General features: G+C 39.8%; 3 protein-coding genes and 1 pseudogene across 8 annotated transcripts; 3 read left to right on the forward strand and 1 right to left on the reverse strand.

Moving 5' to 3' along the window:
• The first annotated feature begins 5,622 nt into the window (after positions 1-5,622).
• LOC100767147 lies at positions 5,623-7,293 on the forward strand (annotated as a pseudogene).
• Positions 7,294-17,181: 9,888 nt separating this feature from the next.
• Positions 17,182-61,463, forward strand: Gpr155 (G protein-coupled receptor 155). 2 transcript variants are annotated; one of them, XM_035446839.1, is made up of 18 exons: positions 17,182-17,392; positions 21,336-21,485; positions 21,993-22,486; positions 30,627-31,026; positions 33,177-33,342; positions 34,371-34,526; positions 36,630-36,713; positions 37,578-37,695; positions 41,550-41,634; positions 41,720-41,810; positions 43,406-43,616; positions 48,590-48,694; positions 49,539-49,675; positions 51,445-51,540; positions 53,745-53,809; positions 55,036-55,173; positions 59,033-59,276; positions 61,164-61,463. In XM_035446839.1, the coding sequence occupies exons 3-18, from the start codon at positions 22,027-22,029 to the stop codon at positions 61,215-61,217; spliced, it is 2,610 nt and encodes an 869-aa protein (XP_035302730.1). In that variant the 5' UTR covers positions 17,182-17,392; positions 21,336-21,485; positions 21,993-22,026; the 3' UTR covers positions 61,218-61,463. The 2 variants fall into 2 exon arrangements, with proteins under 2 accessions (XP_035302730.1, XP_027275970.1); XM_027420169.2 differs by lacking the exon at positions 61,164-61,463 and having other exon boundaries at positions 59,033-59,881.
• A 563-nt stretch (positions 61,464-62,026) lies between these two features.
• Scrn3 (secernin 3) lies at positions 62,027-87,334 on the reverse strand. Of its 5 annotated transcripts, none has more exons than XM_027420172.2 (8): positions 87,205-87,334; positions 84,489-84,649; positions 81,708-81,889; positions 80,731-80,927; positions 78,430-78,639; positions 69,862-70,024; positions 67,780-67,954; positions 62,027-64,062 (listed from the first exon to the last, which is right to left on the reverse strand). In XM_027420172.2, the coding sequence occupies exons 2-8, from the start codon at positions 84,645-84,647 to the stop codon at positions 63,892-63,894; spliced, it is 1,257 nt and encodes a 418-aa protein (XP_027275973.1). In that variant the 5' UTR covers positions 84,648-84,649; positions 87,205-87,334; the 3' UTR covers positions 62,027-63,891. The 5 variants fall into 5 exon arrangements, with proteins under 5 accessions (XP_027275973.1, XP_027275974.1, XP_035302106.1 ...); XM_027420173.2 differs by lacking the exon at positions 87,205-87,334 and adding an exon at positions 86,491-87,127; XM_035446215.1 differs by lacking the exon at positions 87,205-87,334 and adding an exon at positions 86,008-86,026.
• Cir1 (corepressor interacting with RBPJ, CIR1) lies at positions 87,318-115,973 on the forward strand. The gene is made up of 10 exons (XM_027420171.2): positions 87,318-87,494; positions 89,392-89,486; positions 92,907-92,980; positions 93,492-93,502; positions 93,586-93,650; positions 94,182-94,230; positions 96,422-96,539; positions 112,511-112,617; positions 113,659-113,744; positions 114,982-115,973. The coding sequence occupies exons 1-10, from the start codon at positions 87,423-87,425 to the stop codon at positions 115,628-115,630; spliced, it is 1,326 nt and encodes a 441-aa protein (XP_027275972.1). The 5' UTR covers positions 87,318-87,422; the 3' UTR covers positions 115,631-115,973.
• The last annotated feature ends 5,923 nt before the right edge of the window (positions 115,974-121,896 follow it).

A 121,896-nucleotide genomic window follows, 5' to 3' on the forward strand; every position in this document is an offset into this window, starting at 1 on the left:
AAAACAAAATGTGAAAACCACCAGAAGGATCTGGGTGCTGCAGCACTTGGGAGGCAGAGGCAGGTGGATCTCTGTGTTTGAGGCCTGTCTGGTCTACAAAGTGAGTTCTGGGACAGCTAGGGAAGTTACACAGAGAAACTGTGTCTCACAAACCCCAAAACCAAACCCAAAAAACCACCAGAAGGTAATCCCCACAATTTAAGACTGGAATGAAATCTTGGTGTCCCTTGTCTCTAGTGTGAGGTTTAGTCTTGGAAGGGGTGGGTGTGGTGAGAGACCTGGGAGAGGCCAGTGGGGATGAGCAGTTTGAGTGATTGTGGAAGGCCCTGGGAGCCAGACTCAGATCCCTAGCCACGGTCTGATGAGCCCTGAGAACTTACAGGTTCTTCGGGAAAAGGAAGGAAAGCTGAAGGTAGTTAGTTCTCCAGCAAGCCTGCGGTGGGAGAGGGAAAGGGTGCCCTGCTTCGGTGCTCCTGGAAGGAGGGGGAAAATGAACCCACAACAGTCTGCAGAAAGCTAGGGATGTGTTCACAGTTTTGGTGAAGACTTATCTAGTCCCTTCATAGCAGAGAGACTAAAGCTCATGGGTGCTTCCTTCAGCAGCGCACATCCCGCAGCAGGCACTGCCTAATGCTGGTGAGATTCTCCAGTGCGGTAAAGATGCGGAGCCCCGACACAAGACAGTGATGGAGCTCGCAGGTGGAAGAAATTCTGAAAGCGGTGCTGACTTCTTCTTCCACCAAACGCTTTGCCGTGTTCTTCCTTTGACATCCTCTATGTAGCTATCACACCCGTGTAGGCCCCGGCAGTACTGGGAGAGTCCAGTGGACTCAAGGGAAACCACATCTACATTTTGGTCAAAAGCTTCTTTGATAAGAAACGAACAGACCCACTTTTAGAAAATTACTGCTCAACCCCTCTCTGGTCTGGGGGTGTTGAGCATCCTGAGTGTTCAACTTACCGAAGCAGGAAATGTTATTTTCAAAGAAAGCACTAGATGGCACTTGTGATGTGTTCAATAGTTGCCTTAGCTTCTTTTTGGAAAAGGTTGGATGGGGTGGGGGATGCAATAAATATTAAAATGGGAAAATCATCCTTACAATAATGAAGATCAGTATCTTATGATTGTGTTTACTGTGTTACTATGTATGAGCGATATCTTTATTCAGGGTTTGCATTTAAAATCTGGGCTTCACTTTACGAGACCTGCAAGAGGGAACTAACATCTCTATAATATATGGAAACCCTTCACTAAAATAATAAAATGAAAATAATGTTTGATTTCTTACAAGGAGGTTCACTACAGGGCTGTTGTTTTTTAATGGCTGCCCTCCTCCACTTGCAGTATTTCAGTTTGTAAAAATGAGTTCCAAAATATGTTTCCAGTGTCCACCTATCATATGAAGGAAAATGAGTTATCATTAATTCAAAATCAAGCATTGCAGCTTAAAGGGTTCCTGGGTACTAGTAACAAAAAGAAAGGAAGGGGAGGGAAGTAGGGGGAAGAGGAGCAGGGGAGAAGGGAAGAGAAGGGAAACAGCAGATGTCTCCCGAGTTACACCATCTTTACAGCACTAACAAAGACTTGAGGCAGATACATTCTTTTGTGTAGTCCAGTAGTCAATTCACTAGGCCAGTTGCTTAATGATCTCATGGTTCCACTTTAATGTAGCGAGTATAAGCTTTTAACACACACGCAGGTTGAAAATGTTTCCTATTTAAAATACAAAATGTTGCCAGATACCATGGCAACAAGTGTAGCCTGCAGCCCCCGTTGTGGCATCTTGCCTCTACCTGCTGTGGGGCCTTCAGAGTAAGAGCCTACACATTAGGGTCTCCAGCGGCTCCTCATCATTTTTCTAGCCTTATTTTCCCCGTGTCTCATTTTTTGGTGGTTGTTCCTTATTTTAGATGTACTTTTCCTTGCTGTAGCTTTCTAAGATGATTCGACACAATGAAATTACTTGGGAACAAGATGGGCTATAAGTAGATTAATAATTGTGCTAATTTGGTGGTTTGTAATTGCATTACTTTGTAGGTTTGGGATGACATTAACATCCTGAAAGTAGTATCTCATATAATAGTACACTCAAGGTGTCAGAACTCAGAGCTAAACAGGTTTCTTTGGATAGAAATGGGTTCTGGCTAACTTAAACACAAAGGGACTTCAGTGGTGCCCTAGCCAGGAAGTCACAGGACAGATGGGAGCCTGGGGCCAAGGCTGGACATGCCTGAATTCCGGGCAGCAAGAGCAACTCCAGGATCCTGTCTGGGCACTGTTGCCCCATGTCCCCAAGCTTGTGTGCCTCTCCTCAAGATGGAAGGGTGTGCTCATCAGGATTCTTCTGACATAGCTTAAGAAAGATCAATTTGTCCTGATCCCATGCTGCCTCAACTGTGTGTGGAGGTCAGGGAAACCTGACCTTTCTTATGTTAAATCACAATGAAGTGACGTCACTTCATTGTGTTCTGTTTACTCACAGTTGTATAGTCCCTCAAATATAGGGAATTTATTATGGAATAAAAGGCATCTCTTGAAAGGCTACCAAACTTAAAGGAATAAACTTAAAGGAAGTTTACAAAGAGAAACAACCCAGAAGTTCCATTGTCTTAAGTTGTGTAAGATGCAACTCCTTAACTGTAGGACAAGAAACACCAATTTTTATGTTCATTAAGTCTATGTAAAGGGGGGCGGGGTGGGGAGTTCTGTTACCCTAAAAACAGCCGTGGACACCAGCACACTAAGGGTAGGTTGCTTGCTTCTGTGTAACACTGCAAAGCTAGAGTGACTACTGAGCAGTGCCCAACACACCAGGGAAAGACTCAGAACTTTGGTGTGGTTTTGTTTGGAAAGAGTTACCACAGATGCAATTAGTAAAGGTTCGAGATGAGTGAGCTCTTACCATATCAAGCAAGGGGAAATGCAAAACCAGTGTGTGTGTGGGAAGAGACAGCACACGCAGAGATACACAGAGGAAAGGGCTACATGAAGATGAGAGCAGAGACTGGATCAAGTTATCTTTAAGCTAAGGATAGCCACTAGAAGCTAAGGGGAGTATGAGTCGCTATTTCCCTGAGTCTCCAAAGTAGCTAACCCTGCCCACACTTTGGTTTTGGACTTCCAGCCTCCTGGGTGGTAAGAGAATATTTGTCATTTAAACTACCCAGTCTATGGATCTTTCTTTGTTATTGTTGTCCTTGGAAACTAATACAACTGTTAAGAGGTTTCTTTGTGTAAAGCCCTAACTGGTAATGCCATGGAAGTAGGCACTTGGGGTCTTGGTACATTTTATGCTGCTATAACCAAATACCTGAATCTTGGGACTATAATATTTAGAGAGGTTTATTTGACTCATGATTCTAGTGGCTTGAAAGTCCAAATAGTAGTTATGGACTCTGGCAAGGACAGTTCCATTCCACCCCTAGACTGTATCACATCATGAGACAGAAGTAGAAAAGGAAGTAGCCACATACAGAAGGGCCAAATTTGTCAAGTGGTCTCACAGGTAACAGCATGTTTTGCAGAGCTATCCAGTCACATGGTCGCTATTCCACTGCTGCAAAATGATATTGATCCATTCCTGAGGACTGAGCCCTCGTGATTCGATTATCCTCCACTGGGCTCACCTTTTCAAGATTCCTTGACCTAACACCGCCACCACACCCGGATCCATTCTTCCAAAACATAGTCACATCCAATCCATCATACTTAAGTGTACATTTATGAAAACAGGAAGTTTTTCTATTTCAAAAAAAAAGAAAGTCTATGGATCATTTCATTCATTCATTCATTCACTCCATAAGGGCTACTGAGCGTCTCTCTCTGCGCTGAGATCTTCTTGGACTTGGAGACACAGTGGTGAGCACATTAGACCAAGTCACTGCTGTCATGAAAGACGCAAGTGAGATGCATCAAGGTTGAGATCAGGTCTTTGAAAAAGCATAAGAGGGTGGTGTGATCTAGAGTCTCAGAGCATGGGGACGTCTGTTTGTCACGAGAGGGCAAACAAAGAGGAGAGAGATGAGCTCTGAGTCAGGAGGAGACAGCCATGACCTGTGGGAAAAACATTTCAGGCAGTGGAAACTCAGAGGACCAGAGTGAAGACTGAGAAAGGGAGGAGCCAAGCTGGGATTTAAGGAGAGACAGGTTACCATGTGCAGGTGGAGAATGCTAAGTAGGAGAGCAGATACATTATCTGATTTAAACATGACGTCACGTAACGCTGTGCAAGCAAAAGGGGGCAGTGAGATACAGGGGCCTAGGCTAGATGACAGGAAGTGGAGATGAGATGCACTTTTGTAGGGATATGGAGAAGTGAGTAGTTCTGGACATGTGCGAGGCAGAGTTAACAGAATTAGTAAGTGTTAGATATGTGCCCTCTCTTGGTTCATTGTTATTCAGAATTTTATGAAAGTAACACACACACACACACACACACACACACACACACACAGAGATGTGCTCACACACTCTTCTATATGAAGATGCTTAGGTCCGGGAGCATTGCATTAGGCAGAGAAGCTATTGTCATGTGCTAACACAGACTCACAGTGCCTTCTAATACCAATAGAGGATAGTGTAGGAAAGAAAGGCCTAATGCTCTGAATATGGGGAAGGCTCTGTGAGCTGGAGGTGGGTCTTTGAACATACGTAGGGATGAAGAGTCACATTCCAGGTTGGATAAAGAAAGCTTGGATAAAAGAGAAAGGCGGGCCAGGTGTTGGTGGCGCATGCCTTTAATCCCAGCATCGGGAGACAGAGACAGGTGGATCTCTGTGAGTTCGAGGCCAGTCTGGTCTACAGAGTGAGTTCTAGGACAACCTCCAAAGCTACACAGAGAAACCCTGTCTCAGATGTTGAGACCCAGGCCCCACGGGGATCTCTGTGAGTTGTTTTCTAGCATAACCACAGGTACCTCCTATTTTTCCTGCCTCACCTCACTGGTATCAATATCCTGTTGTGATCCCTTATACCTAGGGTTTTTGTAAGTCTGTATATAAGGCTGCTCCACAATAAATGTGGGAGAAATTCTCTCAGGAAATGACCGGACGTCTTGTCGTTCATCCAAATCTCAAGGCTTTCGCCAGATGCTCTTTAGTGGTAGTGCAGGCAGCCACAAGTGGAGGTCCCACCGAGATCAAGAAAGAAAGGGGACCTTGAGAGATCACCCTTGGAAGGCTGGTCATCAAGTAAAGAGTTGTGAGGGTGGATTGGAAAAGGCATGGGAAAATAGGACCTCAACTCCTGAAAGGATTGAATTGGAAAAGGTACTGGAAAATAGGTACCTCAACTCCTGAGAGAGTTGAATTGGAACAAGGAACTGGAGTAAATTGAATTGTTAGAGAGAAGATACTGGCAAGATTTCATTTTGACTTTGGATTAAGTAATAATGCTAAGAAAATTATTAAACACAGGAAATCTTCCTCTGAGGAATCCCTCCCCCATGAGCTGTGAATCGACAGCTGGGAGACCCAGCAGCCCATGCCCTTGTCCACATGAGCAGGCAGCGGGCTCCAGTCAGCCTGCCACAAGAGCAGCGGCAATGGCATGGTGTGCACCGGTTGGCTGAGGAAATTGCCTTCCAAGAAGAAGTTTGGGCTTGGAAGAAGCGCTAGTTTATCCTGTGGAGCAGTCAAATGAGTGGCAACCCAGATGTTCTAAAATACTACAAGAATGAACACTCCAAGAAACCCCTGCGGATCATTAACCTGAACTTCTGTGAGCAGGTAGATGTAGGCCTGACCTTCAGCAAGAAAGAGCTTCAACAGAGTTTTATGTTTAATATCAAGACCAGTGAGCGCACTTTTTACCTGGTGGCGGAGACAGAAGCAGACATGAATAAGTGGGTCCAGAGCATCTGCCAGATCTGCAGCTTCAATCAGGCTGAGGAGAGCACGGACTCCCTGAGAAACCTATCTTCAGTCAGTCATAGTCCCTGCTCTTCTCCAGCTGAGTTCAGCAGCTCCAGTCAGCACCTGCTCTGAGCAAGGAACTCCTCAGCCCCTTCACACTCTAGCCAGCCCCCTGTGTCAAGCCACATCTGGTCTGCCTTGTCCACTAGTGCACCTCAGGAGTATCACCACTTGCACCAGTACATAAGCCAAAGGACAGAAAATCTGAGGAGTGACAGCTTCTCTCATGGCACATAAGAGGAGAGTAATACAGCCACACAAAAGCTTGCCCAAGGCAATAGACACTGTATCAGCAGAGTCAGCCGTTAAGTCCATGGCTTCTCTAGCCTTCCCAAGCCAAGCTGACACAATACAGAATTCAAAGACAGTGCTTTTTACCTCCCCTGTAGCCTGGCTTCACACAGCCACACCAAGGGCAGCCTCACAGGGTCTGAGACAGATAAAGAGGATGTGTATACCATCAAGGCAACACCCTGTGTCAGGAGTTTGGAGACCTCCTAGTAGACTCAGCCATAGCTCTCCCATCCCAGCTCCCCCAAGCCAAGTCAGGCAAAGACACCACGGTGAGGCAACCCTCAGCAAAGACCTCCAGTCACTGACTACAAGTATCCAACATGAGGCAGAGAGACCTCCTGCTGGTCTGCTAAATCTCCAGAAAAAGACTATAGTGGGTTGATCAGACAGTGCCATCTCTGATGACAACTATGTGCCCATAAACCCAGGTTCTTCTACCTTGTTGGATATGGAACAAGCAGAGGACAATTCCCAAAGTGTCTACATCCCCATGAGCACAGGGCCCCATCGCTTTGACCCACTAGGCTACCCATACACAGTCCTTCCTATTCATAGAGGCTCCAGCTGAGGAAATGAGATCCAGCCACCCCTGGTCAATCACAACCTCAAGCCTGACCAAAAAGCAAAGCCAATACCCCTTGACCTGAGAAACAATGCTGTCATCGATAAGCTCCCTTTCAAGTCAACTGTCACCAAGTTTTGGTCCGCAGTCAACCACACCTTAATTTCAGCTCCTCCCAGTACTGCCATCACATCTCCATACAAAACATCACCAACACAGACTCTGAAGACAGAGAGGAGAACTATGCCCCTATGCAAAACCCAGTGTCAACATCCCCTGTCCCCAGTGGCACCAACAGCCCAGCTCTGAAGAAGAGTACTGGCAATGTGGATTACCTAGCCCTGGACTTCCAGCCGGACTCCCTGAGCCCTCACTACAACCCATCCACATCATCTGTCAAGTCCGATGAGGAAGTACATTATGTCCAAGTGGATAAAGAAAAGTCCCAGGCCCTGCAGAACACCATACAGGAATGGACAAATATGAGGCAGTCCTCAAGACCTCCCAAAGATGCCAAGCTATGAGAAAGGGGGCCATCCCTCCCCACACCTCCCCTCCTCTATGAGTTTTGTTCATATGGTTCATCCCATGGGTGGCAATGGTTGTGTCCCTTCCTGTCATAAAGAAAGTAAGTTACAGGTTCCTTAAGGTTTCAAAGTTTCATTTCAACAAACTAATCATGGCCTAGGGAAAAGGATGATGAAAGATGTATGTATGTGCTGTATGTATGGTATAGCCACTCATGTGTGTATGAAATGTGATCGTAAATGTGTGAATGTTAACAACTCTTCATTTTTAAATGTTTTAAATGGTTAAAAGTGGTAATGATCACAGTCAATCTCTTTTTAAAGGAAAAAGGAGGAATATGATATAGGAAGGAATACTTTGTATTGAAATGGATCTTCATTTGTTGGTACAAATTTAAGGTCAATTTTGTGATATGTATATTTCTTCTCTGGTTTAGGTACAGATCTTTTAAAATGTAATACATAATTAAGTACAGGTTGTATATAGCTACTTATAACAGTCAGAACTTATATTAGTTAGGTTTTCTAGATATACAGAGATGTATTTGAGATGGATAGATAGTCTTCAAACATTTCAAAGACCTATAGAATATATGGCATTTAAATGCTTTAGGGTTTTTCTTGACAGTGAGACACAACTGCTCCTGGCACACAAATTACATCTGAGAGGAAGATGGGCATCGAAGAAATAGAGTTTGCCTTTGACTTGGCAAGTCTAGCCATTTGGGCAAAAAGCTGCTCTTGCCTGAACTGTTTGACTGTTCTTGTATAAACTGGACATGCAGGATCCACAGGAAAGTGACTGCTGTAACAAGATGGACAATCCTAAAAGGGTTCCTGCTTCATGAAAGAGTCTGCCAGACATTATGCAGGGCACAGAGAAAAGTGGTGGACAAACTGCCAATGCAGGTGGACCGTTTAGAATTTCCTGCTTTGCTGAGAAGTTTGCCAGACACATTGTGTCCTGTAGGCTGAAGATGGATGCCCCAACATTACCGAGGAGCTCTGGATGACTGTCTAGGCAGCAAGATGTCTCTGTCAGTTTTAGAGTTTATATATTATCCTTTTATGGTCTCTGATGGAGTTGAAGACAGATAGGTATAGTTTTTCTTAGTTATGATAACACACAAAGATAGGATAGTTGATAAAATATTTTCTTTAAATCTTATAGTTCTTACTTGTTATATATAAAGAAGGGGGAGATGTTGGGACCCAGCCCCCACGGGGTCTCTGTGAGTTGTTTTCCAGCATAACCACAGGTACCTCCTGTTTTCCTGACCTTACCCCACTGGGATCAATATCTTGTTGTGAACCCTTTGACCTGGGTTTTTGTAAGTCTGTATATTCTGTATATAAGGCTGCTCCACAATAAAGGTGGGAGACATTCTCTCAGAAAATGAACAGACATCTTGTCATTCATCCAAATCTCCAGGCTTTCCCCCGATAATCAGACTTAGTCGTGGTGCAGGCAGCCACACTAGGAAAACAGAGAAAGAGAGAAGAGAGAGAGAGAGAGAGAGAGAGAGAGAGAGAGAGAGAGAGATGATGAATATGCAATATTTAGATGAATAAACTCATCTGAATGGATTGTAGCATAAATATAAAATGAAAATGTCAATAAAGTTGGCTCAGCATAGTGAAGATGGATGATAGAGGGCTTCAAATCCAAGGTTGTTGTTTTGTTTTTTTGTTTTGTTTTGTTTTGTTTTGTCTTCTGAAACAAGACCTTACTGTGTAACCCAGGCTGGCTTTGAACAAACAGGGATTTGCCTACCTCTGCTTCCCGGGTGCTGGGATTAATGACATGAACCTACAGGCCAGCAAACATTTTCTGACTGGGATAGGAAGTTTAAGGGTTTTGTTTTGTTCTGTTCCATTGAGACAAAGTCTCACTCTAGCCCTAGCCCTAGAAACCACTATATAACTGTGGCTAGCTTTAATCTATGGCAATCCTTCTGCCTTGGTGGAGTATTAGGATTATAGGTGTGTACTACCACTCTGGCTGTAGTTTTACAGACTGTGCACGTTCTCAAATTGTCCATTGTAGCATGAAAGCAGCCATAGATAATAAATACTCTTAGGAATGAGCATGGTTGTTTGATTTAAACTTTATAAGAATATGAGCAGACTAGATTTGTGCCTTAGGTTAGACAAGTGAATTTACATGACAAATGACTCAAAGCAGATGTGTGACTTGAGACGGAGAGAGTGTTTGGGATTACCCAGGTAAATCCAACCTGATGACCGAAAGTGGAGAAAATGTCCAGACTGCCATCACAGGAAAATGATTCCATGGAAGAAAGGCCAGGGAGATGCAGCATGGCTGGAATTGAGGAAGAGGGTCACAGGCCAAGGAACGTGGGTGGCTAGAACCTGGGCTGTATCACTTCCCTAAAACCTTCCGAAGAAACCAGCCCTGCTCAAACTTTGACTTTAACCCAGATGTGGGGCTGATAACTTCCAGAGTTGTAAAACAGTACAACAGAACAGTCTTTGTAACCTGTCATGTCAACTGTAGAAATTAAATAAGCCTAAAATGCCTTAAGTTTTTTAGAGTCCCCCTTCCCCCAGTGCCTACCAAAGAGCCCAGCAGTCCTGAAGAGTATGTAGGGGCTACCCGAAGCCAGGATCTCTGCAGGGTATATACATCATCTAGGAATCCTCAGTAGATTCTCCACTAGAGTTGACAAGTTCTCCAGGTAGGCACATGGTCGGTTAACCTGGATCATAGGTACCTGTTGGCTCCTGGCATAAGATGGGCAAAACTACTGAAGACTTTGCCACTCTTAAGTGTTGTCATGTGTATACAAACTGTGACTGCAATGTCTTCCAAGGCTTGCAGGGAAAGCATAACTTGGCCTGGCTGGAACAGGTTTACCTGAAAAGAGGGAACACTGAGCAGTCTACTTGTGTCTGTGAAGAAAGTGGAAGAAAACTCCAGACCCATGATCCTTCCTTCCTTGCTTGCTTTTAAAGACAGTCTTACAATTGCTCTGTGGTGGCTAGGACTCTGTGACAGGTGGGCTCTAAATGGCCTGAGGTCTTTCAGATCATAAACCTTGCCTCCAGGTAGAATGCTGCTGCACAGGGATTCAGAGTACCATGCAGAGGAGAGTCAGGGATGTGGAATCAAGATCTCAGGGCAGTGGCTAATATCCTGGGCTATTCCCCCGTGAATAGCTTGGAAGTGGAAGGAATATGTATGAGGTATCCAGTCTGTGCTTTTTTTTTTTTTTCCTGAGGAAGCTGACTTGGAGAAAAATATCACAGGCTGGTGAGGCAGGAAAGAGCCACCTGCCTTCTGCCAGCAGCCAAGGCAGCCATTTCCACCTCACGTTCAGCCCTCCCCCAACCCCTTCCCTCTGAGATGTGTGGAGTGGCACTTCTTACAGTGGTCAGGGGCGAAGGGTGCTGTGGAGAAGTCATCACTCAGGCCTACCCAGCTATCAGAGTCACCTGGAAAAAGGAAAACAGGCCCAACACAGGGCTTGGTATTGAACTTCCAGGGAGATGGCTCTTCTGCTAGGATGACCGTGGGTCAGTCAGATGGTTGGAGTAACTGGAGAGTCCTGTAAGCTTGGCTGTGCGGGTTTGTGGTGGTTTCCAGAAGGTGGCAGCTGGAGAGTTATGGCTGTCAGAGGGGACCGAGGAGCTGACACGGAGGCCCTCTGATTCGATGTGTTAGAGCACAGTGCACAAGTGAGCCAAGTCAATAACAGGTGGGCACAATGGGGGATCTGAATCGATCCTTGGGGGCAGGTGGAAGATGGCAGGGATAAATGATCACAAAGCCGTTTAAGAGCTGGAGCCCCCAATCCTACAACTAGCCTCAAATTTGAGCCAAGAACCGGGGAGAGCAGGTGGATATGAGAAGCCGGAACACGGTTCAGCTGTGAGAACACCTTCCAGGAATTTCATACAAAGATTTCTTTCTGTGAGGCAGTTGGCTTTTCTTTAGACTTAAAATGGAACTGGGGAGTGACTTGTACAAGGGCATCATCAAGGCCCTGACAGACATTAAATAGGGTAAGCACTGTACTAAGCATTTGACAAACGTCACCTACCCATAGAGGGAACGATTGGTAGCTTTTGGGCCACACATGCTATCGGCCTTATCTCTCCAGAATAGAAGAGAACATATTGACTTTAAGATAACGTGTATTTCCAGTAGCTGATAAGACTTTGTTATCTTCCTTGAATACCTGCTGTAGATTTTTAAATCTCTTTGCACATTTTTGTTATTTGATTTTTCTGTTGTGGGACTTTGATGTTAATTGTATCAGGAGTCCCTGAAGTGGCCCCTGGGTGTGAAGGAACTTTTTAAGCTTTGAGTCTAGAACAGGGCTCCAGAGACAGATGGGAAGTTAAACAATGGCACCAAGTATAACAATTTAAAAAGATACTTTTAAGGGGAAAAATGTTAGTGAAGGCTGTCATATATTTTATACAGAAAGGATTTCTTACATAAAACACAAACCACAAAGGAGAAGATTAGCCAAGAGTCATATTAAAAAAAAATCTCTGGGGAAAAATAAGAGGAATTATAACTATTTCTCAGAAGCCAAAGTTTTAAGAGATGGTGAAATGATTGCACTGGAGTCTTCCTGCATAACCCACAGTGCACACTATGGATCAGAAAATTACTTCACCCAGTTGCACCTATTACATGGACTTTCTGAGTGGGATTTAGAAACGGCTCTAGACCTACAAGAAGCGAGGACAGCAGTTGTTTTGTTTTGCTTTCCCACACAAAGGAGAAACCAAAAAGAACTAGCAACCGCCACTGATTCAGTTCTGAAGGAAGATGCCAGATTCAGTGTGCCTTTTTCCCATCTTGAGAAGGTTTCTCCTCCAGAGGGTCTGATACCCTAGAAAAACCTTCTGCCTCTTTCTTCTACAAATAGTCCTGCTTGCTCATAAGCATGTTTGTGATGTCTAGAATCTACAATAGAACCATCTATAGATGCTGAATAAATAGCTTCTATGTTCTATAAGTGATCTTGGTCAGATTTTGGATATCTGGCTGTGATTAAGAGTCCTTCCTGATGGGGCTGGAGAGATGGCTCAGAGGTTAAGAGCACCGGCTGCTCTTCCATAGGTCCTGAGTTCAATTCCCAGCAACCATATGGTGGCTCACAACCATCCCTTATGAGATCTGGTGCCCTCTTCTGATGTGCAGATATACATGGAAGCAGAATGTTGTATACATAATTAAAAAATAAAATCATAGAAAAAGAAAAGAAAAAAAAAGAGTCCTTCCTGGCTTTGCATTTCCAACAGAAACAGAGGAATGTTAGAGAGATTAGGAAATGTGGCTCTTCTCTCTGTACTCAGAAACCTCAAGCTGAATAGGTGAAGGGAAATGGAAAGAGGAGATCTCCATTTTGGGAATATCTGCTTGTGGTTTGAATATAAATAGCTTGCATCATCCCCAATTCTCACCATGAATGACAAACTTCCAAAACATGCATAGATGGAATGCCCCTTTTTAGTTAGCAGTCTACCTCTAGTCTCTAGCACCTTTCTCAAACTGTATGTAGAGGTGGGTAAGATTACATGCAACTAGGGGTTGGGATGAGGTCCAGGACAGGAGGCATGGCCACAATCTCAGGTGAGGGTCAATGATCCCCCCCCCAATCCTTCCACCAGAGAATGTTGAGGTCAACATTATGAGAGTTTGGGTAATCTTATCTTCTTTGATTTTGAGACAGCCATGTCATACCCAGAGAACAGAGTTTCACAACAGATTTATTCATCATATATTTGTGTGTGTGTGTGTGTCATAGTCAATGACGAGTTCTCATTTTTTGCTTCAACTACTGTTAGTTCCAAAAAACATCTGGTTACTCTTCTGCCAAACAGAGAGTAAAGTTTGGATTACTCCCCCTCTGTTACTTTCATTTACAGTGAAGGAGACAGCCCACAAAAGGGCAGGTGTTTCCGTTTTTCAATGACTCTAAATACAGAGCTTTCACAATCTTGTCTAGGTTGTATCCCATGAGTTAGAATGCCAGCAAGTATTTATCAATTACAAATTGTATGGCAAGAACTGTCATGGTGAGAGTGATGTGGACATGTCTATCTGAGATAGAAGGACCTGCCTCTTCTAGCAGAGGAGACTGGACCCCCTAAATATATTCTTGATATTCTTTTGTTTTTTTTTTTTAAAAAAAAAAAAAAAAAAAAAAAAAAAAAACAGGGTTTCTCTGTGTGTAGCCCTGGTTGTCCTGGAACTTGCTCTGTAGACCAGGCTGGCCACAAACTCGCAGAGATCCACCTGCCAAGTGCTGGGACTAAAGGCGTGTGCCACTACCACCCATTCTTGATTAGGTGAATACTCCTGGGGTTTAAGTAAGGTGAGCTGAGGGTATGAAATCTCTCCCCACCTCTTTCCCCACCCCTTTCCTTCCTTGTGCTATTTACTGAGTAGTTCTACCTAGAAGCTGCCAAATAATAAATAAATAAATAAATAAATAAATAAATAAACTTACTCCAAAGTAAAGGGTAAAATCCAAAGTTTCCTTCACTGTCCCTTTCTAGTATACAAAGTTGTTAGCTTTAGTATTTGATCTTGGACACCACCCAAACTTAAAGATGCTTTGCAAATTCTTTGAAAACTATTTGTTTAATTAGTCAGTGAGCTCCCTTGCAGGCTGGAAGAGGAGACAAGTGCATTTCTTTCTTTTTCATGTTCTTTCAAAATAAAGTGGTCAAAAGAAAACCACAACTATGGAGAAGCTAAATCTTGAAACGATTGTCTGTGCCCCCAAGACTCTACTTTATGGTTTCTGTATCCTGTCTTATCTAATTCACAGATTTTACTTGTAATTTCACAACCCAACTCTGTTTTCATGGTTTTTCTGCCTGACTTCTTAAATTCTGGTCCAAACAATGGCCCCCGCTTATTTATCCATATTTGAACCTGATCTATTCTCAATAACAAGATCAATAGCCAGGGAAGATGGTCAGACCCCGCCCCCTCTCATTGCTTTTGTGTATTTTAATACCCCTTGAAAGGGAGAGGGAAAAGTAACCTCTTCAGTGCTTGTCAAAGCACACACACCTGTAAGCATAAGCAAAGATAATTTTCAGAGCCTTAAAATGACCTGAAATTAACTTAAGTTATAGTATTTACAACAAAGAAGTAAACCATTTAGACAAATATTAAAATTAGGCTACAAAATTAAGCCAAGTGGAAAACAGGGAAAAATAAGAAATCAGTTACTGAATTAAGAAATGAGTTACTGTTTAGCTATATAGCAGTTCTTTATAGCAAAAAACTCACATTGAATAAAAGACTTCAACCCCCTGGTTAGGTGGTAGGCAAGGTAGGCAATTATAATTTATTCAGCCATGCAAAAGCCATTTATAGAATGTCTATAAAATGCCACAGAAAGGACTAGTCTAAGCTCTAGGGATAAAAAGATTAACAAACACAGGCCTTTGCCTTCTCTAAGTTTATATAATACACTGTGTCAATGCTCTTACAGTGTTCTAGTTTATGTTGGTTTTTCATGCTTACCTGTTTTTAACAAATAGTAGCTGAATAAAAGAGTTATTATTATTCTTGTTCACCATTTCCTTACAACCAAAATATGTACCTTGCGACTTATTGTAGATTTACTCCGTTTTTTAAGTTTTATTTTCAAAATCTAATTTTATTTTATTTTTCTTTTCTTTCTTTTTTTTTTCCAAGGCAGGGTTTCTCAGGTTGGCCTCGGACTCAGAGAGATCCACCTGCCTCTGCCTCCTGAGTTCTGGGATTAAAGGCATATTCCACCACTGTCAGGCTTCAAAGTCTAATTTTAATTCAGGTTGAATGAACAAGCAGAAAAATGAGAGCTAACTATAAGCAGATACTGATGTAACAAATGTAAAGCAATGGACTGTGACCATATCCTTTGACATTTATACGTATGTGTGCTGATGCCCTCTTGAGTATTGTCAGCTCACCAGACAGTGAAGTATCTTTCATCCTTTCATTCAGAGTGGCATATGAAGCCTGGGGTTTTTTAAAACAAATGTCTAAACTCCCAGGGGCTCAGAATGGAAAGAATGACAACTTCAAGGAAGAAGACTATTACAAATAATGTCTCAGGGTTTCAGATTTTAGGTCTAGAACCAAATTCACTCTTTGTAACTTCTTCCTCATTTGTAAAAGCATTGAAATGGTTCTTCCTTTCATCTCCAGATAACAGAACTTTAGAGCTGGGTAATATATTAGAAACTCTATTCTGATTCCTTCTCTTTATTTCAGTGAATGATGAAATAAACTTAACATTCACAAGATCCACTTCTTTGCCTGTATCAGCAATCAAATGCTAAAGCTCCTTTGAAATACCTGTCAAACTTACTCCATGTTTACTGCCATCAGCCCAGAGTAGGATATTTCCTTATGTCTTGGCTGTCCCAATGTCACCATACTCTTTCTCTTGCCTTTAATCTTTTAACATATCCTGGCAAAGAGTCCAGATCATATAGCATGAAATACACTGTTATGTTCCCGTGTGGGGAAACTACCAATCTTACTGTGTGACCAAAGGATAAGGTCCAAACCCCAGTAACATGAGGATCCTACAGGTTGGCCCTAACTTACCTTTCCAGGCCTATTTTTCAGTAGTCCTCTAACAGTCAAAGTTCATTAGTATTTAGTTTAAAACTGAGGTATTGATTCTTTATTTTTTTTTTAAGTAGCTAGTTCATGGTTAAAAGTGAAAAAGACAATGAACCAAAAGAAGTGAGGAGCCTGTATTTTAAAAAAATAGTTTCAATTCTGTTCACCTTTTCTTAAGTATCATATTCTTAAGCCCACTCTTGGCTCACTACAATTTTTCTTAGTAAATCATATAGTTTTGCACTAGAACTGCATAGACTATAGGACTATAGGACACTGTAGTTGCCAGACAAAGCAGTTAAATTGGCAAAGCAAGACATTTTTTAAGAAGCCATTGACATCAGACTTTACATTTGAAATAATTTGGATTCCAAGAAGTTAACTCAACTACAGTTCACACTTTGACTTCAAGAAGCCTTGGTAGATGTCTACGAATATTAGGAGATTCCTCTCAGTAAGCTAAGAGAACACGCCCAGAGTTTCCTCCAAAATAGAAACAGAAGCAGTCATCGCTGACAATTTTATTCTAAATCAAGCACACAACTGAAGCTTATATTTTAATCTCTTTTGATTTAGGAGGGTCAAGGTCAGGCTACTTTGGGAAAGGTAGAAGGCAGAGTTTGGACCCACATACTTAAGTCCTTGCTTTTATACTCTATACTATAAAATGACAAAGTTAGCCTTGAGAGGAATGGACAGGATTACTGGAGGCTGAGATTAGTCAAAAGGATGATAGGCCTCCCTGATTCTGAGCAGAGGTGGAGGAAAGCAATACTGGCGATCCCCAGCCGGGGAGCCATCTTGTGGGAGGAGGAAAGACGGAAGTACTGTAACTGGGGACTGGAGTCGCCACGGTTCCAGCAAGCCTAGGCAAGGCCTGATGGCCGGGAAGGGGCTGTGTGGGAGGACCTCGGGGACGCGGGGGGGGGGGGGGGGGGGGGGAGGGCAGGGTCAGGGCAGGCCGTGTCTCCTGGGCTTGGGGGCGGGCGTTGGCAGCGGGGGTGGAAACCCACAGCTTCCGATCCTCAGGGCTGGGGGCGGGGCCTTTAGGGTGGCGCCCTAGGGCGGGGCGGGTGTGTCCCTGCAGTCTGGGGGCGGGGCCTGGCGGCGAGGTGGAGAGCTGCACCGCGGAGCTCCAGGCCGGAGGCGGGGCCTGGGATGGGGCGGAGCTGTGTCGCGAGCTTGGGGGCGGGGTCTCGCGACAGGGTGGAGACCCGCATCTCCGACCTCCAGGCCAGGGGCGGGGCCTGAGGGCGGGGCGGAGGCGGGAAGGAGGCACCGGGCCGCAGACGCCCAAGGTAGCTGACAGGGCCGCAGCGGCTCACCCCTCCCTTTCTCGAAACGTGGTTGGGCAGCTACCGCTGGCCGACGCCGCTGGGAGAAAAGGGCTGGGGGCGGGAGATGACGGCTGTGTGCTCGCTGCTTTGCCCTCTGCGAGCACCGGAGTCCTTCTCCTCGCAGCCCTGGCTGCAGACCTAGCAGGTGAGACGAGCGCCCATAGCGTGGACCTGCCGGCTCTAGCTCCTGTCCCTGCCCCTGCCCCTACCCCTGCTCCTGCCCCTGCCCCTGCCCCTACCCCTGCTTCTGCCCGTGCCCCTGCCCCTGGGGTCCGGACCAGTGGGCAGCGCCAGACTGGGGTGTCCCCGACCTCGGCCCATTGCTGCTCCTGTACCCCTCTGCCCCGCAGCGCCTACGCCTGAAACCTGCGGGAACACTCGGGATGGTCTGCACAGAAGGGGCGACTTGTCCCATCTGATGCAGAGCTGCCTCCCGAGGGTGCAGAGAGCCCCCTTGCACGTGCGCCAACCCTGTCATCTCGGACTTTTCACTTTATCTCAAGGTGGCATCAGTATCTACCCTTCCTGAGCGCCTCTGCCCAGGTACCTGGTGTTTTGCACCAAATTTTCTCCCATCTTTATGGAGCGAGCACCTGACGTGACCCCATGCCCTGGCTTTCCATTTCCACGGATGTCAGCAGCCCGCGGGGCCATCTATTGGGTTAGGGACTCTGCACTCCTTATCTTGGAGGGCCAAAGTCTGTCCCTTGCAGACAGACAGGGAAAAAAGGCAGCGAATAGGGTGCCAGTTGATGTTTAAGAGTTCTTTAATAGTGCTACACGGCATTAGGTTTTTCTCATGGAGAAAGGGTATATTTATTGGGTGTTTGAGAAAAGAACAGCCTAGGAGTTTAAAGCTTTCTCTTTCAAGTTAACACTGCACCCCATTTTAACTTAATAGCAGCAATTAACCTACTATTTCGGTGCTTTGGTGATGTTATCTAAGTCATAAGTGATTAGACCGTTTGTATACTTCATTTTCTAGTGTCTGCCCCCAGTGAACTGGCTTGTACAGTGGCAGGTCAACTTGTTTGTTCTGTAACAAGCCTTGTTTTTGTAGATTAAAGGACTGGATGTCATTTTTTTTTAACTTCCTTTGTTGTGGCTCTTCATCTTAAAATGTGCTTTGGAAGCGTTTTTTTTTTTCCCATGTTTTTTTTTTAATGGTATGAGATAAAACTTGAAATTTATTTTTAATTTTTCCCTTACTATTTTGAAACAATCGCTAATGTAAGTCCCAACTGACTTTACTCTGTAGTTGAGGCTGGGCTTGAACGCATTGTCTTCCTGCCTTTGCCTCCCTAGTGCTGGAATTAGAGGTGTGTGACATCATGTCAGGCTAGAAGTTGTTTTAATTTTCATTTGTCTCAGGAACTGTTGCTTTTATGACACTGGAAAAATTAAAGGGGAAAAGGGGCAGATTACTTTTTAACGTTTGTTTTTTTAATTTTGAATTAATTGAAAGTTGAACCTGGGTGTTGCTTCTATTGACCATCACATTGATGAAGAGGTCTTTTTACACTGTCAATAGCTACTTAAGATCAAACTAAATTCAACTCTTCTTAATTGATGGGTCTAAAATAGAGACTGGTAACTTTATAACACATCCCAAATGGTAACTTTATAGACTATCTAGTAGTTCTATTATTAAGGATCTTTAATGGCAGGTGTGTTTGTAGAGCTACTTAGGACAAATGAATGGTCTTTATTTTGTTACCTTTCTAATCTTTATCATTAGGTCTAGAGTCTCTCTGCCCCTCTCTCTCACCCTCTTTAGTGTCTTCTTTGATTATTAGGTTTTTGTTTGTTTTTTGAGGCAGGGTCTCAGTGTGCAGCCCCAGCTAGCTTTGAGCTTGTGACCCTCTTGCTCTGTCTTCCAGTTCTGGGTTTCCAGCACGAGGTGCCACAATTGGCACTAGAACTATTGCTGCTATTTCTTGGAGGCCTATTCTGTGATAAGCTGTGCATTAAATATCCTTTCTCTACAGTATCTTTCTAAGGAGGTTTCCCTGCTCACTTTACAGTTGAGGAAACCTACTGAGGGAGGCAAAGTAATTAATTGACCCAAAGAGTTAATAAAGGTTAAGGTTCAAAGTCTATTACTCTCTTCACTTAACTATTGTTAATTAGGATTGTTGTTTTGAAAAATATAAAACTACACTGTTGTCTTATGTGGTCCAAATAGGGGGTTGTGGGTTATCCAAGTAAAGAAGTACAGGGAACTTTGGAACAGCATCAGAAGTCTGGGCCAATTTTTCTCCTCCTTTCCCACTACCTTTCTAAGGACACATTTCTTAAGGACTCTGGTGTTTAACACTCAAGTCTGATTGTTGATCAGATCCTTCAAGAATGGTCATGTGTCCCAACCCGAATCTGTTTATGTGTCCCAACCAATACCTGACTATGTGTCCCAACCAAAACCTGGCTATGAGTACCAATAGAACTTGGCTATGTGTACCAACCAGAACCTGGCTATGAGTACCAGTAGAACCTGGCTATGTGTACCAACCAGAACCTGACTATGTGTCCAACCAGAACCTAGCTATGTGTCCAACCAGAACCTAGCTATGTGTACCAACCAGAACCTGGCTATGTGTACCAACCAGAACCTGGCTATGTGTCCAACCAGAACCTGGCTATGAGTACCAGTAGAACCTGGCTATGTGTACCAACCAGAACCTGGCTATGTATCCAAGCAGAACCTAGCTATGTGTCCAACCAGAACCTAGCTATGTGTACCAACCAGAACCTGGCTATGTGTACCAACCAGAACCTGGCTATGTGTCCAACCAGAACCTAGCTATGTGTCCAACCAGAACCTAGCTATGTGGACCAACCAGAACCTGGCTATGAGTATCAATAGAACCTGGCTATGTGTACCAATAGAACCTGGCTATGTGTACCAACCAGAACCTCTCTATGTGTACCAACCAATACCTGGCTATGTATACTAACCAGAACCTCTCAGTGTACCAATCAGTATAATTTGGTGTTTATTTGTTAAAACTCAAAAATGTGAGCATTTTAGAATTGGTTTCTACTAACCACTCCTGTTTAATCCTGGCTTAAAAAGAATTGTCTTAACCCCAATTACATATAAGGTTTTTTAAAAGGGTTTGGCTTATAGAGAGCAGGAAAAGGAATATTCTCTTACACAACCTGTATATCATTTGATGATCTTTGGCCTGTCACCCAAGTCATTCGAATGTGGCGTGGTGTTTGAGAATTTAACCAAATTCCTGCAAATTGCAGGGAACACCAGATTTTCCCCCTGGTATGTAGTGCCAGGTGGTAAAACTAGAATAATCACTTAGATATGACAATTACTATCATACTAATTCCAAATTACTAGTCAGAATTATCTAAAGTTTGTGCTCATTGCATCTCTGGCAGCAAGAGGAGGGGAGTCTATCAGTTGCTACATTAGCATACAGAACTTACTCCATCTTTATAATGTTTTAGGATACAGTTTGTGTTTTGGGAGCTGTTACTGCTGTGAAAAACGTTAATTGTTTAGAAAGAGAGATTATCCACTCATGAACTAGATAATACCTAAAAGAGAACTGACAGTGAGAGAAGGAGTTGATTTAAGAAATGGTAAGGTTGTTATTTAATGAATTTAGTGAAAATCTTAACGAATCAAGCTCCCCCTCCCCCAGTGCTTCCAATGTGCCAGGCATTGTGTTAGATATTAGGGACACAGGAATGTGTAAAGACATGCGTGGTCTTTGCTTCTGTGGCATTTAAAGTTTGGTAAAGGAGACAGGCTTAAGGCAGTCATTTCAAGGCATTGAGATAAACAAACTGAGAAAAGCAGACGAAAGGGAAGGATCATGATTTTATTTGAGAAAGAACCATGCCTAACTATGTGATTAAAGAAACCTCACCTGATGAAATGATTCCAGAACCATATGGTTGAGTTTGGAGAATGGGTAGGTGCTAATTATGTGGGCAGTGCAAATGGCAGAGAAAATTTTAGAGTGAACTACATGTGTCAAGTCCCCTGTGGCACTAAGGGACTGTAGGCCAGTGTGTGTGCTTAGGCTGGTGGAATGACATTTTTTTTAAATCACTTTTTTCTTTCATAGGTTTGTGCATACTCTACCAAAAGTTATATCCAGTGCTGATTAAGTGATTACTGTGTGCTGGAAGTGATTAGAATATAAGCACTCTACTGGTATTGCCACTTCACAGATGATAAAGTGAAGAATAAGAAGTTAAGTTTTGGGTTCAAGTTGGTAAGTGATGGCCTGCTATGATTCGACCTTATGCTCAAGTATGACCACAGGCTAGAAGGGACCTTCTAGTTCCAGTGTCACTACTTAGGCTATCCCTGAGAACTTCGGAATTTTCTAGAGAATCCTGGTGCAAGTGGGTCCTTTGCAGACACTGGGCCCCCTCCTCTTGGCCACTAGATGGAGGTGGATTGTGGGTACCTGGAGAGAACCACGGGGCATCACTGCAGCTGTAAGGTTTGTGGATCTTCTTGTTTAACTCATGTCTGACTCTTCATAGAAGGGTAACACAAATGTTTTGAGCTGACCTACCTTTGAGAGGGAAGCACCTCCCCCACCTCTTTTCCATTGTGTTTCCCCCTGATGGACACTGAAGAGAGTATGAACATTTATTTGGCCATTTAAAATGTAAATAAATCCAGGTTTGCAACATTCCATTTCAGTCTGTACTCTGGTCAGTCGTAACAAAGAATTTTCTATTCTATTCTTTCTTTTTCATTTTTTTTTCAGAGACCTGGTGGTTGGAGGTGGAAGGAAAGAGAAAATGGATTCTTATTTTTCAGCAGAGAACTCAACTCTGGCCATTAATATGAATGAAACTTTGTCTGCAACAGTAACTCATGGATTTAATTCCACCAGCGACCCACCTTCAATGTCCATAACAAGGCTTTTCCCAGCCTTGCTAGAATGCTTTGGCATAGTCCTTTGTGGCTACATAGCGGGAAGGGCCAATGTCATAACTTCAACACAGGCCAAAGGACTGGGAAATTTCGTCTCAAGATTTGCCCTTCCAGCTTTATTATTCAAAAACATGGTTGTACTTAATTTCTCTAATGTGGACTGGGCTTTCCTATATAGTATCTTAATTGGCAAGGCCTCTGTGTTTTTCACTGTATGTGTTTTAACCTTATTGGTTGCCAGTCCTGAGAGCCGATTTAGCAAAGCTGGACTATTCCCTATTTTTGCTACACAAAGCAATGACTTTGCATTGGGATATCCTATAGGTAAGTTATTTTTATTCTTCAATTTTAAAAAAGTTTAAGCATTTTATGTGGTAACATAAGTTTTTGATATATCTAAGCTTTTGTTAGTGAGATATTCTTATTCTCATCTCTAGGGACTCATTCAATTTTTGTTTAATTGAAATTTTTTTCACACAATATATTCTGATTACAGTTTTTCCCTGCCTCAACTCCTCCCAGATTCTCTCCACAAACCCATCATTTTTTCCTTAAAGCTGTCTGAAATTAGAATATTTTTCTTTAATTTCAGGGTTTTAAGGATCACTTAATTATCTACCTAAAATAAATGGTCATATTCTAATACCTTAGGGGATAATCTTTCTAATAGTATTCTATTTCTTCTCCATTATCTCATGTAAAGAAATCTAATTTATAGAAGGGATCACATTCTGACTTAAATTATATTTTAAAAAAATCTTATGTCTCTATGAAAGTACTAATCACTGCATGCCAGCAATGGGAATTTATGGCATTAATGGCTTTTCCACACCATCCATGTTCTTATGCTCTAGAATATATAGATCCTTTTACACTAAAATTTGTTTGTGAGCTTGTTATTTGAGTTTTCAGGGTATTTATGTTGATGCTAAATTCTTGTTTAAGGACAAAAGTGGTGAAGATGCTATTGTGTCTGTAGATCTGTACTCAGCCCAATTTTACATTTTCTGGTAAAACAATAAGCACACTAATTTGGGATGCTGTAGTTTCTTGAGAGGAAGTATATTGTGTTTTTCAGAATATACCACCATTCCTAGAAACTCATTTTTAATATTTAAAAATGCAAGTTGTTCGTATTTTAACCAGGCACCACAGCATGGGGACTGTTGTATCTATATTCATTCATTTGCTGTGGGAAGATACTACATGCCAGTGCTAGGAAGAGACCTGTGAACAAAGTTCTCAAACATATTGAGTTCATATTTTAATGAAAAAATAAAGTTATGATTGAAACTAAGATCATATCAAACGTTAGCAGGGGCCAGAAGACTAAGTAAGGGCCAGGTGTGAGTAGATGGTACTGTGGCAGAGTGGTGGGTTAAGGCTTCTCTGATAATACATCTTCAGAACAGAGACTCAGGGGAATATTAAATTGTACAATTGAAACCTACCGTGAACTCTCAGGCCTCTGTCATTTTATCCCATCCTCCTCCCCCAAGCCATTTTACCACTGGCACCAAAAAGATTTGTAGTGAACTATAATGTTCAACTTTCCTCATTTTAGCCATGGAAAAATACCAAAGAAATCAAATAGCATGGAGTAAGGCAGGAGACTGAAGAGGAGGGGGCAAAGCAGGGCTCTTAGGTAACTGGTCTATAAATAGAAGCTCTGTAAGTATTCCTTTAGAGTTACTAAACTTTAAGTTGAAATTACACGACAGCAGTTAATGTTTGTCCCTGTCCTTAGGAGAACTAAAGATGTAGTTTGGCCAAGGATTTGTAGGATAAAGACTCCAGAAGCAACATATTGCCATAGTGTTAAGTATCTAATAAATATTGTTCTTATTTTAGACATGAACGAGGCATATATAGTTTCATACTTTTATAGACTAGTGAGCTCATAAAGAGAACTAACATTTGTAACATTATAGTTTACAGGAAACTTTATTATTTGAATAGGGCAGATATTATCACTTTCAAATAAGGAGACAGGGTTACAGGATTGTGTTAACCTAGGTCACACAGCTAACATGTGCCTGAGACCCACCTCTAGGCTTTCTGGTTCTAAATCCCCGGCACTCTCTTGTGCCACAGGGTTACATAACAGGCTAAGTCTATCTTAGAAGACCTGACCAACCTTTGTAATTTAGCAGTTTCAGAACAAAATCAGATGTTTTTGTCTTTAAAATATGTTTGGGGTGGGGGGAGCTATAGGGGTAGCTTAGTAAGAGTGTGTGCTGCAAAAGCAAGAGAACATGAGTTCAAACCCCCAGTATCCACTTAAAGACTAAGCATGAGGGCTTTAGCTTCCTGAGCCACCCTCTGCTTTGTGAGAGCTCTTCCATTCTGTGTGTTTGCTTTATGTGTGTGTTTCCTTGCCCTTAATAAAACCTATTCTTTATCAGCTTGAAGAAAAAAGTCAGACAGGCCTTTCCTTCCTATAACCCCAGTGCTGGGAGGTAGGGACAGGTGGGTCCTGGAACTCACTGGCCAGTCAGCCTACCTTAAATGAGCTGCAGGGTTAGTGAGAGACCTGTCTCTAGAATACTGTGGAGAGAGATGGAGAAAGACTCTAGACCTCTTCCTCTGGTCTCTGAATGCACACACAGATGCATGAATGTGCAAAGGGGAGGAAAGAGCAGGCGTGGAAAAAAGCTATTGGATGAATTACTCTTCCTATTAAGACTTTGTAAATTGTATACACACACACACACACACACACACACACACACACACACACACACACGTATGTATGTATGTATGTATGTATGTATGTATGTATGTATGTATGTATGTACCCAGCCATTCCATGTTATATCTGTAAATGATATCTGTAAATGTAATAATCAAGTTCCTAGTGGTATAACAACCTGAATTTCCTTGATGAATATGTTGTGCAATTTGGGGTTATAATTTCTGTTGTTTGTTTTACTCACAGATAATAATGCTTGTAACACCAGGCTGTAGACTATAGCTTTATTAAAAACCAGTCATACAGACAGCTTTCTCATCTACTTGTAAAATGGAAGATGTGTACAGAACATTATGTCATATGTCTGCTCCCTAGTCTGTCTCCATCTGTCTTCTGCTCCTGTACATGGTGAACAGAGAAGACAGTCACCAGGGAGACCTTTCTATTGGTGTGTTTCACACCTCTCCTAGGAATTCCTACTGTCATGCTGAAAGAGAAGTATTGATAATGAATTAGAAGAAACACCCTTCTTAGGGCTGCATTTGCTCCTCATCTGCCCAATTTACATGTGACTTGGGAAATAGTGACATGGAGAGAAGATAGATAAGTTAGTGAATAAAGAAAAAAGATGGATATGTATCTTTTCTTAGTATATAGAAAGGATATACTATATGCTATAGTATATAGAAAATAATGCTATGTTACTATGTAGTTTTTACGTTAAAGTCAAGTAAAGTACAGACTGAAAAGGGTTTACTGTCTTTTAGGACAATTCTTTTCAAAGGTGCTTTTTAAAATGCAGGTGTGAGAAGAAACCAAGAATCTACTACCAAGGTGACATGCCTATTCCAGCATATCAGAATGGCTCCCTGCCTCTGTCATTAAAAGATACTAATAGGGCATAGTTAAGTCCTATAATTTATTCTTCAAACAATGCTGATAGCATAAGTACCCTGACTAATCATAATTAGGCTCTAGTGCTTGAGCTGTAAACACAATGGGGATGAAGCTATTTAACTATATGCCATTAAATAATGGAATGGTCTTGTCAGGGTCTGTGTGTTATTTGCTAGAGATTGAAACCCTGCAGGAATCAAAATAGGAGTCACAGTGGGTGGCTAATTTTATCTTAGTTCTTACAAGCTATATACTAACTCCTCATAATGGGATTCCCCCTCCTTCTAAGAGCCTTATTTATAATCGTTAATTAATTAGGACTTAATAGTTGATGTAGTGATTATAAATCTAATTTTAGTTGCTATAGGTCACTGTATTCGTGTGTATTTTCCTTTCCGATTTAAAAGATTGTCTTCAGGTTGCTAACTGCCAGTTTATAAAGATGGAATGTTAAGTAATTATGGAAATGAGTGGCAAAAGAGACTAAAATTCCCATGTTGAACCCCTTTCTACCCGTAATTTAATAAGTATTTATTTAATCATGATTATTTGCTCTCCCACTAGACATTGCTTCTTTTGCCCTTTTGCACTAATTCAGTTGAGTTAAAAGACTATAATTGTAACCTGCTGTATAAATAATCACAATATGTAAAAAGGAAAAAAACATGAAATTTCAGTTAGATAGGAGGAATAAGTTCAAGAGGGCTATTGTACAGCATAGTGAATGCAGTTAATAACAATGTAAGTGTACACATCATGGAAAATTATATGTATGCTGGTGAGCTTCATTTAACCATCCAAGACCTAAAAATTTCAAAATAACATGTATATAACATGTGTGGTTTTTATTGGCCAGTTTAAAATGCATTGGTAATCCTGTTATTCAGGAGGCTGAAGCAAGAGGGCTGCTGGGAGTTCAAAGCCAGCCAAGGCTACAGTGTGAGATTCTGTATCAAAAACCAGGGATGGTGAAGCGCTTGCTATGTAAGCATGAGCCCCTTGTGAACTTAAAATCCCAGTGCTGGGGAGGTAGAGATGAAGATCCCTGGAGCCTGCTGGTGAGCCAGTCTAGCTGAAACAGCAAGCTTTGGTTCAGTGAGAGAGTCTGTTTCAAAGAGTTAGGTGGGGAGTGATTGAGAAAGACATTCAACATCACCTCTGGCCTCCACACACATGCATCAAAAAAGGTTAATTAAGGTGATAATTTTTAAAATAAAATATGGATCCAAAAAGAGCCAGATTAGCTAATAACAGATATAAATTGTTGTATGATACAAAGTACATTTTTACTATACCTGACACCCTTAGCATTTGTTGATGTATCAGTTAATTCTGTTCATCAGATTTGTTCAGTACTGTGTTGGGTGTGGTCTGTGGGTTATGGAATGATGCCTCCAGGGGACTTAGAATTTCTTGAGGTGGCATTGATGCAAAGCAAAGTCTCACCGTATTCCAGAGGTAAGATTTAATGATGGAGTTTGAAGACTTGGTAGAATGGGTCCAAGAGACTGGCCCTAAATATTAGGCAAGTTTCAGAAAGAAACAAATTCAAGATGTTAGAGAGTGAGGGCATGATCAGCAAATAGAGCTTGTGTTTGTTAATGTACTGTTTGTCTACTGTACCTGTGACAGGGATCTGGCAGATGGAGTCTTTGCTTTATGGAGTAGTAAAAGATGTGTTTGGATAAATAGGACAATTATGGGGACTGGCTGTGCTCATTAAAAGAAAGCCACAAGAGCTATGCCAGTGAGTGGTGGAAATGATAGAAAAATACTAATTTTTGAAAGTTTTGACTTTGCATAGTTGTGATTTAGATGGTACTCTTTGGAGTTAATAATATGGATGAAAGGAGTGGTTGAGAAAACACAAAAGAACACTGGTTAGTGAAAACACCTGGTAACCTAATTTTCAGACTTTTAACTAATAGGAGTAAGAATCAAGAGGAGAAAATACAAAAGACCCTATAAAGGAAGGGCAGCAGTCTCCCATATCTGACGGGAGTGTGTGTCAAGATTCCCCTTCTGACGTCTATATATACTAGGCCAGCAGCAGTTTTTGCCTCGGCATCCTGAGTGATGAGATTCTCAATTATGCATATAAATGTATATTATATATAATAAATGTTGTCTTTCCATATCTACCTATGATCAGGGTTAATGTATAAATTTGGTACACCGAGAGTTTGGCAATAACTAGTAAGACAGAATAGTAATACACTGTAAGACATGTGTGTGTTGTGGGCTCTGTCCTTTTCTCTCAAGCTGTCTCACTGCACTTTGCTTACTGTTCTTGTTACCCATGGATAACTAACTGGGCATGTAGGAAGCCAAAGAAAGGATGGGGTGCTGCTGTATTTGTTGACTGCCTAGCAACAGCAATGGAAAACTGTTGCTCAGACTTGCATTGAATTTTAGAGAGAGAGAGAGAGAGAGAGAGAGAGAGAGAGAGAGAGAGAGAGAGTTAGTTCATCATGTGGTAGTGACCAGTGATTTTCCAGGAATGGAAACTTCTCTACACAAGTGGTCGTCAATATAAGGGGCCTTGGGTAGAGTGTGGAGTTGGAAATAAAGGTTGCCACAAAAAACACTTCTGCATTGCACTGTGGCCACTTAGGAAAAATTCTTAAAACTAGACCGAAAATGCAAGACATTCCCCAAATATACACTCCATTTAAGAAACTAAAGTGGTGGGCAGATACCGACACCTTTTTCCTAGAGGTGGAGTACCTAAGAAGACGTGTAGCTACCTAAGAATAATTATCAAGATGGGGCTTTTTACTTTAAAAAGCACCAGGGAACATGGAAGGCAGCCACCGAGTCATAAAGCCATCACGTCTAACTTAGAAACCAGTGTGAAGAGAACTGATGAAGTTTTATGCAATCAAGGTCATTTAATCTCTGCTCTATTTTGGAGGTAATATAGACCTATGTATGTGCTTAACTAGGAGAAAAGTGATTTGAATTTTATAAAAAGTAAGAGTAGCTAATGAGATCAAGGTGGAGTTCTGAGGTTATATAATCTATTACATAACTTTAACGGGACATGAGTCTGACATTAACTGAACTTATGAATCCTGAGTAGGTAAACAAATATATTTTCCTACTTGTGTCACTTTATCTTAGTGTAAATTAAGAAACTGGATCTGCATTGTTTTCACATGATTGCCTCTCCCCTTGGAATGATTGTGGCAGTTCCTTTTATTTCTCAACTTCACAGCCATTATGAATGAGCTTTTGTATACTTCCAGTTGGATAGGTTCAAGTTCTATGTCCAAAACAAGTCTGAAGACCAAGAGGCTTTAAGTTGCCTTGTTTGACCCCAGGACAGTCACTCATTCTTTACCTTCCAGAACTGCTAGAAGTGTGATCCCACTCACTTACCCCCTCCAAGAAAAGGTCTTCTGTAGCAGTTAAGTTCTCAAGTCATCATGTCTTCTCAAACTCTTCAAAAGCCCCCCACAAAATACAGCATTGTGCTCTGTAATGTGCCATTTCTTGGTAATCTTGCAACCTGTTTTGTTGTTGTTGTTACTTTGTTTTGTTTTTCTTTTGTTTTTTATTTTATCCAGCCTCATTCTTCAGTAGGTAACAGGCTCTTTGGGGACATAGCTGAGAAAAAGTGATGCTTTGTTTTCTTAAGAATGTATAGTTACTAGCCAAGTGGTGGTGGCACACATCTTTAATCCCAGCACTCAAGAGGCAAAGGCAGGTGGATCTCTGTGAGTTCAAGGCTAGCCTGGTCTACAGAATGAGTTCCAGGACATCTTGAACTACACTGAGAAACCCTGCCTCAAAAAACAAAAAGCAACAACAACAACAACAAACCTCGTAGTTACATTTTCGAGAGTTAAATACATTGTGTGGTTCCATGCTCTTCCCCTCCCAAACGCTGTCCAGTTCCAGCCTTCTGTCCTTCTTTAGCATCTTCTCTGATCTTGCCTGGAAGCACTCATTACTCTCATTTCCTCACAGCCTATATGCCCCACAAGCAAGGGTAGGTATGACCAGCACTCTCTTCCTCATCGTTACCTGGTGCTATCGCTAGAACATTAGCTCGCTGTTTTCTTGATGACACTGTTAAAGTTGATTGGCTCAATCACTCCTCTCCATTCTAGTCATTTCCTCCCATCCACTGCAGACTTTAATGTTTGATTCTCTTATTCATTATGAAGTTCTACCTTATTCCATTTGACCTTAGCATCCTCCTCAGCTACCCACTGAATTCCCTGCCCGCTCAGTCCCGTGGCCTCCTCATCTCCAGGAAAGCCTTTTTTGCTCACATGGCCACACTCTAGACCACATCTGGAGAATATAACTTAATCGCTCACAATCTGACTAAAAACTTCTGAACTTCCAGTTGTACCTAATTCAGACATGTCCCAGGTCAGCAGTCTCGTGTCTACATCTTTCCCTATGGAGTGTGAACTCCATCACAGCAGTGCTGTTAAGTTCCTGACCATACTCTCACCTATCTGCTGCCATTTGACTCCTGCCTTATCCCACCAATGAAGATGCTCGCTCCATGAGTTCAAGCAATTATCTTGTTGCTATCATTACTTATACAGATTTATATTTTGAGTTGCTCTTTTAAAATTTTACAGCTCTTCCCTTTTAGAGATTCTTTTTAAGCATCTGTATTTGGAAAATAGTTGTTTTTTTATAAAAATAACTTAAAGTTGATTGTTGTTATTGTATAAACTGGATGGTACTTAATATAGTAAGCTTTTCTTTGTCAGTTTTATTACTAAAATTTGTCTCTCTAAAATTAAGTGAATGGGGTTATTCATCACTAGACTAATTTTCAATGATATAAACAAGCACAAAAATGTTATATACCTATTTGTATAATCTTGTGCTAATATTCTTGTTTTACAGTTGAAGCTCTGTATCAAACTACATACCCGGAATACCTCCAGTATATTTATTTGGTGGCACCAATATCTCTTATGATGTTAAACCCTATAGGGTTTATATTCTGTGAAATCCAGAAGTCTAAGGACACTCAAAATGCTTCTCAAAATAAAGTAAAAATTGTGGGACTTGGATTTCTACATGTGTTACAGAACCCGATAGTATTTATGGTCTTTGTTGGCATTGCCTTCAATTTTATTCTTGATAAAAAGATCCCTGTATATATGGAAAATTTTCTTGATGGACTTGCAAATTCCTTCTCTGGATCAGCCCTGTTTTACCTTGGTCTGACAATGGTAGGAAAAATAAAGCGACTGAAGAAGTCGGCATTTGTCATGCTTACTCTCCTCATCACGGCTAAACTGTAAGTTCCACTTACTTCATGTGGGAGTTATAAGAGGAAGAAAAGCCTATTTAACCAATGCACTGGGTTGTATTGCAGCAAACTTTTCCTTTAGACATTAATTCTTACTTATATAGCTGCTATGATTTAAAGGAAAGTGGGCTATTTGGGTATTGTAATAAATTATTTCCTCACTAAGGCATGCAGGTTATTTTTTCTATTTTACTGTTAGAAGACAAAGATTATTGGTTTTACTTCAGGTTTTTTTTTCATTCAACTTTTATGTAACGTTTACCTAATATTTTCAATGTCTTAGTAAAATCATACTTAGTTAATCAGTTTTTATGGCTCTAAGCATCAAACCTAGGGCCTCAGACTTGCTTGGTAACTGTTTTACCACTGAGCTATACCACATCCCTAGATCATGTTTTAAAAATAAATTTTGCAAAATTTCTAAACCCATTAAAAATCATAAAGTACAAGCATCTTATTGTTTCAGAATAATAACTTTTAATATTCACTATTTTTAAAGAATTTTGGAAACTATTCAGTGACATAAACATTTTTGGACAAATTATCATTATTGGAACAACATTACAATGGAAATACTTTTTTATTAATAGTTCTTCAGCTTATTGGCTTGTCATCCATGGAGTTGATACAATTTTACTGCAATATTACCCAGAACACTTAGGGCATGCTTATATGTGGAATTCAACTCCTATATAAGAGTTAAATCCATGGGACCAGGACAAAATAAATAAAGGAAATAGTTCTGAAAAATATTTTTGGTGGTAAATTGTTCTTCAGAATATATGAATTAGTATTTCCACTGTAGTGTTGTTTCAATAATTATAATATTGTAATTTCAATGTTAATTAAAATTTTTCAATGTTTTTTATTCTTATTAGATATTTGATTCTTTTTAAAAAATAAAAAAAAAATTTGCTGGCTGGAGAGGTGTCAGCATCGATTCTTCTTTCAGACAACCAGGGTTTCATTCCCAGGTAGCCCACAACCATCTGTAATTCCCAATTCCAGGGAGATCCAACTCCCTCTTCTGGCGTCTGTGGGCACTGCATGCACATGTCACAGAAATACAAGCAAGCCATACACCCACCCACATAAAATACACACATTCATAAATACATGCATTTATAAAAAGAAATTGCAGTGGCCTAGCTGCATGAACTGTCTATTACAACAAATAACTAAGGGTAACTCAGGACTGGGGAGGTGATTCAGTATGTAAAGAGCTTGCTACACAACCATGAGAACATGAGAGTCCATAGCAGGCATGTAAAGAGCCAGACCCAGTGGCATATGCCTATAATTCCAGCAATGGGATGGGGGAGGCAGGAAGAGTCCCTGAGGCTTCCTGGCCAGCCAGTCTAGCCAAAATGTCGAACTGAAGGGTCAGCGAGTGGTCCTGTCTCAAGCAATAAGGGAGAGTGCACAGCTGTGTACACACATTTCATATCCTAGCCTACCTCCCTAGGCACTGCAGCAGCAGTGTGTCAGCCTGTTCTTTCGGAAGGCAGCCTATTGGCTTGGTGACCGGTCTGTTCTTTCCACAGAATTGTGAAGACTCTAATAATAGATTCCTCGCCAGACCTAGCTAGTGTTCCGCTTCACACAGTTGTTTCGGTTCCCTCTGCAGAATCTTTCGTTTTATTTACAGAAACAAGAACTAATTATTAAGATGCCTACTTTTCTACTGCTTTGTAGAATCTTATTGGGCTGCACTGTTACCGTTAATTGGACCACTTAAATACTTAATCACAAAGTTCAGCTTTTTTTCCAAAAAGTTACTTGAAAGACGTTACTAAGATTTTCAACCTCTTTTTCATTTTAATTTCAGTTAACCAATAGAAGAGGCAAGAAAGCAGCTGTAATTAAAATGCTTACTTTTAAAAAAATATCTGTAAAAATCTGTTTCCCCCTTTATATTCCCTAATGTTTGAAATATTCCAGGATATTGCTCTTGAAATGGCTCCTAGCTTAATTCCTGACTTTCAACAAAATGTCCAGCAGCAATAGAACATATGCTTAGAACTATAAATGACTTCGGACAGGAGGCAAATAGTAACAAATTTCAAATTCACCTGCAGTTACTAGCAGGGGTGACAGGCATTGATGCTAAGTACCTTCTACTTCTCTTCTTTCTCCAGCCTGGTGCTGCCCCTTCTGTGCAGAGAAATGGTAGAACTCTTGGACAAGGGTGACAGTGTGGTGAACCATACAAGTTTGTCGAATTATGCCTTTCTCTATGGCGTCTTCCCTGTAGCCCCAGGAGTGGCTATCTTTGCAACACAGTTCAATATGGAAGTAGAGATTGTATGTATACACTGTCTTTTTCTTAGTCTGGTGGGTTTTGTGCAAAGAGAAAAATGAAGTTGTGAAACGCAGAAAGCAACATTCTTTCGATGAGAATTTGAGCTTTCTAAGCTGCTGTACTGTAGATAAGAAGATATTCTGTAACATTATATAACCATAGTTATTTAATATGGGAACCTTTTTCATCTATGCTGTTTTCCTATTTTTTAAACCCATGCTCTTTTAATAGTCTTTTGTTTCAGTACTTTCCATCTATGCTTATATTTAAGCTTTAAAGTTATTTACAGAGGGGTAACTTTGGAATTTTTTTAAAGATTTATTTATTTAATAATTTACTTAACAACAGTGTTTTGCCTTCATGTGTGTCTGAGTGCCAGAAAGGCACCAGATCTCATTATAGATAGTTGTGAGCCACCATGTGGTTGCTGGGAATTGAACTCAGGATCTCCGGAAGAGCAACCAGTGCTCTTAACCTCTGAGCTATCTCTCCAGCCCAACTTTGGAAATTTTTGAGGGGAAAATATTTCATTCATTACAATTCAGTCACCACAAAAAATACCCCACAATAAACTAGAGAAAGTTGGTAAATTAATGTCATCTATGTATACTGTGTTAAGGGGTTCGGAAATATAATAGGAGAGACAGTCCCATTAATTACTCCATATCATGTTTGGTAATTATTTTCTGTTGATTTTTTCCCATAGTTTGTGAGTAGTGTGGAAGAAAACTGTTCATAGATTTAATTAGACCATTGGAAGGGTGCTCTTTTCAGTACCTAGAAGATAAGCAACAATATAATCTATAGTATTTTCATATGTAAATGCCATTTGAACCTAGATTAGAAAGGGGCCAATGGAGAAGTCTCATAGAAAGGAGAAGTATGGCATCAGACCATATGCTGGGTTCTATAATGTGTTTACTGGGTTTCATTTTCAGTTTAAAAGGTATTAGTGTATTATGGGTATTTGAATTTTTAAGCAATTGTTTAGGTAAGATTATGACTCCTTAATTTGATCTCATTTTTGCAGATAACCTCAGGAATGGTAATAAGCACATTTGTGTCTGCTCCAATCATGTATGTTTCTGCCTGGTTACTGACCTTTCCCACCATGGATGCTAAGCCATTGGCATATGCCATTCAGAATGTTAGTTTTGATATAAGTATTATCAGTCTGGTCTCCTTGGTAAGTATACTTCAGTGTCAAATTGTATAGAAACCACAAAATAAGTTTGACAATAACTACTAAGAGAAAATGATTTTAAAAACTTTAAAAAACAAAACAAAACAAAATAGAGCCAGGCGTTGGTGGTGCACGCCTTTAATCCCAGCACTCAGGAGGCAGAGGCAGGTGGATCTCTGTGAGTTCGAGGCCTGCCTGGTCTCCAGAGCGAGTGCCAGGATAGGCTCCAAAACTACACGGAGAAACCCTGTCTCAAAAAAAAAAAAAGAGAGAGAGAGAGAACAAAAGTCTTTCTGGAAAAAAAAATGCAATATCAACTTCCTAATTAACTAAGATTGTCTTTCCAATGGGGAGTTTTGAGTTGTATAGTGGGCAAGGCATGTGACTTCAACTTGGATTTGTTTCTTTATCCTACTGCAAGTTATCTATGTGTCATTTTGCAGTTACTTAACCTCTCTTAAGCTTAGTTTTATTAGCTATAAAGATAATCATTTCACCTGGTTCTATGGATTGTTTTAAGGTTTGAGAGAATGAGATAAGCATTCTATGAATAATGATCACCATGCAAATACTAGCTATTCTAGAATCATAGGACCAGCAAAGGTCTTTAGGATCAAGATTAATCCTTTATTTAAATGAAACCAGATAACTTTTCAAATTTGGTCCTGCTAGCTCAAATATATAAAGCCTTTAGCAACTAGAGTATCACATAGGTCAAATTGCCTGCTGAATTTAGCCAGAATTCTAAATTGGAAAAAGACCATGTTTCTTCTTCTTCTTCTTCTTCTTCTTCTTCTTCTTCTTCTTCTTCTTCTTCTTCTTCTTCTTCCTCCTCCTCCTCCTCCTCCTCCTCCTCCTCCTCCTTCTTCTAGTACTACTACTACTACTATTACTACTACAATGTTTATTCTTAAAAGGAATGGATATGAAAATGGATATGTATGTTAACAATAAATAAATGCACAATTGATTTGATTCTTAGGAAATCCCATATCTGTCACATACTCTTTTTTTTTTAATTTTTCAAGACAGGGTTTCTCTATGTATAGTCTTTGGCTATCCTGGAACTGTCTTCATAGACCAGGCTGGCCTCAGACTCACAGAGATCTACCTGCCTCTGCCTCCTGAATGCCGGGATTATAGACATACACCACCACCCAGCCCCTATCACATACTCTTAAAATCTATTTCCTTGATAAGAAGGTAGTTCAGGGAGAGAGAAGGTATCAACGTCTATTGGCATGTAGAGGCAAGAAGAAAATTACCCAGCATACTTTCCTGGGCAATATGAAGGTAGAATAGAAACTCAGTCCTGGGGCTGGGGTGTAGCTTAGTTTAGAGCATATGCTTAGCATGCATAAGGTTCTAGGTTCAATCCCAGTACTAGCCAGAAAAGGAGGAGAAGGAGGAGGAGGAGGAGGAGGAGGAGGAGGAGGAGGAGGAGGAGGAGGAGGAGAAACCCAATCCTTTCAAATACTAGGAATACAAGTTTAATCTTGGTGTGGGAAGTATGTGTTGTTTGAAATTATACCACCTGGAATTTAAACTCCTCAGGAGCTAGTGTGATAAAAGTCTGAAAGGAAAAGTTTAAAAAAGTTCTTTCTTAAATAATTGGCTGTGACTTTGTGTCCTATTTCAGCCACTGAAGGTAGGCATACTTAGAATATGGCCCTAGTCAATCCATAGTTCTTAAAGAATTAATCTGTTAACTATGGATCTCCCATACATTTATTTCACTTTGGATACATTCATTTATATTAATAACCTTCAATTTCAATGAAACCTTAAATTTTCTTCTGGAATAAAGATAAGAGAACTCTTTAAAAATACTAATCATGGGGATACTTGAACTCTAGACAGGAGGATCTGGAGTTCAAAGCAAGCCTGGGTTATACAGTGAGATCCTGTCTCGGGGAAAAAAACAAAAACAAAACAAAACAAAAAACCCAAGGGCTGGAATGTAACTCAGTGGTGGAGTGCTTGCCTAGTATATATGAGGCCCTGAGTTCAGTCCAGCCCCACAATAAAAAAGATTTCTAATATACTATTTAGTAAGTAATTTTAAAGATTGAGAAACATAAATAACTTTAACCTTTTATCTTCAAGATCTGGTCTCTGGCTGTTCTTCTCTTGAGTAAGAAATACAAGCAGCTTCCTCATATGCTTACAACTAATTTACTCATTGCTCAGGTTAGTATACCTATAGATATTTACTCATTGCTCAGGTTAGTACACCTATATATTTACTCATTGCTCAGGTTAGTATACCTATAAATATTTACTTGTTGCTCAGGTTAGTACACCTATAGATATTTACTCATTGCTCAGGTTAATATACCTATAGATATTTACTCGTTTAAGCAGTGCTCCCCTGGGATTATTGTACTGTATGAGAGAAAATTACTTCGTTAGATTTCTTTCAGGTACAAAGTCAGGATTATTAGTAGATATAATCAATTTAATTACAGCTATTTATGCTTGATATATTAAATGTTGTAATCTGTTTTAAACTTTGAGATTAATAAAGGCAATTAATGATAACTTGGCATTTTAAGATACAAACAATTGAATCATTAAAAATTGAACTCTTACTTGGGTGTGGTGATCCACACTTACAATTCTGAGCATTTAGGAGGCTGAAGCAGGACGACTCCATCTTGAAGATTAAAACAATAACAAAAAGAGAGCTCACATGACCTTGCTTTACAGTTCGGTCTTAGCATGTGGTCATAATGGAAAGAAGTTTAATTAACATTTTCTATGTAAATCATTAATAAATAAAACTAGAATTTAGGATATGGTCTTTATTTTCATTTAATATGTACATTGTTGAAGGCTCAATGGAAAAGAGGTTTTTTTAATCATAAAGCTTGAAATTTTAGTAAAACCAATATGTAACAATTGATGATTGGCAATAGTTTTAAATGAAGGATTATTTTCTGTGAATAAAATTTCAATGGGTATGATTAGGTTAATAATTTCTTCTGTTATGATATTGAATCGTACAATTTACTTTTAACTACTTACAAAATCTTTTAATAATTTTTTCTTTAGTCTATTGTTTGTGCTGGAATGATGATATGGAATTTTGTTAAAGAAAAAAATTTTGTTGGACAAATTTTGGTGTTTGTTCTATTGTACAGCTCCCTGTACAGCACCTATTTGTGGACAGGTAAGTTGGCTCATGAAAGGACTGTTGAAGTCTGCCCTCTCCTCTCCCTCTAAAAGACTCAGCATCTACTGATCCATTTGTAATCTTTTAGCATGGTCAAGGTCCTTACTCTGTTACACACACACACACACACACCCCACATCTGCAAAGCTGATTTATCTGCCGGGGCAGTATTTCTGCCAGGCTCAAAGCCCTCTTCAGTCACATGGTCATTTTCTTTGGGGGGGGTCATTAACTCTAGGCCAGTGTCATCGTAGCACCCGCTTGGAGACACCAGGTGGAAAAGGGCAGAGATTCGATGTGTCCCAGAGCTCACTTCTGGGATTCTATTGAACTGCAAGCTGTGGGTTTGCCTCATACAAATTAACTACCTTTGGGTCTTCCTGTGCTTTTGTTTGTTTGTTTTATTTTGTGTTTATTGGTGTTTTGCCTGCATGTATGTCTGTGTGAGGATGTAAAAAACCCTGGAACTGGAGTTACAGACAGGTGTGAATTGCTATGTGGGTGCGGGGAATTGAACCTGGGTCCTCTGTAAAAGCAGCCAGTGTTCTTAAGCTCTGAGCCATATCTCCAGCCCCTGGGTTTTCTGTTTTATTACTCCTAAAACTGGCTTGCAGCACATTACACAGATATTCTGAGAATGAAGTGAATATAGGTATTTATATCTGCTAACAGCAGACATTCAAGAAATGGGAATCTATTAATCATGTAATAGAGGGAAAAGAGGCAATAAAAGAACAAGAAAGATGAGTAAGAAGATGTTGGGGGAGGCTGTGGAGATGACTTAAAGTGGTTAAGAGTACTGACTGCTCCAGAGGACCTAGGTTCAATTCCCAGCACCCAAATGAAGGCTCACAACTGTCTGGAACTACAGTTCCTGGGTATCCAAAGTCCTTTACTGGCTGGCCTCTATGGGCACCAGACATACACATGGTACATAGACATACATGCAAGCAAAACTTTCATATAGATAAAATAATTTTAATAGAGGACCCAATGATAAAGAATAGTCTTTCAATTGACTCCAAAAAAGAAGACAAAATGTTTAAACATTGCTATTTTGAAATGTAACATTCGTTTAGAGAAAGACATTCTGTTAGGTTTGTGAAAAGTACTGTCTGGTTTGGTTGTTTTTGTGTTTACACCACAAATTTGAAATTGTAAAATGGTCCAGAAGGGAAATTGTACAGTGGCTAATAAACAAGGGCCAGGAAGTGATTGCGTGGGAAGACCTTTGGTTTCATGCCCTAAGGATCAAAAGTTGGTCCCATCTAAGTCCACAGCCTTTTGAAGTGAAGCAGTAATGTGGAGAGGAATTACAGAATGACCAATTCACAAGCCCAAGATGGTTTGTACTTCTTTGAGGCAAGTATAACTGTCATAGCATGAGACTTGTCCTGAGATGTCAAATTAAAAGAACCTATAATCCCAAATATAGGTGGCCCAAACTGACCTCTAGTGCCTAAGTTTATTCGGGTGGAATTTGTAATCAGAGTGAGAAAGCAACAAACAGAGCAGTCTGCCAGAAAGCTCTAACTATCTCCAAAACCCTCAAACATGCATGCTGAGATCTGTCTAAAGAATTTATTAATTCTCTGGTACAATAAAGATGCCCTGTGATTATCAGGTTATTATAAATACAGCAAGCACAATTTTATGGCTCAGTTGCCAAAGGCTAGGCTTACAACCAAAAAGACAAAATTACAGAGCCATTCAGTGTATTCTAAAATCTCATGTTCAATCATTTTCAGATTGGTTTAGAAACCACCTTCACCATTTCTGTCCTATCTGCACAGCACTTGCTATGTTTTTCCCTTTAAAATCAATTGCTTTTTAACACATCCACTAAATCCAATGCCAGTGAAGCCCCAAGCTTTACAAGCTAATCAAACAGTTTCAAATGTACATTGAATGTATAAATAATCCACTTCTCCACCTTTTTGTGGGTCTGGTTTAAATGTTTCATTTTGCAAATTATGAAAGCAAGCCCAAGAGCTGAATGCTCTTAATCGGATTGTCCCAGCTGTCATCTCACAGCCCTGCTTCTTCACAGAGCAAGGGAATCAGCATTTCAGAGTGCCCAGCCCTTCTCAGGGACCCCAGAATCAGAATTTCAGAGTGCCCAGCCCTTCTCAGGGACCCCTGTATCTGTTTATGTTACTTCTAGTTTAAAGTGTTAATTTTCCATGCCCGTTTATGTTACTTACAACTTAAAGTATTAATTATAAGACAGGATTTTATTTTGCTAATGTGGATCACAGCTTGAAATGTAAAATGGAACTCTGCTGTCCTTTTTTTTTTTTCTTTAACGTTAGCTTCAGTTACTTACACATACAGAGTTATGATCTGGTTATCTCATTGACTTTCTTTCTTCAAACTCCTGGAGAGTCTTCATTTAACTGTAAGCTGTAATATCATCTGGCCTTCACTTATCTCAAACTTAATATGTAAAAATGAAATCTAAGTTCCGATTAATGAGACCACTTGATTGTATGGTGGACACAGTTTATCATTGAAGTATCATTGAAAATATACTGAAGAGACTAAAAGTTTCTTATAGACATATTATTTACAGATCCTGAAAATACATTGTAGGAACCCCAGGGCAGTTTCAGAACTTCTCATGTTCCTCAAAAGTCTGGGTTTCTCCACCACTCTGCCCTCTGCCCTCTGCCCTCTGCCCTCTGCCCTCTGCCCTCTGCCCTCTGCCCTCTGCCCTCTGCCCTCTGCTGGGTGACTTGGGCAAGCCTTGTTTCTTACATACCTATGAAATTAAAGTGTTAATTTAAAATGGAGGCTCTTTCCACCTACAGTACTCAGATTCTGTAACCCTGTGGAGTTTATTAAGTGCCACAGGTATAAGTAACAGTGTTAGGCATAAGGAAAGTTTGGGAACCTGAAAATAAGCTGGATGTCATAACACCTGTCTCATTTCAGCACTCAGAAGGCTGAGGCAGGAGGATGGAGTGTTTAAGGACAGCTGGGCTACATAGCAATGCAATCTCAAAAACCAAACCAAAACAACAACAACAACAACAACAAAAACAACTTGGAATATTTATGTCTGTATTAGATTTGCACCACATTTGTATTAAGTTTAGATCATTTTTTATATGATGCTTCAGCACTACATTTGAGGCATTTTCTAAAACCTAACCTGGGTAAGAAATGTATATACTTCTTAGCACCAACAAAATGGAATCACTCTTAGAAATGTTCTGTAAGCCGGGCGTTGGTGGCACACGCCTTTAATCCCAGCACTTGGGAGGCAGAGGCAGGCAGATCTCTGTGAGTTCGACACCAGCCTGGTCTATAAGAGCTAGTTCCAGGACAGCCTCCAAAACCACAGAGAAACCCTGTCTCGAAAAACCAAAACAAGAAAGAAATGTTCTGTATACAGTTAACTTTTCCAATTTTACTTAATTCTAATCACATAAATGAAAAAAAAATGGCTTTTGAAAAGAAATCATTCAGTAAAACAAGATTTGAGTAAAGAAATGATTATAGGAAGGAAAACAAAATGATTTTAATTTGGAAAAATTAATTCAAATAACATTTATTTATGAGGAAAATTTAGAACAAAACCCATACTATTATTTGAAAAAAAAAAAAAAAAAGAAAGGAAAGAAAAGCCCTGGAGTGCACACTTGTAACTACAGGACTTGGGAAGTGGAAGGGGGGTAATAGGAGTTCAGCTGATACCTGATACCCAAAACCAGGCAAATGAAGTCACAAAGCAAAATGAAAATTGGCCACCAGAAGACCAAAACAAGTCCAGTGTTCTACAAAGTGCTGCACCTTCTGCTCAATGTCAAGTAACCATTTCTTTTACAATCCTGCTTTCTTGTTTCTAGGCCTTCTAGCCGTTTCTTTGTTTCTTTTAAAAAAGAGGGAGAGCATGCAGATCCCTGTGGGAATTATCATAATATCTGGCTGGGGGTAAGTGGCCTTCCTCTGTTTGTTTCTGGGTTCCCATACATGACTACTGCTCATTCACTGTCTTTCTCAATGATTCTGGTTACAGAATCCCTGCTCTCCTTGTTGGTGTGCTGTTGATAACTGGAAAACACAATGGAGACAGCATTGACTCCGCCTTCTTTTATGGAAAAGAGCAGGTGGGAAGAGGTTATTAGCAGTTCCCTTCTTGAAAATGTCTTTTTAGCTAGTTTGTGTACCTTGATATTCTTATATTAAAAATAAATTGAAAGCATATTTTAATTTATTGTATATGACATTGGTGATTTTATAACACCTTATGACACCAAGATATGAATATGTTTAGCAAAAGACTTATAAATGCTTATAACTTGATTTTTTAATTTTGTTTTTTAAGATTTATTTACTTTTATTTTGTGTATGAGTGTCTTGTCTGAATGTTCGTACACGCATGATGTATGTGCAGAAACTGTGGGGGCCAGGAAAGGGAGTTGAATCCCCTGGAACTGGAGTTACAGACTGTTCTGAGTTGCCATGTAGGTTTTAGGAATCCAACCCAGCCAGGACCTCTGTAGGAGTAGAAAGTGCTTTTAACTGCTGAGCTATCTATCGAGTCCCCTTAATTGATTTCTTATCAAGATACATTTATGAACTATGTTCTTTCTGCTGAAGGAAAATAAAACAACTTAGTAGTAATAGTAAATGTCGAATATGTTACTCTTATGGGAAGTATGAATCCCAGGACAAAGCATATCTGAGGAAAGTGTGATTGCAAAGCTATACACCAGGAGTTCTGTGGGACTTGCTGAATTCTTCAGGGATAGGATCCATAGCCATGATTTTAAAAGCTTCCACAAAAGATTTTTTAATTCTTACCTTTTGTTTTGTAATTTTGAACTTTAATTCAGTTTTGTGAGAATAAACAAGATTATATATAAAAAGGACTTATACTAATACATCCAGCTGGTGCTCATAAATATTAGCTGTAATTTTTATAATCATAACAATTAGAAAGCCTCCATTTACTGAAGTATGGTTGAACTACATGGAGCATTTAGAAGTAAATAAAGGAGACATAAGAAATCATTTGGGGGACTGGAGAGATGGCTCAGAGGTTAAGAGCACTGGCTGCTGCTCTTCCAGAGGACACAGGTTCAATTCCCAGTACCCACATGGCAGCTAACAACTGTAACTCCAAGATCTGACATCACCACAAACATATATGCAGGCAAAACACTAATGTGAATAAAAAAAAATAAATGAAATCTCGTTTATTAAAGAAAAAAAGGAAATCATTTGGTTACTTAAAGAAAACCAATGACTGTATTGTTAACTACTTGCTATACATGAAACATCTAAGAAACTTGCATGATTAAAGACCAACGATGATTTCTTGACAAGTAAATCACATTCCTTCCATACTCCTACCCATTTTGAAGAAATGTTGTCCTGTAGTGTTTAAAGCTATACAGATACATTTGCTATCAAAAAGTGTTCTTTTAAATTTTTTAAAATGATTTATTTTTATTTTATATGCATTGGTGTTTTACCTGAATGTGTGTCTGTGAGGGTGCCCAGAACCCCTGGAACTGGAATTACAGGCAAGTATGAGCAGCCATGTGGGTGCTAGGAATTGAACCCAGGTCCTCTTGAAGAGCAGACAGTGTTCTTAAACATTGAGTCATCTCTCCAAAAATGTTTTCTTAAACCCAGTGTACTAGGATTAAGATGAGATTATGAAAGCTAGCCTAACATCTTTTTCTGATTCTGGCAGATGATCACCACAGCAGTCACCCTGTTCTGCAGCATTGTGATAGCTGGTGTGTCACTCATGTGCATGAACCGTACCACCCAAGCAGGCCACTATGAAGGTTTCGGCCAATCTCAGAACCACAAGCCAGTAGAGCCTGCAAGCACTGCATTTGAGGAGAGCCAAGCACCAACAAATGAACCAGAACTCTTCCCAAGTTCTATCCCAGAGAGAAGTATGAGCTCTACATTTTGTGTGTGTGTGTGTGTGTGTGTGTGTGTGTGTGTGTGTGTGTGTGTGTGTAATTTTATTATTTTTCAAGACAGGATTTCACTGTGTAGCTCTGGCTGTCTTTGAACTCACTCTATAGACCATGCTGGCCTCAGACTCACAGAGATCTGCCTGTCTCTGCCTCCTGAGTGCTGGGATTAAAGTCATGTGCCACCACTGTCTGACACTCTCTATCTATTTTAAAACAAACAAAAACTGTCACATGTATACTAGATGTTTTTGTTCAATGTAAATTCACTATACTACTCTAAATATTACAGGTATTTGTCAGTTGAACAATGTTATTAATTCTATTAGATCTTCATTCTTCTAGTAGTACATCTATTAATCTGAGATTTATGTTTTGTTGAATTCTAAAACTTCCAAGAGAGGATGTTTGGTTGGTTGGCTGGCTGGCTGAAACAGGGTCTTACTCTGTATCCAAGGCTGGCCTCAAACTGCTGATCCTCCTGCTTAAGCCTCCTGAATGCCGGGATGACAGGTATGAGCCATTTTGCTGGTTTTCAGTGCTGGGGATTGAACCCAGAACCTCACACACACTCGGCAAGTATTCTACCTCTAAGCTATGTCCCCAGCTTTGGCCTAAGAATTTTGGAAGAAGTAAAAGAAAAGGAAGGTTCTTCCTGAAAGAAAACACATACATTTCCCCCTTTAGCAACATTCATCAGGCAAGTGCCACCAAAAGATGAATTTTAAGGAAAGGCCTAACTGAATTTAAGGTTAATCATAGAAATTAGCCACTATAAACTATAGCCCGCAAGTCAGACTTGCCACCTGATTTTTTTTAAGATTTTATTTATTTATTATGTACACAACATTCTGCTTCCATGTATATCTGCACACCAGAAGAGGGCACCAGATCTCATAACGGATGGTTGTGAGAAACCATGTGGTTGCTGGGAATTGAACTCAGGACCTCTGGAAGAACAACCAGTGCTCTTAACCTCTGAGCCATCTCTCCAACCTGCCACCTGATTTTTATATAGTTTCTCAGTTAAGAATGTTTTTTGTTTTTGTTTTGTTTTGTTTACATTTTTAAAAGATTGGCGTTAAGAGATTTTTTTTTTTTTATTATGTGTTGTGTTCTGCCTGCATGTATGCCTGCACGCCAGAAAAGGGCACCAGGTCTCATTCCAGATGGTTGTGAGCCACCATGTGGTTGCTAGGAATTGAACTCAAGACCTCTTTTTTTTTATTTGTTTGTTTTTTGGGGGTGGGTTGTTTGTTTGTTTATTTGTTCTTTGAGACAGAGTTTCTCTGTGGCTTTGGAGGCTGTCCTAGAAGTAGCTCTTGTAGACCAGGCTGGTCTTGAACTCGCAGAGATCTGCCTGCCTCTACCTCCAGAGTGCTGGGACTAAAGGTGTGCGCCACCAACGCCCGCCTTGAACTCAGGACCTCTTGAAGAGCAACCAATGCTCTTAACCTCTGAGTCATCTCTCCAGCCCCCAAGAGATGTGGGTGTTTTTGTTTGTTTGTTTGTTTGTTTGTTTTTAATGTCTCTTAAAATTCTATGAAACTTGAATTTCCCATGCACAAAGTTGTGGAGTATAGTCACAATCATTCACTTGAGTGTTGTTGGTGGCTGGGTTCATAGTAGACTGACAGTGTTGAATCATTGCCACAGAGCCGGAATGGCCTTTATGAAAAGCGCTTGTTTATTTCATTTCACAGCTTGTAGTCTATCAGCCTCCCATCACCTCATCAGCCAGTCTAGCTTATGTGAAATGGCCCAAGTAACTTTCCTCATGGCGCTATGAGACTCCTGCTGCAGTGCACGTCAAGACTCTCAAGTCCCTCCAATACCCTGTTATTCCTTCTTAACCCCTGTTCTTCCACTCCCACTGCGCATGCTCCAGACTCCCCATGCTTTGCCCCAGACTGGCACTCTCGGCATCTCTCCTCTCTTCCTGCTTTTGCTGCAAAGTCCTTCAGCCTGGGCTCACTGGTAATTTGTGATGACATCATCAGAATTTTATTCTTTTAAGCTTCTTGAATGTGTTCCTTTTAAAACTGAAGTTCCGGGCAGTGGTGGCGCACACCTTTAATCCCAGCACTTGGGAAGTAGAGGCAGGTGGAGCTCAGTGAGTTCAAGGCAAGCCTGGTCTACAAAGTGAGTTCCGGGACAGCCAGAACTGAAACCTTGTCTCAGAAACAACAACAACCAAAAGAACCCTGGGGTTCAACAACATCTTTCCTATAATGTTAGACTCTGCTTTCTGTAAGCCCAGGATACTTCCCTTTCTCACTTTCTTTGCACTGCAGTCTAAGTCAATCTGATTTGGATAGACGTAGAAGACCACCACCTTCAGGCAGCCTGCCATGTCTTCCTCCATGAATGTTTTAGATGGCTACCAAAAGCTAATATCTCTGAGAAGCACTAAACAAGGGACATAGAGGACCTTTGGGAGACTTTTGTATTTAACTTTCACCTGACTTTTAGAAACAGCAAAAACTAAACGGTAGGCTTTAATCCCTGTTGATATCATCCTCAGCAAGAAAATGAATTTGAATCTATGTTGTAAACAGGAACAGCTCTCTGCTATGTCCACAGGAAACCTGAAGTGTGCATGCTTTTGTCTCCTTATTTATAACCCTAATTTCACTGTAGTTTTTTGTTTTGTTTTTGTGGGACTGGAATTGAACCCAGGGTCTCATGAATGCTAGAAAAGAGCTCTCTCCTAGAGCTGTATCCACAGCCTCCTCCCTCATCGCACTGTTTCATAACTGCTCTTGTTTATTTGGCCCACTATCATGTAAATATGACTTCTGATTTGTCTTTATAGCCTCAGTTCCCAGTGAGATATCAGGCTTACTGTGCATACTTAGTAATATTATTTTTATATGAAATATAGTTGGAAGGGTGCCATAATCCTCCTATACAATAATGAAAACTGCTTCAGTAAAATACTTAAGTATCTGTTTTTCCTGAGGAAAAAAGTTTTAAAGTCTGTCTGGCTATTTTCTCCCCTACATCCTGTTTTCTTCTGCTTTTGTAGAAGTATAAACACAGGACACCTCAGATGACCATCTTGGCCTCTTGTCTAGTTTGGTAATTCCACATAGTCCATTGATTTCTGTCTCTTGTTGTATATTTGTTAGAGACCTATGACTTTTGTATTAAATGGTGTAAAATTAGGATCACATTTTATATGTGGTCAAGAGTTTAGTTAGTATGGCTGGAGAGATGGCTCAGTGATTGAACACTTGCTATTCTTGCAATGGGCCTGGATTCAGTTCCCAGTGCCCACGGCTCACATTGCAGGTCCAGGGGATCAGATGCCCTCTTCTGGTCTCCTTGGACACCAGGCACACACCTGATGCAATACATACATGTAGACAAAACACTCATGCACATAAAACAGAAACATAGGAATCTTTTGAATAAATAAATCTTGAAAATAGATTAAAAAAAACCAGTTTGTGCGGGGCGTTGGTGGCGCACGCCTTTAATCCCAGCACTTGGGAGGCAGAGGCAGGCGGATCTCTGTAAGTTCGAGGCCAGCCTGGTCTCCAGAGCCAGTGCCAGGATAGGCTCCAAAGCTACACAGAGAAACCCTGTCTCGAAAAAAAACAAAACAAAACAAAACAAAAAACCAGTTTGTTCAATAAACTGTTTGTTTGTTTGTCTAATAAAGGAAAGCTGATGGCTACTGATAAGCCCTTATGTTTGAAGGAAGAAACTGCAGAGTTTTTTTACAGAGGCCATGATTGCTTATTTATGTACACATCTGTGTGCATGCAAGTATTTATTCCCTATATGTATATCATTCAAATGTGCTGGTCTCATGTGTTTTCTTAGTTTTTATATCATTTTGTGTAATTTTATTATTTGCACCTTCACATTTCTGAAGAGAGCTAGACTAGATAGTTTATTTTCTTTTCTGTTATTCTGTGGTTCTGTTTTTAACCTTGAGGTGGCATTACTATCTTGAAATTAAAAAGGACATTTGTAATGACTTATAGATAATAGCTTTTGTACTTGGAAATCCTTTTGTTTTTAAGACTAACACAGAAGAACTTAAGTATGTTACCAATGAGAGGTTAAGCCTAACTATTCCTCTTTTTCCTTGCATGTATATTTTAATAGTTTATCTCTGAAGTTATTATTCTACTAATATTGTAATCTCTGTCAGGAAGTGCCAGGCCCATATAACTATAAAAAAAAATTAAGGGCACTGTGTGTGTTTATCTGAGGAAATAAACATAAATAAACAAATACATAAATAAATAAACATAGAGCAAAATTACAGCTATGAGGTATGTCTCAGTGTGACTTGTGTAGAGCAGCCTGCCTGTCAACCAGCTGGAGATTCAGCCGTGTGTGCTTGCAAAGAAAACAGTAGAGCATTGCTTCTACTGAACCTTCCGGACTCATGAGATAGAAGGGCCCGAAAGAAAGAAGTGACTGATAAGATGATCCAGGAAGAGTATTCTGTCAACCATGCCCAGAAGGAGTTTTTCAACAGACTGGAAAGAACTGTCCAGAAAGAAGAGGGTGCCTTTTGTCCAGTAGCTGGGGCAGGCAGATCATGAGTCCGAGTCACAGGCAGCTTTCATTTAGGCCGACATTGGTCATCAGCAGAGCAATTGTATTCAGGAAAGTGATAAATGAAAGTCTTGTGTTTTAGGAAATGGCTGAATTCTTAGTTTCCAAAGCACAGTGGAGAGGAAGCAGCCTGGATAAAAACATTTCTCCCTGTCTCATACAGTGAGGGGACAATGTAAGGGAGCTGATTATTTGTCTGACACTGTTTAATTGCTCACTGCTGTATAGGCACACCTAGATGGATATGTGCCCGTACAGAAAATGTTTCCATGGAGACAACATGAGTGGCTTGGGCATGGTTTGGTATCTTCTGAACTCTGTGTTTCTGCTGTGGTTTGGTCCTACCTTTACATACTATTTCCTCTGTCTAGGTTGCTGTTCTTGTTCCTTGGGAAATGGTGACCTATGCTGTCCATCAACAGAGCCAGTAATGAATGCAAGTGCCAGTGGGCCTATGCCTTCTTCCATTGAGAAAAGTAAGTGCCCTGGGGCTATGAGGGTGGGCTTAAGGGGAAAAAATAAACTTTTTTATCCTTATATGTGAAAAGAATACTATACAAGCTTCCTATTGAAGCTACACACTGCAAAACATGGTTTGAGAATATGTTTCCAATAAGATGGGGGAAAGTGATAATCACAGAAACAGAACACTTTTAAAAAATAAAATCCACATTAAAAAAAAATAAAAATAAAAATAAAATCCTTAAAGGTAGTATTAAAATGGTTTCCCAATAAATTTCACTCACAGTGGTAAGTACTTGCCCAACAAACATGAAACCCTAGGTTCAATCCCCAGGATTTTCAAAACAAAAAACAAAGGTTAATTGAAGTGAGAAATCCAGAAAACTGAATTCTGGCCTTTTTTCTTCTTTTAAAAGCTGGGAGTGTCCCCCTAGCTTTATTCTCTAGGACCAGGACTAATTAATTGGTTGGGCTCTTTCATAAAATGCAAGAGATAATAGTACATTTGTTTCATGGGTTGTCAAACTAGGACATAATAGGGTATTTGTGGCTCATGTGGATTTATCACAGATAAAACTTCATTAATCCAATCTTTAAAATTATATTTAAACTATATAAAGTATGTCTAAGTTATGTATCATAATTATATAGCATAATTTTTGTAGACAGAGACCCTTGATAAGTATGTAAACGGAACTACTGCATACAGCTTGTGTGTTTTCAAAGAGACTCTCCAATATAACATGAGAGGGTTTTCCAGGGTCACTGACAGTCAGATCCTGAGTCTTAGCTGTCCTGTTTCTCTTGGGATGTCATCATGGGCTTGAAATAATTACAGCTGTTCTCACTATTTTGTAGCGGACCACTGTGTGAGTCGCTGTGATTCCCAAAGCTGCATCCTAGCCCAGGAGGAAGAACTGTACCTGCAGACTGGAGACCCCCAACTGACTCGACATGTCCTGCTGTGTTTACTTCTCATCATTGGCCTGTTCGCTGTAAATGCTTCTTTTGCTTCTAGTTGGGGTTATTTCTTTAAATGTTGGCTTCTGTCAGAGAAGCTTCATTGCTACTTCACAGAAGTATGGTGTCTAGGTCATTTGAATTTTAACGTTTAGTTAAATGTTTGAGGCACAGAGATGGAGCAAGGAGTGAATTGTTTATTCTGTTCCCCAGTCACTGTAATGGTCTGTTATGTGTACAGTCACTTATTCATTCTATACTCTTGAACCTGGAATTTGTCAAAACAAAGTATTTCCATGATATATACAAGACTGCTTACTTCTGACAGTGGACAGATAGCTAAATTATCTCTCTAAAGATATTTTCAGATAAACTTTTAAAAATAATTTTTAGGTCGGGCATTGGTGGCTCATGCCTTTAATCCCAGCACTTGGGAGGCAGAACTCTTGTGAGTTCCAGGCCAGCCTGATCTACAGAGGGAGTTCCAGGACAACCTCCAAAGCAATACAGAGAAACCCTGTCTCAAAAAAAAAAAACAAGACAAAACAAAAACAAAAAAACAAAACCACATGGTAACATATATATATATATATATATATATGCATATGTATATATATATATATGAAAAGCATACACATCCTTTAAAATTTTTAATGGTGAAAATCTTCAAACTATAGAAAGAACAAGAAAAACATCCATCACACTAATGCCTTCTAATTTTTTTCTTTTTCCTTATTATTTAATTTTTTGTGCTAGAGATTGGACCCAGGGCTTCATAAATGTTAATCACAAGCTTAACTACTGACCTCTATCCTCAGCCCTGCCTACTAATTTTTCAGCACACACTGCATGATTGTAAAAGAACATTTGGGCTTCTATGTTGCTTTTTTTCACCTATGTCAAACAAGGCTACTTGACTGAAGTGTTCAAAGCCATTGTTTTAAATTACTTCCCCATAACCACAGAAAAGCAACATGATAATTTATTCAAGTACTTCTTCATGAATTGTTTATAATTTTTCAAAATGCCCTAATAAATACCTCCAGACATTTGTATTTCCTATTGGTAGATCCCTGAAGTTGATAACCCTGCATCAAAGTTTAGAAGCATTTCTATGACACAAATGTATTCTGATTCTTCTCCAAAGGGGTAGTGCATGTCCTCATGCCGGCATAAAATACCGAAGGATTTTCAATGTTATAAGTACAGTACTTTATTTTATTGTATACATTTCTTTAATTATAGAAAGGGTTTTATTTGCTATCCTCATTTGTGAATTATCCATTGCTACACATCATCCCTTAAGATGGTTCAAGTGTGACTCCCTAGAGATGGGAGATGGGCCAGAAGCCTCTGCAGCCTTTTCACACTTGGACTTTCATGGCTTAGCGTGATATTAGCCAGCGACACTTAACGGCCATCTAAGAACAAAAGTCAAAAAACAAGAACTGCTGCCAAGAACTGCTGCTTAGTGATACAATTGTTTTATTCTGTTAAACTAATTTTAAAATCCATCCTGTGTAGGCTAGTCGGCAGTCCTGATATATTATGTAAGCTCCTGTATTATGGCTCGTGTCTTCTTGCTTCAAATTTGATCAGAATAGACACTGTTTGAATGGCATCTGTCAAGAGGAGAGGTTGAAACCTCTTGTTTGAAAGACAAAGCTTCTACATTCTCTCAGTGTTTTTCCCCTTCAGTCTTCCCCCCCTAATTATTAGCTAGAGAAGCCATCATACTGTGCGCTCGGTGGAGAGAAATGATTCTCGTGCCTAATTTTTAAGCACCTCTTTCTTCCCTTTACAGAATCTCTCTAGTTGTTTATGGTGGCTGTTCAACCATGAGACTGGACGTTTGTATGTGGAACTGCAGTTTTTCTGTGCTGTGTTTAACTTCGGCCAGGTATTTATTTACTGGGAGCTGGAAGGGCTCTGTTTTCTTGGGTGAGTTGATTGCGAGGTGGTGAGGTGCAGACGTTGTTTTCTTTTACATCAAAAGGGTTCAGTTTGTTTATCAGCTGCTGGTACGCACGACAGCTGACAGCTGCTGCCTGTCTCCCCGTGGAGATGAATTATTATATTGGTTGAAGTCATCAGAATGTATGCTGAGTGTTTCAACCAGAAATACCAAAGTCTTTCTTTTTTGCTTTGGCATTGAGATGAAGAATAATAATTTAAGTAGGAACAAGATGTCCCCAAATCCTTCTTAAAACTTCTTATGATCTTTACAACTCACTTTGGAAAATAACCACACACTTCTCTGAGCCTTTAGTTTGGCCACCTAACACTACTAAATATCACATTGTTTCTGAATGACATGTATTTATATTGCTATTGTAAAAATCATGTGACATATAAATACATTTCAGCAGAAACAGCAGTAACCTTTCTTCAAAAGTCTACCATATACCAACTCTTGTTAAGGATTTTATATTCATGATCTCATGTAAACCCAAAATACCTGCAGGATAGATACTATCATTCCCCCTCTCATGTTACTATTAAAATTGATATTTAATGTCTGGTACTTAGAAAGCTCTGAGTTTAATTCTTAGCATTGGAACAAAAGGGGGCTATTTAAAGAAAAATAGCATTTTAAATTTTGGGAAATATTTTATATGCAAAGTCCAAAATTCGATCTTCTCATCAACCCAATTTTCTTATCCCTTCCATTTTAAGGTGCTGGGGATCCAATTTTCACTTGTGCATACCAGGCATACTAGTACATGAGTTACACATAACTACACTAACCCAAATACCCAATTCAAACCCTTACTTTTTGGTTAGAGAATATTCAAAAACTATCAACTTGAAAAATACTGTGTTGGAAATCATCCTGCCTATTAAATTTGAAATATTTTGCCATATAAGGTCATTAAAATTTGTCAGTTTCTGCTCCTACATGTTTTTGCCTTCCACTAGCCACTCAAAGTGTTTCCTGTTTGTTTTGATATTGTATTGGAAGAAGACCAGTGAAGCATAAAGGAACACATTATGTAATCGGTTCATTATAGACAAACTTGGGCGCCCCAGAGCCATCTGACACTAGTCTCACTTTGTGAAATTATTTAGGATCTGACATTATCTAACTATAGAATCCTAGGCTGAAAATTCACAGTTCTCCTAAGCACTTTACATTCAAGAAGCCCACTCCAGATTGAGCCATGCTAGGACAGGAACCACGCAAGCTCCATTCCACAGGGCTTTGTTTGTCAAGAACATAACTAAGGGCAGGAATGTCGCACTTCAAATGCTGCCTACACAGCTTCTGTTTCTAGTGGCTCAAAGGCCTGAGAAGACACAATCTCACTCCAATCCTATTTTCCTTTTAAGGACTTGGTGTAGTGCAGTGTTCCCTTCTGACTATCTGTAGTTAAGACAATCAAGGTTTTGTAATATTTTTTTATTTAAAAACTTATAATTATGGTGTGTCTGGGGAAGATGGGGTGTGCACGTGTGAGTACAGGTGCCTGTGGAGGCCAGAAGAGAGGGTCATATCCCTTGGATCTGAGTTCCAAGCAGTTTTGAGCCACTCAGAATTGGTGCTGAGAACTGAGCCCAGCTTTTCCAGAAGAGTGCTATGTACCCCCACCCCCACTGCTAAGCACACCCTCTACCCTCATGCAACAGTGCATGAAGAACCATGCTTGTAAGGCATAAGTCTTTGGGGGACCTTTCATATCTACGAAATAATGCTAACAGTATTACAATTAGATATTACAGCCCTCCTTAATTATATTTATGATGTTTCAACAGAAAAATAATAAGTACTTAGACACACACGGATTTTCTTTTCAAAAAGGGGGAAACAAAAACATGTAGGCTTTAAGTGTTTTCGTTTATTTCTTTAGGGAGCTGTTGTGCAAATGCAGTTCTTCAGCACTGGCTTTTAGGACCCGTCATAATTACTAGGACAGAATGACTGGGAAGAGGCAACAAGCAGGGTGTCATGTATGCCTGCAGGCACTGAACTTAAGTCTGCTTTGTATGCTGAGTTTAAAATGTTGCTCTATTCACTATCAGCTGCTCCCTCTGTTCTAAATGTCTTCATTTCTGTCTCAAGGTTTTACTGTTGAGTTCAGACACAATAACTGTTTTCTCCCCTAGGGATTTATTTCCTTTGGAATCTTTGGTTTGGACAAACATTTAATCATCCTACCTTTCAAAAGAAGGTAAATTCAGTTTTGAAATAAGCCTATGTACCTAAAGGTGATGACAAGGCCATTCTATTAAAATATTGATACTTTTGTACTTTTATATCTGCTAGGAGATCATAAATACCACACAAAGGTTATCTGTGGAATCACATATTTGTTGCAAATAATTGCAGAGAAAGTATTACAAGAAGTATTATAAATCCAGCAATGCAATTTGCATTTTAACAAGAATTGATGGGCACTGACTTCTATCTATGCTATTAACTACATATAGTTAAACGAAATTGGAAATGGCAGTAGTAGGTGGTGTGTTCCCCCAACACAGTCCACAATCTGATTGTTTTTCTCCTTTGACAATAGGCTTTCTCTTTCTATAAAACTGAGAGTTTACAGTAAATTCAACGGTTCTCTCAACTTTAGGATTTTATTGGGGTTTTTCTGGCTCCCAGGAAGGTTTATTTGAATTAAGATCAAGGTTTCTTTATGAAAAATAACAAGGTAAAAATTTCAACATGGGGTGGAAAGAGAGGCAGGGGAAAATGTTTGTTCATTTGCTCTCACAGGAAAATTCATAGATACTAGAAATGCTAATGGAATTCAACCTACCTACCCTATAAGGAGTGCCAATTAACAGTGTCTGTCCCTTCTCCTCTGTCATCATAACCATCGTTATCATCACTAAGATGTCATTGCTAAGATGTCATCATCATTTCTAAAAGAAAAGTATAATAGAAAAGCCATTCAACTTAGTTGCCAGCTTCATAATGCTGGCTAAGTCAATTGTCAACAGTTGTATTTGCCTGGATAGACAGAACGGACTGCCTTATACCCCAGAATCTGGCATTTGTTTCTGTGCTACTAATGTTGCAAATGGTGAAAAAAAAATGCTTAAGTTACCTTGGTTGGTTTTGTTTTGTTTTTAGTTTCTGAGGCAGTCTGAGACATCCCGCTGAGTTTCTAAGTTATGTCTGTGTTTCAAAAAGGTCAGACACAGAAGGAATATCTTAGTGGAAACGGAAGTGGGTCAAACATATCTAGAGAGTGTATAAAGTGATCAGCCTGCCCAAAGAGCAGGTGTAGAAAAACAAGGGCATTTCTGGTTCAGAGACTAATGACATCTGGGTGTTGATGACAGAGTTTTGGTGACTGGATTTGAAATAGCTACTTGGTGAGGCAGGTTGGATCTTCTCACAACTGTTCTCTTTCCTTAAGAAACAGCCCGCTTAAATTTTGGTTTTCAGGCTTGAATTCCTGTGGAACAATAAGGAGACGGCAGAAAACAGAGAATCCCCTGTTTCTGAGGAGATAAAAATGACCTGTCAACAATTTGTACATTATCACCGTGACCTGTGCATCCGAAACATTGTCAGAGAAAGAAGGTAAAGCCGGCACAGGGTGCAGATTGCAGACTATTAACATTAGCTTTTAACAACTGATAGTTGTGGGTGAGTTTACAGTTTAAGAACTAAGATACAAAAATGACATATCACTTTGGTTTTTACGTTTGATATCAGATAGCTCCTGATTTCTATATAAAATGTGAGCTGTAAAAGGATCCCGTGTGGCAGGGTATTAACACTCTCTTCATGTTGGCCATTAGTGTCTGTCATAAAGCACTGAAAGCCACAAGATTTAGCAGGGATTTTATGGTCTCATCCCCTAGTGGTATGCCATTTCATATTACTAACGATACTGTCAAGAGAACCAGAGGAAATTTCTACCTCTTAATTAATTCTATGATATTTATTTCACCTCAAGTCCTAGTCATTATTTTGTGACATTATATTTATTCTTCTAATCCCGAAGGTACAGAATATGCTGCAGCAGGAAACGATGAACTATGAATAATCAGATATTACAGTGCCGATAGTTTTAGTTGTCATGAAAGAGGAGATAAAACAAAGAAAAAATAAATAAAGAACTGGGGTTGGAGAGGTGGCTCAGCAGTTAAGAGCATTGCCTGCTCTTCCAGAGGTCCTGAGTTCAATTCCCAGCAACCACATGTGGCTCACAAACCGTCTGTAATGAGATCTGGTGCCCTCTTCTGGCCTGCAGTCACACATGCAGGCAGAACACCGTATAAATAATAAATAAATCTTTAAATAAATAAAAAAAAAGAATCTAATACCTTTATGTGTATTTCTAAAAATGTGGAGATTGCTATTCCAGATAGTTCATTTCTAAACACTGTCCCACTATGCATGCCAATATGCATACCATTACAACCAGAAGAATATAGCCTGGTAGAAGAAGTGGGAAGGAACTCCCTGAAAACAAACAAAAACAGAACTCCCCAGCAGGCACTTCTTTGCAAGTTCAATTCTCAAAACCTCAGATTTCCTTTTCTTTAAAAAAAAAATCCTCCTCAGGGCCTGGAGAGATGGCTCAGCAATTGAAAGCACTTGTCTTTCAGAGCCCCAGCTTCTCAGTTTCCAGTACTCACACAGTGGCTCACAAACTTCTGTACTCCAGTTTCAGGGGACCCAGCTCCCTCTTCTGGCCTCCTTGGGCACCAGGCATGCACATGGTGCACATACATACATGGAGGCACAGCACTCACACACATAGAGAAATAATAAGTAAACCATAGAGGAAAATCTTACTTTGATTGGCAAATGTCTGTGATGAGCCTTGCCCAGTTACTGACAATGATAAACTCTGGAGAAAAGTGACATTTCTGCCTTGAAAGAGTGCACACAATTTCAGGACACTGCCTATGGATAGTTTGAACAGTTTAGCATCACTTTAAACTTTTCTTTTAAGAAAATTCACAGTCTATTTGTCATGTTCAAGTGCTTGCCAACTGCCAGGAAGCAGAATTCTTAGCATTTGCTGAGTTACCAGGTCCCAGATGGCTGAATGGGCACCAGCTGGTATAAACCAGCTGATTCCTGCTCCTTTCCAGGATCGGCAGCCTGGCCCATGTCACATTCTCTGACACTCTGTACTATTGCATAGGCTCTTATGACAGCTGCCAGATCACAGCAATCAAGAAACAAATATCTTCAGTTACTGACTGGGACAGAAGGTATCAACTCTACATTAAAAAGACCCAGACACTGACTCTAACATTGGTATTTTAGATATTTGAGAAAAAAATGTTATTAACTTTTTTTCTAAGTCTTAGATGTGAACCTTTGTATCTGTGGTAAAATGCTTTAAATTTTTCACATCTATTTGTCATTTCATCTTGCTCTTCACCCTCTATTTCCTGTTGTCAAGCACTTTAGATTTCACAGCTTGATTGATGCTTGTGGAGGTTCCTGCTGTCTGGTGCACATTTGTAGGAAAATGTTCATAATTCATGCAATTGGTTCTCTTGTTCTGCATTTCTTTCTCTTTATCTGCTCATACTTAAGCAATCCAAATTTGCATTAGGAAGACAAATATTAGACAACCTGAAGCAAATAAAAATCAAAGCATTCTTCCCGAAGAAGATTGATTTTTTATTATTTGGTGAATGTGCATGAGTCTATGTGCATGCCTTTGGAGGTCAGAAGAGGGTGTCAGAGACCCTGGAGCTGGAGCTACATGCATTTCTGAGCTGCCGACGTAGATGCTGGGAACTGAGCTGGGGTCCTCTGGAAGAACACTGAGTACTCCTAACCAGTGAGCCATCTCTCCAGCCCCAAAGCACACTCTTAAGGTTTTGGGTTTGCTGTAGAATAGACCTCACTTGTTTGCTCCGATTCCAAATAAAGCAAATGAGTGTACTGACTGCTGAGGGAAAGAGAGTATTTGTGGACACTGTCAGCTGAACACAAAGTTTGGTTTCAGCAGGTTAATAAAACCATAGAACAACTTTTGTTCTTTGAGACAGGATTAAATCATGTAACCTATGCTCAAACCCGATTCAGCTGCCTCAACCTCTCAGGTGCTCGATTACAGCCATGCACCAGAGAGAGAACTATAACAGTCAGTGATAACCAGTCATCTGTAAGACAGATAGATAAAAGGCCATACTGGGAGCCATGGCAGTTAGTGAAGTACCTGCTACACAAGCACAAGAACCAGGGCTGGTCTTTAAAACCCAAATGAAAGCTGGACTAGTGGCATGTGCCTGTCACCTCAGCCTAGTGGTGACAGAAAGCAGCCAAATCCATGAGCTTTAGGCTCAGTCAGACTCTGCCCCAATCACGGTGGAGAGCAATTGAGGAAAGACAAACATTGACCTCAGACTTCCACATACATTTGCACACATTACATGCATAAAAGTGCATATAACACACATACACACAGGCCATGCTGCTATCAAAAGATACTTCTTTTGGTGGCTTAGAGAGATGGCCCAGCGGTTAAGAGCACTAGGTGCTCTTCCAGAGGACCTGGGTTTGATTCCCAGCACCCACATGGCTGCTCACAACCATCTGTTAACTCCGGTTCCGGGGAATCTCATGCCCTCTTTTGGTCTTGGGTATTGCATGCAGATGGTTCCCACCAGACATGAATTCAGGTAAAACTCCCATACAGATAAAAAATATAAATAAAAATTCTAAAACTATTCATCTATGAAACTCAATATAGTATCTACATGTCATGCATAGCTGTTTAAATTCTTGAAAATTAAGACAAGTGTTTTTTTTTTTTTTTTAACCTTCTTGGGGGCTAGGAAGATGGCTCAGTAGATAAAGTGCTTGCCTCACAAGCATGAGGACTGGGTTTGGGATCCCCAGAACCCACAGAGAAGCTAGGCAGCTGTGGCGTCCCGCCTGTAAATACCAGCAGCGGGTAGACACAGGCAGGGGTCTGTCTGGGGGTCATCTGGCAAGCTAGACTAGCTGGAATGGGCGAGCTCTGGGTTCAGTAAGAGACCCTGCCTCAATCAAAATCACCCATTGTCAACTTCAGGCTCCCACATGTATGTGTACATACATGTACCCCCCCCACACACACACTACATTCAAACAAGCATAAGAACAGGAACATATGCCACACACATACACACCTGTGCTTCCCTCCAGAAAGAAGTTTTCTCGGGCAACACACTCATCTATGTCGTTTTTAAAAAGTGTTTGTTTTCATGATCACTACTGGCATGTTTTATTTTTCACTGGTCTCTCGAGGGTCAGGAAAGGTCACAAAGTCTTCATGTTTAGAATAGCTCCATTTCTGTCCTGCTCTTAATTGTCATTCTGTCTTTCCTCATTTCCTCTTTATTTTTCTTTGCTCATCCTCTGTCATGCAGTGCTGACACCAGAATTACAGAACATATGGCTGAATCATTCCTTTGACATACAGGTGCGGTACAAAGACCTCCGCCGGGACTTTCTGTGGCTGTGACCTGGTGAACTGGCTAATTGAAGTCGGCCTTGCCTCTGACCGTGGTGAAGCTGTGATCTATGGGGACAGACTAGTGCAGGGAGGAGTCATCCAACACATCACCAATGAATATGAATTTCGGGACGAGTATCTGTTTTACAGATTTCTTCAGAAGAGTCCTCAACAGAGTCCTCCTGCTGTTACTGTAAGCAACCCCCAACAGGTAGGCTATAAGGAAAGTGGCCACTCATCGCCATCCTCACTTTCCCCTAAGACTTAAATTATGAACTCGAAAACCCCACGTGGACTCGCACCCTCTAGCCTTGCATCTGGCACTCTTAGCTGCGGGTCCTTGCTCGGGCAGGCTACCTTTCTGAGCGTCTGCCATCCGTAAGTGGCAAATGCATTCCTACCCATACTGACATGCTGTAACCTTATGTGTGTGGAAAGCACATAGGAAACTGACAAGAGAAACCTGGAGTTAAACGTTCTGATGATGAATACAATAATGCTATAGGTGCCTCTATTGTAACAATATTTTAAAATCATTTCTTTCTGCAACTGTTCGTTATAATTTCAAAGTCACTATCCAACTGGCTGGTAGTTTTAAATTGCCGAATTTGGCAGGATTGCTGCTCTAAAAATGAACCTTAAGACAACTTTACATTTATCCATAATACTTCCCCCAAAAGACTTATATTGTTCTAGTAAAAACTTTTATTTCTTTTTCCACTTCTTTGACAAATACTACCATTTAAAAATTAAAGCTACTGTTTTGTTTCTGAGATAAGGTCTTGTGTAGCCAGGATGGCCTCAAATTCCCTATGTAGCCAAGGATGGTTTTGTACTACTACTGATCTTCCTGCCTCTGCCTCCTGAGTTCAGGGCTTAGTGGTGTGTGCCACCATGCCTGGCTAACCCCACTATTTTTTAAAAGTGATTTTTAAATTTATTTTTATACCAATTTTAAAGCTTTATCTTTTCTTGATTTTTATCTAAAGTATTACTGTGTGCCAATAAGAAGAAAGTAAGAACAGTAATATTATCTCTATAACCTTTGCAGTTAAAATTTTAAGTAATTTGAGCATATTTATTTAAATGTTATTAAAAGTATTGCTATGAGATGCACTATTTCTGATACTTTCAAGGTATCATGTGGTAGGAGGAAAATCTATTTTATTCCCTGAATTGAAAAAGTATATAGTCAGAAATTTAAAATTCCAAACCTAGCATCCTACTTTTAGAATTTAGTCTTTAATGTGTCCATGTCTAAAAATTTGTAAGTTTAAAAATTATCAAATGTTTCTTAGTCCACTAAAACCCTTTTTAAAAAATGACATGAACTAGATAGATCCCAAGCATCAGGAGGTCTTTTTACTGGTCTAGAGGCTGGGTAGTGCAAGATCAAAGCAGCACACCGAGCAGCTGGTGAGGCCTAGGTTCAGGTTCAGTGATGGTGCCGCATAGGGTAGGAGGGAAGGGCTCTGTCTCTTCACCCTTAGGAGGGCAAATCCCATTTCAACACCTCTCCTCTCACTAGCCTGTCTTCTCCATGGCCACCACACTGCGTCTAGGTTTTGATAATTAGACTACAACACCTTCAGAAAAGCTAAATTTACCTTCTGATAATTTTCACATCCTTTGAACAGTTACTTAATTATTAGACATCAGTGATGGTTTAACTTATTTTAAACGTTACTTATCTCATAGTGTTTCATATATAAAAGCCACCTAGAAAATTATTTATGGGGTTAGTGCCCTGACCCTTTTAATGTAGCAAATACATAACTAAAAAAACAAAACAAAAACAAAAAACAAACAAAAAAAAAACCTTGCATGGATGCCTAGTGTATTAAAAAGAAATGATAATTATATTATGATCTGGAATTGGGATGTTTTAGGCAGAAAAATTCAGTATAAAACTTAGGGGGGACTACAAGACACACCCACACTGTAACTCCCAATGCCCAAGAATACACAGAAGCACTTGCTCTAGCAGCCTCTGGTGACACAAGACAGAATTTACATGCATGCAAGCAACTCAAATTCAAGTGCAGGAAGTGGTTTTGCTTGTGGGTAAACCATTAAGTATGCTCTTTTATTTGCACAGGTGGAATCTGAGACATTATTTTCGATCAGAGTGATTTGCAGTTTCAGATGGTAAAGGCCTTTAAGAGGTGTTTCTAGGATTAAGGATAAGCTAATTTTATTAAATGAAAATATTTGTATGTTACTTTCTCACTGACAGCACGTTTCTCAATAAAATACTTATTTTAACTTGTATTGTCAGCCATCTTTTCCTTGAATAATCCAAATAATGGTGACCATACCACACAAGTCTTGTCTGTAAATTCTCAGTGTTTTCTTGGGTGAGTTTCCTGAGGCTATCTCATGATCTTTCCGTTTCTGCAGAGTTTGGAGCAAGCAGGCTGTCAGTAAACATCTTTTAGAAGTACCTTTTGAAGATTGGGCATAGGGGTCAGGTGCTGAGTGACAATGGAAGCGCAGTCTAAGACCGTAAAGTGTTCTTCAGCCATTTGATGAAAACCTGAAGCAATTAATTTTTGTTGTTGTTTTTCAAGACAGGTCTCTCTGTGTGGCCCTGGCTGTCCTGGAACTTGCTCTGTAGACCAGGATGGCCACAAACTCACAGATCTGCCTGCCTCTGCCTCCCAAGTGCTGGGATTAAAGGTGTGTGCCAGAATAGTAAAAGTATTTTGTAAAATTCTGTTTGGAATTAGCCAGGCAGTGTTGGTTCACACCTTTAATCCCAGAACTCAGAAGGCAGACATAGGTGAATCTCTTGAGTTTAAGACAAAGAATGAATTTCAGGACAGCCAGGCTACACAGAGAAAACCTGTCTCAAAAAAAAAAAAAAAAGCTCTGTTCCTAAAATTTCACTGTGTATGATTGTTTTTAAGGAAATGTATAATATATAAACTTATATTTTTCATCCAAGATCAAACAAGCCAATTTTATGTAAAATAACTATGTTTATTATTTTTTACTCTTACAACATTAAAATTTCTAAAACACATCCCAAGGCATTAATTACCAACCTGAGTATTCAGGTCTCAAATATCCTGTTGTATATCCATAGTGAAAATCTCTACAAATTAACTCACATATCCTTATAAATCTTAAATTTTTCTAGAGTTCATGCTTATGAGGCTACCAAGTTATACAGATAAATTATCTAGCTAATTCATTTAACTTTACATTTCTTAAGAAAGGTCTGTATAAATACTTTTTACCAGTATTTGGATGTTCCTCCAACAAATATTATATAATAGCAAAGCATCCAGATATAATATTGAACAATGGGCCTTCGTGGAATTTCTACTGTGAAAGAATTAAATGTATGATTAATTTGGAGCCACCTAAAATCCTGATTATATGAAAGGAAAATGCCTAAGAAACTCATTTGTTAGCGAGCTCTAAGGGTGAAAAGAACTACTTCCATAAAAGTGGTCCAAGCAGACAGTACAGCCATAAGGAAAGAATGTACATACTGAGTACATTTAAGGACTTGGAAGACCACCATTGTTGAAACAATAGCAAATGTGTACCAATATATAAAAAGGGCAGATAAAATCAACAGTATCTCTCCATGGCATTTGGTAAGGACTGAGGCTTTATCTTAAGAACAATGAGCTTTAAGAGTTTTAGACTTGGGTGGGAGGGGCTGGAGAGATGGCTCATGGTTAAGAGTTACTTGTTCTTGCTGAGGATCTGGGTTTGGTCCCCAGCACCCACAGGGTGGCTCACAGCCATCTGAAACTCTAGTTTCAGAGGATCTCATACCCTCTGAGGGCACCAGGCATGCATGTGGTACACAGACATAAGTTTAAAAAAAAAAAACAAAAAACATAGATTCCCTAGTAAAATAAATGATAATAAATAAAAAAAAAACACCTAATTATAGAATGGGCCAAGATCTAGACACCTCATCAAAGGTTTACAAATGGAAATAAAAATTCAAAATGAAACTCAATATCATATGCTATTTGAAATTACAAATTAAACTGAAAAACTACAAGGTCAGGTTCAATCCCTGTTACCTAACTAAGTGTACACACGTTAGAATGACCAAATTCCAAAATACCGACAATTGGCCAGGACAGGAACCAATGGGTTGTGGGGGTGGAAATGGCAACTTCTGGAAGACAGCTTGGCAGTTCCTCACTCACACTATAGGATCTGCAGTTACCTCGGTTTTGATCCAAAATGGGTTGAACACTTAGAACTACAGAGCAACTTGCACATGGATGTTTACGAACAATTACCAAAGGTTGGAAGCAACCAAGATGCACTTTAGTAGGGATACACCCCACAGAAAGGCATGATTCCATGCTAAGAAGAAATGAGCTATCGAGGCAGAGGCATGGTGAAAGCCGTATGTTGAAGAAGCCAGTCTGAAATAGACTACCACTGTTAGAGTCCAACTGCACAGCATTCTGACAAAAGGAAAACTACCCAGAGAACAAAAGGACTAACAGTTCTGAGGGGATGAGGCCTTAGACTTAGACAATTTTCTAAAGTGGTTAATAATTTGCTTAAAGCACAAAAACTCACTTGACATACATTCCATTGGGGGGGGGAAACAAGCTTAGAGCTTTCTTAACTGAGAAAATCACTTAAGGGCACTACAGAGCATGTTAAGCATAGCCCATGCATCATGCTAATGTTTTGTGCTTTATGCAACTGAATACTAATTACTGAAGTTTTAACTGTCAAAATTTCACTTAATATTATGAAGGAATAATCAGATCTCCTTTAATTAGCGTTGTATCATTTATCAGGGCAGTAAGGAAGATTTTTGACTACTTAACATATCATTAAGAACTAATATTTGACTGATAAATTTTAATTTCATCTTTTACACATTGAGTAAAGAGATTAACAGTTTTATCCACGTCAAGATGTTTGTTTTGGAGGATTGATTCCATCTCTTCAAACACTTCTTTTTCCAGCTTCCTCATGTCATCTAACGTTGTTTTGCTTTTTTCCTAATTAAAATAATAAAAGTAAATACAAGAATCTAAGAAAATTCCAATACACTGGCAAGGTTTATTTATTCTGCTTTCTACTGGTTTGGTTATTTTCCTCTTTTGTAGATGCAAAAGGAATGAAAAAAAAAAGAATGGTTTTCTTTGGGAAAAATCATTGCTCTAGATTCAATTAATGCACAAATACCAAAATTAGTTATTTTTAGCTGAAAACATAAGAACAAGCACACAGTATTAATAAACAAAGACAGCCACACAGTATTGATAAACAAGAAGGGCCACATAGTATTTATAAATATGAAATTCAGAACAAGACAAATGGAAATTTGCTTTAACTGTATATGGCAAAGTATACTGAAAATCAAGACTAGGACACTTTTGTGGATTTAGAGCTTGTGAATTTGAAGCCAATTTTATCTGATTAAGGAAATGGGCCTGAAGGTCAGCCTCAGAGGCAGAATGTTTGCCTAGCATGCTTGAAGACTTGGGCTCAACCCCTAGCACTCCAAAAACAGGATCGCAGATAAATAAATGCCAATAAATTCCTTCACACCAAGGGAACGCAACAGTAATGCTCAAGAGGAAAAGCAATAAAAAGATATTTCTCCTTGTGTCAAGGAAGTGGGGAGTGTCTGTGACTCTTAGAGAAAGCAGCACTTTTCCTGTGTGTGCTAAAGACTCAACTCAGGACCTTGTTCACACTGAGCAAGAACTCTACCTCTCCACCCACATTGCCAACCTAAAAAGGAATCATTTTTTAAATAATTCAAAAGTCATCATCAATTTGAATCTAGAGGGAGAAAGAACACTGTACATAAGTAAGCACCATTGCAAACTTCTGAACAATTTTGGGACAAAGTGCCACAAACTGATGATTCCTAACATGAAACTGCAAGTATACCCCACCCACCAAAGAAGCACTGTATTTTGTAATAATGGGGGAAAATAATTTTGTAAATAAACAGTATTTAAATAATTGATCACCTTTTTGAAAAACAAGCTTAGAATCTGCCTTCATGACATATAAAACAGATTCAGGGTGGATTATAGAACTAAATGTTAAATTTTATTTATTATTTGTGTGCATTTGTGTGCATTTGTGTGTGTGTGTGTGTGTGTGTGTGTGTGTGTGTGTGTGTGTGTGTGTGTGTGTTTGCTTTGCCTGGAAGTCAGAGGGAAACTTGTAGGAGTTGATTTTTTTCCTTTTACCATGTGGGTCCTGGGGACTGAACCCAAATCATTAGTCTTGGTGTAGGAGCCTCTACCTGTTGAGCCATTCAGTCAGTCCTAGAGAATTAAGTATTTTTTAAAATTACACATATGTGGGCAAGTAAGATGACTCAGTGGGTAAAGGTCTTGCTGCCAAGCCTGATAACCTGAATTCTATCTCTAGGACCTACACGGTCAAAGGGGAGAACCAACTCCTGAAAACTGTCCTCTGACTTAACATAGATAGACAGACACATACACATACCCACATACACGGTGGCATATACATGATCCATACATACACACAAACATTAATAGACATTTTAAAATCATATATAACAGAAAGAAAATATAGAAAAATTACTTATTATGAGGCAAAGCAGGTGTTTTGAAGAATGAAATCAAAATGTCATGAGAAAAAAAAATACAATTGACTAAATTAAGTTTTTTGAAATAAATGTCTAGTGTCAGTTAACTGACATTAAAAAAGGTGACATAAGCTGGGTATGGTGGCATTCACCTGTAGTTCTACTACTTGGAACTGAGGCAGGAGGACCACTTAAACTCAAGAATGAGAGTCCAACTTGGACAATACATCAACATATATTCCATATTTTGGCCTCTTAATGAAAAACAAAAGACTGACTCAAAATCAACTGAGAAACAAATTAAGGGTTAATTAACGAATAGCTGAATCGCCTGAGGAGAAAACATAACAGTAAGCATAGATTTCCAGCCTCTGTAGTACTCAAGAAATGTAAATCAAAGCTATCATATTAGTAACTCTCTTTAAGGCACAGAAGTAGTTACTCAGAGAGGCAGAGTAGACCCCAGCTCTGTGACATGTCCCACAAATTCCACTTTCTTCCACCACCTTTTAATGTCAATCACTAGCATTCATTAGCGCATAAGCCAGTAATAGCTTTTAAACCAATTCAACCCAGTTTACCAAATATTTAATACTGTCATAAAACCCACTTCCTAGAAGCAGTTTTATAGGGAAAAGCTGCAAACACTCGAGTGTTCTCATGAGTAATGAAATGTTATTCGGAAGTAGATCAAGGGACAGACAGACGGTCCTGCAAGTATTGCTAAGGAGAATGAACAGAAGCACAGAGGACCAGGTGGCCTGTAATCTCAGCAGCTTTGGAGGTGAGAAGTGAAGAGGGATGGTATATTATAAAAGTATCTTTCAATCTGTTCCACAAAACAAATACATGTCTATTTCTGGACATGCTATTTCAAGTGATATATTGCTTTTCTAAAATGTTTCAAGTTTTAAAATAATGAGCACGTATCGTTCTTGTAATAAAAAAATGAAACTAAAAACAACAACAAAATGGCATCACACACCTTAAATCCCAGCACTCAGGAGGCAGAGGCAGGTTGGATCCCTGTGAATTCAAGGCCAGCCTGGTCTACACTGCAAATTCCAGGCCAGTCAGGAACATATAGTGAGGCAAGGTCTCCAAACAGAACAATAAATCAAAACTGAAATAAAAAAAACCCAGGTCATTATTTTAAGTCTACAAAATCTTAATCATTTTTTCTAGCTGTATTTCATTTTTTTTGGCAGTGCTAGGTATTGGATCCAGGGACTTACACATGCCAGTCGAGCACTCTCTCACTGACTTATAGTGCCTTAAATCACTTTCAATTCTAATGTGGAGCTGCAGGATTCAGAACATTATATAAAAGACCAGATTAAGGGCCCTGCAGACACTATTTTGGTGTGGAATATGTACTGAACAAATTATGCGAATTCCCCAAGTCTCAGAATCTGTATCAGAATAATAATAATACCTTCCTCATAAAATGGTTGTAAAGCTTAAATAATACATAAAATAATACATATAAAACTATATATAATATGTATTCTATAACTGTTAGCTGTTGTTACTATGTTGAAAATTCTAAATTTTTCTAAGAGTCATAATATACATACTCTCTTTGTTGGTTTTTTGAGAAAGGGTTTCTCTGTGTAGCCCTGACTGTCTTGGAACTCACTCTGTAGCCCAGACCAGCCTTGAATTCAGAGATCTGCCTGCCTTTACCCCCTCAGTGCTGGGATTAAAGATGTACAACACCACTGCCAACCCACAACATTCTTTCCTTTTCTTTCTCTTTTCTTCCTTCCTTTTTTCCTTCCTTCCTTCCTTCCTTCCTTCCTTCCTTCCTTCCTTCCTTCCCTCCTTCCTTCCTTCCTTCTTTCCTCCCTCCCTCCCTCTCTCTCTCTCTCTCTCTTTCTTTTTTTGAATTTTTGAGACAGGGTTTCTTTGTGTAACAACAGTCCTAGCTTCCTGGTCTCGAACTCAGAGATCCTCCTGCCTCTGCCTAACCAGTGCCAGTATTATTGGCATGTGCCACCATGGCCCTAGTGACTATTTATAACCCTATGTTTTACATGAAGGAAGGAAAGAAGGCTAATACTCCAAAATTCAAAATATAAAGTGAATTACACCTTGAAGTTTTCTTAATGGCACAACAAAGAATATAACATAACCATACCTTACTGTTACTTATCACTTCCCAGGCCTGTTGGTGTTTTTGGTAGAGTGGGTGTCTTCTGTCAGGCTTGACATAAGGCTTCTTTGCCATGGGCCTCTCCAGGTCAAATGTTGGTGATTTCGTATCCAACAGTTGTGAAATGTTTGGTACAAATATGAAAGGCTTAAAAACAGACCTAGAAGAAAGGGTCTTTATTGAATTTGCATGTCAAGATATAAAAATATCATTATATTGTATCTTCCTAGATCCCTCCTAATTGAGATTTCTAATAATAATGCATATACTCTAATTGGTTCCTGACTGTTGTGGGATATTATTTTAAGATATGTTATATTTGTTTATGCTGTGGAATATTTGTTTAATGATGCAAAAATGTGTTGTATTCTTTTATGTTGTTTAACTCTATGAAACTGGCCAGGCCAGTGGTGCACGCCTTTAATCCCAGGACTCGGGAAGCAGAGGCAGGCGGATCTCTGTGAGTTGAGGCCAGCCTGGTCTCCAGAGCGAGTGCCAGGATAGGCTCAGAGAAACCCTGCCTCAAAAAACCAAAAAAAAAAAAAAAAAAACTCTATGAAACTGTTACTTTGCCTGTTTAAAACAACTGATTGTTCTAATAACAAGCTGGATGGCTAATAGCTAGGCAGGAGAGGGAACAGCAGGGCTACCAGGCAGAGAGAATAAATTGGAGGAGAAATCTAGGCTCAAGAAAAACAAAGAAAGAAAAAGATATAGAATAGAGAAAGGTAAAAGCCCAGAGGTAATAGGAAGACAGGATAATTTAAGAAAAGCCGGCTAGGGGCTGGAAAGATGGCTCAGGGTTTAAAAGCATTGGCTGCTCTTCCAGAGGACCCGAGCTCAATTCTCTGCAACCATGTAGTGGCTCACAACCATCTGTAATGACATCTGGTACCCTCTTCTGGCCTGCAGGTAAAAATGCAGGCAGAACACCGTAAACACATAAATCTTTTTAAAAGAGAGACACAGAGATAGAGAAGAAAGCTGGCTAGAAACAAGCCAAGCCAAGGCTGGGCATTCATAAGTAAGAATAAGTCTCTGTGTATTTATTTGGAGCTGGGTGGCAGGCCCCCAAAGAGCAAAGAGTAAAAAAACAAACAAAAACCATAACCAACTACACCTGCCACATTAGTTATTCTGAGGCTTATCTCCCTTGTATATTTAGATAAGAAGACAATGTTCTATTTAACCCTGTATTCCCAAAGGCCTACCAAATGGCCTGGGACACTAAGAATATTAGAAAACTCAAAGTTTGTCATTTGCCCAGGGTGAAAGCAATCCTAAGTGTCACAGATGCTGGTTATGGCTTAAAGTAAAAAATCAGCACTAGAGTTAATGAGACATGGGTTTCGTCCTAACTACTAAAAGAAATCAATATGAAAATCTGTAACACTGGAGAAGTGAATATAAAATTGTTTGCAATGTAACATACATTAAGTTTTATAAGTGACAGTGACTTAACTCAAGGTATGTTCTGAAAGTCCTAAGGACATATAACTTGAATTGATAACATGTTACATTGTACATGTATGTATTTTCTAAAGAGGGTGCATAAGTGTATCTGGTATAAGATCGCTTAGGCTGTTTATAAAGTTGGAAATCTGTGAGAAAAGTGACCTACTGTCCTGACAATGCTAGAGACACCTGTGGGAAAAGGACTCAGGATAACTGCATACAAGAACCCAACCGGTTAACCTTTTCTCCTCATAAAAATGAGAGCCACTACACAGAGAGGAAGTGCAGCTAAAATCCAAACACACGATGCATTAAAAGCTACGGCCCCAAGAGATGGCTCAGTGGTAGTGCCCTTGTAGAGGACATGCGTTCAGTTCCCAGCATCCACATCGGGCAGCTCAGAACCACCTGCAAACCCAGCTCCAGGGGATCCAGTGCCTCTGGCCTCTACAGTCACCTGCACATTCATCTCTCTCACACACACCTTCAAATAATAAAACTGTAAAAAGAAATAACTGCTTAAACAAATTATACTGACAAAGTCATCTATACACTAATGACTGTACCCCATGCCATGGCCTCTTGGTGGATTACAGTATTTGGGGACTTCACCTCTCAGGATGTGGAGTCCCTGTAAAGAAGTGAATGCAAGCAAGGCTGGAATCCCGAGGTAAAATAGAAACCATGCTTGAAGTGGTCAGGAATTCTCCCTTCATATTGATGCCACTTGGTTCATCTCGAAGAATTTCCATCATTGTTTCAAAAGTTATGTTTCCTGGGGAAAGAATTGTAAAACCTATCAAATAATTCACATATTTTACAAACATTCCTCTATTAATAAAACAATATACACTGGTATTGATTGATTCTCCAGCATCAGAATGGGGGTGGTGGAGTATGTTCATTACTGACCTGTGTCTGTACTCAGCATTAAATCAGCCAAAAATTCACACATCAAATCAGTCAGTCGTGTGTGCTACTGTGTCACCATGTCTATTCTAGCACAGAGAAAATACTGACTGTTTAACAACAAAATAAAAAGTCAATGTGGAGGGCCTATTTAGGGAGCTGGAGAGATGTATCAGAGGTTAAGAGCACCTATTGCTCCTGAAGAGGCTCCAGGTTTGGTTGCCAGCACCCACAAGGTGACTCACAACCATCCAGAACTTTCTCAGCCTCCAGGGTGTTGTGATTCAGGAACCACCATACAAAAACCATCACATAAAAAACATTTTAGGAAAAATGCCTGTGAGAGATGGTGGAGAAATAGGAAAGGATCAAGGAAACCCCAGACTGATAAAAGTCTGAACCTGAGTTTGGCAGAAGAAAAGAAAGATTTTCTATTAGTAAACCTGACTACCATTCTCTATGTACATCTCAGCAAAGCTGTCACAAGTGAATCCTTGACTTAAAAAGTCAACCTTGTTGAGCAGGCTGTGGCAGCACACACCTTCAATACAAGCACTCAGGAGGCAGAGGCAGGTGGATCTCTGTGAGTTTGAGGCCAGCCTGGTCTCCAGAGAGCGTTACAGAACAGCCAGGGCTACACAGAGAAACCCTGTTTCCAAAACAAAAAAACAAAATAAGTCAAACTTTGGGAGCTGTGCAGTCCCAAAACAGAGTCTCCCTACAGCTCTGCCACTAAGTTATGGGAAATGTAGGCCCACCACCATGTGGTATCTGTGGATTTCATCACTGCCATTATGGTCACAGAACATAAAGTATGATTTTTAAGTCAATTTTCATTTATTTTGGCCTATTTGCTTCTTGCTTCTCCTGCTCTTCTTGTATACCTTGCTTCTATCTAAGGGCCATCTCCCCATTCTTCTTTCTTTTTTCTTCCTTCCCTACTGTTTTCACTTCCCTCTCCACTGACCCACCCACACACACACACACACACCTTCCCCCCCCCCCCATATTGTGACAGGGTTTGCTAAGTTGTCCAGGCTAGTTCTCAAATTCAAAAACCTCCTACCTCAGTTTTCTAATGCCTTTGACTATATGCAAGCAATACCATACCCAGCTGGAATTCATGTGTTTATTTATTGCCTCAAGAATGCCCTTAATGTTTTTAGTGCCCAGTGGTGAGTGATGAAATATCTCGGTTTTATTTCAACCTTGTATTTGGAGAACATTTTCACTAAGTGACAATCCAAAATTAGTAGATACTATTCTTCTCCCTTAAGGGTATCATTTTCCATCCTCTGGATTCCCTCCTTTCTGTCAAAGTAATTTTAACTTTAAATTGTTTCTAATAAAGTTAATATGTAGATAGCCTGAGAATTTGTTTCTAATGTCCACTTCTTTTCCCTCTTGGTTTTCAGTCATTTGGCCTTACATTGTGGCAAGCCTGATAATTTTTTTCTCATTTTCTTGTGTGTTTATACATGTGTGTTCACATGTGATTACATGTGCTAGTGCTCATGCCTATGAATTCATGTTGAGTCATGAAGTTGATGTCTATAATCAGCCTGATCACTCTTCCACCTAATTCCCTGAAAGGGACTCTTAAGCAAACCCCGACCTGCCAATATGGCTAGTGTCAGGAGTCAGCTTGGCCTGGGGATGCTGCCTCTGCCTTCCAGGCTCTGATTACAGGCAGACACCATGCTCACCTGACACTATGTGGGTTCTGGGGCTCTGAACCTGGGTCCTTATGGTTACACAGCAAGTATTTTAACTGAGGTCCCAACCCCAAATGATTTCTGACTAAATGCTGAATACAGCAAAAGAAAAGTCTGTAAAAACGCTTCATGGAGTTTTCTTTTAAATCTTTTAAATGATCTATTTATTCGTGTGCTTTATGTATATGAGTGTTTTGTCTGCATGTACATCTGCACACCAGAAGAGGGCACCGGATTCCATGGAACTCCTGTTATAAATGGTTGTGAGCTGCCATGTGGGTGCTGGGAATTGAACTCAGGACCTCTGGAAGAGCAGCAGGTGCTTTTAGCTATTGAACCATCTCTTCAGTCCCCAAATTTGGACTCTTTTTTGTTTTCTGCATGGAGTTTTCTTACATAGAGGATTTAATAATCTTCTGAAAATAAATAAGATATATAGAGATGACTTTGATTCTGTTGAGATAGGGTTACTCTGTTCATTCTCACCTCTGCAGAGAATTCTGGGATCGCCACTGGACATATGGGCCACTTTCTACTCCTGCCTCTCAGCTGATCCTCAGATAAAGCTGTCTTAAGGCCTATGACACTCTTAAGAGCTCTGGTTAGCATTTAAGAGCCTTAACAACTACTTCCTGCTTAATTACTCTGTGTTCCATACTGTCTTTATAACATAGAAAGCGGGGTTCTTGGGCTAGGATGTATCTCAGTGACTAACAGGTACAAGGTCCTGGATTCACTATCCAAAATGAAAGACTGAAAGGGAAAGAAAAGGCCCATACAAAGCACTAGAATGGTCTTTTCTTAATTGCTTTCATCTAAGCTGTTTGGGGTGGTGATTCATGCCTTCAAGCACTCGGCTTTCCTTCTCAGGGCTGAAGAGTTATTCTTAAGAGGTCAGTCTAATACCAGGTACTTCTTTACAGTCAGCAGTAAGCCTTTACCCATCCCACCACTATGCTTCTTGTGTATCAAATGTGTCAGCCTCCTGTTACCCTAAAGTAATACTAGTTTCCTAATAATAGCAACAAGCATGGTTTGTCTATACTGTAACAACTATAGCTTTAAAGATATGTAAAACATCCACCCCAAGAGCCACAGACTATCTAACAAAAACCCATACCAGTAACAGGTATGTATGACCTCCTTTCAAGTTGTTTACAGGGGATTAAAAGATTCCCCAAACAGTACAGCTATTGTTGATGCCATTGGTTGCCTCCCAGAAATTGAAGATTAAGTCCCTGTTGCTGAAGACAACACACATTTTGGGCAAAGGACTCAGCAGATTTGAGCTTGAACTAACTCAAAAGCCTCCTCCCTGAGACTAGCTTTCATATTACCAGAAGCTATTATGTAAGTTCCTAAGGGAGCAAAATGATCAGAAGTCTTACTCAGCTATGAAGTCTATGAACCACAATGACCAGCATGGCAATATGCCTAAAAGGCAGTAGTGACAACTGTCCAAATAGACTTAAATTCTACTTAGCAGAAAGGAAATCAGACCTACTACTATAACCCCAGCCAACTACACACGACTAGTGAGGCAATGGATGTTAGAGAACCTACTACCACCACTTTCCTAACCCAGCACAAATCTATATACTTATCTTTATATCCACAGGTAAGTATAGCTCTCACCTTTCATCAAAGATGCTTGTTTGCAGGAAGAGACCATTACAGAAAGCCACAACTAATCAAAATGCAGAGAACAGATTGTGGGGTGCCCAGCCTCAGCTGACATCTACAACACAGCTCTTGTACCCAAGGCTCAGGGAACATCACAAAAGAAGGGGAAGAAAGCTTGCAAGGTAGAGGACCGGGAAGTCTGCTGTGAGAGTGTGCCTTCTATCTGTGACAGGGAAGCTATATCCATGAAATATCAGCAACATGCTGCCTAAACAAGTAACTTCAACAACAGTTGACATCCTAATATAGATGGAGGAAATCTAAGGCAATTAACTGCTGAGAGATGGGGACTCAAGTCTTGCCCAGGGATGAGCCCCAACCTGTTATCTAATAGTAAGTGGTAAGTCCTAGAAACATATGCATGCAGACAACACCAAATGGGCTGAGCAGGTTATATTTTTATGTAGATTTATTCATATGTAACAACAATGATTAAAGAAGAGACGGCCAATAAACTTGGGAGGGAGAGGTGGCTATACATAGGAGGAGTAGGAGACAAATAATGAAATTATATTTTAGTTAAACTGAAAAAAGTAAAAGATAGTTTCTGCCATTAGATTCACTAGAATATCTTATATGGAAATGTTTAATTATTATATTAAAATTAGTTCTAAAGAAACAATCTTCATTTACCTATGGATAACTGACTTCTTTCCTCACAAAACCCTACAATAATTGGGAGTGGAAGCATATTTTAATACAGTATCTGGACTTAGTATATACCAGATCCTGGATATCTCAGAGATGATGTAAAAGGCAAGACTCCCCCCTTCCTCTTCTCTAATATGGAAATCAAAAGATAATTTCACAGGGAGTCTGGATCCACATTATGAGTTTGATGCTTCAATGAAAAAGGAAATTAACTTTCATACGAAAGAATCTTATGTTCTGTTGTTAAAGATGCAAGCTACCAACCATTTTCTATTAATGGCCACAGATTATATGCACACATACATGCTCTTCCCTGGTTCCTACATGATATAGCCATTATTTCAAGTTCAAAAACTACCTCACTGAATTTACAGATGACTTGTTAGAGAAGCTGTGCTGTATCTTTTTCTGTAAATCTTGAATAACACTGTGGAGAGAAGAGGGATGATACATCTATACTCAGCCTTCAATATTAAACTCAACAATAAAGCAAAACCCTACCATTCACACCTATCTATCAGGCACAAAGCTCCAACATCTAGTGAGATTCAAAAATGATTCAGGTCTAAATTCCTATAGATGGCAAGTTTTAATAAAAAAACAATGTCAGAACTGTAACACTGTGATAATATAGGCATTATAAAAATGTTTTCAGGATTCAAAACCTACAATTCTCAAAATGAAAGGAGGATTTACATGACCACTTGAGTAGGATGGCTATAAGTAATCCACTAGCAAGCATTGAATAAGTACTGAGACTGCAGTGGAAGGTTCAGTAAAGTGAATGTAAAACACAGGGTGCAATTTCATAGCAATTTAAACTGGTTACTTAAAATACACGAATGAATATAGATACAATTTGGATATACATGCAGCACACTTAATAGCCATCAGGTAGGGACAGATGGGAAGAAGGGAAGTAGGCCCTTTTATCTAGAAAAATCATAGCAAATTTTAAACATAATATGCCAGTAGACAATTTCATATGGAACTATTGGAAAGACATTTATTCTTTTGGCAAAGCATAGAAAACTGGATGAATTGTACATCACACTTAGAAAGAATGAAGTCTGTGTCAGATGCATCCATTACTATACTCATGCATGCATTTCAGGTCTGTGATTCTGTTATTTTATAGTTAAATAGGACAATTATTTCAGTGTAGCATCTAATTAATTTATAACATTCTATTTGATTTTCCTTCCTCTTGTCCAATTGGGATTCTTGACATTTTCCTTCAATCATGTTTATCTGAGACATAGTCTTACTATACAGTCCAGAGTAGTTTTGAACTTGCTTGGTTTTTCCTGCCTCAGCTACCAAATGCTGAGTCCTTGAGGAATTTAGGTATGGGTCCTCACACCTGGTTCATTCCTGACTAATGCAAGACAATGAATTAAACAAACAAAACAACCAAAGACCAAGTAAGAAAGCTTAGTTTTAACCCAGTTTCACAGAGAAGATAAATGAAGGTCACAAGCGCAGTTTTCTCACTTATAAAATGAAGATGCTATCTATTTCTCATGGCTGCTTGCAGGAATAGGTAAGAAAATAACTCAGCAGAGTATCCTTGACATGCCTGGAAGATGGGAGTGGTAGCTGTTACTGCAATGGCTACTCTTTTGTTACTTTTATGGTAAGAATCATGCCTAAAATAAAGACCCTTGGTGTAACATGCTGTGGCATCCCTAATGTATGGGGTGGGGGTAAGTATTTGTAAAATGTCAAACTAATATTGAAAAGCTTTATAGGAAACTTTAGATTAGAAGACATTCTTTCGGATATTAAAGTATCTAAGATAATAAATACTCTGAAAAAAATTTAAGTTGTTCTAAGAATGTTCTGCCACAAACTTTATTTTACCATACCAAATAGCTAACATAAAATTAATCTATTTAATGAATACCTAAAGGCAAATATTAATCACTGATTGGTCCATCTGAGTAGTGCTTTCTAATTACTTATAGAAACATTTTATATGGTTTGGGCATGGTGTCCAGACTTTAATCCCAGCACTTGGGAGGAAGAAGCAGGCAGGTCTCTGTGAGGTCCAGGCTAGCCCAGACTACAGAGCAAGTCCTAAGCCAGCTGGAAATATACAGTGAGACCCCAGTCTCCAAAAATTTTTTTTTTCATTATTACTATTCTTTAAGTGGAGGTGATCAGTTACAGTTTTTCATTACAATTACCCTTTTGGAAATTACCTGCCACTTAGTAATCTAAATTAAAAGCACTTTGCTGAAATTATTTGGTAACAAGTGAAGAAACATATATTGGAAGTTCTTTTCTTTCTGTTGTTTTGGTTTTTTTGAGACAGAGTCTCACTACGTAGCCCTAGCTGGCATGAAACTCAGATCAGGTTGTTGTCAAAATCAGAGATCCTTGTTCTCTGTCATCCGAGCACTAAGCATACAAGATTGCACAACCATGCCTGGCTAGAGGTCTTTGTTTTGTTTTTTATTTTTTGTTTTTCAAGACAGGGTTTCTCTGTGTAGCTTTGGAGCCTGTCCTGGAATTCACTCTGAGACCAGGCCAGCCTTGAACTCACAGAGATCCACCTGCCTCTGCCTCCCAGGTGCTTCGATTAAAGGCATGCACAATCACTGACTGGCTAGAGGTTATCTTTTAAGAGCCAATGGTAATCCAAAGTAAAAATAGGAAGAATAACATAATAAATAAGCAATTTATAAAAAATTACAAATTTTGATAAATGTATGTGTCTTATCTCATTAATAAATGATATCTCTAAATAATATGCTAATTTTGCCTGTAAATTTGCAAGAGTAGACCAAAGTAATGTTCTAAATTGATAAGCATATTAGAAACTGGCATTCAAATATTGTTGGTGGAAATCTGAATTAATGAAGCTTTCTTCCTTTTCCCAACATACTTCAAGTCTTAAAATACACATGATCAGTGAATAAATACATAATACACATAGATGTCCAACTTCACATTCTTCCTTCAGAAACTCATTCTAGGATGGAAATCATGGATACTATATAAATAAGCTATAGAGAGGGTACATAATTATCAGTAATGAACACGAATTTAAAAACAGGGTTAGCTGAAATCTGATCAGACAATTTCTACTATGCAATGATTAAAATACTGTGCCATGCTGAGCAATACTGTGCCATGCTGGGCAATACTATGCAATGCTGTGCCATGCTATGCAAGCAGAAAAAAGAATCCTTGGTTTTTCTGGTCTGAAGAATCAGAGGTCAGCCACTGACACTGGAAACTGAGGGGGATATTCCATGAAGCTTGGAGAGGAACTCTAAATTACTTGTTCTTGTTTTGATTTTTTTGGGGGGTGGGATGGGGTAGGTATAGGGTTTTGACTCTTTTCTGAGTCTGAGTGTGGCCTGAACTAACAGAGATCCATCTACCTCTTAATCCTGAGTCCTGGGATTAAAAGTGTGTACCACCACTGCCTGACCCCTATAGCTTGTGGTAGACTTTGCTTTCTGAATCCTCAGGCAAGCTTTAATAAATCATAAACAATATATCACCACACACAACCACGGGTGTACACACCTGAACACATATGTGAGCATATATAAAGCTACCCACAAACAAAATAAGACAAAACATATAAACAAACAAAAATACTACTGTTAATAGATAATTAAAAGAAATAGAGGTACAGCTAGGTGTGATTGTCCAAGCCTTTAATCCCAACACTCGGAAGACAAAGGCAGGTAGATCTCTGTGAGTTCCAAGGCCAGTTAGAGCTATATAGTGAGATCCTGGTTCAAATTTTCTTTTCTTTTCTTTTTTTTTTTTTTTTTAAAAAAACAACAAATGTTTCTGAGGATTGAGAATCTGAACTTGACCCTCAGAAAGAATCAGTACTTTCTCACAATGGTTAATACTTCTCACATATCCAAAAATAGCTTACACTATCCTAATGCTCTCTGTTTTATTCGAACTATATTTTTATTAAGCATAAGATTATATCACTCCCGCCGGGCATTGGTGGTACACTCCTTTAATCCCAGTACTTGGGAGGCAGAGGCAGGAGGATCTCTGTGAGTTCGAGGCCAGCCTGGTCTCTAGAGTGAGTGCCAGGATAGGCTCAAAGCTACACAGAGAAACCTTGTCTCGGGGAAAAAAAAAAACAAACGGAAAAACAAACAAACAAACAAAAAAGAGATTATATCACTCCCATATTATATCTGACAAAATTCAATTTTTGTTATTTAAATGTTAAAATTACCTTTATGCTTATTCAGAAGCTTGTAGCCCTGACAGTATCTGCTTGATGAAGTCATCATTGAAGCCGTGTTCATATAAGAATATGCTGCAGTAAAATCAAAGTCCTCTTTGCCATCCCACCAGCCTTTGTGCTTAGCATAGTTTCTCATGTTGGGATGTTCCCGGTCGATCTTGGTTGTTATGGAGAGCTGATTGGAAATATTCCGAACTCCTATTTCAAAAGGATGAGGAGAAGAAAAGATACTTTAACATAAAGAATCTATCTCTACATTATGATTTTTAAATCACTATTTAAACTTAACGTTTTTTTGTCACGTACATACTACTGCATAGTATAAACAATTAAATTTTAAAATTAAACTATGAGATAACTGTAGACTCAGATGTAGTTATGTGAAATAATCCAGAGACAGTATACACTTCATTAAGTTTCCACCCATCACATTTTATAAAACTATAGAATAATATTACAAACCAGAACATTGGTATGGTAATGTCAAGAAAAAGAATATTTGTACCATGTTACCCTTTCACTCCAAAGCCATGCATTTCCCAATCCTAATAATTCATTAACTCCAGGTACCCAGTATAAACTTTGACGATAATGTAACTCAATGTTACATATTATATGGGGGGCTGGTAAGAGCTCAGTGGGGAAACATACTTGCCACAAGTCTGACCATCTGAGTTCAATCCCCAGAGTCCACATGATGGAAACAGACAACTAGTTCTCAAAAGTTGTCCTCTGACCTCCACATATGTATCAGCACACATGCCCACATACACACAAATAATGTTTTAAAAATAATATTATACAAGCAGAATCATACAGTAAATAACCTTCTGGGTTTTTTTTTAAATTGTTAAAATTTGTTTTAAATGTACATTTGTTTTCTCATATGTATGTGGGCAGAGGCAGCCCTTTACCATTTGTTTTCTGGGGATCAAACTCAGGTTGTCAGGGCTTGAGGCAAGCACCCTTACCTGCTGAGCCATCCTGCTGCTTGACTTCTGGCCTTTTTACCTCAGAATAATTCTACTCATCACACTATTACTTCTTTATTTCTGAGTAGTCTCTCATGCATGACACTTTGTTTAGCAATTCAATACACATATATACTACAAAATGACCAGATGCAGGTGATTAGCTATCTATCAGAGATGTATCACTTCTGTGTTGCAGATACTCAAAACAACAATCTAGTTCTTGAGATGATTTAGTAAGAGAAAGAGAAGGCAAAAGGCAGAAGGTGATCTCAGCAGGATAATCAGACCCAGAAAGGCATTCATTTTCCATGACCAGGTAAGACTTTTTTCTTTTCTTTTTTTCTAAGATTTATTTAGTATGTATCCAGAGTTCTGTCTGCATGTATCCCTGCACACCAGAAGAGGGCACCAGATCTCATAATGGATGGTTGTGAGCCACCATGTGGTTGCTGGGATTTGAACTCAGGAGTTCTGCAAGAGCAGCCAGTGCTCTTAACCTCTGAGTCATTTCTCCAGCCTAGACTTTATTCAATAGTATTAATTCATTTGTCTTTTACATAACATGATCAATAAAAGAAAAAGTGGTCGATGATATAATCAGTTCAATTAGCATAATAATAAAATATATTGAATATAATTTTATATATTTTACTAAAACATAGAAAATGTCAAACATAAAAATATACAAACAGGGCTGGGCATTGGTGGTGAATGCCTTTAATCCCAGCACTTCAGAGGCAGAGGCAGGCGGATCTCTGTGAGTTTGAGGCCAGCCTGGTCTACAGAGAGAGTGCCAGGATAGGCTCCAAAGCTACACAAAGATACGCTGTCTTGAAAAAAAAAATCATGGGGGGGGGGGTGACTGTCAACTCCAAAGCAATCAGACTGCATTCATGTAATCAATGACACCCAATTTTTTTGTCTTATTATTGTGTCGATACGCTCTTTCTAAACGGTGGCCCAAAGCCACCCATCCCCAGCTCAACTCCCTTTTCTTTACCTCCATGCTTACACATCATACAATTCTGGAATTCAGTCCTAAGTTAAGAAAGCAGTTGTTAAAAAGAGAGAAAACACTACAAATAGCCAAAAGCTGCTACAGAGATAATGCTTCCTGCTTATTTTTTTGTAAGAATGCTCATCATAGTTTTCTTTCCCTTTAAGTTCTTCCTAATTTTAACTTTGCCCTGAACTCTATCCTTTAATGCAATGAATTACAAATCGTGAAAGGCAATTAAGTGTATTAGCTACAGATAAGTTCATATTTTACTAATTACATAAGTAGATAAACCAAATTGCAAATAGCTGTTCATACCTTGGACTTTTTCTGCTGCCCAGTACTTCCCCGAAGTCTCCAGAATCCAGGCTTCATTCCTATCGGCTATCAGGAAACTGTTATAATAGCTAAATTCTTCACCCTCTGCACAATTTCCACCTTGGCCATATTTTTCTAATAAGTCAACAATGACATCGAGAGCTTTTTCAGCTGTATCAGCTCTTTCAAGGCCAAGTCTAAAATAAAAATATAGAGGATCTCAGATTAAAAATAATTTCCTTATTCATCTTAACTTCATGCTCAAGAAGTACCATGTTTTATTACACTCAAAGTAAAAAAAAAAGTACAAGTTAATAGTAAAATAAAATCTTTTGAAGTTTTATTTCTGAAGGCAGTTTGGGACAATGAAAACATTTTTTGGAGTCAACTTCCATTTTGGTAACTTATTGCGAAGTTATTTTATTTCTAAGACTGAGATCTCTCAGTGAAGGTGTTAATCAATCATGTAATAAAGCAATTCAGGCATTTCTGATGAATTACAATTTCTGATTTTGGTCCTCTCCCTATTAATGATGTGCATGGGTGTGCGTAAGTGTCAGCAGGTGTTGGTTTGGGTGTGTGCCTAGGGTATGCATTCATACAAGCCTGCATTGGAGAAGCCAGACGTTGATGTCCCACAGCTTTCTCAATTGCATTACACTTTACTTTATGAGTCAGGGTTTCCCAGCGAACTAGAATTTACCAGTTAAGCTAGACTAGCTACCCAGCAAGGCCCAGGCATCTGCCTGCCTCTGCTTCTCCAATGCAGTGATTATTACAGATGCACACGAGTGCTGGAGATCACACTCAGGTCCTCATGCTTGTGCGGTACACACTGTATGGACTGAGCCATCCACTCCAGACAAATTCTCCATATTTAAGAGTCATGAAATTGCATTCTGGTGTGAAAATGGATGCTGGTTGGTATTCAACCATTTCTCAGACAATCTGTAGCGAGGAAGCAATATAATGGTTACCTGACAAGGTCCATGCCCAAAAGTGCTTCCTCCTTAGAAATATCTTCTCTTCCCCATACGGCTTCATTCCCAATGCAGACTCCATGCTCATTAGCTCCCATTTCTGCCCCCCACAACCAAGCTGGGCGACTAAGGACAACAGCATAGGTTTCAGGAACTTGATCAATTTCTATATAAGTACACTATAAAAAGAAAAAGTCATACAACTATAAAATCAAAAATGGAAAATTACCAAATTCCAGAATGTGAAACACCATTTGGAAGACATGATCACTATGAAGGTCGGTGAAATGGAACCAAATTGAAACCTTCAAGAATAAACGCATTAACTTTAAAACTCATTCAGAATTGACTGTAAAGCATTAATTGTTTAAATACTTTCTGAGTATGTCCTATTATAATGTATATGAGACATGTCAGTTATAAAGATAAAGGAACATGAAGCTTCATCTCAAGAATCAAAGACTTCTCCATTAACTAAGATAAAGCAAACACTAAGTGTGAAGGCCTGGAAGAGCTGCCCTGGCAGCTTAGAAGTAATGGTTATTAATCTTCAAACTGTTTCATGTAGAAAAATTAACATGATTTGATGATTAAGAAAGCGGTTCTCACCGGGCATTGGTGGTGCACTCCTTTAATACCAGTACTTGGGAGGCAGGGCCAGGCAGATCTCTGTGAGTTTGAGGCCAGCCTGGACTACAGAGTGAGTGCCAGGATAGGCGCCAAAGCTACACAGAGAAACCCTGGCTCGAAAAACAAAAAAAGGAAGCGGTTCTCAAGTCCAATGTCTAGTGTGTCCTGACTAGTGATATATGTACTCATAGGTACCTGAGACTCTTAGTCAGATGAGAAAGACATGCCTCAGAGGTTCACATTTCCTGTGTAAGTGACCTATGAGGAACAGTGAGAACCTGACTTACACAATGGGCTAGATTTAAACATACATGTACAGAATAGAAACACTATCCCAAGTGAATTACAGCTACCGCAAAAGAAAACTATAGTCTAATATACAAAAAAGTCTTATATTTAATACATATTAGTGTTAGAACATCAAGAAAGTTCATAACAATAGAAGACAATATAAACCTTTAAGTTCCATGTAAAGAGACTGTTTACATAAACTAAAGGGCATTTTATTTAATGTCCATGTAAGAGGTGAGGGAAAATACATAACATGTTTGTGGTATTATCAGATGCCTACTAAACCTTTTTTGATGGACCACAAAACATATTTATAGGGCTGAAAATGACTATGTGCCTAACATACAAGAGGCCCTAGGTTTGATCCCCATCACCAAAGGAAAAAAAAAAACAAAAACCTGCTATTTAAAAAATCTAAAATAATTTTTCTTGTTCTATACCAAGAAGAGTACCTTTGATCTGTCAGCAGAAATTGTTAGGAATAAAGCTCATGGTGAACCTTGGCAGATTCCAAGGCAGGCGAGGGTGACCGAGGCGGAGGACAAACATGCCAGGCAGAAGTTTTATTAGAAAGGGGAAGGAGGAGAGGAAAGAGAAAAGAGGTAAAGAGACACGGAGACAGGGAGAGGACAGAAGAGAGGAAGGAGACAGTAAAAGTCCTGTCTGTCCCAGGGGAGCAGTGGGAAACAGAACGGGAAAGAGAGAGCGGAAAGAGAAGAGAGCATAAGTGGGCAGGGGGGTCTGTCTTTTAAAGGGGCCCTTTGCACCTGCGTGCAGACTATGCAATCATGGAACCCTGGGCTGATCAGGGTACTGCCTGAGTGCATTCTGCCAGGTGACAGGGGCAGGACACCATAATGCCTGAATCCTTACAGAAATCATTCTCTTTTTAAAAGGTTTATTTATTTTATTTTATGAGTGTTTTGCTTGCATGTATTTCTATGCATATGTGTGTCTGGTGCCCACAGAAGTCAGAAGACAATATTGGATATCATGGAACTGGAGTTATGGATGGTTGTGAGCCACTATGTGGGTGCTGGAAATCAAACCCAGGTCCTCTGCCAGAACAAGTGCTCTTAACCACTGAGCCAACTATCCAGCCCCACTCTTTAACCCCTAGTTTAACCTGGATGTTCCTTCTCTGCCGCTACGGCCTGCTATGCTTACCGACGGTCAGTATTAAGCCACCCTGCTTTATTGTACTGTTAGTTGCATTCACTGTCCGTTCATTAGTCTCAGCCTCTGTAAGGTTGTGTCTGGTTTTAATAACTGACTTTAAATCCCTTACTACAACTAACATATATAACATATAAAAAGCATTCAGATATCTAATCAAAGAGATAACAATTTTTATTATTTTAGTAGCTTCTTCTAAATTACTGAAATAAAAGACCAGAAGTCCATTTTTGATTCAAGCCATTTCAACCTTAAATTCTTGAATTTTAACTTCAGTGGTCTTCTGTCAGTTGGGGACTAATGAAAGAAATAACCATTTACAGGTCTGAGAAATGGCTCAGTGGTTAAGAACACCTGCTGCTCTTGTAGAGGACCAGGGCTCAGTTCCTGGCACACACATGACAGTTCACAACTGTCTGTAACAGTAGTTGCAGGGGATCCTACACCTTCTTCTGACCTCCTTGGGTACCTGTATGTGGTGCACCAACATACATACAGGTAAAATATTCATTCACATAAAATAATATTACATTTTTAAAGAAATATTCATTTGACTTTGTTTTGTTTAGTTTTGGTTTTGGTTTTCCGAGACAGGGTTTCTCTGTGGTACGCCACCACTGTCCAGCCCCATTTGATATTTTTAAAGATAGACATTGCTAACGCAATATATATTTTACCTACCTTAAGACGTTTTTGTAAATCATTATGAACTGCAGCTGGAAAGTAAATTACTTCTTGTACTTCATCAAAGAGTCTGTCTGAATTTTTTCCAAAAATAACCCTATTACCAACTGTTGCTGGAGGTAATGCCACAAAAGTGTCGCAGGAATAGGGCTCCATTTCTTTAAAAAAAACAAAAACAAAAAACAAAAAATGAAAGGCTATATAAGTTTCAAAATAAAAATAGAAACATTTTAAGTACACATAAAACAAAAGGCTTTTCTCTATGACTAAGGGATATACCTAAGAAGGGTACATAGTTAAATTTTAAATATCACACTACTTTTGTGCATTCCAGGGCAGCCAGGGATACACAGTAAGACCTGTCCTCAATAAATAAAAAATAACATAAACTATAAAAATTAAAGTATGATTTAGTAAGTATCCATGTATCACTATAATACAGTGGCAACGGGAACCACTCTCTTCTAGGGTACAGGTCAAATGTTTACAGATGTTTCCTCTGTAAACCTTTCTCCTGAATTTTCTCAGTTCTTTTTACTCTGCCCATAGCTACTATATGTGTCTTAGTCTGCTTTATTGGTGTATGCATAAGGCCCCTTACTAGACAGTGAGATCCTAGAGGATGGTTTGCTAATCTGTCATTACTGGAAATTATGTAAAGTCTGGGAATAGTGGTTCACACCTTTAATCCCAGAGCTTGTGAGGCAGAGGCAGGAGGATCTCCATGAGTTTGAGGCCAGCCTAGTCTACAAATCGAGTTCCAGGACAGCCAGGGCTGTTAGACAGAGAAACCCATGTCTGGAAAAACCAGAAAACAAGGCTGGAGAGATGAGTTGGAGGTTAAGAGCACTGGCTGTTCTTCCAGAGGTCCTGAGTTCAATTCTCAGCGCCTACATGGCAGCTCACAACCATCTATATAATGAAATCTGGTGCCTTCTAACCTGCAGGCATAACACCATATACATAAATCTTTAAAAAAAAAACAGAAAACAAACAAAATCCCAACTGTTAAGGTTTCCAGGTAGAACATTCATATTTGTAATTTATAAATTTTGGTTGTAGAACTGACATATAAATTGTCTTTATCTTAAATCCTCATTTTTAGAACAATTCAAGATCCTATATTTTTATTTTGCTTTCAGAACATAGTTTTAGTTCCCTGCTTTTATTTTTAATTTCTTAAAATTTATTTTTACTATTTATGTGCATGTATGTATGTGTCTGTCTGTCTGCCATAACTATGGGGGTGTTTAATTAATTCAGAATCCGGCATCAAACGCCCTGAAGCTGGAGTTATAGGAGGTTGTGAGGCATCTCAAGTGCGTGTTGGTAACTGAATTTAAGTCTTCAGGAAAAGTGGTGAGTTATCTTTAATCGCTCAGCTATCACTCCAGCCCAGTTTCCTTTTTTAATAAGACCAAATCTTAGCATAGTTTTATACACGAACATACTGCCATTTTAAAACAGAACAAAAATATAATGAATATGAATAAAATAAACATAAATTAATATTTACTGAAAGGAAAACGAAGCAGGGTATGGTAATCTCAGCATTGGCAGGATGAGCTAGAGTTTAAAGCTCTAGCCTGTGCTACATAATTCAAGAACAGCATAGTGAAACCCCGTTTCAAAACGAACAACGTGACTCAGGAAACAAGTTCACCATGGAACACCTTGAAGGTTCTTCTCTTCTCAAGATGGGAAAAAGTGACCCTGTTTTTCTTTTGTGCCTTTTCAGGAGGCTCTCTGAAAGTTCTGATTTCCCATTTACAGTGCCCAAAGTTAGCTACCTTAGTACTAACATAGGGAGGCTATTTATTCTCGTCCTCTTTTCTTCCAGGCTCATCCGTAAAATAAAATAAAACACCATCTAATAGTGCTGCTTTGAGGATTGACTCAGTATGACCCTGCAAGGGAAAGCCCGGCTTGGGGGTGCATGCGTGTATCCAAGTTTGATGGATACATGGACCGGGTCACAAATAAGACATGACAAAATTACCTGGAACACATTTGACCCTCAAGCGAAAGCTGTCACTGGTTTTAAGCTGGTTTATACTTATCCTTGCTAGAGGACTAACAGCCACACCCAGACCACACCCTAGGACCACCCAGCCGCTGCGAGTGGCTCGCTCTCTGGGATAGCGGCAGCAACTAAGAGATCAGCACCCGGAGAGGAAAGCCCTTGGCCCTAACGTGTTTTCATCATTCACGATGTTTGTTGAACTTCTCTCTGCATGGCTGGAAATAACCGAAGAAGCTGTATGTCGTGGCTCACGCCTTTATTCCCAGCTCTCGGGAGGCAGAGGCAGGATGATCTGTGAGTTCCAGGCCGGCCTGGTCTACTTAGTTCAAGCCAATGCTAGAGAGTAAGACCGTGCCTCAAAAAAACATAACAACCGGAAGGGAACAGCCTCGCTTCTTGAGGCGCCAACAGTGTATTCAGTGCTTTCGACAACACCAATCTTTTGAGTCTCACAAACGTCCTACAGTCGCCGCGAGGCTTGTTACTGTCTCCATAAACCACATGGAAACTAAGCTCCAAAAAAAATATTTTTTTTTAAGTATTTGCAACTGGAGTCGAAGTTTCCAGTAAGTGCTGGGCTCCAATTTCAAGACCTCGGCTGCTCTGCGATGCCTGCGCTCGGAGCGAAGCTGGCGCGCAGAGCCCACAGGGGCCCCGCACCGCGCGAGGCTCGCGCAGAATTCGGCTTACCTCAGCTGCGCACGCGCGGACGCCGGGTTAGCCTCCGCCGCTACCAAAAGCAATCGCCGGAAGCGAAGGGGCGGGCCCAGGAGCTAATCGTCGGAAGTAGCCACCTTCGACATCGGAAGTCCTCGCTTATGCTCTCCTTACAGTTCCGGTGACGCTCCCGGAGTTTGTTTACGTTCCTCGCAGACCCAGCGGCGGGCTTCTCCCTCTCGGACTCCAAGATGGGGAAGTCGTTCGCTAATTTCATGTGCAAAAAGGACTTCCATCCTGCGTCCAAATCCAACATCAAGAAGGTGAGTGAAGGGATCCGGAGAGGGCAGCGAGGTGCCGAGCTCCCTGGGACAGTTGTGTCCTCCGCAGGCCTGGAGACGTCGCCCCGTTCTCCGTGCTAACCCCACATACCGAGTGGTCCCCAAAGTCCGGCCCTGTCAGTCGGGGTGGATTCCGGGTCCGAATCCCAGAGCCCTAAGACGAGACCCGTAAGCTCTGCTTCCCTGTGTGAAGACTCACCGCTTAAACAGGTCTCTCAAGGGAAAACCACCCCTGCTTTCACTACCCATCCCACATCTGCATCCCGTAGGGTCGTGTCTGATGGCCGCATTCAAGTTCAGCGTTTAAAAAAAAAAAAATTACAGCTCAACCAAGTGCTGGACACAGGACAGAGGAGAGAATTACGGCGGAAGAATGGCGACGGGGAGTGTCGTAGCCTTGGGCTCAGACCAGGATTCTTGATAGATCAGGACAGTCACGTTTAGCCTTGAGGCCTCGCACAAAATGTTTAATGTCATTATCTTCAGCCTCCTACTTTACTAATTAAAAATGACAGTGTCGGTTGCCCTAATGTGTAAAATTGTCAGGAAGATTAAATGAGATAGTGTGGGGGAAAGAATAGAAACGGGAAATGAAGGCTTAGCACTGTGCATCACGGAAAATACTCAGAAAGTACACACAAGCTTGTGAGAATATATTGAGCTTTTAGTTGTTTCTAAGCCAGTCGTGAGTCCTGTATGTTACCATGTTATGTAAAAATAAGCGTACATGTGCATTAGAATATCTGTGGAAGAAAATACAAGAAGTGCTAACACGAGTTATTTGTAAATATAGTTACTTCATTTTTTCTTTGAGACAGGTTTTCTCTGTGTAGACCAGGCTGTCCTCGAACTCATAGAGATTCACCTGCCTCTGCCTCCCAAGTGCTAGGATTAAAAACATGCTACATAATTTTAAGTCACTCCCTGCCCCCCAGAATCTTGCTAGGTATTTCAATCTCTGCCTTATCCCTTGACCTCCCCCCTTGTTCTGTTTATTTTGTCCATACTCCTATTGTCCACATGTCTTTTACACTTTTCATGGTCTCTTTTTTGAGTTGGGGTCTCCTCTTGCTATCGAGGGTGAATGGCCCTGAACCCCTGATCTTCTTGTCTCTGCCTCCCAAATGCTGGGATGACAGGTTTAAGCCACTGCACTTGACTTTTGTATCTCCTTCTTAAATCGTGAAATAGTTTATAATGTGCAGAAGAATCCTATGAGTGCTCTGGCAATGGACCTGTGTTTTATTTTTATTTCAGTTAATGGAATATAAGTTCTTGAGCAATTGAGACTATTTAAATAACAGTGAAATATAAAGCTTGAGATACACGGTAATTTCTCTTTTGTGTGTGTGGGAGGGGGCTGTTTTTTTTTCAGACAAGATCTCACTGTGTAGCTCTGGCTGGCCTGGAACTCTTAGTAGTCCTACCTCAGCCTCCTGAGTTCTGGGATTGCAGACATGCACCAGCATGCCTGGCTAACCATGTGTGGTTGATTATAGAAGACAATGGAGCTTCCAGGACTATCAAGATGGCTTAGTGGATAAAGTGCTTGATGCACAAGTGTGAGGTTAGAATTTGGTTTCCCAGTACCCACATAAAATAATAGTGGCCCATTTGTGATCTTCACCTTCGGGATGGAGACAGGAGATCTTCATGCAAGTTGGTAGCTATACTAGTATAATTGTTGAACTCTGGGTTCAGTGAGACCCTGTTACAATAAGTCAAGTGGAAAGTGACTGGGGAAGATAATTTGTTTTAAACCCTGTACTCCATACTCACAGGCACATAGTACATACATGCAGACACGAATGTATATACACACAAAACAGACTTCTTATTTAATTCAGTTGTTAAATTATATTTTGTTTCACTAATATAGGTATGGATGGCAGAACAGAAAATATCATATGATAAAAAGAAACAAGAAGAACTAATGCAACAGTACCTTAAAGAACAAGAGTCGTATGATAACAGGTAAGTGCCACCTTTTCAGTGTTTTTAGTATAATCATTTGCAATATTGAGTCAGCTTCTCTGCCATAATTATACATGGTCACCTTTTCCAAATTTACCTATTCTTTACATAAAACACAGCTTCATTGAGTCATCCAGACTGTTAGCAAGTCCCACATGAGACAGCTTGCAGAAATAATAAGCTCTGCATGTTAACTACTAAGCCTGATTAGAAAGGTTTCTTTTAAATACACTGGAGTGAAAGATACTCAGGACACTTAGAAGAGAAAAGCCGGGTGTCTGTGCGCTGTGGCTAGAGTCCATTAGCTTCTTCCAGGATGGTACATGCCTTTAGCTGCTTTCAATGTGCTTGTATTTGGTTAATTGAGTAGTGGTGTTTTGGTTATATAGACTGTGCTCCGAAACATTTGTTTTTGAAACATTTACATTGGAAACTTGAGACATTCATCAGTTTATGGGTATTTGGATCACGCTATTAACATTAGCATATCGATATCTGTTCAAGACTGTTTTCAGTTGCTTTGTGTATGTGCTTAGGAGCAGAACTTCTAGATCTCAAGGTAATCCTTTTTTAGTTTTTTAAAGAACCACCAAACTTTTCCATAGCCTAAGCTGATCTTGAACTTCCTGTGAAGTTGAACTCCCAAATGCTGGCATGTGCCACTGTACCCAGTGTATGTGATGGTGGGAGTCAAACCCAGGGCTTGCTGTGTCAGGCCAGCACTCTGCCTCTGCCAACTGGGTTACATCTCAGCTCATTTAGTAATAACCATGCTGATAAGTATGAGGTGGTGACTTGTAGTTTGATTTCTATTTCTCCATTTCTAATAAAGCTCAGTGTTTCATGTACTTGATTTATAATTTTTAAATGGTGCTAAGACAAAATTTACACATCTGTTTAATATACATATAATGTCCAATATACATGGGTTTTTTAATTTGTTTGGTGTTGCTAAGCCATCACCATATCGAATTTCAAAACATTTCATCACTTGAAAAGGAACTGTATTCATTAGTAGTCATTCCCCATTTCCTAATTTATCCTATTTCTGCCTTTCACAAGTCATCACCATTTTATACCTATGAATTTTTGTGGAGTTATGGACTCATAAGGCAGATGATAAAATGGTCTTTTGTGACTTTTTTTCTTTACATTTAAAAGTTACACTTATTTATTTGTTTATTTAGTCAGTTTGTGCCTGTGGGTGGGGCATGAGTGGAGGTCAGAGGGCAACTTTCAATAGTCAAGTCTCTCCATGTGGGTCCCAAGGAACAAACTCAGATTCTCAGGGTTGGTGGTAAGCACCTTTACCCGCTGAGCCATCTTGCTTGCCCACACCAGGAGAGCTTTTATCTTGCCCTGCTTGCAGTGCCCCGGGCATACTTCATGCTAACTGCATTAGCCTCTTGGGCTTTGGGAGATAGTTGAGGAGTGTCAACTAGCACCAGAGTGTGTGCCCAGTGTCAAGGGCTTTCACGACTGGCTAATTTTTTAAATTTTTAAAAATATATTTTCTTAGGCCAGGCAGTGGTGGCTCATGCTTTTAATCCCTGCACTTGGGAGGCAGAGGAAGGTTGATCTCTGTGAGTTTGAGGCCAGTCTGGTCTACAGAGTGAGGGCTAGGATAGGCTCCAAAGCTACACAGAGAAACCCTGTCTCGAATATGTATGTATGTATGTCTATATATATATATGTATATATGTGTGTGTGTGTGTGTATTTACTTATATATATATGTATGTATGTATGTATGTATGTATGTATGTATGTATGTATGTGGCATATGAGGACCTTGGTGCACATGTGAGAGTCAGAGGCAGTTCTCTCTTTTCACTGTGTGGGTCCCAGGGATTGAACTCAGGCCGGTAAGCTTGGGTGGCGGCAGCTTTGGCCACTGAGACATGTGACTGGCCCCTGATTTCTTTCATTTAGCATATTTTTGAAGGTAATCTACCACATACATTAGTACACATTCCTTTTAATTAAAGAATAATGTTCCACAATAAAGATATATATTTATATGTCCTTTTGTTTTGGTTTTTGGTTTTTGGGTTTTTTTGGGGGGGGGGGAGAACTGGGAGTATAGAGTCCAATAGAGAAAAACTGAGATTTGCTTACAATAATGTATAGCATATCCTTTGTGATTGCCTTTTCCAAATACAAAGACGTTTCTTACTTACACTTTAGCTTTTGCTAATATTTAACTTGGATTTTACAGACTTAACATTAAGTTGGTGTAGCCATCCTGTTTGTTGTGGGCCTTTTACCTAAGAAACCCAACAGCAGCACACTGTACACAGAACCTACAACAGAAGTTTCAGTCACTACCTAAGATTTTTTGAGTAATAGTCATTTCTGCCTTCAGTATATTAGCCAATTGCAGAATTTTGTTAATTTTTTTCCTTGTTTTCAGAAAAAGAAAAAATTGGTTCTTAGGGCCTAGGAGTTAGCTCAGCTTGTAGTGTTTGTCATGAAAGTAAGAGGACCTGAGTTTGGATTCTAAACCCCCACATAAAAAGCCAGATGGTTAGTGCTTGCCTGTGATCCCAATGCTACAGAGATAGAAACAGGAAGATCCCTGGCCCTTGCTAGCTAGCTATTTAGTCCAATCATTGAGCCGCAGATTTAGTAAGAGACCGTGTCTAAAAAGTAAGGTGGAGGGCTGGCCAGATGAGTAAAGGTGAATGCAATCCGTAAGACCCACATAGAGGTAGAAGCAGAAAACAGTCTACATGCATGCAAACATGCTTCTACACACATCACACATAATAATTAATTAAAAATAAGGTGAATAGTTGAGAAAAACACCCTACTTCACCTCTGACCTCCACATGCATGTGCGTGCGCTCTCTCTCTCTCTCTCTCTCTCTCTCTCTCTCTCTCTCTCACACACACACACACACACACACACACACACACACACACAATTAAAAATACTAAAATAGCTGGTGGTGGCGGTGGTGTGCACCTTTAATCCCAGCAGTCTGGAGGCAGAGGCAGGCAGATCTCTCTGAGTTGGAGGCCAGTCTGGTCTACAGAGTGAGTTCCAGGACAGCCATGGCTACACAGAGAAACCCTGTCTGGAAAAACCAAGATGAAAAGATATAAAATCACTTTAAAAAGAAAAGGTTGTGGCACCAAAATATATGATAGCACATAGGATTTCAAAACTATTTCGGCAGCATTTCATAGTGATTAAGAAAATTCTGTAAGAGTAACCATGCCATCTTTTTTCCTTTCTCATTGGGAGAGCTAGAGGGAAGAAGGAAGCCGAAAAGTTACATCAAGTTCCTAATAAGACAGCACTTTTTGGGCTTTATCACTAATAAAAATATCTTCATTATTTTAGGGTTATTCTTTGAGAGATGTTATGCTATCATGCTCTTCCTTTTGTTTAAAATTGTACCGTTATTTCATTTAGATTGCTTATGGGAGATGAGCGTGTAAAGAACGGCCTGAATTTCATGTATGAGGCCCCACCAGGAGTTAAAAAAGGTACTTGCCTTGTTTCCTTTAAGCTTTAATGTGGGTATGTATGAAGGTTGAGAAGAGCAAACAGGATTTTAAAGGTTATTCTTTGCCTTTCCCATTGATGTTACTCTGTGATGATATCAGCTCAAATGCTGTCATCTCATGGTAGAATAAACACAAAATATTTTCCTAATGTGGCTTATGTCCTTTGTGGGAGGGAAATGTTCAATATTGCAGAAGTATATTCATCCTTTTATAATGTACACATAGCTGTAATCCTTACTAAATACATTTTCAAATGGAAAGTCTATTCACTGCCCGTGAAAAACATAAATGCTTAAAAATCATGATACCTATTCTGGACTCTAGTGTATTTTATCCTTCAGTCATTTGGAGTTATATCTTATGATAAAAGAAAAACTAGTTGATCCTTACAGGTTACGGTTAAGTAATACAGCATAATAAGTAGTAGACTTTTTCCACTGACATTGCTAACTTGTCCTGCTTCTCCCTCTGCTTTGAACATACAATCAAGAAAACAAAGAGGTAAGTACTCTTCTCTGTTTGAATTGATATATGGTTGACTGCGATTTTATGGAAAATTAAAGAATTTTTACTAACTCTTGTAGAAAGAAGAAACAGAAGGAGAGACGGAATACAAGTTTGAATGGCAGAAAGGTGCTCCAAGAGAAAAGTAAGCACTGGTTTGTTACTAGAGAAAACATGTTTGTATCATGTCTGCAGTCCTTCCTGCCTCTTGGTTCATTGACCAGGGCAGTAACTAACTGACTTACCGCAGACAGACAGCATGCTTCATTCTGGCCTTGATTCGAGAACTTGTTTGCTTTTTAAAACTCTACACAATCAGACTATGTAGACCAGTGGTTCTCAACCTGTGAGTTGCCACCTTCAAAGGACCATTGAAAACACAGATGTATTTACATTAGGATTCGTAACAGTAGCAAAATTGCAGTTGGAAAGTAGCAATGAAGATAGTTTTATGGTTGGGGAAATCGCCACAATATGAGGAACTGTATTAAAGGGTTGAAGCATTAGGAAGGTTGAGAACCACTGTTATAAACACTTAAAAATTGATGGTTGTTTTATATTTTTATAGTAGTAATGAATTTTTATAATGGTTTAAGAACAATAAACATTTTTCAGGTTAACTGGCATTGAATTGTTCTTTTAATACCATAGTCTTACATTTTTTTGTACTTAACAGATATGCCAAAGATGACATGAACATCAGAGACCAGCCCTTTGGTATTCAGGCAAGTGACACTTATTTTACTCTCCAAGAATAATTTTTATTTAGTACTTATATCTTTACATTATTTTCCAAAAGGTATTTGTATTAGAGTTCTCTAGAGGAACAGAACTGATAGGATGAATATAGATATTAAAGGGTGGTTTATGATCTAGCCTAGAGGACGTGGTTGGGTTTGGTTTGGGCAGTCCAACAGTGGCTGTCTCATGATGGAAAGGCTGAGAATCCAGTATCTGTTCAGTCCACAAGGCTGGTTGTCTCAGAAGGATTCCTGCAGAGCTGGTAGTCTTTGGCCTACATTGAAATCTTGAAGAAGTTGGATTTAATATTAGCAGCAACAGAATAGATAGAGGAGCTTGAGCTTGCCAGTGAGAGAGAGCAAACAGGCAAAAAGTGAAGCTTCCTTCTTCGAGTTCTGTTTATGTGGGCTGTCACCAGAAAGTGTGGCCAGATTTCAAATTCTGATCAAGAAAATCTCTCACAGGAGTGTCTTAAGTAGGGTTTTGTTGCTGTGAAGAGATGCCATAACCATAACAACTCTTACAAAGAACATTTAATTGGGGCTGGCTTTGAGGCCAGAAGTTTAATCCATTATCATCATGGCGGGAAGTATGGTGGCACACAGGCAGGCATGGTGCAGGGGGAGAAGCTGAGAGTTCTACATCTGGATCCCCGGGTATCAAGAAGAGACAGTGAGCCACATTGGGCCAAATGGAAGGAACATCTAAAGCCTCAGAGCCTGCCCCAGTGACACACTTCCTCCAACACCACCACACCTACTCCAGCAAGGCCACACCTCCTAATAGCACCATGCCCTGTGAGCCTGTGGGGACCATTTTCTTTAAAACCACCACACAGGACTGTCTGCCAGCTTGGGTTTTAGTTGATTCCAGATGTAGTCAGGTTGCCAAGCCAAGATTAGCATCACCGTGTTTAAGCTAAAACAACTTTGGTTTATATTTATATGAAATGATTCGAATGAGGAGAAAACACGAAATGTAGTAGACAGATGGAAGATGAGAATCAAGTTTTCTAGTGAAGGATAATGATGTGGTCACTAACTCGAGGTCAAGAAAAGATGTTAAAAATGTTACTGATTTAGAATCAGTCAATTGTCACTCCAGGAATGATCCTTGTGAAAAACATTGCCTTAGTCACCTGTGCATTGTCTATGGCAGCTCTTCTGACACGTCGCCTGTCACAACAGTAGGGTCGAGTAGGTGTAACATACACAAACATAAAATAAGAAAGTTAAAGTACCGTTTTTATTTCATAGAATAAGTTTGCTAACCCCTCGTTTAGAAATCTTGAGACTTTGGGGCTGGAGAGATGGCTCAGAGGTTAAGAGCACTGACTGCTCTTCCAGAGGTCCTGAGTTCAATTCCCAGCAACCACATAGTGGCTCACAACCATCTGTAATGAGATCTGGTGCCCTCTTTTGGTGTGCAGATATACATGCAAACAGAATGTTGTATACATAATAAATAAATAAAATCTTTAAAAAAGAAAGAAAGAAAGAAATCTGAGACTTCAAAGCTAGAGAGAATAGCTCAGTAAAAAACAAACAAAAAAACCAAAAAACACTTTTACAGTGTGTTGTAAGGGCCTGGCTTCAATTTGGAGAGATGTAGCTGGTATGGAAACAGGCCTGGATTTCCAACATGAAGGTTGAAAGCTCAGCTTGAGCTGCACCAGGGAGCCTATCTATGTATAAAGGGTGTGTGTGTGTAGGGGGGGTTGGGGTATTAGGTGAATGCATTAAAATTAGAGAACCTAAAATTAAACCATGACATAATTTGTTGTGATATTTTACCATTTCTTTTTGGGTGGTATTGTTTTATTATAGGAGGCATAGATAGGATTCACCTTGGATTTTAGGCAAATTTATAGTAGAAGAGTTTAGTATCTGTATCGACTTACCCACCATAGTTATAGAATCTCTTTCCCAAGAGATCTTTTTAAAAAGGAACAGCCAGGTATGGTGGTGTATTCACTCTAGGAGCAAAAGTGGGCGGATCTCTGTGAGTTCAAGGCCAACCCGATCTACATAGCAAGTTCCAGACCAGCAAGGGCTATAGTGAGGCCCTTTCTCAAGAAAGAAAAAGAAAAGGAGTGAGAGGGGTACCTAAATAAAAATGCTAAGTTGAATGTTAGGCTGTTGGTATTTGAGAACCAAACTACTGTTTATTTTTCAGGTTCGAAATGTAAGGTGTATTAAATGTCACAAGTGGGGTCATGTGAACACAGATCGAGAATGTCCTTTGTTTGGTCTTTCTGGAATCAATGCAAGTTCAGTTCCTACTGATGGCTCAGGTAAGCATTAGACAAAATTTTGTCAAACAAGGAAAGATAAAGTAAATTTTTATTTAAACTGAACTCTTTTGTTGTACTTGAGTTTAGTTTTTGTGGATTAAGACACATTCCCAAAATAGGATGATAGAGCTAGTGGTGTAACTCTGGTGGAGTGCTTTGCTTGTCACGTGTATATGAGATCTTGGGTTCAGTCCCTAGCACCCCACTCTCTTCCCTGCCTCCCCCTAGAAGGTGATAAATGGGAAACTCTTCATTATCTGAATGCTCTAAAATAGAGTTTAACTTTTCTAGCCAAGTTTCTATGAACTTTATTGTGGTTTTTGTTTTTGTTTGTTTGTTTAAAACAAGGTCTCATAAAAGCCAAACTGGTCCCAAACTCACTATGTAGCCATCGCCTTGAACTCCTGATGCTCATTCTCTACCTCTTGAGTGCTAAGATTATAGCTGTGTGGAGACAGGGTCTGACTGTGCAGCTTTGGCTGACCTGGAATACGCTATGTAGACCAGGCTGATCTTGAACTCACAACGATCAGTGTGCCTCTGCCTCCTGAGTGCTTGGATTAAAGGTATGCACCACTACTGTCCTTTTTAAAATATTTGTATTACTTGTGTTACATGCACATGTACATGCAGAAAGCCAAGGAGGCCAAAAGAGAGTGTCAGGTCATCTGGAGCTGGAGTCACAGGTACTTGTGACATGGTTGCTAGGAAACAAATGGGTTCTCTGGAAGGGCAACAGATACTCTTAACTAGTGAGCCATCTCTCCAGCCCCACTAATTTTGATTGTAAAGTTAGACACATTAAATATTGTTTACATGTTAGTAGCCTGAAATTAGGAGAAGAAATAATTTGTGGGTTTGTTTTGTTTTTTTTTGGGGGGGGGGGTGTGTATGTGTGTGCATATGTGAATAATATGTGTATATGTACAATTTGTGTATATGAATGCAAATATGTGAATGCCAGGGGGAATGCATGTCAGGGTGCACATGAGGAAGCCAGAGGACAGCTTCTGGTGTCATCCAGTCCTTGCCTTCCACCTTGTTTGAGACAAGTTATCCTTGTTGTTAGTATCCACATACTCCAGGATCACTAGCCCATGAGCTTACAGGCAGTCTCCTGCCTCCACTTCTATCTTATGGTAGGAGAACTAGTGTCTTAGTTGCTTTTCTATTGCTGTGAAGAGACTCCATTACCAAGGGGACTTATAAAAGAAAGAGTTTATTTGGCTTAGAATTGCAGAGGGTTAGTGTCCATGACCATTACAGCAAGGAACATGGCAGCAGGCAGGAATGCATACTGCCAAAGCAGTAACAGAGCTTACATCTGCAAGTAGGAGACAGACAGAAAGCTAACTAGGAATGGGGTAGAAAAGCCCACCTCCTTGACACTCCTCCAACAATGCCACACCTCCTAATCCTTCCCAGACAGTTCTACCAACTGGGGACCTAGTATTTAAATACATGATCCTATGGGGGCATTTTCTCATTTATATCACCACAGATAAATGCTGCTATTCCTGGCCCTGCATGGCTTCTGGGGATCTGGATACTGAGCCTCACACCAGCACAGGAAACACTGTTTTCTGAAATATCTCCCCAGCCTAAGAGATGGTTCTTTTTTTGTTTTTTCCTTTAAAAATTCATTTATTTATTTATTTTATGTGCCAGTTTGTATATCTGTGCAGCATGTGCCTGCAGTGCCTGTGGAGTCCAGAAGAGGGCATCAGATCCTCACAAACTGGAGTTACAAATAGTTGTGAGCTGCCATGTGAGTGCTGAGAATCAAACCAGGGTCCTATGGAAGAGCAACAGTGCTCTTAATCACTGAACCATCTAAGTCCCCAGAAATGGTTCTTAAATTTAGATTCTCCTGAATTGTATAACTAGGCTGGACTGAAAACCTCATTTCTCTTTAGTTGAGAGATGAAACCTAAAACTGAGTTTTTTACATATAAATGATATTAAACATGTTAAGTGTCTTAATTAGGGCTTCTGTTGCTGTGAAGAAACCATGACCAAGACAACTCTTATAAAGGAAAACATTTAATTGAGTGCCTTATAGTTTCAGAGGGTTAGTCCATTGTCATCATGGCAGGACATGGAGGCATGCAGGCAAATTTGGTGGTGGAGAGTAGCTGAGCATTAGTGGAAAAGGAGCTACATCTTGAGCTGAAGGCAACAGGAAGTGGACTGAACCTAGGCATAAAGTGAGCATTAGAGACCTCAAAGTCCACTCCCACAGTGACACACTTCTCCAACAGGGCCACACCCACTTCAACAAGGCCGCACCTCCTAATAGAGCTTCTCCCTCTGAGTCTATGGGGCAGCTACATTCAAATTAGCCCAGTAAGTTGGCTTTTGCTTGGAAGTTATTTACCTTCTGCATATTGCTTTCTACTTAAGAAAATGTAATTTGATTCGGACTATATCTATCATCTTGGTTCTTTTTATGAAAAAACTGAAAAGCTTTCATTTAAATTCATTATAACCTTCTTAATATTTCATTGAGGCAGACCACTAATCAAAGCCCAACCCAAAATAGGCCATGGTGGAAATAATGTACTTAATTCTATAACCTTAAACAATTCACATTACTTACGTTAGTTTCAGCTCCTGGTTTTAAAAATAAGGATAACCCAGGTGTGGTGGTGCACACCTTTAATCTCAGAACTCAGGAGGTGGGTGAGTCTCTTGTGTGTTTGAGGCTAACCTTGTCTACATGGAGAGTTCCAGGACAGGCAAGGCCACATAGAGAAATCCTGTCTCAAAAACAAACAAAAAATGATAGTAGTATAACTTCAATTTCCATCTTTTTAAAAGTAACTGTAAAACTACTTTTCCTCCTCTTTGTTGTCTTATCTTCTATATTTTAAAGCCAGTATATACCTAGTATTGGAGTTATGGCAAAATAAACACTTAGATAAACAGCCTTTCTAGAGGGCCTTTGAAAGTATGTATAAAAAGAACCTTAAGAACAGGGCCAGGGAGAATGGCTTAGTGAACAAAATACTAGTTTTATAGTTAAAAGATTAGAAGCAACCCAAATGTTAAAAGTAAGGAATGAGTCAAATAAACCATGGTCTAATGTGTGTGCAGGGATGGTTGTGTAGCTCCTTGGTAGAACACGTTCTGTTTGAAAATTAATTATTGAGATAGTGGCCAGTGTTCAGATAGTTTTGCCATGTACATATAGCCCAGGCTAGCCTTAAACTTGTGGCAGTCCTCCTGCCTCAGTGCTAGGATTGCAGATTGAGCTACCAAGCCTACCTTTGAAAATTAGTTCTTCATTTATTTATTTATTTATTGGCTTCTCTATTAACAGCTCTGGCTGTCTTAGAACTCACTCTGTAGACCAGGCTGGCCTCAAACTCACAGAGATCTGCCTGACTCTGCCTCCTGAGTGCAAGGATTTAAGGAGTGCACCACCTTAATTAATTTTCACTGCCTGGTGAAAATTAGTTCTTTTAAGACTATAGTTTATTGTTTACTTTTTCAAACAATTGTATCTGGGAACTGTATTTTGGTATTGTCCACATAAGCCAATAAATTTTGTGTTTTGAACTTTGTTTTTTAACTTACAGAAGACAGTATGTTCTACCTGTACAGTCTAATTAAAATATTAAATTAGCATGTCACATGAAAACCCAGACAGCAAGTTTCCAATCTATCAGGAACACAGACCTGATTATTTATGAATCTACCTAAGAGAAAAAGGCAGTTAGGTTAAGGCAGACCTTGTGTAGGGGAAAGCTTGACCAAAGCGTAAAAGACCAGAAATAAACCACAAGTACAAAAAAAATACACTTGGGTCACTTTAGATGATTAGACTCAGATATAAATGGCTCTCAAAAAAAGTGGGTTGGCCATTCATGCTGCAGCCTATATTTGCTAAAAGTAATAACCTAAGGAATCACTTAAATATTTTACATAAGTAGTAACTTTCTGGGGCTAGAGAGGTATCTCAGCAGTTCACAGTGCTTACCAAAGACATGAGTTGGGTCCCAGCACCTACATAGTGGCTCATAATTGCCTGAACTCCATGTCCATGGGAATCCAGTACTGTCTTCTGATCATAAATACACCACACTCAGGTGTACATGTGTGTGCACACATAAGTAAATATTTTAACTTTAGCTTCCAAGTCCCATCATAGAATGCTCCTAAGTGAGAGCATGCAGAGGGAAGTCCTTGTGATGCTTGCGACCTGAATATGGAAAGCTGTTGCAAGCAGAATTGATGTCTCAGCATAGTGCTTCTCTGCGTGTTGCTTGTTTATTTGGAAAGGGGAAGAGTTTGAAGGAAAATGAAAGTTATCCTGAAAAAACTTTAAAAGGGGGGCATATTTTCAGCATTTCTCATTTTCACTTGCAGCCTAGTCTAGTACTAAGGATATAGGCAAGATAAACTGTTAGTATGATTCTAATATAAAACATGCATACCAATTAGAACTGGAAGGATATAGGGAAAATAAAATAGTCGATAGGTTAATTTGTAAGATTACAGGCAATGTAATTAAATGTATGATTAAAATTGGAAAAGAAGTTTAAAATTTGAGCCTCTCACATTGAATGTCATATGATGGTCTTCTGAACACTAATATTTTCCTTTATATTTTTAACATATTTCCTTTATATGTTAAACTTAATTTCAAAGTAATTGGAATAGCTAAAGAGGATTCACTAGTGTGTTGTAAAGGCTGTGTTCATGATGAGAAATAGGTAGCAGACTGAATTAATTCTTGCCTCATTCTTTATAGAAATACATTAGTGAAATTTCCATTTGCAGTTTTCCCTTCCAGACTGACAAGATAATAAGTACAAGAAAAATACAAATAAATACATAGGAATTTTGATTCTTTATGTCACGTACACTAGGACTGTCTGAAGGCATTGAACTCTGTGATTAAATGAAGATAAGAATAGACCAGCACATTTTACCATCTGTGCTACTGTTATATGAGCTAGTACAAGTTCCCAGTGTAGTCAGGCCTGATAGATTAATCCCAGTCCATGAGAAACTGAGCTACATAGTGAGATTCTTAAAGTCCTGATCTATATCAGATGCACCGTCAAGGTTGAGAACCATTTGCTTAAGTCGTATGTAAGAATAACAGTTAACAGCATAGTGCTTACTTCTGTTTGCTTAAATTGTAGGACTTATAACGGTCATAAATTTTATCCTAAAGAAATAATCATGGACATGTTGTCAGAGGACAAAAAAATGCCTAAATATCTAATAAAATGATACTAAATGACTAAGTATGAGCATTGTTACCAGGGCATACTTTACTGTGCAACAATTAAAATGATAGGAAGAAACCTGGGTTGGTGGCGCACATGTCTGATCCAGCACTTAGGAGGGAGAAGTAATCAGATCTCAACCAGGGATGCACAGTAAGACCCTGTCTCAATAAATAAATAAGATGATAGGAAGATTCCTTAGTAATATGGATGTTGCTTGCAACATTTGGTCAAATAAAAAGACAGGTTATAACACATTAGATGGGAGCTCAGTGGTAGAGGCTTTGTCACAATGTACAAGGCCCTGGATTTGAGCTCTAACATCACAGTACTTAATTACCTAATTAATAGACTTGTATTTCTCCTTATCTTTAGGCAGACTTAGAGCGAAATACATAATTTAGAAAAGGTGCTGGAAGGAAATAGACCAAAATGCTAAAAGTACTTTTATTTGACTGGTAGGTTTGCCTAAGATACTTTGCCCCATATTTTTACTTATCTGTATCTCCAACCGTGAAAGTAAATCACTTTTCAAATTTTTTAATGAGCATTGTTTTAGAAGAATTAAACATTAACATAGAGGACCAGGTATTTTAAATCATGTTGCTCCATTAACAGCACCTTCATAGTCCAACCTGAATCTAACACTAGCACTTAATGAAAGCTAATAGGAACTCTTAAAAGCTTCTCAAAAACAAAATCAAAACACTGTTGTATCAAATAGGAAAGCAAACAATGGCAGTGTATTCTGAATTTGAATGTAGTAAAAAATAAACTGACCAATTTCCCAATCCACTTGCTGATTCAAGCTAAAAACGTCCTTCCATTTAAAAAAAAAAAAAATCACCTATTGAATAATGTCCTGCGAGTGAATAGAGATTATTTTTGCAATAAGGCAATTTCAGTGGATGTGGTTATCATGGGATAATCACACCCCTGGGGTACAGCCTTGTGCCTGTAATCTCCCAGGAGTGTAATTATTTCATGATAACCACACCCCCTGGTGTTACATTATTTCTATTATGAAATTCTTAGTATAGTATATAAAGTAACTTACTTTGATCACTGGAAACTGCAAGGTGCTGTTAGAATATTCCAGCTGTGAGGTTTACAGAGACCAGCTATAAGATTTACTTCTCCTTTACAGAGTTAAATTAGGCAATCAAAATGCTTCTTTGGGCTAAGCTGGTTTAGAATATCTTTTCTGCTGATAAGATCATCTTAAGTTTGTAAGTTTCCATCCACTTCAGACACATCAAAATTACCTCCAAAACTTGTGAGCTTCAGCCATGAATGAATTTTTATAAAATATCTGTCCTACAGTATAATTATATGGCATCCCACAGGCCTTTTCTATACTGGGTAGCTTTTTCCCCCCTAACAGTGTGTTATGTGGCCTGAGCCTGGCTTTATCTCAATATGTAGCCAAGGTTTTCCTTGAACTCTGGTCCTTCTGCCTCCATCTCCTGAGTGCTGGCATTAAAGGCTAGAGCCACTGCTCCTGGTGTATGTATGCAGTGCTAGGGATCACACTCAGGGCTTCATGCACACTGGAAAACACTGTACCATCTGTCACCTTTATTTTTATTACTGACTCTTAACTTTAATGTATATTGCAATTAAGCTTCTTTAGACAAAGTAGAGTGGAAATTTTAAGTGTTTTTTTTTTCATCAAATTTACTGATCTATAATTTCAAATGAACAATTCAGTTCTGTGGGTTTCTCTGTGTAGCCTTGGCTGCCCTAGAACTCTCTTTGTAGACTAGGCTGGCCTTTAACTTACAGAGATCCTCCTGCCTCTGCCTCCTGAGTGCTGGGATTAAAGGCATGTGCCACCATCACCCAGTCTCAGTTCCATAGTTTTTAATAATTTCCAGAGTTTTATAGCCACGGCAGTCAATTTTAGGGCATTTTTACTACCCCAAAAAGAAATTCCTTTCTTTCACCCTTTACTTCAAAGGGAAGGCAGCCACTGATCTATTTACATCTGTAGATTTGCCTGTTTTGGATATTCCACCCTTCCATGGAATATGCTTTTCCTATTATGATTAAACACTTACACAGCAATGTGAATTGTCATATAATTAACCTTCTAGCCCATCAAGAAACAAATTTATGTGTAGTTACCTGTAAAATAGTATGCCAGGTTGTCTTCATTAAATAAAAAAGTGAAATTCTGTTTCTTAAATGCTTCCTTTTTCTAGAGGTTTTGGTGTAGTCATGGTGTCTCTTCATAGCAATAGTAATCCTAACTGAACTTTGAACTTTGTTAGTGTCAAATTAATGTCATGCTCTAGTTTTTCAGGTTACTGCCAGCATAGTATGTCCCTTTGTCTATCCTCCTCACCGAAGAACTACTTTTTTTAAAAGACTTACTTATTATATATGCAGTGTTTCGCCTGTATGTATGCTTGTACACCAGAAGAAGGCACCAGATCTCATTACAGATGGTTGTGAGCCACCATGTGGTTGCTGGGAATTGAACTCAGGACCCCTGGAAGAGCACCAGTGCTCTTAACCTCTGAGCCATCTCTCCAGCCCCAAGAACTACTTTTAATATTTCCTGTAACACAAGTCTAGTTCCTGACAAAATCGTCATTCATTTGCTTGGTCTGGGGTTTTTGCTTCTTATTTGCTTCTGAAACCCTTCCCTGGGTTGAATTCTTTATTCATAGCTTTTCTCCCCCCCACATTTTAAATGTCTCTCTTCCCCCTCTCCTCCCTCCTCTCTCCTCTTCCCATGCTGAAGATTAGACCCAAGGATTTCTATGTGCTCAGCATGTGTTCTGCTACCGTCAGCCTCCCAACCCCCCATTCTCTTCTCCCCGTGTGTGTGTCTTTTTTTCATTGTAGTTTTTCTGTATTTAGATTTTTTTTTAATTTTATTTTATGAGTGTTTTGCCTGCATGTGTGGTGTCTGTGCACCACATGTGTGCCTGATGCCAGCAGAGATCAGATGATGGTGTTGAGTCCCCTGGTGCTGGAGTTAGGGATGCTTGAAAGCCACTATGTGCTGAAAACCAAACCCAGGTCCTCTGCAAGAGCAACACCTCTGAGCCATCTCTCCAGCTCCTAAATTATTTTTAAAGGGGTTCTTTGAAATTCTGCTGATGCCAACAAATTAAGTATTCTACGTTATTCTGTCAATAAATGGCTCCTCTGGTTTTTGTTAAAGGCATGTCTGATACTAACGGAGGATACAACTGTCATAATCTCAAGGGGTTTTATGAGTCTCAGGTCACAGTCATAGTTTCTACGTATGTGCATTCACTCACATGGGGTGAGCTCCACAGATCCTCTGATCCTCTTGTTCTCTGTCTCCTTCCTGGTACTGGGATCACAGGCATTTCACACCACACCTCAGCTTTTTATCTGAGTTCTGGAGATCTGAACTTATGTCAGAGTGCTTGCTGGTAAGCACTTTACTTCCTGAGGCATCTCCCCAGCCCTTTATGTAATTCTCATAACATCAGTCCAGCTAGTACTGTCAGCTTCAGTAGAGGAAATTAGCTTGTGGTTGTCCAGGTAAAGAATGAAATTTAGTTTACCTTGTAAATACTGATTCTGTTGTCCAAAGCAAACTTGTGGAAGAACATGAACCTTCCTTGAGCTCCACTTAGGATGCTCTCTCTGCTTTTTCCCTTTCCTAGCCCTCTGGAAGACTGAAAATGGTAATCAGTTTCCAGTTTTCTTCTGGAAATGGTTTTCTCTGAAATAGGGACTTTATCTTAACACTTTTGTATCCCTGTTGCCTTGTACAGTGTCTTGTGTTTAGCAGATAATAGTTTATTTAACAAGTGTGTGACTGGAAAAGCTTCACTAACCATTCAAAACAGCAAAGGTTATCACTTCTAAATATTTTATAATAGAAAGTTGTAAGTTTCCTATGAACTAATTTTCTCAAAAATATTACAAGGGTGAAGACAAAACAAGACTCCCAAGTCTTAGACAGATCTTAAAAATATTTTTCTATATTGTGTCCAAAGATCAAGTTCTCCATGCATCTCTCCCCTTATAGTAAGATATATAATGTATAGATACAGTTTAGGGTCTGTATTAACACCATTCAGCAATCACTGTTAACTAAATGTATTATTATGACTTTTTTCTGAGACACGGTCTCACTATATAGTCCTGGCTGACCTGGAACTTGCTATATAAACCAGGCTGGCCTCAAACTCACAGAGACAGAGATCTGCCTGCCTCTGCCTCCTAAATGCTGGGGTTAAAGGTGTGTTCTACCACACCCAGCCTCTTACAACTTTTTTAAGTTAAAAAAAAAAAAAAAAAAAAAAAAAAACCTCTTAGGTGTAGGGTTTGCGTTTGACAGATGTGGCCACTTGCTAACCACATCCTTGACAAGATGGAGACCATTACCCTCACTCTAGAGAATGTGTCTGCCCTGTCCACTTGGCCTCCTCCCATAAGCACTAACTTCTAATTCTGTTTTACTTGTTCCTGAACTTCATGTATAGTATATTCTTCTCCCTTCCCCTACTGTTTTTTTGAGAGAGAGTCTCATGTAGCCCAGGCTAGCCTCAGATTCACTGTGTAGCCATGGATAACCCTGAATTGATCCTGTTGCTTCAGCATCACAAGTGCTGGGATTACATGCATACACCACCATACCCAGTTTATGGCATACTAGGGATCAGATCAAACATGCCAGCTGAGTTACATCCCAGCCCTCAGTGTATTGTTTCTGGGGCATTTATATTTCTGTAACTAATTTAAAGTGAATAACAAGTTCTGATGCTTCATGGTCTCACAACACAGAGTAGTCTCACAGTCCCTGAGGCAAATGAATTGGATTTATTGTTGTATCACCACTTTATATGTAAATTAACTTGGAAACATAAGTAATAAAGATGTAATCAAATATGTCATAGATCTTTAGATTGATTCTGTAAGGCGAGGTTGTTTTTAACAAACAGTAATTTTGACTAGCATACAATAGAATAGTTTCATATATCCTTGCCTTTGTATTTTTCAGCCACATAAATGAAAATGAAATGTTTAATTTTCCTTTACATTCTGTCTATGAATAGAGACCCAGTTAGCTGTCTTCAGCCCTGTTGTCTCCAGCCTCCCTTAAGATGAGCTGGCGATATGTGAGGAAAATCCTGAGGATGGCACACTTTAATATAGTTAGTACAGTCTGCTCTTGCATAACCTTTCGAAAGATCATACATTGAACATCCCTGTCTTTATAAATAAACATCACCCACACGTTTTATTAATAGCCTTGTTCACTTTTTCTTGGGACTTACACTACATGTTTCTGCTTCATCCCCTGCTTTTTTCTTTACTTTTTAATTCCTTAAGTTAGCATACAGAGTAATGGATTTCATTATAGCATTTTGTAATATATGCCATTATACCTTGTTTTTATTCAATCTGTTTCTTTTTTTTTCTTTTTTTTTTTTTTTTTTTTTTTGAGACAGGTTCTCTCTATATAGTCCTGGCTGGCTATTCTGGAACTTGCTAGATAGACCAGGCTGGCTCCAAATCCAGAGATCCATCTGCCTCTGCCCCCCAAGGATTGGGAGTAAAGGCGTGAGTCACCACATCCACCTTCCATTTTAGTCTTTTTTAAAAGACAACTTTTGATAAGCTTTCTAGATTTTTTTCTTAATATGTATGTATGTGTGAGTGCCTATGTGTTTATATATATACAGTTGGTGCCTAGTGCCCATGGAGGCCAGAAGAGGGCTACAAGTCTATTTTAAGTCTCCATGGCAGCAGCAAGTTAATGGCTGAGTCATCTCTCCAGCCCCTCCATAAGCCTTCTTAAAAGCAAACTTGGTATGGTACAGTAAGAAATTGGATTAAGTATGAGATAGTTTCTGATGATTCTCATTCTCTCTCTCTCTCTCTCTCTCTCTCTCTCTCTCTCTCTCTCTCTCAACAATGTACTATAACTAGTGTCCCTGTGTGTCCTTGTGTGGAGTGAAGGGACAAACAGTGATTCCCTAGACACACAGTCAGTTTAACCTTAGGAAAGGACAAAAAGATACCAGTACTTGGGAGATAGAAGTCAGAGAAGGAATTCCAGGTCATTCTCTGCTACGCAGCCAGGTTCAAGACCAACCTGGGCTACATGAGGCCTTGCCTCAAAGCCCCTGCTCCCTCCCCCACAAAAGGCTCTGCTTTATGAAAATGATGGTGCTATGGACCAAATTAATGTATTAACTGGGAGAGGAAAGGAAAGGCTTCTTGTGTGTGTGTGTGTGTGTGTGTGTGTGTGTGTGTGTGTGTGTTTTGTGTGTTTTGTGTGTTTTGTGTGTTTTGTGTGTGTTTACGCCACACAAGTTCGGATGTCATTCTTCAGGTGCCACCCACCTAGCCTGGAACTTGCCAAGTAGGCTAGGCCTGCTGGCCGTGAGCTTCAGTTATCTACCTATCTCGGTCTCCCTAGTGCTGGGATTCCAGACAGATGCTGCTAGGCCAGGTATTTGGCACACACTTTTAATCCCAGCACTTGGGAAGCAGGGGCAGTCAGATCTGTGTGAGTTTGAGGCCAGTCTGTTCTACATAGCATGTTCCAGGACAGCCAGGGGTATATAGTGAGTCTCTGTCTCAAAAAATAAAAACAAAATAAACCAAAAACACCAAATACATGCTACCACATCTGGCTTTTACTTTTACATGGGTTCTGGTATTGAACTGGGCCCTCATGCTAGTTGAGCTCTCTCTTTGGCCCAGGAAAGGCTTTTCACACCAGTTTACCTACCCACAGCTCACTGCCCACAGTGCCATAAATCATAGGCAGAAATGCTCATTTGAACCATTATTCAGAAGGTTGAAGTAGTAATGTTCCAAGTTCAAAGTCAATTTGGGATACACACTGAGTTCTGTCTCAAGGAGGGGAAGGAAAAAAAAGCTTTCTTTGCAAAGAATGCTGAACTACTGTGAATTGGGTGAGTGTAGCCAGTGGTAAAATTCAGGTGTATGCCTTCAGCATTTGCCAGGGACTGCTGTCCCCTAACTGCTTCAAATACAGTCTTTCGTCATAAAGCTCCTTTACATCTTATTGTTATTTCTTGTGTTTGACTCTTTTGAGACAGAGTCTTTCTTGGAATACTTGGGCTAACCACTAACTGTAGCTGAGGGAGACTTTGAACTCCTGTCTCTATTCCCTGTGTGCTGGGATTTACAGGCATGCTTCATACATCCAGCTGAAAATTTTGAGTCTCTGCATGACTCTCTAATGAAATACCTGTTTTACTGTAGAGTACTTTATGTCCCATTGATTTTTGTCTATTTCTAAAAAATAACAACCTTTAATAAGTAGATTAAGCCCTCAACAAATGGAATCTGTACAACATATTTCACTTCAGCATACTCTACTTCCTGGGATTTCTTCTCTGAGATGCAGTTGCATGAGTAGTTTTCCTAGAAGAAAAGTATGACTCTACTCAGGACCTGAACTAAGCCCCATTGTTAAAGTCGGGATTTTGACATGTTACAGTTACAGTTAAGAAAGTCTGAGAATAATGAATGTGTAGAGCGGTCTCAGTGTGCTGGCTTTTCTGATGTGGAGTATGGTTTTTTCCCTGCTGTGGAGGCCAAACCCAGTTGGCTCAGGTGCTCTGAAACCCTCACAGACACATTTTAGGACAAATACCTAAACTGAAGATGTTCAGTCAGCAGACAGCTTGCCCAGCATGCAGAAGCCCTGGGTTTGCTTGTGACACAAAGCTGTACATACTTGTAATCCCAGCTCTCAGGAGGTGGTGGTACGAAGATCAGGAGTCCAAGGTCATCCTTGGCTACATGAAACCTTGTCTTGAAAACAAATGAACAGCACAGTTGGCCTTTTAAAAAAATGTTTAGTGAATTCTGGCATTGTAAATTTATGAAAAAGCCAAGCATTCCTATAACCCATCTCCAGCTGTGAAGTTACTTATTTTGTATTTGAACGTACTTGTTGTACAGTCTATTTTATTGATGTGTCTGTTTTGCCAAGGGTGGTACCTCATACCTTTGCTGCCTGTTCAGCATCCTGAGCTGTAGTGTTGAGATCCTCTCTAGAGAGTGGTCAAGGGACAGAACCCTGTATACACACACACAGGTTTATATGTTTATTATGTATACACACACATGCACATATGTTTATTGTCTCTGTTTTCACTTTTTGAAGAGCTAGAGTTAACTTTTGTCAGCATAATTCTACATAGCCTCTGTCACAGTGACATGGGAAGTATAAAAATGTCTTGCTAAATATATCTTAATTAAACCTGCCTTGTCACATCTTCTAAACCAAGAACTTTAAACCTTGAGCTTTTGATGGTAAGAAATTTAAGTACAAAAATACAGGAACAGAACTTGACTCTGGACTGGTGAGATATGCACAGTAGCACAGGGTTCATCAGCAAGTGTGGGGTTCAGTTTCCAGTGCAAAAAAAATGACTAGGGCCATCCAGATGCCACTAAACATGATAGCTTGAGTTTGATCCCCAGAACCTAAATGTTAGGAAGGAGAGAACCAACTGTTAAAAGTTGTCCTTTGACATGCATATCCGTACACACACCTATAAATAATGTAATAAAATTCTTTCAAGAGCACTTTTTATAACTTTAAAAAATATTATAAAATAGTCATGAAAATAGCCTGGATACTGTTGATGATGAGGACTTTTGTCAGGCCTGTCACTGAACACTGTATTACAGTGGAAACTCACGCTAAAACAGTAATGTCTATTTCATAGTCTTTTTGTTTGTTTGTTTGTTTGTTTGTTTATTATGTATATAGCATTCTGCCTCCATGTATGCCTGCATGCCAGAAGAGGGCACCATATCTCATCAAAGATGGTTGTTAGCCATCATGTGGTTGCTGGGATTTGAACTCGGGACCTCTGGCAGAATAGTCAGTGTTCTTAACCTCTTGAGCCATCTCTCCAGCCCATTGTTTCATAATTTTATCTGTACACAGGAAAGATCATTTTCAAGTAGTTAGAATTAGCATAAAGAGCCAGCAGTGGTGACACACACCTTTAATCTCAGCACTTTGGAGGCAGAGGCAGGTGGATCTCTGTGAGTTAGAGACCAGCCTGGTCTACATAGAGCTAGTTTGAGAACAGCCTCCAAAGCAATACAGAGAAACCCTGTCTCCAAAAACAAAACAAAACAAAACAAAACAAAAGCAAAAAAAAGAATTAGCATAAAGGCATTGTTTCTAAAATATAAAAAGTACGCATCCTATGGTGAAGATAATGAAATTAAAAGTATCCTCTCACCTAAGGGCCAGGCTCCTAATTCTAACATGTTTGGCTTTGGGCATATGTTTCTGGGAACCCAACACAGAATCCTGTTCAGGCTAGTCAGGTGCTCTAGCCCTGAGCTCCAGCCCCAGCCACAACATGTGTACTTTCTGAGTTTGTCTGCTATCAATTAAAGTTATTAATAATAAGACCCATTTTATGCTTTATAAAATTCTGTTCCTATATGTGAAACTTGAAAACCCACCGAAGTGACTTGTTTTACTTATTTAAAACATTAGTTGCATAAGTACTTTTATGCCATTCAGAGGCAACTCATACTTAAAATTCAAATTTTACTTAATATTTTATTAATGCTAGCAAGCAAATTATATAAAATAATCCACAGAAACTGGTTTTAACCCCCATGCTCCAGTTATGAGCAATTCCCCCCACCATTGTGTGCCTCATCCCTAGAACATAGAGCAACAGGAAAATTCAGTAAGCTATTAGTTTATGCCTAAACTTTTTTCACCAAAACTGCTATTGACAAGTAAAAAGACTTGAATAGTATAACTTCTTGCTTTTCAGAGTAACGTGTAGCAGAACATTCAAATAAGGAGCAAAGGACCAAAAAGCAGACGGAGAGAGTAAACTATTTTTCAACAAACTAGAAATCTGCTTCTGTGTGTTTCTGTCCCCCATCTTCTCACATGAAATCTTTGCTGGCAGCAGCTCTCTCCTACCACATTATATTATACATGCATAACCTGAGGCTGTGTATTGTCACCTAGTTTATGACCTTTAGGGAAAGCAAAAATGAGATGAGACTGTATAGCTGGGGAGGAAAGAGTCTCCTGCCTGAGTAAGTCCCATGTCTGAGGAAAGGGAGCAGGCCTTTAAATGTTTTGTTAGTACATAATATGAGATCAAAAAGCAGCTCAATTTCTGGCTTAGGATATTGTTGCAAAAGTAAAAACAGCAGTTTTGAGAAAATAAAAATGTGCATACCTATAGCTAGTCTGAAATTGCTTGTCACTAACCCCAATAACTAGAAGTTTCAAATTCTAGGTACATATATAAATGCAATTAATAACTGAAGTACCTGAGTATGTATGTATAGTGTTGGTAATTATCAAATACATTGTAATATATTCAGTATTGGTATTTGATTTAAAAAAAAATAGTCTAAAGTGAATTCTTACTGAGAATAACCATTAAAAATTTAATTGTAGTTTTTCATTATTTTGTTTTTATTTTGCACTAAACTTCCAAGTAGACATTTCAATATGACAAAGTTACATAAGCCAAGCATCCCCTTGCACGTAAGGAAAAATGCAATTATTTTCTATTCTGAATCTCCAGACTGCTGTTTTAGAAAATCATATCTGATTATTTGCTCAGCAGAAGATTATTGAGTTGATTTAGCTGTGATTTTACTTAACAAAGCTTCAACTGCATTCCTACTGTGGAGTCCAAAAAAGGTAGAGAGATATAAATGATACATTCAAACTGTGATTTTTGTGAACAGGGCCGTCGATGCACCCCTCGGAGCTAATAGCGGAGATGAGAAACAGTGGGTTTGCACTGAAACGAAATGTACTGGGGAGAAACTTGACCGCAAATGATCCATCACAGGTAATGATCTTTTTATCAGTAAGCTGAAAATGTCTGGAAATCTAAATGTGATTGCTTGTGAATTGCTACTTAATGTTTTCCAATATACATATATCCATAGGAAAGTAAGATAGAGCAAAGAAAATACTTTAAATGTATTTTGATTTTGCTTCTTTATTACTTTAACCTAAATGAGAAATTGTTTATAAACCTATATTTTAATAAATGAAATGGCTCCTTTGGGTTTATGTGGATAAAATATCTAACTGAACCGTGATAGGATTGTTTGCTCCTTCCTGCTAACACATCCTTGAAATGACATTAAATTGAGCCAATAGAAGTCTATAAAAAGCTCCCTAAGCATTATAGAAAATGCTTTAAACTTATTTATTAAATGTTCATAAATTCAGAAAGTTAAAAGTTTTCAAACTTATTGCACTTTGTATGTATAAGAGCCTGTGAATGTGTGTGTGTATGTGTGTGAGTGCAGGCATGCATATGAATGCAAATCAAGAGGAAAACTTGGAGCAGTCAGTTCTCTCCACCATGTGGATTCCAGGCTTGGTGGCAAGTGCCTTTGTACACTGAGCCATTAGCCCCGGCTTGAGCTTTAAAGGCTGTATTATTGCATATTTTATAATAAATTACTATAATGACAAAGTTTAAAGTGACTGATATTTTTATCTAAGTTTCATGATCTTTATATTTTTATATGTTTGTTCTGCTGGGGCTTGCAACCAGGGCCATGTGTATGTCAGGCAAGTGTTCTGTTATGGAGCTGTAGTCCCAGCCCCTCAAGATGCTCTTGGTTTTTATATTTCATTAAACTAAAAATGCTGTATCTAGACAGTAAATATTTAAAAGATTGAAGCCTACTGTATTTCCATATGTACTTATTTTCCATCTCTTGATATTTTCCAAGAGTTATAAAGCAGCTGTATTAACCTTTGGTCTAGCTAGCAGTGGAGTATAAAGCCCACACTTCAGTCCTGAGTAAGTGCTTTCTTTCCTGTCTAGTAACTAACTTGTCTAAAATTGAGCAATTGGTCTTTGTTGACTCAGGACTATGTTGCAAGTGATGGTGAAGAAGACCCTGAAGTTGAATTCTTGAAGTCCCTGACAACCAAACAGAAGCAGAAGCTTCTCAGGTAACTAAGGAGTCCATGTGTAATGACCTATCTCCAGGGTTTGACCTAGACTGTGCTCTCAGCTTTGGGCAGAGAGCTCATGACGATGCTTAAACTGTGGGTCATTTGTATTGATTTATTCTTCAGCTAGAGTAATAATACAGTTTGTCTTTTCAATAACAAGAAAATTTGTGTTTGTGTCCTCAGATTATACTACCAAGCTATTATTGTACCTTTCAGAGTGTTTCATTTGGAAGTAGACATATCTGTAGCTTTTACTCATCTTAATAAAATGGTGTATATCTTTGCACACCACTTGTTCTTAGAAGGTATTTTAATGTTTTTTTTTTTACATTTTGTAAAATTTTATGAGGAATATTGAGAGAATGTTTAAATTTATAGTAATGCTTAAATTTGTTAAGCATTCCATGTGGGCTAAAGAATTAAAGATCTGCGGAGTCCAATAGAGGGCGCTCACCATGTTCTAGTACATGGAGCATGGCCGCAGAACCCAGGGAAGAGGCTGGTGTCTCACAGTAACTCAGAACTCCCTTCTGAACAACTTAGGCCTCCCAGAAAATTCAGAAAGCAGTGTGACTACTGTATTTCTAAAACTAGACAATCCCTGAGAACTAGGAGGTAATTATTTTATATAGTATCAAAGTATATTCTAATCCTCAGTTTTGATCATTTATGTTTGGTTTTGGATTTTTGTTAAATTTGTTTTTGCTTTTTCAAGACAGGGTTTCTCTGTGTTGCCCTAGCTGTCCTGGAACTCTGTAGACTATCCTCAAACTCACAGAGATCCACCTGCCTCTTCTTCCTGAGTGCTGGCATTAAAGGTGTGCATTACTACCACCCAGCAATAATTAATGTCAATTAATATTTCTACACTTGAAACATAGACACAATTTTAACCTTTCATCTAACTGTGCCTAGGTCCAGTTAATGCTACACATCTTTCCCAAGTTTTCTTTAAATTATGAGAACCATTTTATTTGGAATGCTAAATAATTTCATGTTCTGACTCATAGGAATGTTTTGTCAAAAGAACAGTCATTCCCATTAAAGTATGGTCAGGAAGTTGGCTTAATTTAAATTCCTACTAATGTCTACATGCCTGAAAAATTTATAAGGAAGAAAATGATTTTATCGTTATAGAGTAAATAATGTTTAGATGTGAGCATCTAAGAAAATTATATTGTCTGTTGACAGTTTCTCTTTTGTTGATGAAAGAACTATTTCTTTCCAACTATAGGAAATTGGATAGACTTGAAAAGAAAAAAAAGAAAAAGAAAAGTGATAAGAAAAAGAAAAAATTACAGAAGAGCAGAAGTAAACACAAAAAACGTAAAAACAAATCTCCTTCCTCCTCCTCCTCTTCCTCCTCCTCTTCCTCCTCTTCCTCCTCCTCTTCTGACACTTCAGAAAGCAGCAGTGAAAGTGACAACAAAGAAAAGAAAAGAGAGAAGGAGAAGAGGAAGAAAAAGAAGAAAACCAAATGTTCAGGAAGTAAAACAAATGACTCTGAAGAGGATAAGTCTAAGAACAAACTTCATGAAGAATTTTCTAGTAGTCACAGTGACAGGGGAAAAGCCAACGAAACATTAAGGCTTCCAAAACAAGAGAGTTCTGGGGAGAATAGCACCCGGGTCCATTTTGGTTCTGACCGAAAGTCCAGAAACCATCGTCATAGTCCAGAGATGAAAGGGTCTGACAGAAATGGGGGAATCCGAAGTCATAGCAGGGCTGAGAGCAGCAGGAGAAGCAGAAGCAGGAGTCCTGGTAGTCACAGGCAAAGGGAGATGAGGGACTGGCCTCAGTTGAGCCCTACTGAAGAGCGCACCAGAAGAAAAGACAACAGAAACCATGGCAATGGTGAACACAGAAGAGAGAGGGCGCGGTGAGCACCCAGGAGATCAAGGGCATGAGTGGCAGAGGGACAGCTCCTGGGAATAAAGGACTCCATTTTCTCACTGCATAGCTTTAGCAAGGGCTGACCTGCACATTATTATCTAATAAAAAAAAAAAAACTCTTAATTTTCCATCCCTATAAACTGTCATTTCAAGTATTAGTACCACTGGTTGAGCTCACAGGTATTTATTTGTAGGGACTCTATTTAGGGAATAGAAAGTTTTGTTTCTGTTGGTAGCTTATGCCTTGCACCAGATTTAAAATATGTAAGTCATTGTTATTTTGTTGTTGCTTTGAAATACCATTAAAACAGTGACAACCTTGAGTATTATCAATTCATATTTGTTAAGATTTGAATTTGCTTGGAGCACAATGGGATTGATGAAATTCAGTAGGGTGAATAAAACACTGGATATCGATCAGTATTTCCTTAAGACTTTAAAACCCTAAATTTTTTCTGCAGAGTAAGATATTTACAATTGAATGTCCTATTATTTGTCCATGTTGGCATACAAAATTGCTTTAAACTTAATAGTTCTGAAAAGCAGAATTCTGACATGGGCCTCACTAGGATAAACTGAAGGCATAAGTAGAGTGGTCTTCCTTCCACAAACATGTGTGCTGCAGTCTTGGCATCCGGCCCCCTTCTCTGTAGTTTAAGGCACATCTAGTCACTCTGACACTGGTTCTACATCCCCCTTCGACTTGGTAAGAACCCTTGTGAGTATCTTGGGTCACCTGATGAATCAAGAATAATCTCCACATTTAAGATCAACTGATTGTCAGTCAACCTTTTCTGCACCTAGAATTCTCCTTTTCCTTGCAATGTAACATATTCACAGGTTCCAGGGCTTGGAGACACACATATTTTTGGGGGACTGGTTATTCTGCCTCCCACAATAGCCTTTCTGATGTTAGACATATCATTACAAGGTTTTTCTTCAAAAAGTAAAGCATTTATATTACAAAATACATAGAAAAAATATAAACTAGATATATTTTACTTAAAAGTAGGAGACGTCCCTCTTTGAAATAGGGTCTCACTATCACTGTATAGCCCCTTGCTAGCCTGGAGCTCACCATGTAGACCAAGCCAATATATAAAGTTGTTTGTTGTTGTTTTTTAATTTAGCTACAGATTTTGCCATATGTTCCAAATGACTAGTAAAGGAAAACTATGGAAAATTTTAATACAAATTGCAGATAACATGCAGTTCAAAATTTTTCTTATTGTGAATATTTGGAATATTTCTTTTATCAGTGTTTCACTTTTTTTTAAAGCATCTCTGATACTAGTACAAAAATACTGATTTTGATGGCAGTAACAATTTCCAAATTCTGAAGAAAATAAATTTGGAAGGAGTTAAAACTACTCCGTGTCTACTACTTGGCTATGCACACACAAGCAGATGTCCTGTGATATAGCTGTGTTGACGATGTAAATAGCCCTTTGATTATGCAGATGAAGGAAACCAGAGAGGAACTGAGCTCATTCCCCATATACTTTAATGTCTCCCAGCAAACCTCAAAGCTCCTACTCCTTCACTTTAAAAAGCATGCATTTGAAATTGATAAAGGTAATTTACACCCTGAGTTCATCAGTGTCGCTGTGATTATTTTCTACCGTACACCTTTTTAGACTTTATAATTTTTTGTAATGTCAAAACCTATGCAATACTTACTGCCTTAAAAGAGGGTTCCAAACCAATACAGTGTTCATGAAGAAAAATGTTGAAATGCATCCTATAATTAAGAATGAATTAAATACTGTTTCTTACACTTTGACTTTCACCAAAATGTGCCACCACCTCTTAACTTATAAGGTAGCCCCTAAGGCTTTTTTAATCTCTGATTTAATCCTTCCTGTTGAGAATATTAACATAAGGGACTAATTTTTAAGGCTCTAATCTTATCTACCCAATTATGAGAAAAATTTCCCAATGGTTACAGATCATGTGCATCTGCAGTTTGGTTTTTGGGCTTGGCCACTAAGGATGCCAGACAATCACAATGTTAACTTAGAGACTGGAGGGAGGCATTTTCACACACAAAAACACCATAACAACAGCCTTCCCAAAGCTTGTTCTATCTTCATGCCATATGATACTGGAGAATGGGACTGAAAATGATCTTACAAATAAAAATATTAGGCTTCTAGTAAGTACTGAAAGAATACTCCAAGTTCAATGAACCTAAAGTCAACAGTGATGTTTTCCAGAAATGTAGACATGAGATTTGCCATTCTTCTTAACCTAGAGAAATTATTTTAAATAAATCTGGGTACATGTTGACATTTTTTACTTTTCCTTATATGTGGACATGTATGGAGAGGCATAGGTCAAACTTTGGGGCCATGCCTTCTCCAACTCTTCTCCCTAACCTCATTTAACACTGGCGTATTAGTTCCTGTAGGAGGCACTGTCGATTTACAAATGACCAGAAAAAAAATCGGGTTGTTAGGTTAGGGTTTATCTGGATGTCTACATAGTAAATTGGTCATAATTTCTTTCAATATTTGTCCAAATAGGCAGAAGTTGCTGCAGCATAGCGGCAGGAATGCTCACCTTGCAATGTGACATGAATCTTGCTTGAGTCGTACACTTGAAATATGAAGAAAGCTTTTTATCTGAAAGGTCGTGGAGAGACCTTTCTTCCAGATTCTGAGGCCACTGGCTGATAGCGAATCCGACCAGTCCCGCTGTTGGTGTAGGCATTTCTGTTTCAGTCACAGAATTTAGCATCCTTTAGCCTGGAAGATTGGAGTTCATGCTTTTGACCTAATGGGCAAGAGACGCTGGTGGAAGATGCCTCTTGGGAAGGCCTCATCTTCCACTCCCTGTGCCAAGGAGCAGGCTTAAATGTGTGTGTGTGTGTGTGTGTGTGTGTGTGTGTGTGTGTGTGTGTGTGTGTGATCTTATTTAGGTTTTCTGAAGAGCTAAGTTTACTACAATTCTTGACAAGTGTTAACAGGCCTGCAATGGCGGCCTTTGGAGCGGGTTTCAGATCTGAAAGTGCTGTTTGTAAAAGTGAGGAGCAAGATCCCTGAGAACGCTTTCCTGACCTGAAGTTTCTACTAGCTGGTTCCTACCTGCAGGAAAGGAAGCAGATAATTCTTACCACCTTTCTGTTTCCCCTCACTTCACTTGCCACTTAGCACCCCAGAACCCCCACAATGCGCCTAGTACCGTAGAGAGGTGCCAGGGGAGACGCGAAGGTCTGACTGCGATGCTGGAGGAGACATGGAAACCTCTGGCCCTTCCCTGTCAGCGGTTGCCGGGGTGCTGATAGGGTGAGTCCTGAACAGGTGTCGCCGGTCCACCCCCCCGCAGATGCCATTGCACCCTGCATTCTCTGGAACCTTTCCGGGATTCTCACCTGACAACCTGGGACACAGCACACGGAGAGAAGCTGGGGATTTGTGGGCGCACATCCGCCCAACTTTTAGTTCACCCGCGTTACAAGACAGAGACAGATTTGCATAGGTAAAGAGCTCTGACCCGCAATGGCCCAAACCCAGCCAGAAGACACTCCCAGGCCCCTCGGCGAGGCTGCGGGCCAGGACAGCTGTTCGGCGCTCCCGGGGGCCTGGCCCTTACCGCCCTGTCCCCGCCAGGCCTCCTGCATGTGTCCCCTGCGCGGTCGTAGTAGCCTGCAGTGGCTTGGAAGGCAAGAGAATTTTTTCTGCTCGCTGGGGCTCCACAGGTGAAGGACGTGCTTTGAGAAGTCAATACTAATCTCTAGCTCCTGGAGCGGAAGAAGAAAATACCAACTCTCACTAGCAACCTACCAGAAGAAAGCGGACTGAGGGAGTCACACCCTATCCACTGCATTTCTTTCATCAATGAATCACCCCCGAAGTGGCAAGATGCTGGCGAAACAATGCGAAATCCCCAGTGAATTCCCAAAGAAAAAGAAGGTTACAGTCTGGGAAAACCTACAGCTCAAATGCTAAGCCTTCCCGGATCCCCGCCAACTATGGAGCAGTGTGTCCCCGCGGACATTCGGAAACCTTAACTCGAGTTCCAAACACAGTACATATTTATATCAATAATATATGGGGAGGCAAGTCTGTATGTATTTACCTCATACATATTTCTATAAACTCCAGCGTCTGGAAAGGGTGGGGGGTAAATAGCACTGAACGGTTAAAATTATGAAGAAGGGATAATAACTGATTACTAATTTGAAAGTAAATAAACAGGTGACTTTTTCAGATCAAATTCCTCCTTGGATCGTTACAATAAATATCTCTGAAGGAAGCGCTCTATTTATGTTGTCATTGATTAATTCTTCACTACCTCATTTGATTTCGATTTAGAACGATTTGATTCTAATTTAATTAGCATGTAATTTGGATGTACATAATTACTGTAATTATGACATTCAGGTAAGGCAGCTTTAGGCTGAAAGGCAATTTCAAATTTTCTAGCAACCTACTTTGTACTGGGAAATGGACAAGGACTTTGCGCCCTGCTATCCAAGTAGTAATTAGCACATCTTTGAAACAGGCAGTGCGGCGGGGTTTGTATTAAAACAGCAAATACAAACCCAGCCTAGTACCCGCTACAAAGGTGGCTGTTGAGTTCCCAGAAGCGCGCTGCGTTTCCCTGGCTTGAGTTTGGGGAGCCAGGCACCCCGGAGCCTGCGCTCCTCTCTCACAGCTTCGGGTGACTGCGTTTCTTTCCTCCTCAGGCGGGCGCGGGGTTGGAAGGTGTCGCTTTTTAAATTAAAATACAATAACTGCTGGGGGGGGGAGGGGAGAAAGTGGCTGCAAAGCGTCCTAAGGCTCCTGGATGGGGGAGGGGTAGTGGACTAAGAAGAGGAGGGAAGGGGGCGGCGGGAGGCAGGACGAAGCACAGAGAAGAGAAAATTGGCCAACGCCCCCAACTGTTATCTCATTTCAGATTTGGGTTTCGAAAAGGCGAGGACAAAAGGGGTGGGTCTGCTCTGGGAGGGGGTGCGCACCCGTCGGGAGGGCCTGGGGCGAGGGCTCTGGCGGCTCCTCGTCGCCCTCTGGGTCCCCGCGCGCGCAGCCCCCCCTCGGCCAGCTAATGCTCCTTGCGCCCCACTCGGGCCGTGGTCGCCACCCTGAGCACCGAAGCCCTGCAGAGGGCTGCTGCGGTGGTCGTTGTGTCCAGGCTGGCCATAGCCTCGGGACTCTGGCTTCCCCTCCTATCCTAGGGGTTCTGGGGACCTGAAGAGGTCTCGGTGACCTGGTTGAGAGAATTGCGTTCCGGCCGGTTCTGGGTTGTCCACGCAGACCCCAACGGTCCTGCAGCCCTCCATCCCAATGCCCTGGGCGAAGTGTTCGAGGCAAGCTGTGCCCACCTCGGGATCTCTATCCAGGATCCACGTATCTACAGCTACCAACAGCGTTCAGCTTTCTCATCTATGAGTACGGAAGACCCTGAAACCGCCTAGGAAAGACGGCTGAATGAGACAATGAAAGAAAGCTAAAACCAGGGCCAACCCGGGTGTTATTCTGTTTTGCTTGGATTTTTCAGTAAGCGTGTTCCAGAAATAATCCCCGTCCCTTGAAGCCACTACTAGGCAATATCCCCTCAAAACGGAGCTTGTCCCCAACTAAAACATAAAAACTCGCTTTTCTTTTCTTGATTCCTTGGGCTCTGGGAGTTCTCGACACAAGCCGGTCTCCGCGCGCTAACAGCCAAGTGCCAGGCTGCCAGCGCGGTCCTCCCAGGCAGGAGCTCTAGATGGCGCCAGAGAGCCACACTCGCCGTACGCCTCTTGGGGGAATCAAGAGCTACTGTCAAACATAAAAGCAAATCAGAGTTTTCAGTTTTTTTTAATGTGTTAAGAATGTTATTCCTTAAGAAAATTTGTAGCTAAATTATTCTCACTTAAAATAAACACTTAGTATACCAATTACACAAATGGGCGGGATTTATGTGAGATTTACTTCATCTGCATTTTTGTAATGGAAGAGAGCCTTGGTGAATACAGATAATAGATGCAAATAAGATTAGAGTTAAAATAAATAAAGTTTCCATGTGAATAAAAAGAAATTCAATTTTACACGACTGGTGACGATTTGACGGAATGTCCAGACACGCGGTTCAGGTGCACCATCAAATCTCATCCAAATGTTTTCGTTTTCAAACGTCCTTGAGGGAAAGGAATTTTTTTTCTACTCCTTTTTCCTCATCAGGTAGGATCCTGTTCACTCCAAGAGGCGCGCGAGGCTGGGGGCTGAGGGGGGAGGATTACGCCAAGAAAGAATAATACTGGGGAGAGTGT

This window comes from Cricetulus griseus, chromosome 6, assembly GCF_003668045.3.
Source record: "Cricetulus griseus strain 17A/GY chromosome 6, alternate assembly CriGri-PICRH-1.0, whole genome shotgun sequence".
NCBI classification, from domain to species: domain Eukaryota; kingdom Metazoa; phylum Chordata; class Mammalia; order Rodentia; family Cricetidae; genus Cricetulus; species Cricetulus griseus.

Excerpts from the sequence above, each read along its gene's own strand:
- Gpr155 (XM_027420169.2), top strand. The coding sequence starts at position 22,027 with ATGGATTCTTATTTTTCAGCAGAGAACTCAACTCTGGCCATTAATATG. Across the intron at positions 41,811-43,405 it reads TCTTTTATGGAAAAGAGCAG|ATGATCACCACAGCAGTCAC; the intron begins GTGGGAAGAGGT and ends TGATTCTGGCAG. Across the intron at positions 51,541-53,744 it reads CTGTGTTTAACTTCGGCCAG|GGATTTATTTCCTTTGGAAT; the intron begins GTATTTATTTAC and ends TTTCTCCCCTAG.
- Scrn3 (XM_027420172.2), bottom strand. The coding sequence starts at position 84,647 with ATGGAGCCCTATTCCTGCGACACTTTTGTGGCATTACCTCCAGCAACA. Across the intron at positions 81,890-84,488 it reads ATTTACAAAAACGTCTTAAG|TGTACTTATATAGAAATTGA; the intron begins GTAGGTAAAATA and ends TTCTTTTTATAG. Across the intron at positions 67,955-69,861 it reads GGGACTCCACATCCTGAGAG|GTCTGTTTTTAAGCCTTTCA; the intron begins GTGAAGTCCCCA and ends CCTTTCTTCTAG.
- Cir1 (XM_027420171.2), top strand. The coding sequence starts at position 87,423 with ATGGGGAAGTCGTTCGCTAATTTCATGTGCAAAAAGGACTTCCATCCT. Across the intron at positions 89,487-92,906 it reads CAAGAGTCGTATGATAACAG|ATTGCTTATGGGAGATGAGC; the intron begins GTAAGTGCCACC and ends TATTTCATTTAG. Across the intron at positions 93,651-94,181 it reads AAAGGTGCTCCAAGAGAAAA|ATATGCCAAAGATGACATGA; the intron begins GTAAGCACTGGT and ends TGTACTTAACAG.